Source organism: Eimeria tenella, genomic scaffold (assembly GCF_000499545.2).
Source record: "Eimeria tenella Houghton genomic scaffold, Eth_scaff1, whole genome shotgun sequence".
NCBI lineage: Eukaryota > Apicomplexa > Conoidasida > Eucoccidiorida > Eimeriidae > Eimeria > Eimeria tenella.
This window is the reverse complement of record NW_013541457.1, coordinates 325,374-461,741: the sequence shown is the minus strand read 5'-3', so window position 1 is coordinate 461,741 and position 136,368 is coordinate 325,374. Positions and strand designations below refer to the sequence as shown.

Sequence of the window (136,368 nt, the reverse complement as noted above, 5' to 3'; positions counted from 1 at the left end):
CGGCAGCAAGAGGAGCAGGAACAGCAAGAGCTGTGTGCCAGCAACGCTAGCAGCTACACATCAATAGCAGCAGACGCTGAAGCAGCAGCAAAAGGTCCGCGGCAGCTGCAAAAGTCACAACTGCTGTATTCCAACTGCAGCGACATCAACCTACCGGCGACGCTGCAGCAGTCAGCTGTAAAACGAGGCCCAGAACGAGTGAAGCGTTTGAGGCAGCCCTGAAAACGCAGCAACAGCACAGCAGCAAAGCACACTTAGGATCAAACGAGAAACTCCTGGACCCCTCACTGGGTCCTAACAGGAGAAACGCCTGTAGGGAAGTCACGAAATCAACTAACTACCTCAGCTGCGCCACATACTAAATGGATAGTGCGGCAAAAGCGGCTGAAGCAACAGCAACAATATTCGAAATAGAAACTACAGCATCAATAACAACTCTTGCAACAGAGTTGCAGCGTCAGGAAGACCCTATCAAATAGAAAGGAAGACACACATTGCCACGGCGGCCGCAGCGACACTAGCGGCAAGAGCATCAGCTTCAGCAGCCGCAGCAGCAGGATCAACAGCAACAGCATTAGCAGCTGCTAAGGCTTACATGTTGCCTGGCAAGTCGTTGAGGCCTTGAAGGACTGAGGATGAGATAAGCACTGACAGACCCGTCAGCTCGCGACTCACTTCCGCCTGAGACGCCGGCGGGCATCCCACAGCTACTCATAATGAGCGAGGCTACTCTAACAGCAGCAGCCTTTAAACGATGTGCAGAAGTGGCAGCAGCACCAACAGCAGCTGCAGCAGCAATGCACCGGCGAGAAAGAGCCACCCACCAGCTCTGCCTGTTGGATGGCCTTCGACGGGTCGTGCGCGAATCCCTCCTTCGCCACTATTGTTTGCTGGTGCTGTTGGTGCTGCTGCTGCTGCTCCAACAGCCGCTGCAGCTGCTCCTCCTTCCAGAGAAATTGAACAATGTGCCAGCGGCAAAAACGCAGGTATCGGGGCAGGGCGAAAGCTGTTAGGTCTTGAGCAGACGCAGCTGCAGCTGGCGCTGCTGCTGGTGCCAGCTCTGAAACTGCAACAGCTGCAGCACCTTCCTGCTGCTGTTTCTCTGGGTTTGACGTTTCGCTGAGAGCTGACAGCATCAGAGCAGCAGCTGCAGCAGCTGCCTCACGGTGCTGCTTCAGCAGCCCAGGGAGCTGCTTGAGCCCTGCCATGAAACCGCACCTTTGCAGCCACAGCCGCAACGAAACCTGCAGCAGCAAAAGCAGCAGCACGAAACGCAGTAAAAAGCGCAGCAGCATCACAGCAGGTCGCTAGCACCAGCAGCAACGCCGTGAATTCAGGGAAGCGTCTAGCAGCAGCAACAGCTGGGGCAGTAGCAGGTGCAGCAAATGCAAAGTCAACTGCCCTACTTGCTGATTATACAAGTAAGCGAAAATAAATGAGGCCTCCAAACAGCAGACTAGAAGCCGGAGGGCCCCCACTGGCAGAAGATTTCCAATGAACTCTTTCTGAAAAAAAATACAAAAAGAGCAGCTAATGCTGCTGCTCCTCTTGTGGTCGTTGCCTCTGCTGCTAGTACCATTGCTGCTGCCGTTGCTGCTACTGTAAGTGCTTAGCTTACCCTCAGCAAGTCTATCAGCAGCAGTTGTGCTACACATCTTGCTGCGACATCCTGCGGATCAAACGGAAGCCTGAGCGGGGCCATCAGGTGGCCGCCAACGGCCGTCGGGGTCCGGCTGCTGCTGCTGCTGCTGCTGCTGCTGCAGATGGACTCTGGCAGACAGCGCAGCAGCAGCTGCCGGTCTTCAGCAGGCAGGGGCTCCGTGCCTGCTGGCATTTTGCTGCTGCTGCTGCGGAGACCCTCCTGCAATAACCAGTCAAGCGGGTGGCCAAACGAAGGCCCTGGGGAATCATCCCGTTGCCGATGCTGCTTTCTTTGCTGTTGTTGCTGCGGCAGGGGCTGCTGCGGCTGCTCCTGGTGTCGTTGCTGCAGATGCCGCTGCTGCTGCTGCTGCTTCTCTCGCTGCCGTTGCTTTTGCTGCTGCTGTTGGTGAGCCGCTTCAGCAGCGGCTGCCGCACTGGGGCCTAGATCTTGTGTCTCAATTGAAGAGAAGTAGAGACCAAAAGACAAACGAAGGGCCTGGGTCGTCACAGCCGCTCTCGCCAGAAGAGCCCGCGGGGCCGAATGGCTGAAGGCGTCCTACGGGCAAAGGAGAAGACAGCAGCAGCAACAGCAGCAAAGATAAAAAAAGATCTAATGCGCAGAGAAGCGCATGCAAGAGGTGCCAGATGTGCGTGCATAGAGTTGTTCGCGAAGCAGGAGCAGCAGCCGCAGTTGGTGCTGGTGCTGCTGCGGGTGCACCAGTAGGCGCAGGGAAAGGGCTGGAACTCACTGCTACGGCACCGGCAACAGCCAGCCATTCTGCTGCTGCCTCTGGCTGCTGCAGGTACTGCTTCAAAGACTGCAGCAGCCGGCGAAGCCCCTCCACGCTGAGACGGGCCCCACACTCCGTAGGAGGGTCGCTAAGCCCTCCTAGCTGCAGCAGCAACGAGACAGAAGTAGCAGCAATGCAGTAGCAGCAACAAGACCGCAGCAGCAACAGCAACAGCAGGCGCGGCAACCTCCGGGACATGTAGCTGTAGCTGACTGTGTTCCTGAATGTAAACTATGAAAGTTTATACCATTAAGTATATCCATTAAGTATATATATACAAACATCTAGCTACAAATTTTCATTGTCACATATACAATAAACTGGCTTCCTATAGGCCTCTATGCACTATGATGCAAATTCGACATTTAAAGATATAAACAATTTCAAGGCGCAACACTTTTGTGGGCAGCAGCTCAAGTGAGCAAATCTAAAAAGGGAAGACAGGCCCCCTAAAACCTTTAAAATTTTCTTTAAGAACTAATTCAACACGAAACTGCGGCTTCTACAACGGCTGTGCAGTTCACCAGCAGCGTACGTACACGACGTAGATACACAAACAATATATATTTAACTTATAAATACTATAAATACTATATACTATAAAAAATTATGCAGATATGTACTATAGTTATGCATCTAGAGACCTTGCAAGACCATATTATAGATATCATAAATATTATATATATCGTGTACAATATACGCACAAATATATTATAGTTGTGCATCTAGAGACCTTGCAAGGCAACCTGTACATACACTGCAGTTGAAATGCCGCACCATGAGAGCGACGAAGGGTCTGAGCAAATGCCGCAGCTGCTTGAAGTGTACGTACACCAGACGCCCCAGCGCTCGAATGGCAAACCAACACAGCGTTTCTTCTTCGGTGTTGAGCCGCAGCTGATCTTCTTTGCTGCCGGGTCTGATGCTGCTGCTGCTGCTGCTGTTGCTGCTAAAGCTGCCGCTGCCCGTGTTCGTGCTGCTGCCGCTGCTTTCCCGATCGTTGTTCTCTGCTTCTCTGCGAACCACAAACAGCGAGGCAGCTGTTACGTTCGTAAGCCGCTGAGGCTGCTCTTGCTTGTCCTGCTGCAGCAGCTGCTGCGGCTGCTGCTGCTGCTGTTGCTGTTGCTGCCGCTGTTGTTTAGATCTGCGGGCCCCGCAGCCGTGAAGGTCAAAGAAGAGGTCCTCAAAAACAGGGGACAAAACGCCCTTCAACACTATTTGCCACAACTCCTGTGGGGGATAGAGACCTGCTTGTTGTTGCTGCTGCTGCTGCTGTTGCCGCTGCTGCTGGTTTGGGGCCTCCGGACCCCCCCTTGCCTGTGACGGTGCTGCTGCTGCAGTTGCTTCTGGAGAGGCAGCAACAAGGCGGCTCCCGTGTTGCTGCAGCAGGCGGAATAAAGCAGCAAGCGCCGCTTCTCTTGGCCCAGCAAAACCGCATGCGCCAAGCCCCAAAAGTCCGTCAAGGGCCCCATCGTCCACGGACAAGCTCCTACTTGCTGCTACTACTGCTGCCCCGGCTGCAGCTGATCCTGTGTGTGGCTGCCCAGCTGACGCAGGGGCAGGAAGCCCCCTGCCAACAGCTGAAGGGTCAGCAGGCCCCTCCGTTGTTCCAGGTGCTGCCTCTGCAGCAGCGGGCGCAGCTGCTGCTGCTGCAGCTGCTGCAGCTGTGCGGCCCCTCGCGCCACCAGGACGGCAAGCAAGCTGCCCCAGGGCCAGCAAGATGGATAAGAAAGAGGGGAAGCTCAGTGCAGCACCGGCAGACGTCCTCTCCTCTGCTGCTGCTGCTGCTGCTGCTGTCGCTGCTGCTGCTGCTGCTGTCGCTGTTGCTGCTGCTGCAGCATCAAGAGCAGATCCGCGCAGCGCCGAAGGGCGCAAAGCGCCGACGGGCACTTCTGCCTCTGCAGCAAAGCCGTCTGCAGCCGTTCCGTCTACAGTTGCAGCTGCTGCTTCTGTTCCTGCCCAGGTTTCGGTTTGCTGCAGGGGCTGCTGCTGCTGCTGCAGCTGCTGCTTCTGCTGCTTGTCCGCCAGCTGGACTAGGGTAGTAGCTGTGGCCTCCAGCGCCTGCACTGCTTTTACGGCCAGCTGCGGGTCAAGAGGGTTTGCAGCAATGAGGGAAAGAGAAGAAGTTGCTTGAGAGATATTTGCAGCTCCAAGAGAATAGACATGCCGACTGAGCACTTCATCTAAAATGTCAAAGACCAGCAGCAGCCGCTTCCGCAGCTGCTCCGCTGACCCTGCTGCTTCTGCTGCTGCTGCTGCTGCTGCTGCAGCACCCGGCGCTGTCGTGGCAGCGGCCACGGCGGCGGCTGCTGCTGCTGCTGCCGCTGCTGTTACTGCTGTCGGGTGCGGGCTAAAGTGCGTGCCTGCTACTACCACTGGGGGTGCTGCTGCTGCTAGCGGCGCCGCCGCGGGTGCGGCGGCCGCCGCCGCTACCGCAGCAGCAGCTGCAGCAGCAGGCGCCTTGCTGAGGATGTTCACAGCAGCGCAGTGCAGACACAAAAGTATGGACCTCCAGCCAAAACGGATTTGAGTTCCATTTGCTTCCACGAGATGCTTCAAAATGTGAAGAATATATTCCCGGACAGCATCTTGGGTGTGGGGGTCAGAAGCAACTGTCAAGAAGGGGGCCATTAGCTGCTCCTCGAAGTGCAGCATGCGCCCCCCTCCCTCCTGCTGCTGCTGCTGCTGCTGCTGGGTCAGCTGCTTACTGGCTAGCTGACGCAGCGCGTCTAGGGCACAGAGGCGCACCGGCAGGGCCGCATGCAGCGCAGCAGCAACGAAGTGCTGCTGCAGCAAACCCCAAATTAGATGAACCCGTCCAATGTTGTAGTCGGCTGTCTCCACTAGCTTCTGAAGGCCAAAGAGTCGCGGCTGCTGCTGCTGCGGCGGCTGCTGCTGCTGCTGCTGTAACTCCAGCAACGAGACCTGCTGCAGCGCCGTTACGAACCCCACAAAAGCCGAGTCGCTGAGGTGAACCGAAGAATAAAACAGCAAATCGACACAAGACAAATCCAAACAACTTTCTATCAGGCACATGTTCTCAAACAGAACATTCTCCTTCATGGGGCCTAAGACCGTGAAGGGGGCCCCTCCGCGAGCCAGGTTAGGGGCCCCCTCAGTAGCAGGCGAAGACACAAGCACCCAAGAGCTTTCTGCACCCTCTAGAGCCTGCTGCTGCTGCTGCTGTGGCTGGACATGGGTTTTGGCTGCGTCCACGAAGAAGGGGGCTGCCACGACCGCGGCGGCTGCGGTTGCTGCTGCTGCTGTTGCTGCTGCTGCTGCTGCTGACGCGGTCTTGTGGGCATTCACCCTTTGCCGCCTCTCTTCTCTCACCGCTGAGTCCGCAGCCTTCATCGCCTGGCAGTGGGCCGTCTGCAAGAAGTCGAGCTGCGAAAGCAGCAGCAGCACGTGGATCCAAGCAGCTTCGAGCTGGTCCCCCTCTTCTGCTGCTGCCTGCAGCAGCTGCTGCGCCGCCAAAATGTGCCTGCGCTGCAGCATCTGCTGCCCCGCCCGGTGCAGCTGCGACAGCGTGCGCAAAGTCGCAGCTGTTTCGTCCCTTGTGGCCCCTTGCCCTTCGCTGCAACAAAGTGTCAGGAGGGCCCCCAGGCCCTCCACTGCGCTTTCTGCTGCTGCCTGGGGGGCCCCCAAGTCCCCCACCACAGCAGCAAGTCCCTGCAGCACAAGCTGCCCCACAGCGTCCAGCATGAAGTGCACCAGCTCGCCCAACTCGTCCTCGTAGAGGACTCTGCTGCTCAGCTGCAGCTGCCGCTGCTGCTGCTGCTGCTGCCGCAACTGCTGAAGTTCCGCCCGGTGCGCACTGACGAGCCATCGGGGGCCCCGGGACCCCAGGGGGGTCCCCCAGGGCCCCCCCGCCCCTTGAAAGGCCCGCGCTAGGGGGGCCCCCCGCGTCTGCTGCAGGGGGCCCCCGGTGCTCTGGTCAGGCAGTACCCACTCCTCCTTAGCCACTCTGTTGTAAAGGGCCTCCAGAAAGGGCTGAGGCAAATCTTTGCCTTCGTTGATGCCTCTGTTGTTTTTGACAAATTCCATTTTTGTCATTTTCCGGCTCGGCTTCACTTCTTTCGAGTGCAAGTCCGTGTGCAGCATAATCAGCGAAAAGGACAAGATGTAGCAGCAGTCTGCAGAAGGCAGCTTGTAGCTGCGCACACTCAGCTCGTCCGCGTCCGCAGGCTGCTGTTGCTGCTGCTGCTGCAGCTGCTGCTGCAGCTGCTGGCTGCTGCCGCTGCTGGGCTTGCGCGGAAGAGCCCCTTTGGGATCTCCGGCCATGTCGCTGCTGCCGGTGAGCTCCTCTCCTTCAGCACTGGGGCCGCTGCCGCTGCTGCTGCTGCTTTGGCTGCTGCTGCTGCTGCTGCTGCCGTCGCTGCTGTTGTCTTGAAAGTAGCGCTCAGCAAAACGCTCAAGTATGCGGTCGATCTTCTGAGCCTCCCCAGGCAGCCGAAAGAGGGACAAAAAAAGGCGAAGGGCTTCATCAATGGGACGGCCCTGCGGGGGCAGCAGCAGCAGGAGCAACAGCAGCAGCAGCAACAGCAGCACAGGGGCGGCATTTAAGGCGAGTGCACAGGCAGCAAAATGGGCGCAAATAAATGAATTTTGAAACAAATTAGCCACCAAAAAACACAACTAAAACACAAACTAAACATCGTCGACCAAACGATTGCCAATAAACGCGCAGTGTACGTACAGCGAAACTCAAACGCTGCAGAAAAGCTGAAAGCAAAGCCCTGGAGGCTTCTGAGTCTCCCCCTAGCAATTCGCCGACAGCAGCTTTGCTGAGGCCCCGCTGCTGCAGCAGCAGCAGCGCCGCTGCCTCCGGCGAGTCCTGCAGCAAGTCCAAAGCCATCAGCAGCAGCAGCAGCAGCAAGTGGAGGCCCAGCGGGCAGCGGAGTGCAGAAACAAATCGTGGGGGATGAGTGAAGCAAATGAGGGAAGCAGCTGTCGCCGTGCTCGCTGCTGCTGCTGTGGTGTACAGACAGCCTCACCGGCAAACCCTTCAGCTGCAGCAGCTGCTGCAGCCCTTCTGAGGGTTTTCTGTTGAAGCTTTCGATGGCAGCATATAGCCGGCGCTTCCACTCGCGCCGCCGCCGCACCTCCTCTGCCAGGTGTCTGTTGCTGCTGTTGCTGCTGCTGCTGCTGCTGCTTGTCGGGCTGCTGTTGCTGCCCAGAGAAGTAATGGGAGCTGCGGCTTCTGCCTGCTGTTCGCTCCGCCCATCTTGGACCTCACCCTGCTGCTGTTGCTGCTGTTGCTGCTTCTGCTGCTGGTGCTCTTCTGCGCCGAGCGTGGTGGGAGTCTCTGGGGAGAACGAAGACTCCAGGGCGAGCTTGCCGCCTCCATTTGCATGCAGATTCGCTTGCTGCTGCTGCTGCTCTTGTGGGTGGCTCTTAGGGCTTTCTTTGCTTTTGCCTGGCCGCCCTCGCCTGCAGTCTTTGAGCGCCACAGCTAAGGAAGATAGTGCAGCAACTGCTGCAGCACGCAGCTCCCGCTGCTGCTGCTGCTGCAGGCCTGGCGTGGCTGCTGCGTCCCCTGAGGCATTGCAGCAGAAACGCGCAGGGCAGCAGCAGCAAAACAGGCTCTGAGCAGCAGCCACGAGAATCAACTCAAGGAAGCAGCAAGGCAAGAAGGAAGTTAAAAAAAAAACTTGTTTGAATCAAAAAGAACTTATTTGAATTAAATTAAGAATGAAAAAGACTCAGAAAAGAAGGTGACGGACCTGCTGCAGCGTGGCGCTGCAGTGTCTGTACAACCTGCAGCAGCACGTCTTCGCCCTCGTAGGCCAAATCGAAAGCAGCAAATAAAAGCGGCAGCAGCAGCGGCACAGCGCGAAAGAGCCGCGCAAGGAATGCCAGCGCGGCCAGCTTCTGCGACACGGACTGCTGCTGCTGCTGCTGCAGCTGCTGCTGCGGGCGCGGCTGCGCTGCCTGCAGCAGCGGCGCCACCATCTCTCCCACAAATATACTCACATCTACCAGCAGCGGCCCCTGCAGCAAACAGCAGCAGCACAGCAGCAGCAAATAAGAAGCGGTTGCGCAGCAAAGGCAGGCCTCCATTAGCCGTAAATAGCCGAAAATGCTGCTGCGACAGTAGCAGCAAAGGGAGCTAGCGACACGGCTTGCTGCTGTTGCTGACTGCAGCACTATGCAAGGCTCTATCTGGAATGGAGGGCTGAAATGTAAACGCGACAAGAATGTACGGGGGCGAAAGCTGCTGCCGCTGCAGCAGCAGCGGCGCAGCAGCAGCAACGAAAATAGTCGCTCCAACAGCAGTAGCAGCAGCAGCAGCCCTGCGGCCGTCAGCAGCAACGGACCTCAGCTGTCTCTGCAACTCGAAGCACAATCTCCAGACCCATCCGACACAGCGCTGCATCCTGCAGGCTGCGGCCAAGGGCAGGCAGCAGCTGCTGCCGCAGCAGCAGCACCAGAGACGGGTCTCCCCACAATGCCTTAGGCAAGCTCTGCAGCAGCAGCAGCAGCAGCAGCAGGACGAGGGCTGGGGCAGCGACACAGCCCGTGACCGCGGCGAGATAAACACATAATGCAGCGGCAGCAACAGCACTGCTAGTCTTAGCGACAGCAGCAGCAGCAGCAGCCTAGGCTTCTCATGCAGCAGCAGCAGCAGCAGCTCTGATGACACTGGAAACGCTGCCAGTACCAACAGTAGCGCAAACAATGGCGGCAGCCGCCGCCACAGCAACAGCAACAGCAACAACAGCAGCAACAGCAGCAGCAGCACTTGTTACCTGGGCAACAGCAAGGATCATTTCCAGGGCCAGGCGTTTGCTGCGTCTGCTTCTTGAGGGCCCAAGGGCCCCTTCCAAACTGCTGTCGGGCGGGGGCCCCCTGGGGGGCCCCCTGAGGGGCCCCTCGCCATCTGCAATGCGGCAAAGGGCCTGCAGGGTCAGCAGCAGATCTCTCACTTCCAGCAGCACCGGCCGGTAGGAAAGCTTGCTGCTGCTGCTGCTGCTGCTGCTGCTGCGGTGGCGGCGGCTGCAGCTGCTGCTGTTTCTGCTGCTGCTGTTGCTGCAGGTAGGCTGCCGCCCGCTGTCAACTGCTGAGAGCTCGTTCGCAGGCGTTTCGGCAGCTAGGGGAGAAGTAGCAGCAGCAACTACCGCTGCAGCAGTTGCTGCTGCTGCTGCTGCTGCTGGAGCAGCTGCTGCTGCTGCTGACGCGGCTGCTGCTGCTGTTGCTGCTCTTGCTGACGCTGCTGCTGCCGGCGACTGCAACGCCTGCGGTGTGTCTGCTGCTGTTGCTGTTGTTGCTGCTGTGGCATCTGTTGCTGCTGCAATGCCGTCTGCTTCCGCTTCTGCTGGTAAGTTAACCCTTGACACAAAGGGCAGTTTCTCTGAGTCTGCTGCTGCTGCTGCTGAATCTGCTGCTGCTGCTGCTGCTGCTGCTGCACCTGCTGGCGTGTCCACTACTGCGCTCGCCCCGAGGATCGCTGCTGCTTCTGCATCAGAATGCTCCGCTGCAGCAGCAGCTGCTGCTGCTGCTGCTTTTGCTGCATCTGGTGCTGCAGCAGTAACTGCTGCGTGTGCTGCCTCCTGCGACTCATTCGCTACTGCTGCTGCTGCTTCGGAGCCCGGAGCAGCAGCATCAGCTGGGGGCCCATCAAAAGGTGCTGCAGTGATTCTGCACGGATCTGCTGCAGCAGCAGCAGTGCTAGCAGCAGCTCCTGCTTCTGCTGCTGGCTGCAGGCTCGCCGCGCCTTCAGCAGCTGCTGCTGCGGCTGTTGCTGCTGCGGCCTCTTCTACTGCAGCAGCCGCTGCAGCTGCAGCTTCCCGTTTCGTAAGCCCAGCTGCAGCTGCTTCTGCCGGTGCTGCTGCCTCTGCGCGTGCCCCCGCACGACCAGCAGCAGCAGCAGCAGCAGCAGCTCTGTGGACAGCAGCATCCAGGGCCTGAAGCAGCGCAGCGTGGGAAGCTCTGGCTAAGTCATCTGCTGCTGCTGTGACACAAACAGCAAATAGAGATGAAAGGGCCCCCAAGAGGGGCCCCCCATGCAGGGGGGCCCCTGCTGCTGTCAAGGCTGTGAGCAGACACCGCACTACTTGCAGCAGCACGGGGTCTTCTGCTGCTGCTGCTGCTGCTAAGTGCCCTATGGCCTCCGTCAAATACTCCACAGTGCCTTCCACCTCCGCCGCTGCTGCTGCTGCTGCTGCTGCTGCTGTTGGGCTTGTAGGCGTTGCTGCTTCTGGAGAGGCTGCAACCGGAGACACGCCTGCCTGCTGCTGCTGCTGCTGCGGCTGCACGTCGCCCGCAATGGGCACTTGCTCGGGCCGGCTGTGTCTCGTTTGCTGCTGCTTGCCTGCGGGCTGTGCAGCCGCTGCTCCTGCTGCTGCTGCTACTGTTGCTGGGGGTAGAGCACCCAGAGACAGCAGCAGGTTGGAAGCCTCGAGCGCCAGCAGCTGCAGCTTTGGCTGGTCTCCAGAGAGACACAATTTGAAAGTATATAAAAGAAAAGGAAAGAAAGGTGAAGACGCGGGCACTAGCACTGCAGCACCTGCTGCAGCAGCAGCAGCTGCTGCTGCTGCAGGTGCTGCTGCCGCAGCATATGCTGCTGCCGCACCATTCTCACGACTCCCGCCATCAACTACTGCTGCGGCCTCTACAGGCTGCTGCTGCTGCTGCTCCAGTAGGTCTACTAAGGCAGCGTCTGCTGCTGCTGCTGCTTCCCTTATTGGTTTCCCCCTGCGGCCACCTGGTGCTGCTTTCTGCATGCGGCAAAGGGTTTCCCGGATAAAGAGGCAGCAGCTGCACGAGAGGGGCCGGGCCCCATTTGCTACTGCTGCTGCTGCTGCTGCTGCTGTAGCTGCTGCTGTAGCTGCCGCTGCTGTCGCTGCTGCCGCTGCTGGCGATGCCCCTTCTACTCTTGCTGCAGGTTCTTCTCGTGATGCAGTTGCTTCTACGTGTGCTGCTGCTGCTGCAGGCAGGGGTGCACCCAGAGGCTCTGGGGGCCCCGGGGGCTCTGCTGCCTGGGGCCCCCCGTCGGGGGCCCCTTTTGTTTGGAAATTCATCGCAGCAAGACGCGTACGGTTGACTGCAGCACATTCAGCAGCCTACTGCTGCTGCTGCTGCTGCTGCTCGAGTTGTTGCTGCTGCTGCTGCTGCGCCGAACTGCTGGGGTGGTGGGGCCCACTCGCTAGCGCCCCCTGTAAACCCCTCCCTGGCCCCAGCTGGCGGCCCCAAAGAGTTCATTGCATTTGTTTGAGGGCCCCCAGCCTCGTGCGTCTTATGTCTCTGCGTTTGAAGCAAAGCAGCAGCAGCAGCAGCAGAAGCAGCAGCTGTCGCTGGAGCCGCCGCTGCACGGCCTGGGGGAGCACGGCTCGCCACGAGACGCTAAAGCGGAGATCAAAAAGCAGAAAAAATGAGAAATAATAAATACGCAAATCCCAAGTGGACACAAGAGATCCAAAACACATCAACAGACAATTGGGGGCCCCTGGGGGGCCCCCAAGGGGCCCCCCGGGGCCCCCTGAGGACAAGATAGAGATGTTGAAGACTTGTTTCCACGAAAACATATTTCCCTTGACTATTTTAACTTTTACAATGTATTGCCTCAGCTGGCTAGGGGCCCCGGGCCCTCTTTCTGGGCTAGAAGTCTTGAATTAATTCCATTCGCCTTCAGCTTCTGCTGCAGCTCTTTCTGCTGCCCAAGGCCTCTCAGCGCAGCCCAGCAAAAGCAGCGCAGCAAGCAGAAGCAGCAGCAGCAAAGTCAGAAGCCCCAAGAGCGCTGCATCCCAGGGGCCCCTGGGCTGCCCCTGGGGGTTTAGCGCCACTGGGGGCCCCCCAGGTCAAGGGGTCCCCACAGGAGCACCTACATAGAGGCGAGACCCCAGTATTAGGGGCCCCTTTTGCTATAAAGGCAGATATGTATGCAACTAGTTAGTATATATACATATATAGGACTTGAAAATGGGCATTAGACAACATAGCCTGTCTGGGGGCCCCTTGGGAGCTTTAGAGGCATTTTAGAAACCCTAATATGGCTCTTTGGGGGCCTTAAAAGGAGGCCCTCTGGGGCCCTCTGGAGGTCTTCTGGGGGCACTTTGGAGGCCCTCTAGGGGCCCCCTAAAAGGCCTTTTAGGGACTCCGAAATGGCCCCCAAAGGGTTCTGGAGGGGCCCCTAAAAGGGTCTAAAAGGGCCCCTAAGCGGCCCCAGAGGGTCCCGAAACAGCCTTTCAAGGGCCCCCAGAGGGGCCCCCAAGGACCCCGACAGACCTGCCAGAGGGCCCCAGGGGCCCCCTAAAGAGAACTTCGGGGGCCTTAGGGGGCCCCTGAAGCTCCCTGACAAGGCTTTCAATATGCCTAAGAACAATAGAAGATTGGGGCCCCGCGAAACCCTGAAAAGCCCGTTTCACGGCGTCTAAAGGGCCCCTGGGGGCCCCCAGGGGGCCCCAGAGGGGCCCCCTGGAGGGTCTGCGGGGCTGGCGGAGGGCTTCAGCCTCTGAGGTCACCTGGGCGCGGGTAATGGGCGTTAGTGGATCATGAGGGCATTGCTACTGCTGCAGCGGCTGCTGCCGCTGCTGCTGCTGCTGGTACTTTTTCGGGGAGCAGCAGCAGCTGCTTCTTCTGGCTTTTGCTGCTGGCTGAAGAACATTTTAACACAAATACTTGCATAATATAATATTTTAATTTTAATTTAATTTAATGCTCTATCCGTTTTGCTGCTGCTCTTTGCGCCAACAGCTTGGCCTCATTTGCTGACTATTCAGATTCAATTTTCAGCAGTTCAAGTTTCGCCATTTTGCTGCTCAAATTAGCTCCAGAGGTCCCGCAGATTTATTTATTTGTTATATATCTGTTATATATTTATTATTTATTTATTATTTATTCATTATTTATTTAAATTTTTATCATTTATCTATTAACTTATTCCCCGAAGAAAGCGCTTTCCGCTGCAGCAGCAGCCGGCAAACCCGCAGCAGCAAAACAGCAGCGCATACTTTTCTTATTTTTATTCATTTCGTTAAATTTTATTCTTATTCAAAAATTAATTTGTATTCCTCATTTAATTTCGCTCTTTCTCTATATTTTTTCCGGGACTTGAGAGCGCTAAATAAGCAACACAAATGTCTTATAAATGGATCTATAGGCGTCTATGTACAAATATATATGTAGATAATTATTGTTATACATATGGGTCTATATTTACGTTATATATATACATATAAATATGAATCAACATCTATATATATATATATATATTTTGTGCACTAAATACACGTATATATATATATATATACATTATATGCTTAGATACATAAAGGTATTTGGCAAAAATGTTCGTAAATATAATTATATGTATTCGTTTAAATATATATATACTATATCTGATTCATATGCACATGCATATTTATAAATATATATATACACTATACACCTATGTTCACATATACATCCATATATACATAATATATACATTATATTCTAGATCTATAAATAAATACATATATATATATATATACGTTATGCTTAGATATATAAAGGTATCTGGGAACTGCACACATGTATATATAGGATTAATACATACAAGTATATATGTATATACACACAGCATATATATATATATATATATATATATATATATATTTACATATATATATATACTTATGCATCATCAACGTTTTTACACATGTCAGCGTGCGTATATAATATGCATGTAGATGTACATGAGTATATATATATATATATCTATATATGTATATATATATTCGTGTATTATAGACAACTCTTAGCATTAAAGTATAAATAAAAATATATAAATAAAGATATATTTATATAAATGTGTTTGCAGGTACAAATATGTATGAGGGCCTAAGTAGAAGTGTACATATATGTTTCCTTTTACATCTGGATATATGCGGGAGACTTTACACTATTAAATAATAAACAAATAGAATATGTAAATGTGCCTGAGGATATGAATCTATTTGTGTACTCGGGTGCATCTAGCTGCACTGCTGCTGCTGCTGCTGCTGCTACTGGCGATTTCATGAATTATAAATTTGTTTCTACTCGCAGCAACTGCGACAAACGGAGGCAGGCCAACGCCGCCACCAGGAACAACAGGCCCCCTTGCTGCTGCTGCTGCTGCTGCTGTGCTACTACTGCTCTGTTGCTGCTGCTGCTGCTGCTGATGGATCCTTGGTCGCAACAGCAGCTGCCGCGGCAGCTGCGAGATCGGCAACCGCTACAGCTCACCTGCTGCTGCCGCTGCAGCAGCAGCAGCCCCCCTGGCAGCAGCAGCAGCAACAGCGCCAGGGCGTCTAAGTCGGCTTTCCTTAGGGGCTCCTCAAGTTCTATTTCCCCTTTTCTTACAAATCAAGTCCCTGTCTGCCGCTGCATGCATCCGCCGTCCCCTACGGGGGCCCCCCTGGGGGCCCCTGAGGCCGCAGGGGCCCCCCTGGGGGCCCCTCCTTGGGGGCCCCCCTACATCTTGGGGTGAAGAGATGTAGGTACATTGATGCAGGCACGGGTTAAAGCGGATGGCGCAGCTTTGTGTCTTTGTGTATATACTATATACAGATTACTTAATTTTAGATTGTGTTTTTGAATTGTGAATTGGCAGACACATGATGCATTTTGCTGGCCCCTGAAGCCGCGGTTGCCTCTCCAGAGCTGTCTATACACCGCACGCCCTCGACTGGCTCCCCGGCATATCCTCGCAAATACACCTTCATACAGCACTTATATATATAAGATATACAATATATATAACAAATATATTATATATAAAGGACTTGCTACATATATTGCATGCATGGGCGGCGCACTATACACTTTGGGCATATATATGCGGCTCGCTGCTGCATGCACCATACGCATAAATGATAAATATATACAATAAATGCGAAGAATTTACCATATATATTTACGGACGATGCATACAATGCATGCACTTATATACATAACGTACTATATGTACAGTGTGTATACGCTGTCTACATAAATGATCACACAACTTCCCCATGCATGCGCGCCCATTCGCTACTTTGAAGCCCACGGGACACGCACAGCGAGCATTTCTGCAGCACCAGGGTACACGAGGGGTCCCCGTGGGGCCCCCGTGGTCCCCGTGGGGCCCCCTGGAGACCCGTGGGCCCCCCTGGGGCCCTGAGTGCCTCTGAGTGCACCAAGCGGCCACCGCTACGGACTGAGAATGCGTGGGGGAGCACGCGCGGGGTGTATGTACACCTGGGTTTTGGGTGCACCAAGAGGGGCACGCGAGAAGGCAAATGCGCTAGTGGGAGGAGGAGCAGCAGGAACAGAGTGGAGGCAGCAGCAGGAAGCAGTTGGCGATAGATGCGTGCATGCAGCCCCACAAAGGCACATAAAGACACTTGCAATTGGCAGTGCATGCATTTATGTGTCCCCGCGCACACGAGTTCACGAAGACGGAACAAACCCCGAAAGAAAAATCCCGCGCAGCCCCCCCTCCTCCGCGGGCGCCGCTGCTGCTGCCGCTGCTGCCGCTGCTGCCGCTGCCGGCGCCGCTGCTCACTGGAGGTGTTTGCAGTGTTTGTGGGCCTTGCGGCTGTGTTCCTTGCCCTTGACGTAGCGCTTGACGAAGTACTCGGCGAAGAGGTAGAAGTAGGTGGAGTACATGAGGCAGGCCCAGTAGAGGTTTTTGGGCGTGATGTAGTGGCCGTGGCTGAGGGCGTCTTGAATCTGCTCCTTGCGCCAAAAGGCCCTGTACGGAAAGCTGAACGCGAAGTACATGGACACGAAGGTGACCCCCACGCCCACGAACATCTGCGAGATCTGCGCCACCGTCACGAAGATGCCCCAGGACAGCGGCCGCCGCAGCTGCGCAGCCAGGAAGTAGTAGAAGTACATCACCGCGTGGACGCTGAAGTTCATGGCCACGAAGTAAATGCCCGCGGGCTGCTCCCACGTGTACGCGTCCCACGTGTACAGCAGCACCGTCGCGTGGTGGTACCAGTGCAGAAACGAGAGGGGCCTTTTTCTCAGAATTATGAACACTGTGTCCACCAGTTCGAAGAACTTGGAGTAAATGAACAGCAGCGTCCAGAAGCCCGCGGCCCCGTGCCCGTACGCGTACACTGGCGGGCTCGCCAGCGAGGCCTCGAACCCGTAGCTACACACCAGGCACGCCAGCTGCGGCACCACCCGCACCTGCAGCAGCAGCAGCAGCAGCAGCAGCAGCGGGGCGGCGGCGGGGGGGCGGGTGGGCGGAGGCGGGGAGCGGGGAGGGAGCAGCAGGGGGGAGGCAGCAGCAGGACACACACACAGGGAAAGGCCACAGCAGCGGCACCGGACATGCAGCAGCAGCAGCACCAGCAGCACAGCAGCAACGGACCATGCCCATGAAGCTGAAGATGGCGAGGGCGAGGTTCCAGTACTTGAGGGGAGTGCGGAGGTCAAAGGGCTCTCTGTTTTTCATATATTTCGTGCCGCAGTAGCAAAACAGCAAATAAAGACAAGCAGCAAGAGGGGCCACATAGTAGTTCGCAATGTTCCAGCTCAAAGCAGCAGCAGCGCTGAACTCCGTCTCGCTGCGACGCACACCCCACACCGCAGCCTGCTGCAGCAGCAGCAGCAGCAGCAGCAGCAGCAGCAGCAGCAGCAGCGGCAGCAGCGGCACCGGAGGGCGCTGCTGCTGCGACGGGCGAGGGGGGACGGCGGCAGCAGCCGCCGCGGCAGGGCCACGCCGCTGCAGCAGCTGCAGCACCAACTGCAGCAGCCGCTGCAGCAGCAGCAGCCGCTGTTGCTGCGGCTGCATTTACACATGGGCACCAACTGCATGCAGCACCACCAACATTGTGAATTCAAGACAAACAGCAGCATGCTGCAGCAGCAAAGGAGAAAACACATTGAATAAAGGAAATACATTTGAGGGCATTTTATTTGAAGCTGGGAAGAGCCTCCGCAGCAGCAGCAGCACGAAAATCCGTGCAAAGTGGCAGCAGCAGCAGAGAAGGTGAGCAGCAGAGACACTGGCAGCAAAAAGAATCGCAGCAGCGGCAAATTTGGAGGGAAAGAGCAGCAGATTCGGAGTGTATGTACAGCAAGAAGGCGCGGTCCGCAGAGGCGAGTGTACGTACACCCCACGGGCCAAAGGGGCCCTTGAAAGAAAAGGGAAAAACCAAAAGAAGAATCTGCTGCCGAAGGCCAGCAGCAGCGCAGCAAGGCTTCCGCAGCAGCACGAAGGGCCTGCTGCAGCGCCGCTGCTGCCGCTGCTGCTGCTGCTGAGGACTCACAAGCTAAAGTAGAAGGGCTTGAGGAAGGGGAAGCGCTCGTGCATGACCCATACAGACTGGGCTGGGTAGGTCGTGAGCCCGCCGGGGGGCAGGCGATGGACAATACCCTCATCGTTGATGACGAATTTGTAGAGCATTTTGGAATTAAAAGTGCCACAATAATAAAAAAATAAAAATTAAACTAGATGGCCGAAGAATACCCGCAAACGGGCGCGCAGAGCAGCAGCTGCAGCAGCAGCAGCAGCAGCAGCGGCGGCGGGACAAGCGGCGGCTACAAACACCACAAGACAGACACTCGGGACAGCAAAGGACACAGAAATAAACTCTGCCGAAGTTGCTGCTACTGCTGCTGCTACTGCTGCTGCTGCTGCTGCTGCTGCTGTTACGGCTGCTGCTGTGAGCTGGGACAGACACGGCGGCGTCCGGAGGAGAGAGAACGGGCAGCAGCTGCTGTTTGGCTGGTAAGCATTTCAGGGTTAAGTTTGCTTCTAGAAAATAAGAGATAAGATATTTAAAGACAAAGAAACGGAACAAGAGACGCGCGGCGCCGGCTACCGACTGCAGCAGCAGCAGCAGCAGCAACAGCAAGCGTCACAGTAGATAGCGACACAGCAGAGAAAGAAAACGAAGCTAACAACCAAAAAAGCAAAAGCAATAACAACAACAGCAGCTAAACAAACCCTCAAAATATATATATTGTGCCTAATCAGCAGCAGCAGCGCGGCAACACTGCAGCAGCAAGGGTGCTGTTGTCGGTCCTGCTGCTGCTGTCGCTGTGCTGCGGCGCTGTTCACTGCTGCTGCTGCTGCTGCTCGTTTTATCCTTTTTAATTAAAATTGCTACTATCTATCCTCTTTAATGAATTTACCTTGTCAATTTACATCTACCGAGCTAGCAACAGGCTTACAACTGGGCCCCCAGGGGCCCCCTGCTGTCCCAGTCTACATAGATAGAAACGGCAGCAGCAGCAGCAGCAGCAGCAGCAGCAGCAACAGCGCAAGAGGGCCGTTTTCTGCGCAGATCACTAATAGGCTTCACCTTAGAGAAACAATTTCGAATGAAAATGATAAAACAAAGTTAAAAGTAGCCACAAACGGCCTGCAAGCAGCAGCAGCAGCTCGCAGACTACAGCAGCAAAACGGCAGCAGCAGCACCAGCAGCAGACCACTGAGCAGACAAACAAACGCAACTAAACACAGGATAAGAAATACAAAAGAAGACAAATGCTGAGGCCCAAGAGCGGCAGCACAGAAGCAGGCTAGATCAGCAGCTCTTAAGGGACACACAAAACAAAAAAAAAGATTAAATGAATTCAAAGAGATTTAAAGTAGTTGAATGGCAAAAACACAGAAAGATAATGCCGCAGCAAGCAGCAAACTCCCCCAAACAAGCCCTCCCGAAGAGCAGCAGCATCAGCAGCAGCAGCGACATAGATGAGTGGCCGCAACAGGAAACTAGCTGCTGCAGGAGCAGCAGCAGCACGGGAGAAGAGCAGCCGCAGGAAAGTGGCAGCAGCAGCACCACAGAAGAATGGCGACTGCGGGAAATTCGCAGCAGCAGCAGCAGCAGCAAACACAGAGCAGCAGCAAAAGGATAGAAGATCTAGCCAGAAGCAAAAAGAAATTGAAAGAAACAAAGCCAGGGTCAAAGTGACCACCTTACGCTGCGCCGAGCTCTTTAGAAGAGCTTGCAGCAGCAGCAGCAGCTGCTGCTGCAGTGGCGGAGGCAGCTGCAGCAGCAGCAGCAGGCGCTGCTGCAGCAAAAAAGCTTGCTAGGCCGCCTTTGCCTTTAAGGCACTGTGGGGCCCGAAGAGGGCCCTCCTGTGGGGCCCCTGTGGGGCCCCTTCATGCTGGAGTATTTGGCTTCTTTGCAGCAGCTTGGCTGCTGCTGTGCTGCAGCAGCAACGTGGCTTCTGCTGCGCTGCAGCAGCAGCTTGAGTCCCTCTCCGTCGCAGCATCAGCAGCGTAGCTGCAGCGGCGCTTCAGCAGCAGCAGCAGTTGCTGACTCGGGAAAAGGCGAGCCCGAAGCTGCAGCAGCAACTGCAGCAGCAGTAGCAGCAGCAGCAGCTGCAGCAGCTACCGCCAGTAAGTGCTGCTGCTTCAAAGAGCCACAAAGCCTGGAGGCAGCAGCAAAATAGATTTAAACAAAAGACAGCCTCAAAACACTGCGGGGCTTTTTTAATTTTAATTAATTGCAGAATATGCTCCTGCATGCATGCACAATATATTTGATTTATTTTAATGTATAAAATATATTATGAATTGGATTTAATCTGCAAATGGGCCAGATCTGCAGTGTGCGTACATATATACATTTATATGTGTATATATATATTTTGTGCAGGTGTACATACACCTGATAACGATACGAATATAACTTACGTGGAACTAAAAAGACATTTCTATTATATATATATTTTATACATTTATATATATTTATATATGTTGGAACTTTTGAAGATATTTGTGGATAATATGTATCTATTTGTGTATGCATGGGTGCTGCTGCTGCTTCACTTCAGTCTGTTTGCTTGCTTCTGCTGCTGCTACTGATGCTGCTGCTACTGCTGCTACTGCTGCTGCTGCTGCTGCTGTGTCTCTTCCTGGAGCAGTTGAAGGCCTTTGTCCCGCTGCTGCTGCCTTAAAGCCTAATTTACTTCCATTTAATTTAATTCATTTTCTTCGTTTTGCCTTTTTGGTGTTTTTTGTCCTCGCTGCTTCCTTTTCGAGGTGTACGTACACCCCAGAGGTGCTCTTGGCTTGCTTTTGCCTCCCCTCTCAGACTTTAAATACATAAATGACTAAATAGTTAGCAACCAAGTAAATAATCAAATGAAACATTTAATAGATGATATGGTGTTTCTTCTGTTGCATTGTTCCTGTCTAACCACTCGTCGGCTTCATATTTTGAATTTTAGTTTCTCCAACGCAAAAACAAAGAAGCGGAATCTTCAAGCACGGCAGCAGCAGCAGCAGCTGCTGCTGCTACTGCTGCTGCTGCTGCTGCTGCCCTAGCTGTTGCTGCGGCAGCTGGCCCTAGCCGTTGCTGCGGCAGCAGTTGCTGCCTTTCTCGTTGCCTCCGCAACTCTCGGCACTCACTGGCTGCTGCAGCTGCGGCTGTCACTGCTACTGCTGCTGCTCGTGCTGCAGCTGCTGCTCGTGCTGCTGCTGCTGCTGCTAGGAGCAGCATCAGCTGCAAGCGTTCCCTCCACGAGATATGACAGGAGGGGCCCCAGGGCCCTCAGCCCAATTTGTTGCTCTTGGCCATTCATCGGTAAGCAATTCAGCCTCTTCGCGATCCCGTGCCTGCAGCAGCAGCAGCAGCAGCAGCAGCATCAGCAGTAGCAGTGACAGGAGCAGCAGCAGCAGCAGCAGCAAACGCGGCCGCGTCTGCTGCTGCTGCTTCTGTACTCAGTACTCCAGCTCTTGACCAACAGACGGCTCTGCTCTAGTGCAGCAGCAGCAGCCGCTGCAGCAGCAGCAGGAACAGCAGCATACCTCTAAAGCCGCAGCAACTTGCTCAATGTCTTCTTCGTCTTCCTCGAGTGGCTCATCGTCCTGCAAGTTGAGGCGTGCAGTCACCGGAAAACCCTAAACCCTCAACTCTAAGCGTAAACCCCAAACCCTAAACCCTAAACCCTACAACTCACCGCGTAGAGCTCTTCGTATTTGCTGCCGGGTGTCGGCGCCTCCTCTGACGAAAAACGGGCGACCCGAAAACCCTTGAGAGGGTCTACACGGGGCAATTTCTGTAACGAAACCCCAAACCCTAAACCCTAAACCCTAAACCCTTAAGCATAAACCTGAAACCTAAGCTCGAACCCTGAGCCCTTAACCCTAGTCATGGTTTCTCAAGGTATCAAGCATGGATTTAACGCTCCGCCAATCGTCCTCCTGCGTAAACCCTAAGCTCTAAACCCTAAACCCTAAACACGAAACACGAAACCTTGAGCCCTAAGTCTAAACCTTCAGTCCTAAATCTCAAACCTCAAACCCTAAACCCTCACCAAAAGGCCCTTGGGCTCGCTGGACCAGACCCACTTGGCTGCCAACTCTCGAATTCGCTTCTGAAGACAAGCAATGGAGCACAAACCCTAAACCCTACGTCTAAACCCTAAACCCTAAACCCTGAAATCTGGACCTTGTGCCTTGTAGCCCTTGTTGAAAGCCTTCAGAATGCCAGCCCAAAACCGTAAACCCTAAACCCTAAACCCTAAATTGCAAGCCGTACAGCGCCAGGCGTTCGCCGCGGCGCAGCCAACTCCGAACCCAAAACCCTACATCATAAACCCAAAACCCTAAACCCTGAATCCTAAACCCTCGCGGACTCTGTCGAATTTAGCCGCTCTTTCCCTAGCCTTGATCTCTAACCACTCATCTGCCCAGCCCGGCACAGGCACTGGGGGCGGCGCTGGGCGGCCGTCTGGGGTGGCATAGCGGGGCAGCCGCTGCTGCTGCTGCTGCTGCAGCTCGAACAGCAGCTGCTGCAGCGCCTTCAGAGTTATTAAGATCATGCGATGCTTCAGTAGCAAATAGGCATTCACGCCCTGAGCAGCAGCAGATTACATATTCCCAAGAGCGCACGAGGGTTTAGGGTTTTTGCGGCCCAGAGGTTCATGCCTGCGAGGATTTAGGGCTTAGCAGGGCCTCGCCGCTCGTGCTTGCGGCATAGTGCATACTCGCTAGGGTTTAGGGTTTAGGGTTTCCTGTGGGCTCAATCTCTCAGGCTGCCGACTGAATTTAGGGTTTAGGGCTTGCTGGTTTTCAGCCCCGCCCGGCGGGGTCGAGCGCAAGCGCCTGTGCCTCACGACCTAGGGCTTAGGGTTTAGGGTTTAGGGTTTAGGGTTTAGCCACCGCCACGTCCGTCCGCCGCACGCCAGTGATGTGCGCCGTCGCCCAGCGGCAGTTTTCGTTGACGTCGTTGTGGCCCTCGTGGATCAGCAGCGCGCTGGGGCAGTTGCGGCCTGGGAACAAATAATAAAAATAAAATAAAATAAAGTAAAAGAATAATTATTAATTATAAACAATAATTGGAAGAAGCGGCGAAATGGCCTGCTAATTTGGAGTCCATGAGTGCGCGAAAGAGGGAACTGAGCTGGATGCACAGGCGCAGCAGCAGCAGCAGCACTACCAGCAGCAGGATTGGGAGCATCAATAAGAGCAGCCGCAGGAGAGCAGCAGCGGCAGCAGGATAGTCAGCAGACGCAGCAGCAGCAGGATAGCAGCAGCAGCGCTGGCAGCAGCAGCGCTGGCAGCAGCAGGAGCACTAGCAACAGTAGCAACAAAGCCACTTCCAGCAACAGCAGGTCCACTGGCAGCAGCAGCAGAAAAATCATTAGCAGCAGCAGCAGCAAGATCATTAGCAGCAGCAGCAGCAGCTACCGAGGAGCCTCCTGAGGTGTTTGACGCATTTGGCAGTTTTGTGAGAAGTCAAGTTGAAGTCTCTGACAACAATAATTTGGTCTTGAGCAAACTTGGCCGAGAGGGCCTGCTCCACTCCGCGCCACATCACTGTGCAAAACCCCAAACCCCAAACCCTAAACCCTAAATCCTTGACCGCAAACCCCACACCCTAAAGCCTAAAGCCCCCACGCCAAACCCCAGACCATTAGGCCCCACACCCAAACGTTGAAGCACAAACCACAAATCCAAAGCCCTAGACCCTAAAGCCTAGGCGCTAAACCCCAAGATGTAAACCCTAAACCTTAAACACTTAACCCTAGAACCTAAACCCTAAAGACCTAAACCCTAAACCCTAAACCCTCGCTCACGGCGCGCGTTGCACTTGCTGGCCCACGCGTGCGGCCGCAGCGGCCAAGTCTGCACCCCCAAGTACTTCCCGCAGGCCTTTCGCCAGCCCATTCGCGCTCGCCCGGACTTCGCTTGCGGCCGCACCTTTTTGCTGCTGCCCGGCCACTCCCACTTGTAGAGCTGCAGCCGCTCGCTCCAGCCCGCGAGGGAACGCCGGATGTGCCAGTAGACCTGCGCAAACCCCAAACCCTAAACCCTAAACCCTAGACCCTAGACCCGAAACCCGAAACCCGTGAGCCTGGAGGCTGTACGGTGAGGGCTGGAGGCTGAATACTAAATCAGCCGCTCCCTCCAACCTGCCAGCGAACGACGGATGTGCCAGTATACCTGCGTAAACCCTAAACCCTAGACCCTAAACCCTAAACCCTAAACCCTGATGGCTGGAGGCTGAAGGATAAAGGCTGAAGAGTGAGCCCGGAACCCGCCGCTCGCTCCAACACGCCAGAGGACGTCGGTAGTGCCAGTATGCATGCAAAAACCCTAAACCCTAAACGCTAAACCCCAAAGGCTAAAGCCGAAACCCTAAACCCTAAACCCTAAAGGACGAACCATAAACCCTAAATCCTAAACCCTGAAAGCTGGATCTGAAACCCTGAACGCTGAAGGCTGAAGCTGGAACGCGAGGGAGCAGCCCTTCGTACCAACCAAGATAAATGCACTGAACAACATCTGCCAGGAACCCAGAAACCCTAAACCCTAAACCCTAAACCTTGAATTCGAAACCTTCAGAGCTGAACAGTGAAGCCCGAATCCCGAACAAGCAACCTTTGGAACGAACCAAAATGAATGAGCCGGACACCCTCTACCCCGAAAAAAGAAACCCGAAACCCTAAACCCTAAACCCTAAACCCTAGACCCCGAAGCCTAAACCCTAAACCCGCGTCCCAAACTCGCAACCCTTGAAACGAACCAAAAAGAATGGATCGGCGAATGCCCATTCCCTACCCTGAAGCGTCAAGCATGAAACCTGAAGCCTAAACCCTAAACTCTAAACCCTAAACCCTAAACCCTAAACCCTAAACCCTAAGCCCTAAGCCCTACAGGCTCATGCCAGCAGCCTGGCTTTTGGCAGGCAACGGGCTCCACAGACAGACCCCACTCGAAACACTAAACCCTAAACGCTAAACCCTAAACCCTGAACCCTGAACCCTAAACCCTCAAGCTCAAAATCTAAATGCGCAGCATCTAGTCTTAAACCCTAAACCCTTAACCTTTGAACTTAAATCCCAAGAAAAGACTGGCAGGTGTGAGAAGACCCCATAAACCAAAACCCTAAACCCTAAACCAGGAAACGGCTGCGCACCTGGTGCAAAATGTCGGGCCTCAGTGGCTGACCAAACACCTCAGACGGAACTTCTGAAGACGCAAGCAGCAGCAGCAGCAGCAGCAGCAGCAGAACTAGCACAGAAAGAGAAAAATGCAGCAAACAGCAGCAGCAGCAGCAGGGCAGGGAGGAGTGCAGCAGCGCTAAATCTGCAGCAGCGACTAAACGGAAGGCGGCGAGAGCTGCAGCAGCAAGAGCCACAGCAACAAGAGCAGCAGCAAGCGCACCCCCAGAAGGAGAACCAGCAGCAAGAGCCACAGCAGCAAGTGCAGCAGCAGCAGCAGCAAAAGCAGCAGCAAAAGCAGCAGCAACAGCAAGGCAGCAGCGGCAGCAAGAGCAACAGCAAAAACAAGAGCAGCAGCACTGGCAAGAGCAGCAGCCGCCGCCGCCGCAGCAGCAGCAGCAGTAGCAGCAGTAGCAGCAGCAGCAGCAGCAGCTTGCCTATATACTCAGTGGGCTGCTGCTGCTCCCCCTCCCAAGCCTCAAAAGAATTGACCGGCAGCAGCAGCCGCGAGCCAAAGCCGACCACCGGCACTGCCCAGTTGTGTCGATACACCGCACTCAGGTCAATGCTGCTGCTGCTGCTGCTGCTGCTGTTGCTGCTGCAAGTAGTGGGGTCACCACTGCTGCTGCTGCAGGCGCTGTGGCCGCTGCTGCTGGCGCCACTGCTCCAAATCGTACTGTTGCTGCTGCTGCTGCTGCTCACGCTGCCGCGACTTGGAATTACGCCGCTGCTGTTGCTGCTGCTGCTGCTCCATGATGGAGCACAAGCGGCTGCTGCTGTGCTGCCTGCCTCTGCTGCGGCTGCAGCAGCAAAATGCCTCACCTGGGAGCAGCACTGGCTTGAGGGGATCCGCTCCCTAACATTTCTGGTGCAGCAGCCCCCGTTGTTCCTTCTGCTGCTGCAGCTGCTGCTGCTGGGATGACAGCAGCAGCAGTAGTTGCTGCGCTGCATCCAATGCCGCAGCCTAATTGCCTCTGCGTTGCCCGCTGTGACAGCCAATGCGGCCCCTACTGCTGTCAACAGGGCCCCTGCTGCGGTCAACGGGGCCCCTGCTGCAGCAAATCGGGCCCCTGCTGCAGCAAATGGGGCCCCTGCTGCAGCAGCCGCGGCCCCTGCTGCAGCAAATGGGGCCCCTGCTGCAGCAGCCGCGGCCCCTGCTGCAGCAAATGGGGCCCCTGCTGCAGCAGCCGCGGCCCCTGCTGCAGCAAAGGGCCCCCGCAACAACGGGCGGAGCATCGCCTGGAACCTCCTTTGAGCTTTATCCCGTGGGCTTGTGGCACAGGGCTGTGAGCAGCAGAAGCAGCAGCAACAGCAGCAGCAGCAGCAGCAGTAGCAGCAGCAGCAGGAAGGACTGTTGCTGCTGCTGCTGGGGAAGCGTGTGCGTCGAGTACTTCTCGGGGTTGTGAAAGCATGCCAAGATTACCTATGGCACAATAACTCGGGGTCTAGGGACTAGGGTTTAGGCTTTAGGGATTAGGGTTTAGCGTTTAGGGTTTAGGGCTTGGGGGACCAGAGGAGGGGCCCCAGCCCTTCTGCGTCCAGGGTCGGCCGCAGCTGCTACCGGTGCTTGGGTGTCTGTACAGCTGGCGGCTACTGCAGCTGCTGCAGCAATTTGTGGCTGCAACAAAAGAGTTTAAATGAAACAGGAAGCAAATATGAAATAAAAGAAATAAAACTTTAAAATGAAGTAAAACTTTATTGCAGCTGAGATGTTCGGCCAACGAGACAGGCCCTTGTGGCGCAATCGGATAGCGCGTTGGACTTCTAATCCAAAGGTTGCGGGTTCGAGTCCCGCCGGGGGTGCTCTCGCTTTTCGCTAAAGGTAAAAGTAAAAGGGACCTTTTTAAGTTTATTTGGCATTTCAAATTCGATTTAAATTCCTTTTAATTTGCAAAATCGGAAAAATTCGCCGCGGGGTCCACAATGAGCCACATGTGCACGGGCTGAAGGTGCCTGTACACCGCAAAATGCGGTGTACGTACACCCGAAGGCTCTCTTCAGGACTTTCGGAAAAAATTAAAAAGCTGCTGCTTGCCACTTCTTCTGGCTAGCGACACGGAGCCAACAATCCAGAAACGTCAAACCCTAAACCCTAAACCCTCAGCCCGAAACCCCGAGAAATGTAAATCCGTACCCACTGGTAATAAACCCTCAGAGGAAAATGACGGCTCAAGGCACCAGCAGCAAGCCTGTTGAGACTGAACCCTAAACCCTAAACCGTAAACCCCAAACCGTAAACCCTAAACCCTACGGCCTGATGGGGCAGCAAACTTCTGGGGGCCCCACAAGCCCTCATGGCGCAACGGATAGCGCGTTGGACTTCTAATCCAAAGGTTGCGGGTTCGAGTCCCGCTGGGGGTGTTGGTTGCTGCTGCTTAAGTGTATGGTGCTGCCTGCTGCTGCAGCAGCGTTTGCTGTTGCCCACTGCAGTTGCGGCGGTGCTTGTTGCTGCTCGTCGCAGCTGCAGAAGTGTTTGCTGCAGGCTGCTGCAGCTGCGGCGGTGCTTGCTGCTGCTCGTTGCAGCTGCGGCGGTGCTTGCTGCTGCCTGCTGCAGCTGCAGCAGTGTTTGCTGCTGCCTGTTTCAGCCGCAGCAGTGTTTGCTGTTGGCCGGTTGCTGCTGCAGCAACGTTTGCTGCTGCTCTGTTGCAGCCGCAGGCACGCGAATATTCGCACTTGCGCCTATTTCAGATAAAACAGATGCCCTACGCCCTAAACCCCAGCCCTAAACCCTAAACCCTAAACCCTAAACCCTAGCTTTATGAGTTCCGCGTTAAGCTTCGCTGCCGTCTGAGGGACTCCTTCAAGAGTCCTCAAATTCAAAAATCTTCTGCAGCAAAGAGGGCCGGACCCGCAGCTGCTGCTGCTGCCGGCGTTCCTCAGCAGCCCTGAAGCAGCAGCAGCAGCAGCAACAGCAGCAAGACAGAACAGTACAGCAACACCCACGAACATAAGCAGCCACAATGCTGCCTGCGATAGCAGCAGCAGCAACAGCTCGTGCTGCAGCAGCGAAAGCAACAACAGCAGCAGGAGCAGCAAGAGCAGCAGCAGGAGCAGCAAGGCCAGGAGGAGTAGCCAAGCAGGACCAGTACCAGCAGCAAGACCAGTAGCAGCAGCAGCAGCTAAACAAGACCAGTAGCAGCAGCAGCAAGTCCAGCAAAGGCAGCAGCATGAGCAGCGCCAAGAATGGAAGCAGCAGCAGCAGCAGCAGCGAGGCGAAGAGCAGCACCAGCAGCAACAGCAGCAGCAAGGTGAGCAGCAGCAGCAGCAGCAGCAGCAGCAGCAGCAGCACCTTTTTTCCTGCCGCTCCTTCAAGGCCTTGAGCGCCTTGGCCTTCTTCAGTGCCGCCTCTTTTCTCTTTTTGTCTTTATCTGTTTTTGGCTTTCCGAAGTAGCGGCGCTCCGGCAGCAGCAAATCCATGCTGCCTGCGGCAGCAGCAGCAGCAGCACAGGCAACAGCAGCAGCAAGGTGAGGAGCAGCAGCGGCAGCACAAACAACGGCAAGGCGACCAGCAGCAGCAGAAGCAATAGTAGCAGCAAAGTGAGCAGCAGAAACAGCAGACAGACACCAGCAGCAGCCAGACGGGCCGCTGCAGCACCGTGAGCTGCAGCAGCAGCGTGGGCAGCAGCAGCAGCAGCAGCACGATAGTGACCCCAAGGGAAAATCTGACAAAAAGTTGAGGGTCTAGGGTTTAGGGTTTGCGGGTGGGCCAGCCCTAAGCCGTGCAGCCTAACCCTCAAACCCTAAACCCTAAACCAGAGGTTTGGGAGTCAGGGCTAGGTTTGTGGATCCACGAATTAGGGTTTAGGGTTTAGGGTTTAGGATTTACCAGGCAGGTAGACGGGCTTCAGGTTCAGCAGGCGAAGCACCTGGGCGTACCGTTCGAAGTCTCGAGAGCCCAAGTACTGCAGCAACCTGCAGCAGTAGCAGCAATAGCAGCAGCAACAGCAGCAGCAACAGCAGCAACAGCACCAGCAACAGCAGCAGATGGCAAAAAGCACGTTGAGTCTGTGAGCAGCAGCAGCAACTCCAGAAAGCGGGAACAGCAGCAGCAACGTAGCTGCTGCTGCTGCAACTGTGCACTCAGCAGGATCACAGTCCCGCGCAATGAAGCACAGCAGCAGCAGCAGCAGCAAAAGCAGCAGCAGCAGCAAAAACAGCAGCAGCAGCAGCAAAAACAGCAGCGCCAGCAACATAAACAGCAGCAGCAGCAGCAGCAAAAACAGCAGCAGCAGCAGCAGCAGCAAAAACAGCAGCAGCAATAGCAGAAGCAGCAGCAGCAGCCTTACTTGCGGCGCCTGGCCACGAGCACTTTGAGGCCCCTCAGGGTGGAGAAGTCCTTTCGGTGCTGCATCATGTGCCGAGTCAAGTGGCTGATCCTGAAAAGCCCCAAACCCTAAACCCTAAACCCTAAACCCTAAACCCTAAACCCTAAGCCCGAAACTCTAAACCTCAGATCAGTTCGAGCAGCGCTATCTCAGAGCTGCAGCTGCTGAGGGTCGGCAGAGCACGTCTAGAAGTCCAGGGTGTAGGGTTTTGGGTTTAGCGTTAGGGTTTAGGGTTTAGCGTTAGGGTTTAGGGTTTAGGATTTGAATTGCCTCGCTGTTAAGATTCCAATCTGGGCCTCGCTGCTGCCCGTATCCCTCGGGTGTCGCTGCAGCGCCAGGCGATTTGCTGCAGCCAGCAGCTTCTGCGTTGCTGCCTGCACATGCAAACCCTAAACCCTAAACCCTAAACCCTAAACCCTATACCCGAAACCCTAGGCTCTAGGCCGCACAGAAGACGCGCGGGAGCAGAGGCGCCGCTCTTTGTATCAGCAGCACGCAGTTAACGAGGCGGCTTCTGCTGCTGCTGTTGCTGCTGCTGCTGCTGTTGCTGCTGCTGCTGCTGCTGTTGCTGCTGCTGCTGCTACTGGGGTGTACGTACACCTGAAGGCCTCAAGTGTTCTTTTGAAATCCCCGAAAACTCCTCCTCGTCTTCATCAGCTGCAGCCAAACCCTCTGCTGCTCGCTGCTCGCTGCTGCGTTGGCGCTGCTTTTGCGGCTGCTGCTGCTGCTGCTGTTGCTGCTGCTGCTCTTGCAGTGCTTGGTGAGCAGCTGGCGCTACTGCAGCCTCCGCTGCTGCTATTGTGGACTCGGGCTCGTCTAGACTGTCTGGGTTCAGGCCCTTTTCTGCTGCTGCTGCTGCTGCTGCTGCAGCGCTTCGCGGCAGTGTCCTCTTGCTTGAGAAAGCGCACTCAGCAGCAGAAGCAGCTGCTGATGCTGCTGCTTCTCGCAGCAATCTGCTGCTGCGTTCGCATGCCAAAAAGGCGAGGAACGGACACGCTGTGTGCTGCACAAGGACTGCTGCTGCTGCCGGCTGCTGCAGCAGCAGCAGCGTCAGCAAGAGCAGCAGCAGTGAAAACGGCTGCCGCTGCTGCCGCTGCTGCTGCTGCTGCTGCGGCATGGCTTTCTTACAAACCCGAACGGCGCCTCTTACGCCCCACTAGTCAGGGGGCCCCCAGGGGCCCCTACAGCAGCAAAAGGGGCCCCCCCGCCTCTTTGTGTCTCTTGTTAGATCTGTGTCTGTGTGGCCTCAAAAGGCGTTGCAGCAGCCTGCAACAGCAGCAACAGCAGCTGCCGCAGCTACGGCTGCAGCGGCTGCTGCAGCTGCTGCTCACCTGCTGTTGAGTACCAGCAGAAGCAGCAGCAGCAGGAACGCTGCTGCTGCAGCTAGTTAGTGTACCTGCGGGCTTTTTAAGTCACTTTTAACAAAAAATATTCAAAGACAGAAACACCCACTTCTTCAGACTCCCTGAAGTTAGGGGTTCAGCCGAGGGGCCCCACGGGGGGCCCCCGGGGGCCCCCAGAGAGGGGGCCCCTGCGAGGGGCCCCCTACGGGCCCCCTCTGATTAATTGAAAGTTGTTGCTGCTGCTGTTGTGCACGACTTGATGGTGAGGAAGGGAGACTGGCGGTGCTGTGGACAGCAGCAACAGCAGCTACGACAGCAGCAACAGCAGCAGCAGCAACAGCAGCAGCAGCAACAGCGTCAGCAGCAACAGCGTAGGCAGTAGCAGCAGCGAGTGCAGGCTTGTACGAGAGAGCAGCACAGACTAGGAGAGGCATGCGGCAGCAGCAGTTGTCGCAGCAGCTGCTGCTGTCGTTGTTGCTGTTGCTGCTGCTGCAGTGATGTCGGGTCTGCTCTTAAGACGCAGCCTCCTGCTGCTTGCAAATGGCAGCAGCGTCAGCAGCAGCAGTGGCAGCAGCTGCTGCTGCGGTGCCTCTTTGCGCTTGCTGAAGAGTGCTGTCCCTCAGCAGCAGCAGCAGCAGCAGCAAGGGCGGCCATGGCAGCAGCAGCGGCAGCAAGTGACCCTCCCCAGCACCCCCTGCAGCAGCAAGCCCCGCGTTTCGCCGCGCAGCAGCCGCAGCAGCAGCAGCAGCAGCAAGGGCTTCTGCGATCGCCGCTTGCTGCGCGCAATTGGAGGCCGCGGGGGCTCCGGCTGCATGCATTTCATTAAACATATTCAGCAGCACTTAATGGGCCCCGGGGAGCCTTCGGGCGGCTGCGGGGGGGAGGGGGGCCCCGTGCTGCTGCGGCTGCGGGGGCCCCCCCGGGGGCCCCCCACGGGGCCCCGCGGGGGGCCCCCCGGGGGACCCCCCACTGCAGCAGCAGTAGAGGACCTCAGCAGCCTCAGGGGCCTCGTAGTGGGGGGCCCCGGGGGCCGGGGGGGCCCCCGCTACAGCAGGGGGGCCCCCGGGAGAGCAGCAACAGTTTGGCTGCCGAGCAGCTGCGTAGTCTGGAGAGTTGAAGAAGGGTACGGGGGGCCCCCAGAGAGGGGCCCTCCGGGGGTCCCCGAGGGGCCCCCTGAGCGGCCCCCTCAGGGGCCCCCTGAGGGGGCCCCTGAGGGGGCCCCTGAGGGGGGCCCTGCGGGGGCCCCTGAGGGGGGCCCTGCGGGGGCCCCTGAGGGGGGCCCCCCTGAAGGCGAGGTTTGTGTGGGGGGAGGTGATGAGGTGCCAAAGGCGAAGCTGAGGCTGAGGTTTCTGGGGCTGCTGGACCCCGCTATGGCTGCTGCTGCTGCTGCTGCCCGCAGCGGCAGCAGCAGCAGCAGCAGCAGCCTTGAGAGCGTGGCTGCTGCTGTGCTGCAGCTGCTGCAGCCCCACCTGTTTGCCCAGGAAATGGTAGCAGCTGCTGGGGGCCGAGGGGGGCGGGGCAACAGCCGCAGGTGTCCGTACACTGCAGAGGGGGGCGAAGAGGGGCAGCAGCAGCTGCTGCTGCTGCAGCTGCAGCTGCTGGCAGATGCTGCACTTGTGGGGCTCCCCAGCGCAGGGAAGTCTTTGCTGCTGTCGGCGCTTTCCCGCTGCAGCGCTTTTGCTGCTCCCTGGCCCCACAGCACCACCAAGCCCCAAATAGGCCACATCATGCTGCAGCAGCAGCAGCAGCAGCAGCAGCTCGAGGGAAGCAGCAGCATCTCAGTTGCAGACCTTCCCGGGCTGCTGCCAGGAGCCACCAATGAAATGGCTCGCTGCGCAGCAAGACATGCAGAGGGGGCGAAGCTAATTTTGTTTGTGGTTGATGCTGCTGCTGCTGCTGGTGCTGGCAGCAGCAGCAGCAACAACAGCAGCCAAGGGAGCCTGCTGGAGACGGTGCAGCTGCTGCAGCAGCAGCTGCTGCTGCAGTCGCCGCTGCTGGCAGCAAAACCTGCTGCCATTGTAGCCACCAAGTGCGACCTAAGGCCCCACCGGACTCTGCAAAAAGTTGACGAGCTGTGGCACCAGCAGCAGCAGCAGCAGCTGCAGCAGCAGCCGGAGATAAAGCAGCAGCTGCAGCGCCACTTCGACAGGCTCGTCGAGCAGCGGCACAAGGAGCTGCTGCAGCTGCAGTGGGACTCCCCACGGCAGCAACAGCAGGAGCAGCAGCGGCTGCAGCAGCAGCAGCAACTCGTGCAGCAGCTGCTGCAGCACTTGCAGCTGCAGCAGACACTCCCTGTCATCCCCGTCAGTGCCCGGGAGGGTATGGGGCTGCAGCGCCTCGTGCTGCTGCTGCAGCAGCAGCTGCAGCAGCAGCAGCTGCAGCAGCAGCGCGCTGTCTTGAACTTGCTGCTGCTGCTCGAGTGGTCTCTCTGCACTGCGCCTCCAGAACCATAACCCTTCATCTAAACCCCAATTTCTAAACCCTTTCCCAAACCCTAAACCCTTCTCTAAACCCTCGGCCTTATTCTAATGGCTAGGTCCGAGGCCCCGCCCCCTAGCCTAAACCCTAAACCCTAAACCCTAACCTGTCTTTGCCTAGTTAAAAGATTACGAATTAATCTAGCAACAATGTGCGACTCTAACAAACACCAGCTGCTGCTGCAGCAACAGCAGCCGCTGGTGCTGCTGCAGCTGCTGCTGCATGCATTTCTGGGGCCCGCGGCCCCACAGGCGCCTCGTAGGGGCCCTGAAGGAGCTGCTGAAATAAAAATAAAAAATAAAAACATATTCCGCTGATTTAGAGTTTTGGAATTTGGCCTTTCAGCAGCAGCTCTTTGGGAGCCTCTGCTGCTGCTGCTGCTGCAGCGGCAGGGCGCTGGGCGAAGGCCTCTTCTCCTTCGCATTTAAACCCGCTCTAGGGTTTAGGGTTTGGGCTCTAGGGTTTAGGGTTCAGGATTTTAAGCTCAAAAGAGGGCTTACACTCCTTTTTGCAACTCGCTGCGCCGCAGCAGCAGCAGCAGCAGCTCCGGCAGCAGCGGCAGCAGCAGCCGCCGCATTATAGTAGCAGTTAGAACAGCACCAGCAGCAGCGGCTGCACTGTAGCAGTGTCTACAGCAGCAGCAGCCACAGAAGCTACAGCAGCAGCGGCAGCGCAAGCAGCTACAGCAGCAGCAGCAGCTACAGCAGCAGCGAGACTTACAAGAAGCAGCAAAGATGAGAATTGAGAAGTGCTGGTTCTGCTCCAGCAGCATTTATCCCGGTAAACCCTAAACCCTAAACCCTAAACCGTAATGTGAGCAGGGGAGGCCCCGCTGCAGCTCTTCCGGGCTTTAGAGCCTTTCTTGCTGTCGAAGTTTGAGGGCCCTATTTATTATCATTAATTATTTAATCTTTTTGAATTTATTTTATTTTATTTTATTTAAAATCAATTTGTTTATTATTCATTTTACTTACTGTTTATCTGTGGGCCTACATGTATTAGAGGCGCCCGAGGGCCCCCGCTCTGGCTGCTGCTGCTGCTGCTGCTGCTGCTGCTGCGCTGCAAACCGGTGTCGGCCTGGGTTTAGGGTTTAGGGTTTAGGGCCTAGGGTTCAGGGGTCAGGGTTTACAGTGAAGAGCCCAGGACGCAGGCTTTACAGGGTTTAGGGTTTAGGGTTTAGGGTTTAGGGTTTAGGGTTTGGTGCAGGGCACGGGATAGTGTTTGTGCGCAACGACGCGAAGATGTTTCGCTTTTGCCGCTCGAAGTGCCACAAGCTTTTCAAGGCAAAAGGAAACCCCAAGAAGTTCAAGTGGACCAAGGCCTACAGGAAGGCTCGCGGTAGGGTTTAGGGTTTAGGGTTTAGGGTTTAGGGTTTAGGGTTTGGGGCTTGGGGGTGGGGGGGCGGGGGGGGGTGTCAGCTCGGGGGCTGCTGCGTAAGGGTTGGGGCTACTGCAGCAGCAGCTGCTGCTTTCACTGCTGCTGCTGCTGCTGCGCTCACTGCTGCTGCTGCTGCTGCTTTGCTCACTGCTGCTGCTGCTGCTGCTGCTGCTGCGTTCACTACTACCGCTGCCTCCACCGCTGGTGCTGCCGCGCTCACCGCTGCTGCTGCGCCCCTGCTGCTGCTGCGCCCACCGCTGCTGCTGCGCCCACCGCTGCTGCTGCTGCTGCTGCTGCAGGGAAGGAGCTGACGGAAGACAGCACTTTTGACTTTGAGCAGCGGCGGAATGAGCCAGTGCGTTATAACAGAGAGCTGCTGCAGCAAACTGTGGGGGCGCTGCAGCGGATAGCAGCAATTAGGGAAAGAAGAGCAGCAGCACATTACCGCAGCAGAATGCTGCGGGCCTTTGTGGAGGGGAAGCAGCAGGAAAAGGCGGAGAAGCTGCTGCAGAAGCACAGCCGCCTGCTGCAGCAAATGGAGCTCCAGAGCAGCAGCAGCAGCAGCAGGAAAAGCATCCGCGCGCACGCCCTGCTGCACAGCGACGAAGAGCAGGAAGACAAAGAGCAGCAGCAGCTGCAGCAGGAGGAGCAGCAGCTGCAGCAGCAGCTGCAGCACGAGGAGCAGCAGCAGCAAGACGTGGAGGAGATGGACCTAGATGAAGCAACAACGAAAAGAGGCAAACAAAAGATCAAGAAGCTCCTCAAAGTCTAAAGCTGCTTGTTGGATAGCTAGCTAGCTAGCTAGCTAGCTAGCTAGCTGAGCAGCCATTTGGGTAGCTAGCTAGGCTTTAGTGTCACCTAGGTGCCGACAGGTAGCTAGCTAGCTAGCTAGCTAGCTAGCTGGCTAGCTTGGTAGGTAGCTAGCTAAATGGCTAGCTGGTTGGCTAGCTAGCTATCTGGTTGGCTAGCTAGCTAGCTAGCTAGTCAGCTAGCTAGCCAACTGGTTGACGCAATGGACACTTAGTTCCCCCGGGCGAGCTAGCCAGCCACGAGGCTATCCATTTGGCTAGCTAGCTAGCTAGCTAGCCAAGGAGGTACAGCCCAGTGGCTAGCTGGCTAGCGCACAGGCTGCACTCGGGGTCTTCACGCTGCAGCAACTGCAGCAGCAACTGCTGCTACGGCTGCTGGCAGCAACGGGTTTTTTGCTGGGAGTCCTTTCTTCGTCTGTCCCTGCTGCACTCGGTACACAGTAAAGGCTGCGAGCCTGCAGCAGCAGCAGCAGCAGAAGCTGCGCAGGAGCAGCAGCGGCGCTGCTGCTCCTGCTATGGGGGTGACGGGCAGCTGGTTGGCTGCAGCAGCAACGCACGCAGGCGCAGCCCTTCGGGATCTCGTAGCAGCAGTGTTGGTGGGTAGCTGCTTTGTTGCTGCTGCTGCTGCTGAGTTGCTGCTGCAGCTGCAGCAATAATGGCGCAGCAGCAACAGCAGTAGCACCAGCTAGGCGACGGGCAATGTGTCCAACGCGCTAATTTAATTTAACTTTATTTTGTAAAACTAAATTAAACTAATTTAATTTAAATATAATTCCTTTTATTCGAGTTAGTTGCAACGATCGCTCATACAAGCTGGGGGCCCCCGGGGCCCAGATTGAAGGTGGTGGTGTTTGGCGGCGGTGGCGGCACTGCGGGGGGTTTATAGGGCTTATTATCCTTGCCTATTTCGTAAAAAGAAAGCAAATTAAAAAAAGGAATAAATAGGTATTTATAAATAGTCAATTTGCAGTTTTCTTGGGGAATTCGGGCGCGAGCGGCGGCGCTGAGGTGTACAGACACCTCGACACTTCCGCCTCAAGACCGCCGTTCTTTCCTTCTGTTCTTCTTCCTCTTAACCATGTCTTAATAGGCCTTTTCTTCTTTTTTCTCTGCAGCCAAAACCGCCAAGAAGCAGCAGCAGCAGCAGCAGCAGGATGCTGGGGGATGAGGGTGGTTCTTTAGGCTCTGCAGAGGCCAGCAGCAACTTCAACGAATTCTCCTTCTCCAATGGGGGCCCCCTAACTCAAGACAACGAAGTAGGGGGCCCCCTGAGGGGTACTGCGGGGGTCCGCCTGGGGGGCCCCCCGGGGGGCCCCCCAGGGGGGCCCCCAGGGGCTTCTTCGCAAAGCCAAACCCTTCCCCCCCCATCTCAGGATTTGTGGTTTAGACCCATTGAGGCCAAGGCGCTGGCTGAGGACTTCCTGCACATTGACCATGAGGTCAGATAAGATCTAGGGTTTAGGGTTTAGGGTTTAGGGTTTAGGGTTTTACCGTCCTCACTTGCTGTATCTGTTGAATGTTTTGGCGATGAATTTTGTGGCTGCTCCTAGGGCTTAGCGTTCAGTGTTTATGGCTGCTCCTAGGGCTTAGCGTTCAGTGCTTAGGGTTCAGGGTCTAGGGTTTAGGCTTTAGGGTTTAGGGTTTAGGGTTTAGGGTTTGTGTGCAGATAGTGCCTTGCCGCGCCTTGGTTGAGCTGCGGGGCCTTTCTTATCTTTCGCCCACAGCGAGAGAAGAGTACGCGAAGAACCTCCGCCCAGACGTGGTAACAAACCCTAAACCCTAAACCCTAAACCCTAAACCCTCGACTCTAGCCCTGGAGAGGGTTTTTGCCGCGGAGCGGCCCTCGCGCCTCCCCCATTCCCCGACCCCAAACCCCAAACCCTAAACCCTAAACCCTGGGCGTGCTGCAGGTGACCCCAGGGGACACGCTGCAGCTGCTGCTGTTCCAGGCGCGGAGTTTGCTGCAGCAGCAAAAAGTGCAGCTGCTGTTTCCTGCTGCTTTCGGCCCCACAGTAGTTGACGCTCTTCAGAAAGACCCTTTGGGAGTGGACCTCGCCAGCCACTCTCTCTTCTACTTCGAACTCGGAGAAGAACTCTGCAGACTGTCCGCTGCTGCTGCTGCTGCTGCTGCTGCTGCTGCTGGGGCTGCTGCTGCTGGGGCTGCTGCTGGCGCTGCTGCTGGGGCTGCTGCCGTTGGTGGGGTTGCTGCTGGTGAGAGGGATGGTGAGGGTGGCGGCGCTGGGGAGGGCGGGGATGGGGTCGTGTAGCTGCTGCTGCTGTGGCTGCTGCTGCTGCTGCTGCTGCTGGCTGCTGCTGCTCTTGCTGCCGATGGTGGTGCAAGTGCTGATGGCGATGCTAGGGGGTGGCGTAACTTCTGCTGCTGCTGCTGCTGCTTTCACTTGCTGGACGCGCATGCTGAGAGCTTCCCGCCGCCGCCGCTGCTGCTGCTGCTGCTGCTGCTGCTGCTGCTGCTGCTGCTGCTGCTGCTACTTAGGCTGCCGGAGCACGAGTGGCCGCACCCAAATCTGCAGGCCATTCTGCAGCAGGCGAAGCGGCAGCGGCGCGTGGGTTTGGCTGTGGGGGCTTTTAGCAGAGACAGAAAAATACTAAAGAGACTCACTTTTGAAGAAAGAGACAGTCAGCAGCAAACTCTTGCTGCTGCTGCTGCTGCTGCTGCTCCTGCAGTTGCCGCTGCTGCCTTCGCTGCTGCTGTGTGACGGATTCAGCTGCGGCTGCCTTTGTTGCTGCTGTATTTGTTACTGCTGTGTTTCTGCTGCAGTTGCTGATGCTGCTGTGTTGCTGCTGCAGTTGCTGCTGTCTTTGCTGCTGCTGCAGTTTATGCTGCTGCTGCAAGTGTTTTTGTCTTTTGTGGTGCTCTGCTGTTCCTTGGAGAGCCTTCTTGCTGCCGTCACTGCAGCAGCAGCAGCGTTTGCTTGCTGCTGCTGTTGAGGCTGCTGCTGCTGCTGCTCAAGCTGCTGCTCCTGCCAGCTGCCTTTGTCTGTCTTGCTTCAGCTGTTAACGCAATAGAAAACAGCAGACCCTTCATGGGGCCCTTTGCATAGCCCTGGGGGGCCCCCTTATGGGCCCCCCCGAGGCCCCTACGGTCCCCAGGGGCCCCACACGATCCCCAGGGGCCCCACACGATCCCAGGGGGCCCCATACGATCCCGGGGGCCCCCTAAGACGGCCCCGAGGGGCCCAACAGGGTCCCAGAAGGGGCCCCTGATGCTGTTCTCTAGAGGGGGCCCGTAGGGGGCCCCCTTAATGTGGGGGCCCCTAAGATTAGGGGCCCCCTAAGAATAGGGGCCCCTTAGGTTCCCTCTGAACTGGGGCCCCCATAGGGTCCCCTAAGAATAGAAAAAAGGCCCCTTTTCTTAAGGGGCCCCGTAGGAGTGGGGGCCCCTTAAGACAAGGGGACCCCTGAAGTGGGGGCGCCTTAGACATAGGGGCTCCTTAGGAGTAGGGGCCCCTCTAGAATAGGGGCCCCTTAAGAATAGAAGGCCCCAGGGGCCCCCTAACAGTAGGGGCCCCCCAAGGGGGCCCCTAATTTATGAGGGTTGGCGGGACTGGGCAGGGCCCTAGCTAGGGTGGGGGCCCCACAGGGGCAAGCGTTTAGGGTTTAGGGTTCTGGGTTTAGGGTTTAGGGGTTCGGAGGTTTTTGTTTTATGGGGGTGCGGGAGATGTTGCCGCAGTGACCAGCAGAGGCTACTGCCGAATTGTTTAAAGCAGTTTGCTGCGTCGCTGTGGCTAGCTAGCTAGCTGCCTAGCTAGCTGGCTGTTTAGCCAGCTATATAGTTGGCTGACTGGATGGTTGACTAATTGGCTAGCTAGCTGGCTAGCTAGCTAGTTGGCTAGCTGGCTGACTAGTCGGCTGGGCAGCTGGCTAACTAAGTGGATAGCTAGTAATTGGTGCAGGCCTCGGCGCTCAGCCTTTTCATAACGCCGAGCAAGCCCCGCTGCTCTTCCCCTGCAGTTTTGTTGGCTAGCTAGCTAGCTAGCCAGCAGCTAGCTAGCTAGCTGCCCTGGCTAGCTATTCCAGCTGGCTGCTGGGCTAGCCACGCTCCCCGCCAGCTAGCTAGCTAGTTGGCTAGCTAGGTACCTCACGCTCCCTTTCCTTGCAGGGCCAACGGCGGCAGTGCTGCCATTGCTATTTCACCAGAACCCTCTGGGGGCCCCTGGGGGCCCCCAGGGGACCCTGGGGGCCCCCAGGGGACCCCCACCCGAGTTTAAGGAACTAAGAAGCAACAAATGGAGGCACACGCAGCAAAAGAGACGAATAAAAAGCTTAAAGGGTACTTGTTGCAAAGCTAGCAGGAGGGGGGCCCCCCACCAGGGGCCCCTCACCGGGGGACCCCCACCAGGTGTTGCCCCAGTGCCCAAAGCTACGGGGGCCCCCAGAAGAAGGGGCCCCCCGCTAGAATAAGCCAGTTTCAAAAAGTATTTATAGACGGTTTTAGGACGGAACGTAATTGCTGCTGCTGCTGCTGCAGCAGCAGGGATTAGAACATGCCTCATGTAGCGGCAAAGTGCGGGTTTGGCAGCGGCCGCAATACCGCTGCAGGTGCTGCTGTAGCTGCTACCGCAGGTGCTGCAGCAGCAGCAGCAGCACTGGCCGCAGCAGACGCTGCACGTGCTGCCGCAGCAGCGGCACGTGCTGCTGCTGCTGCAGCAGCACGTGCAGCGGCTGCTGCGTGCTGCTGCTGCAGCAGCAGCAACTAGAGGCTGACACTGCTAACAGCTGCTGCTGGCCAGCGGGTCCGCAGCAAAGACTGCAAAGCGGCCGTGTGGGGGCCCCCCAAGACAGCCGAATTGTTCTGGACAAGAAACGCGCTCACCCCTGGGCCTGCAGCAGCAGCAGCAGCAACAGCAACAGCAACAGCAGCAGCAGCGATTCCACCGTCATACAACCAGACCCCTGAGCTGCTGCTGTCAGGCGTGTTGTCGCTGCTGCTAGTAGTGCAACTGCTCCTGTCGGCAACGTTGCTGCTATGCTGCTGCAGCTGCCAATGCTTCTGCTGCTGCTGCTCCTGCTAGTACGGCTGCTGCTGCTGCTGCTGCTGCTTACCAGGAGGTACTTGGCCGTCGTAGAGAAAGACGTGAAATGTCTCTGGGGGCTCCACGTGTGGCTCAGCTGTGAAAGGCGCAGCGCCGAATCGAGGGTTTAGGGTTTAGAGTTTAGGGTTTAGAGGGGACAAAACCCGAAGAGACTACACAAAGGAAATAGAAGAGACAAAAAGAAATGAAAAGGGAGGAGGGAAATGAAAAAAGAAACGAAGAGACACAAAAAAAAAGAAACGGGAGCAGCAGAATGAAGCAGCAGCAGCAAAGAATAGAGGAAGCAAAAGAGACACAAAAGGCAATTCAGGGATAAATAATATGAAACAAAAAGCAAAATGAAAAGGAAGTAAAAGAGAGACAAACGGAGGTTAAAAAGAAGCATAAAAGAGGCTACAAAGAAGCTAAAAAAAGACAAAAAGAAACGAAGAAAAGAGGTCCGAAGCCCGTAACAGCCCATACATAGAGAGCGAAATAGGGAACCCAAAAGAGCCAAAAACAGCCAAAAAAACCCAAAAATGCAAAAAAAACCCAAAAGCCGGAGAAAAGGTGAATTAATCAAAAGGAGAAATTAAAAGAAGCAAAATGCACCGAAAAAGAGGAGAAAAAACTCAAAGAAGAGACAAAAATAGGGCCAAAAAACGAGCAGGGGGCGAGCAAAAAGCGAGTTTGAGGGAACCAAATGGCGCCAAAAAGAGCCCCGAGAGCGGGATAAACGCTGGTGAAAGAATTGGCAAGAAAGGGGAGAAGAGAAGAAGTTTAAAGAAACAAAAACATGCCAAAAAGAACAAAAAAAGAGCAAAAAAAACAAAAAAAAGCACCTGAAGAACGCTGCCCAGCCCGCACAGTCCGAAACCAACGCAGCCAGTCTGTGTACAAAACGACCCCGTCGGCCGTGGGCACGTCTGCGGCGAGCGCCGCGGGCAGTCCTGAGGGCGCAAAAGGACAATTTGAGGCGAAAAAGGACAATTAAAACCTCAAACGACAAAAACGTAAAATACGGCAGAAGAAACAATTGAAAGAAATAATTGGGAGAAAAGGAGAAAAAAAATGAGGGAAAACGAGTGAAAATGAGGAAAAAGACACGAAATATCGCAACGCCGCGGGCAGTGCTGCGGGCGCCATAGGGCAATTCAAAAGCGGAAAAAAGATAATTAAAACTTTCAAAAGGATCATTAAAAAAGGTTAAAGGAGATAAGAAGAACAATTTAAGGGAATTATAGAAGAAACGGGAAGAAAAGGAAAAAACGAGATAAAGAGAGGAAAAAACGAGAAAAAATGAGATAAAATCGGACGAAAAAAGATAAGAGAGTGAAAAAGAAAGAATCAAAGGGAGGAAAAAATGACTAAATGAAACAAAATGAGGCGACTGTGGAGACAAAAAGAGAAAAATAAAGAACTGAAACACCGAAAATTGAAAAGACGAGAAGCCATACAGCAGAAGAAGACAAACTGAGGTGTACGTACACCCCAGACGCAACAGCCTTCCCTACCAGAGGCGGCCAAAACGCGAGGCAGCTGCTGCTGTTGCAGCAGCAGCGACTTCCCGGGGTCTTCCAGCTCAAATGCCCACCGCGCCTCCTGCAGCAGCAGCAGCAGCAGCATCAGCAGCAGCGAGTGTGCAGCGACGAAGCTGCCGGGATGGCGCTCCCCAGCCGCAGCAGCAGCACCAACCGCGGAAGCAGCAGCAGCAGCAGCAGACAAAACCAGCAGCAGCAGCAGCAGCAGCAGACAAAACCAGCAGCAGCAGCAGCAGCAGACGAAACCAGCAGCAGAAGCAGCAGACAAAATCAGCAGCAGCAGCAGCAGCAGCAGCAGCTGACCGCCTCCACTCGGGCGTCTGAAGGCAGCTCAGCAGCAGCAGGATCTAAAGCGAAGAGACTTGTGTAGTGGTTGCCGCTGCCCACAACCCAAAAGGGAAACAGCGGCGTTTTGAAGCGGCTGCCTACTTCGCAGTACCTGCAGCAGCAGCAGCAGCAGCAGCAGCAGCAGCAGGCCGCAGCAGCAGCATGGGCTTCGCGCGCCCGCGTCCGCAGCCGCTGCAGCAGCTCCTGCGCGTGCGCCCGGGAGCGTGCGTGTCAAGGCCTGGAACCTAGGGTTTAGGGTTTAGGGTTTACCTGAGGACTTCCATCTCGGAGAGAAACCCCACAAGGGGCCTCTTGAGGGCCCCCCCAAGTGCTGCTTCCCCCAAACTGGCCCAGCCGTCACACACGTTGCTGCTTGCTGCTCCCTGCAGCAGCAAATTCAGCGCCTCTTGCGTGCAGTGTCCGTACACCCCAAGCAGCGGCCGCGACGGGGGGTCCATGTCGCTGCGCACCTGCAGCAGCAGCAGCAGCAGCAGCAGTAGCAGCAGCAGCAGCAGGTGCGGCGGGGGGCTGTTGCTGGGGCAGCAGCAGCACGCGCCGTTGTATCAGCAGCAGCAGCAACTGCAGCAGCCGCAGCGGTCGTTGCACTAGCAGCAGCAGCAGCGTTCGCTGCATCAGCAGCAGTAGCAACACTTGCAATAGCAGCAGCAGGAGCAGTCGCTGCATCAGCTGCAGCAGCATTCATCGCACGAGCACCAGCAGCAGCAACAGCTTCAAAAATAGCAGCAGCAGCAGCAGCACTGGCCGCACAAGCACCCGCCGTGGCAAAATCGTGACCAGCAGCAGCAGCAGCAGCAGCAGCAGCAGCAGACCTTGTTGGGGCCCCGAGTGAGAACAACGGAAGCAAGGAAGCTAAGTGCAGCCCCCGGAGCTGCCAGCAGCACTTGTCTGTGGGCGAAGTAAAAGCGCATGACTTCTGTGATGCCCACAATTTCCCGCGTTTGGAACTGCAGCGAGTCCACATCTGCTGCTGCTGCTGCTGCTGCTGCTGCTGCTGCTGCTGGCCGCTGCGGCGCCTGCATCGCCACTGTGTACACAGAGTCCGGCGTGCATTGATACAGCACTGCAGCAACAGCTTCCGCCAGCGCGTGCTGCCGCTGCAGCGAGCACGGGTGCAGCTGCAGCACCTCTTCCTGCTGCTGTTGCTGCTGCTGCTGCTGGTGACGCAGGCGGCGGCTCGCCCGGAAGCGCGAAAACAGTAAAGACCGCAGCACGAAGCACTGCAGCGCCGCCAGGACCCCACAGGGGCCCCCGTGGATTTGTGCGAGTCCCCACTCCCCGCAGTCCGGCGCTGCTGCTGCTGCTCCTGCTCCTGCTGCTGCTCCTGCTGTTGCTGCTGCTGCGCTCCCCAGTGCCTCCGGCCACTCTGCAGCGAACGCAATCGGGTGAGCCATCCTGCAGCAGCAGCAGCAGCAGCAGCAACAGCAACAGCATGTCCCTCAGCACAGAGGCGGCAGCTCGGGAGACGACGCAAAAGGCAGCAGCAGCAACTGCGGCAGCAGCAACTGCGGCAGCAGCAACTACGGAAGCAGTAACTGCAGCAGCAGCAAATGTAGCGGCCTCTACTGTAGCAGCAGCAACTGCAGTGGCATCAACTGCAGGATCAGCACCTGTTGCGACAGCAACTGCAGCAGCAGCAGCAGCAGCAGCAGGAGCAACAGCAGTAGCAGCTGCTGCAGCAGCAGCAAGTTGCTCACCACCTGCCCAAGTCTTCTCTGTCTATTTGCCGGTCCCCACCTTCCCCAAAGAGCAGCAGCAGCAACTCCCGCAGCTTCTGCTGCTGCAGCAGCTCCGTGGAGGCGTCAAGGCTGGCTCGCTGCTCCTCCTCCGTAAGAGAATCTTCTGCTGCTGCTGCTGCTGCACAGGGGCAGGACTTCCACCGCTGCTGCTGCTGCTGCTGCTGCTCACTCGGTGCGGCTGCTGCTGTTGCTGCCTTCGTAGAAGGCCCAGTACTGCTGCTGCTGCTTGGGGCCCTGCAGCAGCAGCAGCAGCCACGTTGCTCTTCCTCTTCAATCCACTCTGGGGGTACTTTGAAGCGGTCCCCCGGCAGCTTCCTGCTGCTGCTGCTGCAGCTGCTGTCGGTCCTGAGCGGGAACGTGCTGCTGCTGTTGCTGCTGCGGGGAGGCGGTGGCTGCAGAAGATCTGTCAAGTCATCATCTTGCGGCAGCAGCGCCAAAAATTCTGCTGCAGACAGCTGTCGCGGAGCAGCAGCAGCAGCAGCAGAGGAACACGTGTCTGGAGAAGTACCTGATACGCAGACAGAAAGGGCACATACAGCTGCTGCTGTTGCCCATGGCCGGCAGCAGCAGCTGCTGCTGCTGCAGCAGCAGCAGCAGCAAGAGCGCCAACTCACCATCTCTGAGAGAGGCTTCCAGTGCTCGCTGCAGCTCCACATCATCCGTATCAAACTCGGGTGGCTGCAGCTGAGGCTGCTGTTGCTGTTGCTGCTGCTGCTGCCGTTGCTGTTGCTGCTGCTGCTGCTGCTGATCCCATTCCATATCTGCTGCAACTCGCGAAAGGCGCAGGACCTCAGGGCTGTTGGCTCGGGGCCGGACGAACTCTTTAGGCGGCATTAGGGCTGCAATTCAGTCGCTGCTGTTGTTGCTGCTGTTGCTGCTGCTGCTGCTGCTGCCGCGGTTGCTGCGGCGGCGTCTTTCGTTGCTCCTGCTGCTGCGGCTACAGAGTGGGGCGAAAGGTCTGCCCTTGAGCAGCAGCTGCAGCGCTGACTGTTGCGTCGCTACAGTGCGCCCATGCAGACAGCAGCAGTGATGGAAGAAGCAGCAGCAGCAGCAGCAGCGGCAGCGTTTTGTTCCAGCGCCCCCGAGTACTGACACTGCAGCAGAGACTGCAGGGTCGGCGCCTCCGTGTGTGGCTGCCGCCGCTGGCTCTGAAAAGCTTGGAAGCTGCTGCTGCTGCGTCTGCTGGCGTTGCTGCTGCTGCTGCTGCCGCCGTCACTGCCGCTGCTGCTGCTGCAACTGCTGCTGCTGTGATGATTTGACCACACACCAAGAGGGCTCGCTGCTTCTGCCGCCGAGATCTGAGTTCCGAATTAAACAAATACTACTGTAGACGTTTGTGCTGCTGCATTCATTGCCGCCGCTGTTGCTGCTGCTGCTGCGGCGGCGGCTGCTGCTGGCGGTCCTGTGGCTGTGGCCGCATGTAATAGCTCCCGTTAGCGCTGGGCCCGAAGCTCTTTCCTGAATTGAAATAAACAGCTCAGAAAGTTGCTTCATAATTACAAGACGAGGGGGTAGAAGTCTGCAGCGGGCTGGGGAGCGCCTGCGCCTCTGCTGTGCGGTGCGGCGTGTGCCGCATTTGCGCGGCTGTCTCGGCCGTTTGGGCTGCGTTAGTCATCATTTTGGGAAGTTCAAATGAATTGTTTCGCAAAATAGCGAGAATTAAGAGTAAATAGGCCCAAAAACTACGAAAATGGCCACCCACAGACCCAGTCTGACGGCCTCGCAGCCCAGCAGTGCCACCGGCAGAGCCTCTGTTCTTTCCCGACGCACATCCGACTTCAAGCAGCAAAACACCACTCGCCGAGCTTCAATATCTCGAGAAACTCCAATTCCCAAGACCTCTAGGGCTACCGACAGCCTAGGTGGGCCCGCCGCCGCAAACCCTAAACCCTAAAACGGGGTTTTGACTGCCGACGCACCCGCAGTGCGAGCTCCACAGGCCGCCGCTAACCCTAAACCCTAAACTCTAGGCGTCCCGTGGGCCTGCCCGCGCGCCGGACGGCCGAGGGAGCTGCAGGCTAGGGTGCTGCGCAGCAGGATACTCTCAATTAGGGTTTAGGGTTTGGGAAGTGCAGAACAGGAGCCCCGGCGAAGGGCAATGCTTACTGTTCACGCCCAGGGTTCTGGGAGTCTACCATTCGGGATTAAGGGTTTAGGGTTTTGGCTTTAGGATTCACGGATTAGTTTAGATCATTCAGCAAGACCACGACGCTTTTGCCTAAGTGGTACAAATAAGAAAGAAATAAAAAATGTGTTGAGGGTTTAGGGTTTAGGATTTAGCTACGGAGCAGAGCGCGCAACAACAGTAGCTCCAATGAAGGCGCCACAAGTCGCAGCAGCAGCAGCAGCACGAGGCACAGTAGCAGCAGTGGCAGAAGCAGCAGCAGCGCTGCCAAAAAGCAGCAGCATAAGTTGCGGCAGCAGCAGAAGCTGCAGCAGCAGCAAACAAAAATTCCACTTAGGGGAACGGGAGCGCCTGCAGCTCCTGGCTTCGCTTCTAAATAGGTGTCGCTAGCTGCGTGCCTTGAAATTGTGCTGTTGCTGCTGCTGGCGAAGTGAAGCTCTGGGAACACAGCAGCAGCAGCAGCAGCAGCAGTGACGGTAGCAGCCGCCCTATGAGCCAAAGCAGATTCGACTATCTTCTAGACGGTTGACGCTATCTCCTCCACTTGCCCCGTGACGACCAATCCTGCTGCCGCTGCTGCTGCTGCTGCTGTTGCTGCTGCTGCTGCTGCAGGTCCAGGAAGCTATCAAGTGCTGCTGAATGAGCGAAACGTAACCCCCCGGCGTCTGTACAGCGCAGCGGGAGAGTCAGAGAGCACAACAATAGATGCTATTGAGACAGGCAGGTGTTTTGGAGTCTAAACCCTAGTCTCTAAACCCGAAACCCTCAGCTCCAAACCATAAACCCTAGTGCCTACCCCCTAAACCCTAAACGCATGCACGCCGCTGGCTGCAGCCATTTCCGTGGTTATTCTCCGTTTGCTCTTGCCTTGCTGCACCCTTAGTTGCTGCAGGAACTGCTGCTGCTCTCCCCGCTACTGCTGCTGCTACTCTTGCTGCTACTTCTTGACCTGCTGCTGCTACTTTTGCTGCTACTGCTTGAGCTGTTGCTGCTGCTTTTGCTCTTGCTGCTACACTTGCCGCTGCTGTTGCTGCTGGTGCTGCTCTTGCTGTTGCTGTTGGTGCTGGTGCTGCTCTTGCTTCCTCCCTTGCTGCTGCTGGTGCTGCTGTTGCTGCTGCCCTTCCTGCTGCTCTTGCTACTGCTCTTCCTGCTGCTGTGCGTTTAGATGCGAGGTGCCTAAATAAACTGCACAGCTGTTGCAAGCTGATTTTAGATTAATTTATTTCTTGTTCTTTTTCTTTTTCTCCTTTTTCTTTGAAATTGCTGACGCGTGTGGAGCCCGCTGAGGTGTACGTACACCCTGGCACTTGTGCTGCTGCAGACCTGGAGCTGTCTGGAGAGCAGCAGCAAGAAGAAAGCCCGAAGCCAGCAGCAGCACGAGAAGCAGAGCCCACAGGCAAGCTGCTGCTGCGGTTTGGGACTTTTTGCAGATCCCAGTTTTCCTTTTTTGAATTTAAAAAAATAAAATAAAAGTCTCCGAAATGCCATTTAAATCTTAAAATAAATGCTTCAGTGCTGCTGCAATCAACGCCCTACGGCTCCGCCGCCGCAAACAACGCAACGCAACAAAGTAGCTGCTGCTGCTGCTGCTGCTGCGGGGCGTGGCAACAGAAGGCCCCCGCGCCGGGGGGGTGGAGGCTGGCGGGGAGCTGCTGGTGGAGCTGGAGGAGACGGAAACTTTGCTGCTGTTCAGTAAGGCCTCGAGCTGCGCAGTGTTGGGTTCTGAAGAGCAGCAGCAAATTGCTGCTAGGAACAAGGCCTACTTGGAGCTGCTGGCAACTCGTGCTGCAGTGCCCCGCAAGTTCAAAACCGCCCACACCCAAACCCTAAACCCTCAGCAAAAGCTCAAAGCTGTGGCAACAGACTCCAGCGCCCTGCTTTCTGCTGCAGTCGCCGCCACCCCCGCGGACATACACGATGCGCTCGCCGCCAAACCCCGCAAACTGTACTGCTGCTGCTGCTGCTGCTGCTGCTGTTGCTGCCGCTTGAGCACCTGCTCATGCTGCTGCTTGTGCTTGTGCTGCTGCTGCTGCTGCTTGTTCTTCTGCTACTGCTGCTGCTGCTTGTTCTGCTGCTGCTGCTGCTGCTTGTTCTCCTGCTGCTGCTACTGCTCTCTCCTGCTAATACTGCTGCTTGTGCTCCTGCTGCTGCTGCCTTCGCCGCTACATGGGCTGCTCTGCTGCTGCTGCCGCTGCTGCACCAGTTGTGTCGAGCTGCTTCTCAGCAGTACACCTTTTGTTTCTCCGCAGCACTGATGACTTCAGAGACACTTGGAAAAAAGCAGCAGAAGAGTTTGCTGCTGAGGGTTTGAAGGCCCCAGGGACATTCTTGTCTCTGGACTGGCGACTTTGCGCAGCGCGGGACCGCCCGCGGTCTTCAGGCAGCGCGGGGGGCCCCTCGGGGGGCCCCGGGGCCTCGGGGGCCCCCGGGGCCCCCGGGGGCCCCGGCGGCCCCGGGGCCCCCTCCAGCTCCCCACATGCTTCTCTCTCGCGCAAGTCCGACTTTAATGCCTCTCAGGCGCAGCAGTCGCTAAAAGCCAGAGGAAGAGAAAACACAAAACGTGCTGCTGGAAGTTTGTTGAATAAGCGCAGCACTGGGACTGGGGAGGGGAACCGCGCAGACACAAGACAAACAGGTTCGATGTGCTGCTGCTGCTGCTGCTGCTTCTGCTGCTGTTGCTGGTATTGCTGCTGCTGGTGTTGCTGCTGGTGCTGGGGATGTTGTTGCTGTTGGTGCTGCTGCTGGTGGTGCTGGAGTTGCTGTTGCGGGTATTGCTGCTGGGGAGCAGCCAGGGGACTCCTGCTGCGGAGAGATGGTGCAGCAGTGGCTGCTTCTTTCGGTGCTGCTGCTGCTGCTGCTGCTGGCACTGTTGCTGGCGTTGCTGCTGCCACTGTCACAAGTGCTGCTGCTGCTCGTCGAGCTGCTGCAGCAACCCGCACGCTTTGTGGCCGCTGCAGTGGCTGCGAGCAGCCGCTTTTGCTGCTGCTGCTGTTGCTGCTGCAGATGGCTCTTCATCAAATTTTGCCCCCCGGCGCTCGCAGCGGCAAGTACTTGAGGAGACAGAAGACTCTTTTCTCGAGGAAAGCCAAGAAGCCACAAGTAAAGAAATCGACCCAAAGGCCGGCTGGAAGGTACCGCTTTTGCTGCTGCTGCTGTTGCTGTTGCCGTTGCTGTTGCTGTTGTCGCTGGTGCTGCTGCTGTTGCTGCTGGTGCCGCTGCTGCAGCTATTGGTGCATTTTTGTTGCCTCAAAATGGTGCTGGTGACGCTTTGTTGGCCTGTTGCTTCTTTGCTGCTGCTGCCGCGCTACTTTTCGCCCGCCGGCAGCAAAGGTTCTTGCTGCATTTCTTACTGCAGCTTTTTAACACGATTTCTGCAGCCTCCTTTTATGGGAATAAAAGTGCTGCTAAAGCTGTTTGGGATAGCGTGGCTTCGCGTCAAACTAAGCGAGCAGCAGCAGCAGCAGCAACAGCAGCGAGAGCAGCAGCAGCAGCAGCAAGAGCAGGCGTGCGCGTCTGTGTGCTGCTGCGCAGATGGCTGCCGACAGGCCGCTGCCAGCAGCACTGGCTGCTGCTGCTCTGCGGATCGAAGCTGCTCTTTGTCAGCAGCAGTTTCACAAGCAGCAAATGATTTACAGAAGCTTCAGGGCGCTGCAGCTAGCTGAAGATGCACTTGAACCTCAACTCACAGACATGGGGCCCCACACGGGAAGTGAGTTGGTTAGGCTGTCTCGCGTTGCTGCTGCTGCAGCGGCGGGCTCAGTTGCTGCTGCTGAATGCCTGCTGCTGGTGCTGCTGCTGCGTAGCCGCTGCGATGGAAGGACGGCTAGTGTTGCTGCTTCCTGAAAACGGTGCGGGCGGCGCTTCGTTTTTTGTTGCTGCTTTGCTGCTGCTGCCGCTGCTGCTGCTGCTGCTGCTGCTGTGTGCGCCACCAGCTCGGCTTTTCGCAGCAGGATTCCCATAGCCGCTCACCAGCAACAGCGACAACAGCAGAAGTAGCAGCAGGAACAGCAGCAACACATCGAGTATCTTTTTCTAATATCTGTCTGGTAGGGGTGTTGTCTGCTGCTGCAGTTAGGACAGGTTTTGGAGTAGATGCGGAGGAGAAGCAGCGGGACGGGTCTGACTCCGACGAGGCAGAAGACGAGCAGCAAAGTGAGGCCCTTCTCACAATGCGTGCTTGTTTGCTGCTGCTGCTGTTGCTGCTGCTGTTGATGTTGCTGTTGCTGCTACTGTTGCTGTTGGTTCTATTCCTTGCTGCTGCTGCGAAAGAGACGAACTCTCTGCGCGCAGTAACATACTGGCTTGGCGCCGCCAAAAACGCGAGAATCTCTCACTGGCCCCCTTCTCGCCGTTGCTGTTGCTGCTGTAGCTGTTGGTGCTGCTGCTGCTGCTGCTGCTGCTGCTGCTGCTGGTCGCGCAGGCGGGGGCAGCCGGCAGCAGCTAAAGGAACTGCTGGACTTCGATGGCCGCGCGCTGTGCGACGGCCACGGGGTGAGGGCTCTGGCATATCATCCAGTGCACAAAGACACTCTGTGTGCTGCTTACAGCAGCCCCGCGTACGACTGCAGCAAGCGGCGGACTGGTGAGGAGTCACCAGCAGCAACAGCAGCAGCAGCAGCAGCAGCAGCTGCCGAGCAGCCGCAGCCCCAGCGGCGTCCAGATGCCCCACGAGCGGTGCACAGACACCCCGCGAGGCGTACATACACTCGAGGTGTACGTACACCCCAGCGCCGCTGGTGTGTCTGCAGGAAAGCTGCTGCTCTGGTCCATTGCAAATCCGCTGCATCCTCAGCGAGTCATTAACTGCAAGACAGGGGTAACTACTGTTGAGTTCGGGCCTTCGCAGCCCAACCTTCTCGCAGGCGAGCACAGGCAGCTGTGGGGGGGTCCATTTGCCCCATTTAATTGATTTTCCCCCCATCTTTTTGCGAGTCTTCATTCTTTTTTGTTTGTTTTGTTAGTTTTTCTCTCTTTTACTTGCTTACTCATTCTCTGGGTGGTCTGTGGGACATTGCGCCTCGAGAGGTTGGGTTGAGGCCGCTTGCATTGCTGCTGGCGTGGTTAGCTGGCCCTTGCCACTCTTGCTGTTGCTGCTGCAGCTGCAACAACAGCAGCTGCTGCTACTGCAGCACCGGCCAGAGCGGGGCGAGCAGCAGAGCTGGCGCTGCTGGCCTTCTGCATCGCAGCAGCAGTTGCCTGCAGCCCCATCGTCCTCGGCGAACCCAGCAGCAGCGACACCAGGAGCAGCAGCAGCAGCAGCAGCAGCAGAGGCCGTCGCTTGCATGCGCTGCTGCTTGCAGGGGGAATGGTGGACGGTGGGGTTGGTGTTTGGGACGTCCGAGTGCCTCGCGATCAGCCAGTGCTGCACAGCGCCGGCAGCGAAGGAGTGCTGGTGAGGCTGCTGAGGTGTCTGTACACCCCGTGGCTTGGCTGTGGGTGGCGCACTTCAGGGCTGTTGGGCTAAACGCCTCAAGCCGCTTCTTTTCCCCAAATGACCTTCAACACTTTTCATTTGTTATCTGATCATTTGATTCAGTATCTCAACAACTTATTCTGCTTGTTGGTCCTGTTTGTTGTCTTGCTGTTCGTCGGCTTTTACCCCAGAGGAGCCGCACTGGTTGCTGCAGGCAGACATTCCTTAGCTTCTGCCTGTTGGCCCTTCGGCCTTTACTACTGCTGCTGCTGCTGCTGTTGTTGCTGCTGTTGTTGTTGCTGCTGCTTCAGGGCTGCCAGCACTCGGACACTGTTTGGGACTTGAAGTGGATTTTAAAGGAAGGGACGGAGGGCCTTCTTACCACAGGGGGCGACGGACAAGTCCTTCAGTGGAGCATGCAAAAAGGTAGGATAGAATAAGTAGTGGCTAGCTAGCTGCATCACTGGCTAGCTAGCTGCGCCACTGGCTAGCTAGCCACGGCACTGGCCAAAGCACTGGTTGCAGCACAGCACTTCGCCAAAATACAAAAAAGCCTGTGGGGCGGTGGCCCACCGCGCGTGACCACTGGTCACTTGGTCCAAAGCCCTTGGGTTCGCCCCCGTGGCTGCAAAGAGCTTGCAAATGTGCTCCTGTAGCCCCACGCGTGTGCTAAGGGGCCCCAAAAGCCCCCGAAAGCGCTATCTCTAAGGAACACCTCTAGTCCCCAAAATGCTGTCGCTAGAGGGGCCCCGCAAGTCCCCAAAGCGCTGTCTCTAGGGGCCCCAAAAGCCTGGCAAGCGCTGTGTCTGGGTACCCGCAACTGCGCGCTGCATTGAGCTGCTTTGTGCTGCTGCTTGCCGCTTTGTGCTGCTGCGTGCTGCTGCTTGCTGCTGCGTGCTGCTGCTTGCTGCTGCGTGCTGCTGCTTGCTGCTGCGTGCTGCTGCGCGCTGCTGCGTGCTGCTGCGCGCTGCTACTGCTGCTGCTAGGCCTGACGCACTCGGTGGCGATGGTGGTGCGGCGGACTCCGAACGCGCAGCTGCTGCAGGTGACTGCGCGCAAAAAAGACATGAGTCGCAGCCGTTTCTTCAGCTACGCCTCGGGACTGTCGCTGGACGTGGCGGCCCACGGCGACGGCAGCAGCCTTTACTTCGTCTCCACCGACGGCGGCGCAATTCACAAGTGTTCGTTGGCTTACAACGAGCAGTTCCTTGCCACTTATTTGGGCCACAAGGGCCCTGTCCGCACGGTGGGCTTGGGGGGCCCCCGAAGCCCCCAAGAACAGCTAGCTGGCCAAAAGCCCGCAGGCCGTTTGGCTAGCTAGCTGCCTCTGGGGCCCCTTCTTCTTGCCTCTTTTGGAATCGCTGCTCCCGGAGACTCTCGTTGCGGCTGTCTTGGTTTGTCTTTCTGTGCCTTTCTTCGGGGCTTGGCGTCTTTCCTCGCTTGCCTTGACTTGGCCTTTTGGAGCCCTCGAAATCTGCTTTTCTTTTCTCTGCTGCTCTGAACCTCTTCTCTTTATTCCTCCCTCATGCCAGGCGCCGCCCCTGCTTGCATGCAAGAACAACAGCCTATAGGCCTGTCTGTGTCGGCGCATGCGCACACGCACAGACGCATGCAGTCTGGTTTGTTGATGTATGCTTGCGCCGCGCATGCAAGGCCTGCATGCACTGACTTACCATGCATGCGCCGCGCATGCAAGCCCGCATGTACTGACGTACCATGCATGCTCCGCCCATGCAAGCCTGCATGCACGAGTGCACCCACGCGCCGCGCATGCAAGCCTGCATGCCCTGATGCACCGTGCATGCCCCGCGCATTCAAGTCTGCATGCACTGGTGCTCTATTCATGCGTGCATGCAGCGGGCCACCGTGCATGCGCAGCGCATGCAAGCTGCTGAGTGGTGCTGCTTCAGGTGCGGCTAAGTCCTTTCTCCCCGAACTTGTTGCTGAGCGGCGCCGCCGACTGGACTGTGCGGCTGTGGCCAGTGGCCCGCAGCGAAGCGGAGGCGGAGGTGTTCATTTCTACGGAGGCGCCCAGCGCGGTCAGCGACGTTTGCTGGTGAGGGCTCTTGGGAAAAAAAGACCATTTGGGTGAAATGAATGAAACAAAATGAGACATTTGGGATTAATGGAGGCACTCGGGGAGAGAAGAAAGAACTGTCACAAACACAAGCAATAAGAGAAGAGCTGGGCTGCACGGTTTTCTTTTGCTGCTCCCTTTTGGCCGCCTTAGCTGCGCTGCTGCCTCTCTTCTCGTCGCTGTCTTTGCTGCTGCTGCTCTTTTTGCTTTTTTCCCTTTTGTCTTTCTTTTTTTATCCACCTCTGCCTTCTTCACCCTGTCCCGTTTGGCGCGTTGCGCTGCTTCTGCAGCTGCTGTTTTCTCCACTGCTGCCCCACTTCTCGCTCCAGCTCCCATCACTACTGCTGCTGCCGCTGCTGCTGCTGGTGCTCCTGCTGCACGTTCGCTCAGGAGTCCCTATGACGCGACCTCATTCTGCTGCTCGTTTGACGATGGCCGAATTGAGCTCTGGAACTGCGCAGAGCTAACAGAAGATCCCGCGGCAGTTTTGTACCCTCGCCGTGCGGACTCTCAGACTAAAAGACGGCTCACCCAAATAAGGCAAGTACAAATCTTTTATTTTCCTTTTTGTTTGTTGCGGGAAGTTTCTGGCTCCCTTGCGTTCAATGAACTCTACCTGCCTTATGTAGAAGCAGCAGCGCTGGCAAGGCGTTTGGGATAAACACAGGCATGCATGCAGGCATGCACGCGCGTGAATGCAAGTGCGCAAGTGCATGCATGCAAGAGCATGCATGCAAGTGCATGCATGCAAGTGCATGCATGCAAGTGCATGCCAACCACGTTTGTGCAGGTACGCACCTTGTGCGCCTGTGGTGGTTGTGGGGGACGACGAGGGCTGCATAAGCCTCGTGAGCATCGAAGAGGAAGCTGTTCCTGCTTACTCTCGACAGGAGCAGCAAGAACGCCTAGAGCAGGCCTTTCAGGCCAGGGCAAGCCAGCACCAGAGAGGGCCGGCTCAAGAGGCCTCAGCAGAGGCTTCTTGAGCAGCAGCCGCAGCAGCAGCAGCAGCAAGGGGGCCTTAGACACCTACGCGAACTCAGTCTAAAACGCAGCAAGCAAGAGGCCCGAAGGTTCTGAAAGCGCGCCCTGGGCGGCTGCAGCGCGGGCTGTTGGTCTAGGTAGCAGCAGCTGCAGCAGCAGCAACAGCAGCAACTGCACAGCAGCAGCCTGGCTATTGCTATTCACGTGCCTTTCTGTCGCTGGAGGTGTTTATTCTACATAACGTTTGCCTTGTCTGGGTCAACGTGAAACATGCGCACAAATTCACCTAATGCTTTTCACTTTATAGCAGTTAAGACAGCCAATAATCCTCCAAACTGCAAACCACAACAAAGGCAAGAAAAAGCCGCTCACGCTGGTCCGCCCCCCTGTCGGACTCAGCGCAGTCTCTGACACAGTTGCTGTACGGCTAGTCCGGGGGCCCCTCTGAAGCCCCTCTACGGGCCCCCTTGGGGGGCCCCCAGAAGTGCGGTGGGGCCGCTAAAGTGACACTCCGCTGGGGAGCGAGTACTACAGGCCTTTTCTTGAGGGCCCCTTAAAAGGCCCCTCCCATGGGGCCCCCTGAAAGGGGCCCCTAAGAGAAGCCGCTTGCTGGCGGGACCCTAGGCAGCCTCGAAGGCCCCGTAAGCTCAAGAGAAGGGCCCCTAGGCATGTAAATAAAACCCCAAACACAGCGGACGGCGGTGGCATGAAAGCAGCAGCATGGCCACACCGTCCAAAGGGCTTTGCGCTGCGAGGTTGTTGTCGCTGCTGCTTCAAGGGAGCAATTCTAAGCCCTCTCTGTTCGAGGGTATTGTAGTGCAGAGTGTCTCAACAGCTTGAGTTGTAGCGGTCTCCCTGCAAGAGAAGAGAATGTGTGGGGCCCCCCAGTAGACAGAGAAAGCCCCAGTGGAACTGCATGTGGGGCGTCGAGCTTCCACACTACTTGCTCTTGCAAACCCCGCAACTGCCTATATGCATGCTTGCATGCATGCCTGCATTCAAGTATGCATGCATGCAGCCTCTTCTAGTGTGGGCCCCTAAAGCCCCGCCCCGACGAGCCGCCTGGCCTTCCTGGGCGGAGTTTGTCTCCGAGCTAAAGGAGACTGCGGGGGCTGAGTCATTTAGTAGTAGGCGTCGTGGGCGTTGTGGTCGACCACAACGTTTGTGTGGTCCTGGGGAGTTTCTGCAGCAAAAAGACAAACATTATGCACGCACGCACTTGAGCTTTCAGCCTCTAAAAAGGCCCTTTTTTTGGCAACAGACCTGCGTCTTTCATTTGTAATTAGTCGCGTCTTTGCACGGTTTGTAAGGGCAAAGCTTTCAAGCAGCGCTTGCACCGACAACTGGGGGCTCGCTAGACTCACCGCCCCAGAATGAAGGCTCGGCCTCTTGGGCCAAATCACTTTGTTTGTGCTTCCTCTTCTCCTGCACTTTCAAGAACTCCTCATCCCTCTCCTCGTCTTCGTCCAGCAGCTTTTTCTTCTCAGGGTTCTTTGCGATGCTGGTTTCTTTTTTTCTGCGAGGCACATGCACTGCCACAAGGATTCGGTTGCTGTGCAGCTTGTATCTCGAGCTGCCTGGCTAGCCCTCTGACAACCTAGCTAGCTAGCTAGCAATGTAGGTGACTAGCTGGCATGGAATATTGCTAGGTGGCAATGTGCGCGGCTGTTTGGAAAGGCAGGTAGCTAGCTGGAATTGTAGGTGGCTAGCTGGAATTGTAGGTGGCTAACTAGCGGCGCAGCTAGTCTAGAATGAGACACCTTTTGTAGATGAAGTAGGCGATAAGAGCGGCAATCGGCACAAGCAGGCCGAAGCTAACGCCCAGGGCCACGGGAAGGATGCTGCTGCCTGCAGAAACAGACCCCCACGGCCACACACACAAACTAGCCAGGTATGTTCACCCCCAAGATAAAAGCCTATTGCTTAGCTGTGCAGGTGTTGCGCACGCTGTGGCTTTAAACTGTTTCAGAGCGTGCCTCTGTTTGTCTCAGCTCTTGTGTATCTGGGTGAGCCGTCTCCAGTTTTCGTGTGCCATTTTGCGTGTGCACGCTCCTTCTAAAGTTTCTTTTCCTCAGGTCCTTAGGTGTCAGTTTGCGTGTACATCTCCCCTCTCCACGTGCAGGTACTTGTGTCTGTGCGTTTCCTAGTTAAGTGGTTTTGCCTATCTAGCGTGCTGCGCCGTAGCGTTGGCCCGGCGTGGTGCGCTCGTGGCCATTGGTGTTCCAGTGGTCCAGAGGTCCAGTGTGGACTCACAGTTGCAGTCGTCGCTGCCGCCAATCCACTGGCCGTTCTCACACTTCCAGGGCGTCGAGTGGCCGTCTCCGCACTCGCAGTAGCCGTAGATTTCCCAGCCCTCGCTGGCTTCGGTGCAGGGGGGCAGCTCGGCGGTGCTGGGATCGGCCGATCCCAGGGATGTGAACGAGAACTGGTTAGGGGCGAGGGTGAAGCAAGTGGGGACCATGTCATACATCTCACAAGTACCATTGGTGTACCAGTTGGCATAGTTGGTGCCCACCCCCTGCGTGCGGGGTTCGTCCTTGGAAAAGGCGCCCACAGGCCACATGGTGGCCACTGCGTTGCTGGAGCTGGTGCTGCTGCTGGCCTCAGTGGTGGGTGGCTTCGTGTACTGCGTGGGGTTGTCTGAAGAAGAAACTTTGAAGACAGCTTTGCCGCACTCCGTGGGGTTGGGGACGGTTATTTGCTTCGCAGCCTTCATGCGCTGGCAAGTGGTCCCGTCCCAAGTCCCGAAATGAGCTCCTAAAATGGCTTTTTCGGGACAAGCCGTGGCGTGGTCTTCGCGCACATAAGGAGAGTTGTAAGAAACCGGCCGGGTGGTCTTTTCGGGGTAGAAGCAGTACCAAGTGAGGACTGGGGAGGCGTCGCCGACGGAGCAGTACTTGCCCGCGCCCTCAAGCAGCTGCATGGACACTCCTAGCAAAGTGCACACTTTGGTTTCTTCGTTCCAGACAAAAGGGTATCTGTACTTGTCGTTCAAGTTCGTAGTCCCGTTGGGCACGTACGTCGCCCACGCCCACCACGCACACAGCCCCAGCCCGTCAGTGACCTTCGCCAGCTTCTCCGAGGCAGGGGAGGTGGGATCGTTTTTGGCCCGCTGCTGCTCCGCCAGCGCCTCCAACTCGGACAGAGTCAAAGGGCTTATCTTGACGGGCGTCGTATCCCACATGGCGAAGCCACCCCCCAGCGGCCGCGTGTCCTGAGGTGACCCCTTTGTGGGCACCTTCTCCAGGTAGTTCCCAGGCCATATAGAGCTGTCCGTCGTGGGCTGCTGCAGCCGTATCTCCTTACCCATTACAGGACACCGCCCCGCAGGCTCGCGGTACTTCTTGTTGCTCACTGTCTTTTCGTTCCCGAGGTCTACGTACACCCCGCTACCTGTCGCCCACAGAAACACACACTACGCGAATGCGCCCCATAAAGCCATTGGCAGCAGCAAAAGCTGCAGCAAAAGCTGCAGCAGAAGCGACAGTAGCAGGAACGGAAGTAGCAGCCACCACAGGGGTGCCTACGAATCTGGCCTCTTGCAGGGGCGGGGGAGAGAGCTGAAGGGTTGTGGGCCTACCGTGAGTGTATGGAATGTTGAACTTTTGCATGGAATCTCCCCATGGGTTGGAAGCTACCTGTGAGCCGTTAGAAGCTGCTGCTTGGCTCGGCTTTGCTCCGAATAGGCAAAATGCCGCCACGGCACTGATGCAGCACAGCCGCCTCAGGCCGAAGCCTTCCCGTAGAGCCTCCATCTCTCCGGCAGAGTGTGAAGATCTTGCGCTCTTGCTGCTGCTGTGGCTTGCTGCTAGTGAGGCCTATTGACCTTGCCTGGCTGCGTGCAATTTGGGATCGCCTTAGTGGATATGAGGACGGGGTCGGCTGCCCTCGCGGCGCAGGTAAATCGAAAAGAGTCGCGTGATTGAATGAAATAGAGGAATTTATCAATGAATTCTATAGAATGAAAAAGGGAAGAAGGAAGAAAATGTCAAGGGCACCGTCGCTGGAGGAGTTGCCGTCGTCTCGCATCCGCGGCAGTCTCGAGTCTGCAGTGGCCGTCGACTTGTTTTTGTGGTGTACATATGGATGCAAATTGAAAGGAAGAAAATAAACTTGATGGTTCCACCACAGGAAAATGATAATGGAAAAGGAAAGAGCAAAAAGAACCCGAAGGGTCGGCTGAGGCGGAGGCGAGCTACCTGGCGAACACCATCGAGATCGTAGTGCCTCCGGTCCAGCAGGAAAGAGAACGGCTCGAAAGACCATCCAAAATAGACTAGTTTGTATCTAGTCTAAATTTATAGTCGTCAGGGAAAACTGAAAAAATTGGTTGGGCCACACATTAAGCGTACGGCTCGCAGCAGCAGGCACCCCTCCGGCAGCTCAGATCGCCGCACTGCCCACCGCAACTGACCAGCGTGCACCGCTGGGGGACGGCTGGGCAGCAGCTCTCCGTGGAGCTTCTCCTCTCGGTTTCTGGTGAACTTTTCATATTTTTGACCCCCAAAACTCAGGTAGAATACAAATATGAATGTGTTTATCGTGAAAATTTGGCACATCGAATGCACACCTGCCCATGCCACCAGGACGCTCACCGACTTGCAGGTAAGACAGGTACCCCCTCACAACTTCCCGTCAACTAGAGCTTCTAGCCAACTTGTGCTATTCATTTTGACTTGTGTGCGTTTTCTGAGAACCTTTAGCACTGAGGGATTCGTAGAAACTGCTGAGTCTGGTAACTTTACGGGGCCCTAATCGCCGCATCTAGCCTTGCACCATGTTACTTAGGAACAAGAAAGGAAGCCCAAGTCTCCCGAACTCATTGCTTCTCTCTGTCCTTTAAAAGATGTTAGATTAGGCCTGATGTGCACGTCGCTGTGTCCCCACGCACCACAAAGGTCGAAGGGCCGGCCCTTCCCTTCAAGGGCACTGGCGGGCACTCGAGAAAGGCACTCATGATTACACTTTATGCAAAATCTCTTAGGAGAGCCCCTATGGCTCATCATATTCTCCAACGCTGCCACCAAAGTCATGCACACAGACGCTGTTAGCCCTCAAATTTGACGCGCTTGAAGGCGTCAGCCTCCAGCGCCGCCCAACGGCAGCAGAGCCGAAGGCCAGCGGTCCCTACTTAAAGACCCAGGCGCAGCCCCTGCAAACGCTAGCTTCTAGCTTCTAATCTTGATCTAAATGGTTTAGGCGAGTGGTGCTGCTCCATTCATAAGGGAATCTTTGCAATTGGCGCCTCACAGTGCCAGCTCAAAAGACTCTGGTGGGCTCTGGCAACTACGGCCCCAGCCAAGAAAGTGTCAATCACTATAATTCTCTCTTGTTAAGACACAAAAAAAATCTTTGTCGTTCAGTCTTCATGGCTTTCCTTCCTTCCATTGAGTGAATGTATACACTACGTCCTTTTTTCCTGTAGATGGCACCCTGCGACTGCGGCGGCATCTCGGCACTACCTGCGGCTCTAGTTTATACCCAACAGCTTATCTAGCCGTCTGGTAACACGGAAATACCTTTCCTCGCTGAGATAAGTCCACTCCTGATCGGATCCCTCTGCTGTGTCTGCCGACTTTTGGGCCTCTACAACAATGTCTGAGGGGAGGTAGAGGTAGCCTTCCTTGACCTTGTGATAATGCATTCGAAGAATGGCTTTGCGAGCTTCAAAGGGAGTCTCGCAGTCTGCAGACCAGAAAAGCGCACTGTAGGCAACATGTACGAGTTAGCACAAAAGCCATCACCACTTCATTGGAGGCCGTTCGCTAGGCTTTCTGTGTCCGGCCTTTACACAGACACTCAGAAGCTCTCTAGGGCCACAGCTGCCTCAATGTCTGGATAGGATCTACAATCAAAGTTGCTACGGATGGCATTGGACCCCATGAAAGACCCCTAGAGCACCAAACCAACGCCAGACCACCGCCCCAGTACACGAGTGCTCCACTGGTAAACCACTGGTGCACCAGAGTTGTAGCCACTCAGCAAAGTTCGCCTCTCTGGGCGCTCCCAGATCACCTCCTCAGAGACGTCTTTCCTTAAGTATTTGGCGATTGCTGCTCAAAGAGTGCAGAGGGCTGTTACCTAAAGAAGCTAGCTGCTTTTTGCTTGCTTGAGTGTAAGTGACTTAAGAAGAAAAGTGAAGCCTCCACGTGGCATACCTTGTACAAAATTTTGTAGAGCAGCCTCAGCTTCTTTTTTAGCGTAACCTGAAATGAGAGGATTTTTGGCCCTTAGAAAATGGGCCACGAGGCGCACAGCGCTGGAGAGCTTGTTACACTGGGGGTGTAGCGGTCTGTTCTTTCCGGCGAACAGCAAGGCCTCTATGAGAACATCTACTACAGATATCTACAGATACACAAACCAGAGATACAGCAGTGTACACCGGCTGCGAACAAGTGAAGTGGAAACGCCTGTGCAGAGAGAGGAATTAGTACTACTCTTTTTTGCATGTGGCTCTGCCTGTTTCTAGGGAGCTGAAGTTTGGTTAAAGGCATCTGCATTTGGTTTTTTATCTGAGGATCTGTGGATCTGTGTGTGCAGCGAGCTTTAGGATTTGTAGTATTAATGCATCTGTGGGAGCCACCGCCAGGCGCGGCAGAGCTCGCTGCAGCCGAGGTGCCACACAGAAAACCACAAAGTCACAAAGGAGAAAGGGGTGGAGCTGGCACCTCAATGTATGTCAGGGCGTCTTGAAGTGTGTCTCTTAGCTCTGCGAGGCCTTCTTCGGCCATAAGAGGGTCCTGTGGCTGCCCGTTTATTTGGGCCTGCTGCACGCGGCGCTCGTGGGCCTCCTGGGCGATTCCAGCGAGGGTCCTTTGGGGCACCCCTAGCCTCTGGCTGCCGGTAAGCCTGGCAGGCAGTTCCGCTCGATCGCTGTAGTCTTGCGGGTAGACCATGAACACGTCTAGGGCTTCTTCCGTGGCAAAGCAGAATGTGTCATCGCCGTAGCCAACAAGCAAACGCCGGTCACCCTGTATCAGCTCCCCTTTGCGCACTGCACAGGCACTTGCCAAATTAACCCTTGTCTTGACGCGGCCGCATGCAGCCCCAACAATCTGCTTCTCGCTGCAGGAGATCTAGCCACCAGCTCAGCAACAGGGCGTCGTCAGTGCACTCTGCCAATTGCTGTTCTGGCTAAGTGACCTCAGGGTATATTCAGCAGCGAAGAAGCACCTGGCACTGTGACTAGGAAGCACGCTACCCACTTCTGCATCTTACAAGTACGAGAGCCATGAATGTAGCAATAATCATGCAAACGACAGCATGCAGACAAAAAATTTAAATTCCCACTGGCGAAATTGTGCTTGGAGGTGCATGCAACGCCCACCTAATGTGACGGGGCAGTAGCCCTTTATGGCCAGTGCAGGACAGTCCTCAGAGTTCTCGAGGTGAAGGCGCTGAGGCAACTTATCGGGCAGTGGACGTTGTAGGTAGGGCTTGGGCTGTGACAGCATCAGCTACGTCACACAGCAGACAGACGCGAAAGCAGGCGAAATAGGGAAGTCTGGGTTTCCTGTCACCACCTGAACACGGGGACCTCTGTGCATGCAGCAGGGCCGTAAGCATAGGCAGAGAAGACAATTTCTGAATTTTGGATGACGGCAGAGAGCTGCAATGCTGTAGTGTGGTGTAAATGTATACGGCGCGGACAGTGCCCCACGTCTAGGTGCTCGTATGAGCAGCAGTAATATCGGGCCCCCCTCAACTCCATTTGAAGGTCTTCATTGCTGCACTCGCGCAGGGCGTTCTGACAAAGACGCGCAGCACCGCAGGCAGGCCCAAAATATTACACTTGCGTTACTTCGTCTCTTTTGGGGATGTTTGTATTCAGGCATTTCATTCAGGCACTTTTACAGGGCCCTTGAAAGTTTAATGAGCCTCCCGAATCGTCTGAACCCTGCTCCACTTACAGGACTTCTGTGCATGCCTCTCTGTTTCTTTCTCTGCCTATGCCTGTATTTGTTCTTTTATTTTATCCATTTGTGCTCTGTCAAATCTGTCATTGCCTTACGTCAACAGTCCAGCAAACTGGGCAGTACGCTGCGAGAGGGCCTTCGCTGGCGGCGTCTGTCCTTTGCTCTACGGTGCAACGCACAGGCCGGCCTTGAGGTTTGAGCCGTTCGTAGCCGTGACGCCGCCGTAGCATTTCCTGCAGCAAAGACAGCCCCACAGCAGCAGCAACGCAGACAGACCCAGTCTCCGCATCTCTGCAGCACACGGTTCTCTGCTGCTGAGCAGCAGAAGCAACGGCAGCAGCGGGCGGCAGCCTGCACCCAATGTGCTGTGAGGCTCTCACGAACTCCCTGTGGTTGTGCAGTGAAAAGAGGGCTTACCCAAATTTCTTTTTGCACAATGTCAAACTGCAACCACTGAGACTTTCCTGCTGGTAATCTCCTGCGAAAATCAGCCACAAAACCCGCCAGCTGTGCGTTGTTCGTGCGCTTTTGCCGCCAAGTGCACTAAATGAGACACTTCTAGAGCCACGAGGGCTGTTTGCAGCTGCTCAGAAGAAGCTTATGCGTGAGGAGGGCAGCAGAGCTGCCCCTCTGCACTGAACTTTACAAGTGACTAACACAATGCGAACGCCCAACGCGCGAAATGCCTCCACTTGCTGCTCTGTGGCCTCATCTTGAAAGGCCCTCCGCGCCCGAGCCAGTTCGGGATTTCTTAATATGTCTCGGTCATCTCCATAAGGATAGCGCATCCCTGAAACGGTGCATCACAAATAAAGCTTGGTTAGCTTCTGTGTGTCTCAGTTAGCTCTACAAAGCCATCCCTGCCTCGGCTATCCAGTTCGGGCAGCTCACACGCTGTGAGAGCTCCCGAACTGGGCGTTTTGCGCGTATCTTCCTGAAGCACTCGCTGGTCTGGAGTCAATAAGTCCTCAGGCTCAGGGTCGAACACAAACACGATGTCGATCAAGGGGGAAGGGAGCTGCGGGACCTCTATCCTAAAATCCTCCTCCTCTTGGGGCACGCACTCGTGCACGTCTTTGGGCCCGGCAGATTCAGGCTTCTCCTCTGCGGGTGTTGGGGCTGCAGACAGCGCTGCAGGGGATGATGTGGCGCTGCTCGAGTCTGCGGGCGTGGGGTACTGCTCATTCACATTTGAAGTGGGGGGCCGCAGCTCCCCCAGCTGCAGCGGCGGAATGACGACTCCAGCCTCATTTGAAGCCTCAGAGTCTTGGCTCTCGCCTGCCTCCGGAGTTTGAACGGGCGAATTTGAACGTAACGACGCCTCCTGAGACAGGCTTTCGCCCTCCATCGCCTCGTTGAGGGGCTCTGCTGTTTCCAAAGGCTTGGAGGTTTCCAGAGGCTCGCCATTCTCAGCGGACTGGCTGTCCATGTCCCCAGGCACGTCCAGAGCTGCCCTGTAAGTATCCGCAGGGGATCTAGGCGCCTCTGTAGAACGCGAGCTGTCGGGGCTTGAGTGTTCCAGGCGGTGCTTGCGGGAAAGCTCGGGGACCTCGTGAGGCCCCGCATGCAGAAGCTCCATTAGCTGGTGGACCTGCACACATTCCAAACTGCCGCCGTCCAGTAAAAAGCCTTTTTGTTTGGCCTCTTGCGATCGAAGGCGCCCAACAATTAGTCGGCACGCGCAGCAGGGTGCGACTGTCTTGCCTCTGAGTAAAGACACGCAGACGCAGTCAGGGTTCTGGCACTTTCCACTGGCAACAGGAAAAGTGACATTTCCTGCTAGTGTCAATTCAGCATCCGCCTTCTTACTGCTGCATGTCCCCAATAATTTGCTTGTTGAGAGCCGAAGGACGGTCGGCTGTCGATGAAACTTCCTGTAGCAGCTGCAGAGGGCTGACGTACAAAGCGCCACACCACTCGGCTATTTGCTTGGCCACCTGCAAAATGCTCCCGACACAGTTGTGAAAAGCGGGAATTTACTCTTGCAGAGCAGTGTGAGATTTGCTGACACGTCATTTGTTTATCAGGCCTCTAGTCTCGAGCTCTTAACTAATCGCTGCAGCCATCGAATACATTGATTTCACCCTGAGGCCATAGAACCGCAGGGGTCTGCAAGCTGCTTGCGAGCATTGTCTTTAAAAGTGCTGAGTATGAAGTCGAATTATTGGCCCTCACTTGAGTTCGGTTGCTGTTTAGGGGTCCCAAGAAGATGCATGCAGGAACGTATCGAATCGGAGGCGGACTTGTGCCTATTAGGAACTTGGAAGGAAACTGGCAGAAGAACTTGCGGCCCTCTTCCGTATCTGCGGGGAAATAAATTCGGTCGCGGAAGAGAACGGGAAACTCCTCGAAATTTTTTAGTCTCTGCGCATTTCAATTACAGATACAGAGCCTGAAGCCCGAAACCTTCAATATTCTGAGTGGCCCAAAGCCGCTGTAAAACACATGGCCTGAGTTTTACAATGTAGACGCCCAACACCTTGTCAGAAGCCTCGAATTCTACAACATGAATCATGGGGTGTTCACGGCAGACTAATCTGCAGCGGAAGCCTGGAAGTAACAGCAGCGCGAGCCTCTGTCAGCAGCAATTCGCCACGAGAGCAGTTCAGTTCAGGACTGCACACGGCAGTAAGCCAGGAGCAAAAGGCCGACTCTGCGTACCATGGTGTCGACGTCCACTGGGGAGAAAAGATGGTACTTGGAAAGCCGCGCTGCCCGACAGCGCAGGAGGCGTTGGCAGAAAGTCTGAAGCCACGGCCACGCAGGCACTTCTGCAGAGAGGGCGCTAAGAAGGCATAAAGTAGTTTAGCTGTCAGTCAGAAGAAGGCGTGAACGCATATCGAGCGAAGCAGCCCACAGCCGACCTAGGTTGGCTTGCCTTTGTCAAGGAAATGCACTGAGGGCTCAAGAGTAGGCTTCGTCTGTAGTTTAAAAACCGCTCCAGGAAATGCCTGACGGCCGCCAGAAGTGTACCCTCGCACAACTCCGACCGAAGGGTGAGGATTGGCACTCCAGCCATCGCCAACGACTTCGCGCACTGCAGTAGGGCGCCATCTAGTGCAGATTTTTCTCTTAGAAATGCTTCTCGTGCCTTCTCCGAGGCGGAAGGCTCTGATTCATTCTCCTCCCCTTCATCCCCCTTCGGCTGCGGCTCCCTATCGTTCTCGGCTTCTGTCGCGGGCTCTTCCTTGGCTCTTTTTCGCCTGGCCCTTCGTCTCTGCAAGCACAAGCTTATGCTGCAAAGCAATCTATGAATCTTGTTTCCTGGTGCCCCCTCTCAACTTTTGGAGACACCTGCTGGAGGCCCTGCAAGGAGAGTAAGCGACGGCTGGCAGCAGTAGGCAGAGAGCTTAGCTGTTCTCTGCTGTGATGCACTTGTTGACCTGCTTCCGTTCGAGTTCCTGCTGGCGCCTGGCCTCCTCCGCTTCTCTCTCTATTTTCTCAAAGTCCACACAACGAGATAGTCCTGTTTCGTCCGTGCACCTGCGAGCTCAATAGCCAACACGCTTGGCAGGTGCGAGACCCTTCCGGAACTAACACTTTCAGAGCTCTAGAAAAAAACTGATGAAGCTCCGCCTACAGCAGCAGCACAGCATGTGAGCAAAACGAAACTGTAGCCCTACAAAAATATCACAGCACAGTCCGGAAGGCGCCCCGCCCTGTCCATGACGTCGCCTATATTGAAAGTTTGATCTTCCTCTCCATTGTCCTCCTCCTTCACTTCTTCGTCCAGAAATGGGTGCGTATAGACTCCGGCTGAGAGTGCCCAAGTCAAGTGCCGCCGCACAGCAGCGAGCTAAGCTTGATGTGATTGCCAATGTTATAACACTAAAGGCTCTACACTGAACGCCAGACACACAGTGATAGGCATGCAGCACCAGCTGGAATGAAGCAGCTCACCCTGAATAAAGGCAGGTCCCATTGAGGGGTTGAGAACCTTCTTAAGTGCATCTTTGCAAATCTTTTGCTGGATTTCTGGAGGCAGCTCGAGCCAGCTTTGCCTGAAGGCTTCAACTGGCGCTTTAGCCAAATTGGTTTTGTTAAGAGTCAGCAGCTGCCACACTGCGGTGCTTGTGTCCTCTTCAAAGTTTTCCAGCTCCTCTGTGGTCGCTTCGTCGAGGGTCTCTTCTAGCTCATCTCTTTTCTCCTGTCTTAAGTGCGTCAGCAGTTGCTCTCTTAAAGCCAGAGAAAATGCCTCTGGCAAATCCAAAACTGGCACAGCGTATTCATCGCTGAGCTGGAGCACGCGTTTCTCCACCTCCGACCCAAGTGTGCCAAAGAAAGCGATGCTGCAGCGGGGAATTATGCATACAAGACAAGCCTACAGTCTTTAAGGTGTTATTTTAGGGGTCTCTAAGGCTGAGCTGAGTATCTCACATCTCTCCCATAGTCTGAGTGCAATTAGCCTTTAGCGTGTATCCCACCGTGGAGGTGGCACTTTAAGAGTTCTGGTCTCGTTGACGTCGGTGCACTTGTCCAGAGAAGGCAGATAGCGCCGTGTGTTCGCTGCAAACTTGTACTTCTTCTCTTCGTCGAAAAGCCTGTACACGCGCTGCCGAACCTGCAAGCTCAGCCGCGGCTTCCCCGGCAGTAGCCACTGCTCATCGCGTAGCGTTACAGGGCAGTAGCCGCCCACATCCCCTGAGCCAGGCAGCCCCTTAAAGAGCTACAAATGAAAGCGCAGCTTCCTGGGGGACGAGCCGAGCCTTCCAGCAAGGCATTTGTCAGCCCAGTGCAAGCGAAATAGCTTTGCTAGGGGTGTTAGGGTTTGGGGCTACGTAATTGAAAGGTCGCAAGTTGAGTAGGGAAAGGTAGTCTTGCCCACCGAACAGAACCAAAGGGAGTGGAGGGAGGAAAGGAAAATCTTTTGAAGCATTTTCCCATTCTTCACCCTCGGGTGGACCATCAAAAGACGTGATTTGCTCAATGCGATCATAAACCTACAAACAACTACAGCTGACGGTGCCCTCTCAAGCCCTAATCGGGCCCGGCGGAAAGCGCCAGTTCTGCAGGACTATAAATGCATGTGCGGCTTCGACTGAATGTCAGAAGTGATACAGACAGACAAAGCTCACTTCCTCAAGATTCGGAGGTGCTACAACCCATTCTTGAGGGTCCGGTCTTACGAAGAAGGGGTCCATAAGCTGCCGAATTCGGTAATGCTTTAGTAAGTCCGTCAAAGAAGTCTCGATTTTCGCTGCAAGCCACAAGTACAGAGTGCCAAAAAGTACTGCGGCAGGTAAGATGACCTAATGTGCAGCTGCCACATTGTCTGCTGCTTTCGCACTAGCTTCCAAATTTAGCACCGTGGAAGAATGCGTTCATTTTTCACATTCAGCAGGCAAAGTTCTCCTCCTGTACTTAGGCACGCTTAGACAGGCAGGAGTGGCAGCGTACTGGGCTCAACGTCTAAGTCAAGAACAAGCGCCCCATCTATTTCTTTCTCTTGTTCCTTCTCGTTTGGTTCCATCTCTGACTTCTGAATATCCTCTTCAAAGACAACTTCCGAGTCCGTGAAAGCAAATTCAGTGGCCCCTGCAGCCTCTGCCTCCTCTATGTCTTCTGGGTTGTTGGTTAAATGGACGATGTGTTCAAACTGAATTCCCAATTTTGCCAGCTTTCGTAAAAACTCTTGCGTTGGGGGCTGGTGCACAAGAACAATGCCTGTTTTCAGCTTAAGTAGTTCCGGAGGGGCTATTGGAGGAGGCGGCGGAACCTCTTTGCTGTCTTTCGGACTACTTTTGTCACTAGCTCCTGAGCCACTCCCCTCCTCCCCATTAGATTCATCTCTGTCATCTTCCGCTTCAGCTGTGGGCTGCGGTCCATATTTCTGCAACACTCCGCACTCCTACAGGATTTCTCTTGTGCATGCGCGCTCGTGCCCCGAAAAACTTGAGTTGGCAAAGATACGGACCCGATAAGCAACAAATATCTGTGGCAGGCAATCCCGGGAAAAGTGCGCAAAAAAGAAGAAAACTCTGCTGCACGCATCTGAACATATGCCGTGAACCAAGACGCACCGCTTTGTAGGCCTCCATTTCTGCTTGATGCTTCTCGAGGGCGTCGGCTCGTTGTAGATTCTCCTCCATGTCGACGGTTTGGAGGATAAGTCTGACGACGGTGTCATTGCCTGTCAAGAGCTCAAAGGTGTCTTCGTTCTAGTTAAGTGGAAACACTATGCAGTGTTGCTGTATATGTGTTTCAACGTTTCTGCGTTTACCTAATGCATGGCCTTTCTTTAAAAGCTCCTCTTCTTCATCAGTGGTCATAAACAGCACCTCGTTAGTGCCCTCGTTCTGTTCTGTCGTCGCATCTGCGGGTTCTATTTGTACTTCTTCTCTGTTTGAGTCCATCAGATTGGCAGTATTGGCCCTCCCCGAGTTGGAACCTGAGGTACCGGTCGACGGGGACAGCTGGGTAATGCCAGCCGACCCTTGAGTACTGCCTTCAGCCACGGGCGGATTTGCAGGTTCAGATCCTTCTTCAAGACCTCCTGAGATGGCAGCAGCCAGCCTCTCAGGGTCATCCTCTGCAAGCATGAGTCGTCTTTCCTCTTCTTCCCTCAGCTGCTGTTTTTTCAGCTCTTCCTGAAGCAGCCTTTCCTCTTTGCGTCTTTCCTCCTCCTCCAGTTGTCGCTGGTTTTCCTCTTCTTTCCTGCGATGCCCCTCAGCAATCTCCTTTCCCACATCCAAAGCGATCAATCCATAGGTGCGGCTGAGAAGTCGAGCCTGTTTTGCAGCTCCAGCGTAAGAAGGCCCAAAGAGGTAAATATTGGTGGTGCGCGGCAGTGAGGGTGGAGCATCAACATATTTCTTCGGGTCTTTTATAAATTTGTTGAGCTTTTCTTCATCTGCTATCAGAAAAAGCTTTCCGGCAAACTCGACGGCGAATTGCTTCTGTCCCTCCACAGCCTTTCCTTCCTCCTTTAAGCTGACAGGGCAGTACGGTCCCCAAGCAGTCCATCTCCTTTGTAGCAATTGGTTCATGGCCTGCGACAATTCTTCAGAAGCAGACGTTGTTTGCTGTTCCACCTCTTCTGTCTCTTCCTCATCGGTCTCAGGAGCTGATGAAGTGCTTTCAGAGGCTGCTGCGTTGCCCGCAGCCGTTGAGCCACTCTGTGACTCTAGAAGCTCCAACAGAGACTCTCCCCACAAGTCATCCGCCATACGATATTTACTTGGGGGCACTGTGAGCGTTGCAGAGTCATCCGGCTGGGTATCAGCTCCCGAAGAGCCGTCGTCGCGATCTTCACCATTGGTGTCTGTCTGCTCCTCGGCTCCGTCTTCGTCTCCACCTTGAGCTTCGCCCTCTTGCCCTTCAGGTGACACCTCTGTGTCATCTCCTAACTCATCTGCTTGCTCTGTGGCCGTTTCTTCTCGAACCAGCAGTTCACTCAGGTCCTGCACCTCAGCGGCGCCGGGCACAACTGCGGCAACTTCACCGACAGGCCTTACCGACAAAAATTCCAGCGCCGCTGCAAGGCGAGGCCCAGCCATGACTACTTGGCTTTCCAGAGAGGTGCCTTCTTCTTGCTCCTGCTCTGAAGCATCCGGACCAAAGCCACACGATACCCATGTTTGCAGTTGTATTAGCAAAAAGCCTGAAGCTTGTACCGAGTATGATTCAATTGCCTGGCATAATTTGTGCTCAGTACAAAGGGCGCATCCTTTACTATTATGTTTTTCTGCGCAGAGATTCGAGATAAGCAGTGATTGGCTATGCGGCTGCAAACTGGCTCCGGCATCACTGCAGTGGTAGACAGAAGAAACCATGTTAAAGGGGGACCTACCTTCTGTAGGATAAAACACCACTCGGTTGGGTCCCAGTGTCTGCAACAGGTGTTGCAGAAGCAGTCGCTGAGATAATAAGCCCTGATTACGGTATTCGGCCAGACGGGCCAAGTCTTCTTCAAACGACGAAGAAGCGCTCAAGTTAGGCGGCAGCGCCTTCTTTAGCTCCTGCACGATGGGATCAGACACACGAAAGTCAAAAGGCACAAGGCAGGACAATCTACGTGCGAACAACTGTCAATAGTGCGGTCCCGAACCAAAAATAATGCGGCGAATGGAAATTGCATGCCCATGAATTTTTTCAACAGGTACTGGGAATTGTCCCACATGAATTGAGGGAAGATGCATCTGTAGTGGTTCCTAGGAGCGCTCATGTGGTGGGTAGAGTTACCTCGAGAAGGTCAGCATCCACGCTAAACAATAACTCTTCAGCATTTTCACCGTCCCCAGTCCGTTCTGTTATGCAAAACACACGCCATCACCGAAAGGAACAGCTTGTAGCTGCATTTCAGCTATTTTCTCTGCCACAACGTGAGCATGTCACTTTCCAGAGACAAAAATGCTTCCAAACGTCTTAGCAGTCACCTGTTAGGTCACCGGAGCCTCCGCTGACGCCTGTGTGAACGCAGCAACCCATCTCTGTGGCGAGATGTTTAGTTTAATCACGAGAAAGATGCCAAGGGAAAATGGCAGCAGTTAATACATGAGGGTGCTGCACGTTCGAGCCGCTACACGTCTCTCACCCGTGTCTGTGCGGAACTCGTCGATTACCGCCCCGCTCGTTGTGTCCACCCTGAGCAAAGCAGCATCCGCAAAGTTCAAAAAGCCGCTTGAACCGGTTCATCAATGTCTGTGGGGACGAAGATTTTGCGCAGGGTTCACTCAAGCGCTGTCAAAGGTTGAAAAGGACGAAGGGCCAAAATCTCAAAAGAAGCTTATGAATGGCTCTCTAAGTCCATCTTTTTGGCGGTTTCCCGTTCTTCAATGCTCACACCGCCATAACATTATAATAGGCATTGCACGCAGAGTGTTACTGACATGAGCGTTCGGGCACCTTCTTTGGTGTCGATTTGCAGGAACACGGCACGGCCAGGAAAAGCATCCATTAAGGGGTTTGGCTGGGGTTGAGAGGGGTCTGCAGCTGCCAGACGGTACAGTGCGTCCACCTCCGCGTCTGAATTTGACGAGTCTGAAGACGAAAGTTCAGAGCCCCCATCTTCAACCAGCCACGGCTCTGCTTCAACATCTGACAACTGAGATGATTTTTCTGTTGCCTCATCCTCAGCACCCTCTGTGGCAGAGCCACGGTCATTCAGCGTGTTACTGCTTCTGCTGCTGCTGTGGTTAACTGTAGGTTCATCTGTGGTGGCATTATCACGTGGACCGGAAAGTGGATCAACCGAAGAAGGAGCTGCTGCGTCCTCATTTTGCTCTCCTTCGCTGGAGCTATGTCCTGCAGATATCCTCCTTTCTGAAGCGCGGGATTCCTTGTCAGAAGACAAAGCCAACTTGAGGCTGCCATCAGCCTCAGGGCCTGAGGAATCGCTGGCTGGCTTGAGCTCTTCGCCTACTTCTGTGACAACAGCTGCTGCGTTATTGTCTCCCTCATTCTGAGACTGAAACTGCGATCTTTCGTGTGCCTCCGTGCTGGATTTCGGAGCAGATGCTGCCGGCACAGACGCAGGCACTTCCAAGGATTCAGGCTTTTCCGTTGTCTCAGCCCCTTCTGCTGTCAAGAATTCGATTTCGTGCAAGGTCTCAGCACTCTCAATTGCAGCCTGCCACCTTTCAGCCTTCCTGCCCCTTTTCCCTTTTTCTTTTCTCTCCTCTCTCTGAGCATCATCAGGCAATGAGCGCTGGAACGACTCCATATTTTTTTCACTCTTTTCGGCGCTGCCGACCCTCTTCATGGTGTCTTGAGCCTCGATACTTTCGCTTGCCGCGAAAATTTGAACAGTTTGTCCTGTAGAGCTACTCTCTGGCTTCCCAATTTCGGGTTCCGGACTGGTTTTACTGACAGGTCCTGCGAAAAAGGAGCACAGCTCGACACATCGTACACAGCAAAAGAAAATCCTTATAGCTAAGGGAATTCGCATAACTACTTGGACCACAAGCAACCCCATTTCAAGTTTCGCAGGTCTCTTGCTGCTCACATACTACTCGAACTGCCGTGACTGCATCCCTACCCCGGCCATTTTCGTCAGTGCCGACACGATCTCTTCGCTTGGCAGCAGCCAAACCGGCGAGTGCAGCTATCTGTCCCGGCTCAGAGATTGAGGGGCCTCCGGACACAGCAATGACACCCCCTACTGTTTCATTGACGAGTTGCCTGATTTCATTATCTCGTTCGCTTTCAAGGCCCTCTGCTACTCCAGGTACAGCAGGGACTTCCGCATTCTCCTCTTCCGTTTTTTCGGTGTTTTTCTTTTCAAGAATTGCTCGGCGCCTCTCTTCCCTACGACGCCTTTTCCGCTGTTCGCATATGCGAGCGTGACGTAGAAGCAACTCTGGCCAGTTGAGCCGTCTTCGCCCACTCAAGTCCCAAAGGTGCCTTAGGAAGGCAGTGATTTCCTGATGCCCCACGCGAAGCCACAAAGTACATTTTTTCCTCGCATTAGATTACAGTGGAAAGCTAAGCACCCATGCAGACGGCTGCTGTAACGGCACGGCACGTCCTACGCATCAGAAGCACTCATCTGACATACATTATGTACGAGAAGGTATCTAAGGGGGCGAATTTTGTGTTTTGCAGTATTTCTGCTTGGTCACGATTTGCCTTGCTTCTGCACATCCATCAAGCAATCTCCGGCATGCTCACCTGCTTGTCGCCGTTGGGCAACTCCAGCACATATCCAGCTGTTCGCGAACGTTTGCTCGCCATAAACTCTAGCGCAAGCAGTAGCGCCTCCAGCACCGGAACACGAGAACCCCGACGCATCATGCGAGTCAATCTGGGACCAAAATAACAAATAAGACTTAAACGTCTCAATTGAAATTTTAATTGTGTGGGTCTCTACAACCCAGCCAGTAATTTAATCTCTCTGCGTGTACGCTAGGCAGTTGTATCTGACCCTGTTTTTTCTCTCTTTTCCTTCAAAAGCATTTGCATTCGGTTCAGTCGGAGCCTACCGCCTCGCTAACGGTGTCAGTAAGGAGCGCCTTATTTTGCAGAGAGCCGACAGGAGGTACTCGGCTTGTAACCACTCTAGCCCCAAATTTGTGGCAAGTTTGTAGGCCACTCGGCTTTTCTCTACCACCGCAAGATCAAAGGTACACCAACTCAATGAAGCGCGTGGAGAGACACGTTTTCTTAGTATGGGCAATGTATGGGGCATCTGCGCATTTTTAGTGTTTTTCAAGTGTGGAATTTTAAATCCGGACCCACCGGGACCATTGGGGCCAACAATTAGGATTGCCTGGCGAGGTTCTTGGGCGAAGGCTACCTCGTCTTCGTCGGTCACCATTATCGTATGCTCCTGCGGCGCCTTCTCGGACTGGAGGTAAGCCTTAGGCCAAGGGTCTTCATCCACAGGTTCTTCGCTGATAAGTGCTGCAGGCACATAGGGGAGGTACCTAGGACTTTTCAACAAGGCTGAGTTACCCGGTTCCGGATTATAAGAGTGCGAGAAACAGTTTAATGGGTCTCTCGAAAGGGAAACAAATTCTCACGGTCCACCTCCTGATCGAACTCGATTGGCAAAGATGTTTCTTCAAAGTTGAACTCCTTATCGCTTTCATAATCGATTTCTAAACACATCCAGTCAACAATTCCAAAGTTGCGCGAATGACGTGGAGCCTAGAGATTCAGTCAGTGGGGCGATGCGCCCACCCAACTTCGGATTCAGGGGGCACTAAAGACAGCTTAGATCCATTATAATGTACAGCTCTCACGTACTTACGCACCGAAGTTGTCTCCATTGGAATTTCGAGCTACAGGTAAATTTGTGAAGTCAGAACGACGTCTTACAGCAACGGAACCCACTCCCTTAATGATGATAGACCTTCGGAACAACTTTGCCCTTGTTTGCCGTTGCGATTCTTCACAGAGACTGTGAAAGACACGTGACTTGAAAGTCGTTGGGCGATGCATAGGCACAGACTGAGGCATCGCTGTCTCTTCATCTTGTGAATAGGTTTCTTCGTCATTAATCTCCTCAACAGATTCTTCCACTGATGCATCTTGCTCTTCGTGCGTGACTGCCATCGCTTGTCCCTCGGATCCTTCGGGGGCGTCTGCATCTTGCGCCTCATTGGTTGCACCTTCCTCTGGCCCTGGCTCTCTCACTATCTCCATTTGAGGCTCGGCTTTCAGCTCAGCGCTAGGCTCTGGCTCAGGTTCTGGAGGAGGCAATGGTTGAGGTGGCATCTCTTCTTCGCCAGACAACAAGGCCTTCTTGAGGTCCTCCAAATCCATGTCATCACCCTCGACTGCTTTCAGATCTTGAAGCAGTGCGACTTCAGAGTCCTCAAGCTGGTAAATATTCTGCTCTTCTTCCTCTGTGTCCGCAGGCTTGGCCCCGGTCTGATCCTTCAGCCTCTCCTGTTTAGCTATTTGCTTATTTAAAAGCAAGGGAGGTGCTCCCTTAAGGCGAATTAGTTTCGGCATGCCCTCCATCTGCACCGGAAGCCCTATGGACTTAAACGGCCTGAGTTCCTCTTCCGAAACTCCAGATATTCTAACGGGCAGGTCGCTTTTGCTCTGGTAATCTGCAAAATGCCGACGAGCGAGTGTGTGAGGCACCTGCGGCTCCATGGCGGTGTTGTCTGTCGCCTCCTGCTCGCCAGGCTCCTGCGACGTATCGCTAGCATCGCTGGAGGGCTCGACTTGCTGAGACCTTTGTTGCTGCCTTTGCAAAACTGCAGCCATGGACTTTGAAAAGATGCTCTCAAGAAAGGCCCTCGATGCTGCACCCAATGGCGCTATATTTGAGAAATCCGCCCATTCTGTAGATACTGGTTCCTTTGGCGAGATTTCCATACAGTCATGGACAACTTCCTCGCGCAGCTCAAGTGTATCAAGATAGTTCTTTTCGCCGCTCATGTGAGCAGACACCATTGCCTCAACGGCCTTGTGTTCCGCTTTGCTCCATTCAGCGACACACCTGCCGTCACTTTCCGAACTAACTATTAGATCCACCCGTTGTGCGTCCGTCTGGTCTTGCACTCCAGCATCCGGTGCCTGCACGCAAGTTCCTAGAGGCATATTTCCTAATTCTAATGCCCTGGGCATTTGGTCGTGCAACCATGGCTAAATTACAATTGGTGGTAATGTATTGATGTTCCAAAGAAGTTTCCGTCTAACGGTGGCAGGAACATGCCATCCGACCCTCAAATCTTTATTAAGAACCTTGACGATAATCTTCGGCTTAATTTTTGTAAGCCGGGCATCGGGTTTCATGCGGCCTTTCTTGACAGTTATTCGCCGGAAAAGCTTTCTGAGGAAGTCTGCGTATGCAGAGCCGTCTATTCTCGGGGTCCACACATCCGCCAGCTGGAAGAAGGATTCAAAGAATTCAGAATGATCAATCCAATCTTTCCCCTTGGAGTCCTGCCTCCATTCTTCCTCTATCAATTCTATCACTTGGCGGCCTCGCAGCTCAGGTACCAGGACGAGACAGATGCGAATTAGGACCTTAAAACGGACAACGGAAGACGGAACTTGTTTTGGCAAACTGGTGAATTGGCTGCAGCTTTTAATAGAGGCCACAACCTAATTGGCCTGAAGTGTGTCTATCTTTTCTAGGAAGTTAATTTCGGGTTCGCAGCCTTCAAATCTGACAATGTGGAGAAAACCAATGGCAAGACTCCACAGTAAATACATAGGCCATTTGCTGGCTAGCGCAACTCGGCACTCAATGACCCTACTTCAGATTTTCGTACCCGAGCGTACTCTTCTTTGGTAACGTGATCTTGGCTATCCTTGGCGAAGTAGCCCCACGCTTCCTCGAGAGCAGCCACCACTTCTGGATGGACTTTCAAAGCTTGGCGCTCTGCCTGCTTCTCCGGGGTTTCGAAGGAATCATCTCCTAGGCAGTAACAATCAAATTTAAAGTTTCAGAAGGTGAAAGTTTGAAAGGAAACGACAGCCTGCGCCATAGTACCTAAACATGGATTAATTGGGAGCTGGACGCTTTGGCAGAGCAAAAGCAACTGGTTCCAGTCACGTTCTCACCCTGCAAGTAATACGGAGTCTCGCATTTCATCTTCTCCCATTCAAAGAGATCATCTAAATGATAAGTTGGTATTTTGACTCCCTGCTTCTCCATAGTCTTTTCTGTCGCGGGCAATCCTGCGAGAGGTGGGACGACAGATGGCGTGTTTCCCTTCGATGCAGGAGGCCTATTGGAAAATCTTGAGTCGCTTTCGCGTCGATTGCCATATTCTTGAGCCACGGACGGATAAGAATCATTTTGGAGGTCATCATCTGTAGGAGTTTCCTGTGGATTTTCTCCGGAATCCGCCTGTTCATCCACTTCCACCGAATCAAGCGGATTATCATTCATCGTGCTTATGAATACAAATCCGAGGCGAAACGATCAGAAGGCAACGGAAGTCCGTGTTTTCCCAGCTTGTTCCAGCAGTAGCCAGGCAAGTAGCCCGTAGCTGCAAGCTCGAGCCTGTGTTCTCCTTGATTGTTACTTTTTGGAGTATTGGAGCAATCAGGACAAGGGAAAGGTTGAGAAAAATTGTTTCCTACAAGCAAATAATGGCGGCGTCGCTTAGGGATCTTTACTTTCAGCAGACACTTGTGATCTAAGAAAGCTGCAAGTGACCCGGAAAGAAGTGAAAAGCAATGGGTTACTCGGTAATATTGGTTCTGCTGCTCATCGCATCCTAATGAAGTCACTCTTCGAAAATTCGGTATTTTTTTGTGGAGCAAGAAAGATATCCTTCCTTCAATAAAAGCTCCTGTTCAGGGGAACAACCAATTGGTGGTGGTCTGGGCGCCTCTACTAGTGGGGCTTCGGCCGAATGGCCTTGTCTTGCTGTCATTAGCTCTTCTGTGGGCTTGGCCTAACCGATGCCGTTTCTTTTCAGAAGAATTAACAGGCTTCCATCAATGTGGAAAATGGCAAATGGAACCGCTATGTAACCGAGCAGAAATGGTTGAGGCATAGGAGCGCGCCAGCTGGCAGTCCGGGGTATATGCACTTGAAATAACCGTTGAAACGTCGCACTCCTCTATCGAAACTCATTCAGGACGTTCCTCTAGTCTGGCGTTTCTGCATTCTGCTAAATCCGCAGTGGCCTAGGCCCTTCCGGTAGCCTTGCAGTCTGTCGAGGCGGCATCTACAAGTAGCAAGATGCCAGGCTAATATTTACCAGTTTCTTGTCCTCCTTTTTGCGCGACACCTCATGTGGCAACAGTATTCCATTTCTAAGACTTCGCGGTTGCATCGAAATCTAACGGGTAACTGAGCTGGTCAGACGATGAGGGTCACTGACACTTATCCGTTCCACGTGTTACGTCTGATGTTTGATATCAGCTTGCCTTTCTCAGTCTATGGCTCATATTGCCGTTTCTTTCACGGCATTAACATGGTATAGGCATTTCTGTGTGAATTCTCCGTGTGTTTTCATATAAGGGATTTCTAGGGCACAGCAATTACAATGATCACTGAAACTTCAGATGCCCGAAAGGGCACGACAGCCGAACACCAAGAGTCTAGGAAGCAAAAGCAAGACAATCGAGCAAGGGAAGAACGCAGCCCACACAGTGCAACGGTTCCGCATTGCACCGAAAGCACCAGTAAAACCAACACTCCCATAGTAAGCTTTCCTTTTCAATGCTTCATGTGGCACTGGAGTTCCTGATTTCCGAGAGTTGCGTGCGTGCCATTCGGCTTTGCGTGAGTGATTGCAGAAGCTCGAATGGGCTTTCGGCTTCGACAAGGGCATTCGAAATGGCGTGCACAGTCTTACAAGAGGCCCAAACTCGGAGAAAGCAATTTTCTTTCCTGCATCCAACACTGGTGTAATTCATATGTACAATGAAGAGGGACTGAAAGCCAAAGCCGAGAAGCAAGTGCTTCTGCGAGGCCACATCAACCACATATCAGGTGTTGCCATCTCAGAAGACAAAGAGTGGATTGCAACTGCAGATACGGGAAAGGTACCGTGAACCAGCCGTCTAGATTTCACATGGCTTTGGTGTTGGTCAGTCAGAAATTTGCAACGGGGCTGAAGTTTTGCGAGTGCTGTATTTCTTGCTAGTCACTTTTGGGTTCAGCGAATCGTCGCTACGTGCTAGAAGTATCCTTTTTCTTGATGCTCTTCAGAATAGCTTGCTCATTGTATGGAACAGAACGGAAGCAAGACGCGTAAAAGTATACACAAATCCTCACCCAATGGGTTCGCCCTCGACACCATTTTTACACAATGAGTCTGCTCGAAACGTGTAGAATCACATTTTCAAATGCTTAAAAGCAACAGAGAATAGAGGTGCCTAAGTCTTGCTTCCTGAAGCTACAGGCATCTAAATCGCGCACACTGTCTTTTCCGGTTCTAGGGGTTGTATCAGTTGATTTCACGCCCGATGCAAAGCTTATCGTTACGCTATCGGCGCTTATCCCCGAAGCATACATCATCGGGAGAGCACCTTCTCAGGAGACATCTAATTACCAAAATTCAACACTCCAGGACGCCCTTGAGGCTACAGAAACTTCCGACGCTCCTCAAGAGAATGAGAACGGCCTTGATGCTGACATCTACCAGGGAGTGGCTATTTGGAATTGGAGGGATTCTGGGCAAGCCCCACATTCATTTGACTGTTCTTTGCTATGTAGCACCTGTTGTTTTATGTATAGGAAAAATAATTTAAGTGTATCATTACATTCGGGTGAATTTCAGGAATGCGCCGTTGAGAGTTGCGGTTATCGCCACCCCAGATATCCAAGTAAGTACTTGTTAGCTTCGTTGGACAAAGTTTTCTACACAGGTCCACAAAGCTGCACACAACGTCATATTTGCTTCTCAGTGACCTGCTTTTACTCTGCGAATGCGTAGCACGAAATCCGTTTTAATCCATGGGATGTGAACGAGTTACTGACGAGCGGGAGGCGCCGCGTGCTGTTTTGGTATTGGCACTGCGAGGACGTATCTTTCCACTTCTATTCCCCCGCGCTTCAGTCGAAAACGTTTAAACAGAAAATTGGAGATATAACGACGTCTGCCTTTGTTCCACGCTCTACGAAGGCTCTCTCTGGTATGTATCTTTCTTTCTTGAAGAATTGATTGTGATCTGCCAAACTGCTTCTAACCATTAAGTACATAAGGCTGTGAATGCAAGCTTTAAATCCCGTTAGCGACTCTACATATATATGACTTTATGGCTATATGGAATCCGCAGGCACGACGGATGGGGACGTGGTCATGTGGAACCTGAGTCTTATTCTTGACGGGTATGCAAGACTGAGGGCTTCTGCCCTGCAGAAGGCCTGGTGACCAGCGGTTGACATTTTTGTGGTGGGAGAGAAGAAAAATTGCTTTTCTGTTGCTTCGCCAAAAATTTAAAAGGAGCACTGGCTTCCCACCACAGTATTCCATGCAGTTGAATATTAGAGTTGGGTGATGTGCATCTGTGGCATTTGTCGCAGGCTTAGTAGGCCTGATGAGCGCCGGGCAGTGTCAATCCTTAGACTGCGAGACTCCTGCGTCACTTGCTTACAAACAGTTCAAGACCGTTTGATCGTTGCAGGCTTCGCTGATGGAACAGTTTGGTAGGCCAAAGCCAAAACGTACGGAGCACAGGGCATGCCGACAAACGACTCATTGGTTTCCAGAGTATTTGCTGCCAGAACAAGAACAAATATCGCTGCTCATGGGCAGTGTGCATTGTGACGTTCTGTGCAGTTTCTATGACGTGCAGCTTCGACTTGTCAGGTGTTTTGAATATCTAGATGCTGTGAGTCCAGTCAAAGAACAGCTCGTCGCGCACAAAACCATAGAATTTTATCATTGCTGACTATTCGCTCGTCGTTCAAATCTCAGAAATATTTTCACCTTTCGAAGCGAGGTGGCAATTTTAACTGGTTTCTCAGGGACAAATAAAGTGTGTATCCTTCGTGGGCACTGCGGCATCAAATAACAGTACGCTAGCACAATACTAACTGGAAGCCGTACTGCGTGCATCCCTCTGAGTGTACTTGTATTTGTCCCCGACATGATCCGGGTGGGCCTTGTTTCTTGCTTTCCTCAGATTCCTACACACTCATAACTTTTCAGTCTAAAATAGAACCACTTTTTAGAGGCAATAAACTGAGTATCTGCTCCCCTCCATGTATATAGGCTCAGCATTCCCACACTTAGAAGGTCAGGCTACCCCCTCAAAGAATTCAGCAAAACTCTCGCACGACTGGATGGACGATGCCAAACGCCTACCACCTTTTGTTGTTTCAACGTCTAAAGCAAGAATCCTAGAAATAATCCCTGCCGGCCTTTCCCGGGAAGATGAGCGATGTTTGAAGGAAGCGTGAGAAAAGCCAGTAGCCTCATAAGCAACGTTTTTGTTTGTACAGCGTTTTATTCCCACACAGCTCAATTCCAGCACCATTATACTCCACTCTGGTCCATTTGCTGGCTCCTATTCTTTCTCAGGGTCATTACTGTATTTGAGGGGCTTGACGCTGCACCGACTGCGCTAGTATTCCACCCTTTTAAGCCCGTCCTCGCTGTAGCTGGACTCACAGGTAAAGTACTCTCTTCTCACAAAAATAGGCCCTGGAATCCGGCGGCCGCATGTCTCAACCCTCAGGCTCAATCCTCAGTCTACACAGCAGTGCACACTGTACACTAAGCTTGTATACTTCCACGAATGTTCTCCAAGGATGCTACTCTCAGGTTTTATGAGGCTCTGGAATACTGGCAACCATGCAGTGCTCGGCAACGTTTGGTTTGACAGATTATCTCCGACTGTCAGTTTACACTATGATCATTCCTGTGGTTTGGAGAGCAGCTCCATTTAATCTCCAGTTTTTGTCTTCGGTATTCCCTGCGGTCCAAGAATGCTAACACTTCAAAGAGTTACAGTTTTGTCGTGGCTTTCATGAGCAGGCGGTAGCATTTAGCCCTAATGGAACATTTTTGGCCATTGGTTTCAGCAATGGAACCTTAAAGATCTGTGAATTTAAAATTCCAGAAGACCCGAGTGGGTCTTCACAAGGTCTTGGCGGAACGAAGCACTGGATTGTTGAATTATTTAACACAAGGGAAAGCCGTGAAGCAGTCACGCATGTAAGCTGTCTTCTCAACTCACACTTTTTGACATTGAACAGCTGTCTTGTACGTTTACGGCGCATCCGAAACAATTTGCACAAAAACGCCTTTGCTTCTTTTGTACAGTGTACATTTAGTGAAGATTCTGCTCACCTTGCTGTTGCCTATGCGGATAATATCGTTTGCCTCTTTCGGTAAGTCGAATGAGCTATTCGCCGGAGCTTGCAATTTTCAGCGAATTACAGATTGCGAAGGGCAACCCAACTTTGTCACTTTCATTACTTCTCGTAGTGGGTTTGTCTGCACAGTTACGACTGCCGCATGGGGAATCCGCAGTATCCTGAGGAGTGGACATTTGCAGGTTACCGCATACGTAGTCCCCTAGTTCGCAGCTACAAGTGCTTCCGTTAAGAAGTCTCACTTACAGGCTACTTAACAATATAGCTGCTCGAAGCTACCTTTTTCATAGAGCAATTTTTATAAAGCACTGGTGTAGGAAGATCAAGCCACTTCCATCCTAATTTGTGGCTTCGATGCCTGGGTTATGCGCGCAACAGAGAAGTATCTGATGCAGAACACCTTTGTCGGCAAATATAAAAACCGTTTGAGACCTGCACTGCCAATTCAGGGAAGCATTGCTCACACTATCGAAGGATCTGCGGCCTTTCTTTTGCCCATGCCCAAGGAGAGCCTACAGTCATGCCGATTCAACAGCCGGCTGCGGGTGGGCCAACAACAGCCGCTCTTATAGCTGGAGTGCAGTCTTTCACATCGCGGCCAGCCCAACAGCCTCTTCCGACGGCATCTCCTCACCTTTACAGTCAGGGCTATCCGCGCCTTTTTAGCGTTGGCGAAGACCGGGTTCTTATCGAATATGATGTTCCGAATTCATTTGAGCACACAGGTGACGTCTATAACGAATTCTTTCAAAGAGTTTTATAAAAGTCTTTAGACGGCTACCACTGCAAAGAATATGCGTAACATGGTTCCTGGAGTCCTGTCTGTAGCTTCGCACCGATGGCGCTAGTGTTTTTTTTTGCCTTTACGCGTCACTAGAAATAAGAATCATATGGCTCATGTCTTTAGGTCTCCTAAAACGTTGGTCCTGTGTAGTTCAACAACGCGCTTTTCCTGCTGGCTGTTTGGCACTACCTTCTCCTGTGAGCAAATCCACGGCACTTAAAGAAGGCGCAGCCTGCACATGAATCCCTTGAGCCCACTGCCTACCACCGTTTCTAGTCAACAGTTTTTCCCCCGATACGTTAGAACTTGTGATGTCTTGCGGCTCCTTAGCCTGGAGAAACGGATACCGAGGTCCTTGTGTATTCAACGGAAGCCAAGGCGACAGTGTGGAGCGCAAACTGTATGGCTTGCGTGAAGGTAGGGAAGCTGCTCCAGAGGAGGCCACATATGGTTGATGTTATCTCCCCAAAAATGTTTGACAAGCATACTCAAGGCAGTGTCTGAGATGTAAACTCGCCATCAAGTGGGGGCGTTCGGCTGCTATTGCCGATGTTTAGACTGCCTCTGTTGCAATGGGGAACGGGGGCGTCCTGAGGTTGGCTCTAATGCAAGATTGGACCCAAAGTGCAGGAACAAGAAACCGATTTGGGTAAACCAGCCAGCAGTTTTCTTCTTGCTATAAAGTTGCTCTTGCCAAAGGCCTTTTTAGCGTCCCGGCAACCAAGGGCTAGGTAACCAGAACTTTCACTTTTGGACCGAAAGATAAAACGTCGGACTCGCTTATGGCTGTTATTCACAGTCCAGTTCTTCTGGGTGCGTGCAAGGAGCAACTGCTAGGTATCCACCAGCTGCCACTGGACGGGTCAGTTTGGGTGTATATTTCCTGGTAACCCTTGATGTTCTCAAGAGTTTCTGCTTGTTCAAACTGCGATTTTCCACGATGCACCGGGCTCAGTACCTCTTAAAAATTAGAAGTAGCCATTATATGCCTCTTGCGTACTTGCAGCAACCCATTCAAGAGTGTCTGTGTGGCGGCGCATGCTGGGCAAATCGTTGCTTTAGCTGCATCTCCTCCACGCGATGGATGCACCACCGTTTTTACTTGTGGAGGCAGCGACTTCACGGTCCTCCAGTGGAGTGTAAATCACTTGGCAGTAGATAGAGCATTTCAACGAGGTAATGCCCGAAAGGACTAACGTCACGCAGTTACAGTTTCTTTTTTCCCCCTCTAATTTCAGTGAGTGCGTGTGCTGCTTCCACAGGACCACCTGGAGAGGAATCAGTCCTGGAACGCTTTCCTGGAGGACGCACCGTGAGCTCTCGTTTGATGAGATATGCGTAGCTCTACCTTTTCATGGAGCTGACTAAACGAAGTCTCGCATTACTAGAAGGCACCACAGGTGCAGGTGCTTAGTACTCACAACTCAGGCCCCAGCAACTCTCTGGCTGCGCTCTATCATTCAGGGTAATTTTTATCGTGCAGCCAAGGAATTATTTTACTACTCTCAGCTACGCAGCCAAGGGGAACACACAACACGCAGCAGACGACTTGGAGGTACAGTGCCGATCGGCGAGCTCCCAAACCTTCTCTGTGCCCTGGGTGAAGCGCCCACACAGCTGGAGCTTAATAATATTTTCAGCGAGTGCCGAGGTACAGTTGGAGTCATGCACCGTCTACCCGCAAACGCTCAGTCAACGGATAGTAACGGAGAAGCTACAGAGTCCGACGGAATTTCATTTGAGCGCTTCCTTGAACTGTACCTCAACCAACGGGCTTCTCAACCGTTTCAGTACTCTGACGTAGTCACCGCGTTCAAGCAAGTCAGCAGAGGACAAGATGGAGAAGAAATGTCACCGGAAGCCTTAACAAAGCTTCTCCTGACGGTAAGGCATCAGTATCCCTATCTAACCAAACTTAAGGCATGTGCGTATCGTTTAACCCTAATTAAACTTGTCAACTTGCTTTTAATGTGCATCCATGCAGAAAGGGGAAGCTATGACGGAAGATGAGTTGAGTCACTGCCTTGAGGTACGCCTCTACGTTGACACGCAGCTGCAACTTTCAAAGGTTTGGCATTCTCCATAGTTGTAGCGGTGTTAACGCACACACATGTTGCCTATTTGCATATCAAGTATATGCAAATATATACTGCAAGTGTGCTCAGTACTGAGTTGCGTTTGCAGGTCCTGACAGGTTTCCCATCACTCTCAGCACTTTGCTCTCGGGGCAGTTTAACAGGAGACTTCTTCGCTCGCCATGTGCTTCAGATGGAGCCTTAAGCCAATGTGCTTAATACCGTATACTCAAAAAGGCTTCCAGGCTCATGCCACATGCATTGTCAGCCTCAGCGATTGCTAACGTATGCCGAATGCGGCCTTAAGCAACGCCTTCCGGTACTATTTTCTATTGTTTAGCCACTGCCATACGCCAAGAGCTATCTGCAAAGATGCATAAGGCAGGACCGTTTTTAGACCAAAAGCCTCACAGGCAGGAGCGGAGAATTTGCCTAATCTGCACTATTAGGGCCTGGAGTTACCATCATACGTCTATGGCGAGTAGCAACTTTGCGCCAAGTAGTAATCTTTTAAGTGTTCGCTAGAAAGGAATCTCTTTTACTGCATGCTTGTTTCATTCACATCAATTTGAACATCTGTGCCTGCTACGCGGAAAGAGTTACCTCCACCGTAGCACTCTGGAGCAGCCAGGTAAGAGAGCAAAGCGGAAACCTAATGGTAGTAGATGGTAAGCTTGACTACGTGTTAAGAAGACACTGCATCCCTTTAGACGCAAATAATTCATATAGACAGATGAGACAACCTATTCGAATGCACAGCTTGCTCAACGTCATCTAAAGGCAGCCCGCAACCGGACTGGAAATTATGCATGGGGCGGAACAACTGAGTCAAAATGTTACCGAGTTTGGAGCCACGCTATATCGAGGATGTAATTCAAGAGGATAATAGCAGAAAGAGGCCTTACGTGTGTAGAGAAGGAAATACAGCACACTCATCCGTGTGTCTACGAGCGATGCACGGGACAGAAGCGCTTGAGAAGCTGACTAATAGTTTATCTAGAGATTCATTGATATCAGTGGCTCCTTTTGGCGATGAATGCCTTACTTAGGCTTGCCAGGCAGCTGTGCGTTTTTCTGAAGAGGTTTTTGTAGGATACCTCCGGAAAGCTAGCTCTGCTTAATCACATCGTCATCCCAGCAGTTTCCAGCACACTATGGACCAACAGTTTCCTCTTTGAAGACTCGTTATATTTACTTGCTCAGTTTTGAGATCTACATGGCTGCAAGCTGGAGAAATTGCAGACAGATAGAGATAGCACTATTTTCGCTTTAGAGATTCAATCCACACCAGGACATCACCATCACGCGGTTTAGAACTTGAAGGCGAGATACTGTTCTGAAATATTCACTTCATGCGTCTTCCTAGGCACCGCGCTGTAGCTCTCAGACGCCATGTTAATTCGGCGCATTCTTCTCATGAGATCTTCAGGTTTAGGTAGCTCAGGGCTGACGATCAGCTGGATGGTGCTGAAGTTGCTGCAGCTTCAACAACTTCCGGCCAAGCGCTTTATATCTTTCGGGGTAGAGACAGCTGGATTCTGCTGCTTGTAGCTCCTGCAAAAGGTGGCATAATTAAGCTTAAGAAACTATCTCAAGCTTGAGCCGACGCAATTCAACCAGATGCGTTAGACTTCCTCAAGAAGCTGCGTGGAGAACTAGCATTGTTCACGTTTTCCAGTACGATAAACTTGTGTTAAAACTCACGAGAACGCCACTTCTTACCTCGAGAAGAACAGGTTCCAGCTCGTCCGCACCCGCCAAAAGGGCCGCTTCTGCTGCACTTGCCAGAGCTGCACTCCGGTCATCTAAGCAGATACACAGGCGCCGGCAAATTTCGATGGCACTAGACTTATGAATGAGGAAGGGGCGCTGCTCTAATAATGCCTCTAGAGCAGTGGCAGCAGCAAGGCGAACGTCGTCACGAGCATCATCAAGCCGCTGCTGCAGAGGATTTGCAGTAGTTGAAGCGAGTTGTCGTAGAGCCTCGTGCTGTTTCTCGTCCCCCTGCACAACAACGAAAATATGCTTGGTCGTAGTTTAGTGGTGTAATGCAAAAGAGCAGTCGCTGTGTGAATTTTTAAAGGCTTGCGGTCACAGCATTAGAAGATGGAGTTTTCAGAGATAGTCTTTTCATTAACGATGCAAAGAGGGGGATAAGCGACCTAAGCGATTTAAGTCAAAATTTAGCAAGCTCACGTGGAGGTCCAAGAACAACTGACGGACTACACCAACTGCAACCGAGCGTACGTCAGCATTCCAGTCGTCATCCATACAAGAGACCAACAAGGGCGAAAGCAGAGACACTGCCGCCATGACTTGCCTAACGTGAAGTAGTTCTTGTGAAGCCGCATTATTCTGCTGTGTGATTTCATTAGATTGTCCGTTCCGCCTCTGAGCTCCATCAGCAGCTTCAACTTCACTGAGAAACCCGTCTTCTAATTTCTTTATTGCTCTGTCACCATTCTTGTGAGCTTCGGATATATCAGATGTAGTTTCTGCTGAGAGAGTAGGGATTATTCGTGAAACGCATAGCAGAGCTACCTGAGCAACTTACCACACCACAACCAGTCCTGTGTGTGCATTTGTCCCAGCCATTGACACAGCTATGTGATTGGTTTTGCTACTGAATATTTGTGTGCGCATCTACCTTCCGCAGCTTCGCATTGGCCTCCCCGGGCCGCCAGCGGAGATTTGGAACAAGGACATGCTCTAGTACCCAGCTCCCGTACGGCCTGAAGAAATGTACGCTTGGCAATGAAATACACGATGGGTTGAGTCAAACCAAAGGCAAAGGAGCTTTTCAGGCCAGTGCAGCTGAGAGCAGCTTACCGTGCATGCGGTATGAAGAAGGGGAGAGAAAACAGCGCTAGGCAGGCTAAGAGGACGTCGCCTCGCACTGCAGCTGTTGCTTCCTGAATATTGCTTTGTCTCCGTAGTATCTGCATCAGCAGCGTGAAAGCATAGATCGTAGTATCTGCATCAGCAGCGTGAAAGCATAGATCATGTTGTCGTCTCGACAAAGCAAAGTGGCTCGGTGAAGAGAATGCCATTCACTTCGTAAGCATCGTCACTCTCGTACCTTCACTAGGCGTTCTACTTTGAAGCAGATAGAGCTAAATGATGCCTGCTCAGCATCTGCTGCTTCCTGAGCGCCATGAAGTGCGCGAAGCAACAGCAGCCTCCGTGGATCACTGGCGGTCCAAGGAGTTTGCAAATCGTTACCAGAATCCGCTATAGCAGTAGCAGAATCACCACATTTGCATTCGGCACTGTCACTTTCCATCTCGTTCCGCGCGAACTCGTCAAGGAATTCAAGATACAGGGCCAGGGGTCTTTTGCCAGTACACTCGCAGACTCGTGCCACCTGCCGAAAAAGGCCGCAGTGAGTGTGACATGAGCATTATAGTGCCTGATAGAATGTACAGTTACATTCACGGTGCACTCGGCAAAGGGTAATGCATGTTAAAAGCGCAGTTTTATCGCGACCTTAATACTGATGCTGTTGTGTCCTTGAAAGAAGATCCTGGAGTGGGAAAAGCGCCATACCACAGCTTTCGCTAGTTCCTGGTTACTCCGAGGGTCGATCTGCTGCAGCAAAGCTGCTGCGAACAGATTTCTGGCCTCTAGCTGGCACAGACTTCCTGCTGCGCGTAGCAGCTGCAGCAGAGGAGCAGCTAAGAAGGGCATTACTTTGTCGCTGTCATCATCCACTGCTGTTGTTCCTGGTGCTCTGTTAGGAGCTTTGCCGCTCTTGGTGCCTTGCACGTGCTCTATGACCCGCACCAGCAGCCAAACTTCTTCTTTGCAAAGTCCGTAGACCCCGCAGAAAGCACTTGTCGCATCGCCCTGATGATTCTGTTGCGGCTGATTCTGCTGCATATAATGTGGCTTCAACCCCCGCAGAAGGCGTGCTAGCAATAGCAGAGCCTGTTTCCTTGCTTCGAAAGAACATACGGACGATGTTCCAGAAGCAGCTGGCTCTTCCAGATTCTGTTTTCCGCGTAGCCGCTTTTCTGAATGTAAAACTGTATCCACTAGGTACTTATAACCTCCATCAAATCTTCTTAGAAACTCTTTTTCAGCTTGTATCTCATCAAGCGGCCTGATGGCTTGTTGGTCTGCCACTATATCCACTGTTGCAGCAGTCAGCGCATCCTGTTTTCTGCTTATGTACATTTGTACTTCTTGCTGTAGGCCCAAATGAGTAGCAATTATAGGCAGCCAACAGCAAGGTGGAACCAGCAGCGCCACCTTCCCCGTGCACTGCAGAACAAGTTCGACTGCTTCAAGCGAGCAACAAAGAGAGCTGCAAGCTCCCAGCTCTTGCAGACCTCCACGGTGCCACTCTCCTGTTGTGTGGTTGCCGCTTGACACGTCTGAGTCTCGGTTTCTGAGCTCCCTCAGTACGGCGTGCTGTACAAGCAGTAGCAGGGGAGAGCACTGTTCCTGCTGCTGCTGCCGCCCCTGTTGGCCAAGTGAATGTTTTCCTTCGGCTGCAACGCAGGTTCCATAAAGCTGCAGAAGCACGTGTGGCAGCTCGCGCAGCAACTGAAAGCCGCTTATAGGCAGTAGGGCAGCAAGAGACCTCAAGGAGGCAAGTCGCTCATTGGCTGACCAGCTTGTTAAGCGTGGTAGCAGCTGCAAAACGAGCATGAGTCAAAGCATTCCAAACAAGTAGTAATTGAACTAACAACCAACAGCAACACCAGTAAGCGAAAAGGTGCGGAGTGATTACCCTCTACCGAACGCCCCATGCGGCACCAGCAAACGCAAAGCATTGCCTACATCAGTCATCAACTCCTTCAGGTGTAGCCCAGCCAATTCCGTCACCATTTCTGTAGGCTGCGTCACCGCTTCGTCAGGTGGAAGAGTCCCAGCAACTGCAACGGAGACGGCTGATGTCAGGCCTAAAGCATTATAAGGCTCTTCGTCGTCGTCTTCCTACGGCAGTAGGGGACATCAGAAGCCCTATCTGAACTATTCGAACAGCAGGGAGGGTATGAGAACTTTTGTCAAGAGACTCTGCGAGCACTGCAAATTTCTGTTTATTGAGGAATCAAATAGTCAGAACGTGCAGCGCACTGTGAGGCGAGTGAACGGAAGAGCGGCACCTTTGAAGAGTCTTCATTGCTGCTTGTATCGCTACTGGAAGTTTCTAGTTTTTCTTTGCATAGACTCTGCGGCAGCGATTTCTTTTGCTCGTGTCTCCATTGCCGTTTCTGTTGTCTCCTTCGAAATAGGAGGGTGCATCGAGGAGCAACACTCTGCAGCGTCCACATGCCTGAAATTGAGCCCAGTAATATAAGGATACGAAGGTTTCTACTGGGCCTCCCAAAATTCCTGATGAGCATTGAAGACATTCTCTAGTAAGAAAATTCAGTGCCTTACAAGTAATGCTTTCTCAGCTTCTGCTGCCACTTCTTGGTCGGTGTCCCCCATCAAAAGCAACACAAGTTGCAGCAGCTGTGGAAGCACTTTCGGTCTCAGTAAAACCCGCGGAGACATTTGCTGCAGCAGGCGCTTCAACATTTGCACCATGCGAACCCTGCAAGAGCAAGTGCAGAAACAGTGGTATGCAACTGTGCTCAAAAATCAGACACGTCCTCAGAGTTGCTACGAAGGCTACAGCGAGTATTTTGAACGCCTACTTATTCTGTACTGCTGCTTCCTGCAGCAAAAGGGGCCTAATTGCCGCAGCTGCTGAGCATATGTGGCTCGCAGCACGAGAACCGGCATCCTCGGCTGCAGCTGCATGGGATGAAATAGCTCCTAGCAAAGCATCATAGGCTTCGGTTGCTCGCTGCGAAGCAAGCACACCAGCATACGGCGCTCTTAATGAGCATACCGCTTTCTCCGAGCACTTCAAGCGACGTTCGCTGCCTGGTAATTGTTCTTATTTCGATGTGTCTAGCCAGCATCTTCTCTAACTACGACTAGTCGTGAGGTTCTTCTCGACCAGAGAGTCATAAAAAGTTCCCCGTTTAACCTGCTGATTGAAAAGTTTGTCATGACTCCAACATGCGCACTACATTACTCCGTACCCATCTCACAGCCCTCTGTGGTCTGGCAAGGCAACTGAGAAGCCGCTCCAGCAGCGGCTTGCTGCTCTGCAGGCAGATTGCTAACAGAACAGCATATCGGGCGTGTTAACAAGGGCTTGCTCCGCTGGAGCCAAAGCAGAACGCCACTGCATGAAGAGAAGAAAGCGAATGTAAAGAAAAGCATGTCATTCTTAGTGGCGTCTCACCTGTAAAAGTACTGATGCTCGTACTTTCTGGCATACTGCAGCTAGAAGTCTGCAGGCCTCGACGGCATTGGTCGGCCTTTGGTCTCTTAAAGCCCCCGCAACTGCCGCCAGCAAACTGTCTGCGAAATCTGTTGCGTTCCAACCATCTGAATTTTTCAGTATTAGTTGCTCTTGTATCTCAGGGTTCTGCGCGTTGCTCTTTGGCACAGGAAGGTCTGTCGCATAGTGTACCAACAGGTCCTGTAAGAACTTCATGACTGTGAAACGTAGCTCTTCGCTCGTTTCTGCTTGACCTGAGGCTTCTTTAAGCCTATCTGATAAAACTAGCACTAACGATTTTGCCGCTTCTGTGTTAGTAGGTCCGGAGCTGCTGCTATGACACCTGCCATCTTCAGTGTTGTAACAGGCGCCACTCGCAGCGCAGTCAGTGTAGTCCAATCCCTTCAATTGATTTTTGATGATACACCTCTTTATGCCCTTGCATATTGCTATTACTTCCTTCCTTGACAGAAACTTTTTCACTACGAGCTGCAGGAGCTGTAAAGCAGCCTCTCGACAAGACTCAGACTCCCCATCAGCGCATAGCGCAGCCACTAATGAGTATACATTGGACAAAAATGCTTCCGCAAAGCAGCAACTCGCATTTTTCTTTTCGTTTAAGGCCGCCTTGTCCCTTACATCCGCTGTAACAACGTCACCACCTTCCGCCGGTCTTTTTGCAGCTTCCTCCGTGTACGCGAAGAGGATGGAACTGATCCCTTGGAGCCGAATGGCCCTATTAGTGTCGCTAAGTCTGTTCAAATCCCTGCGCAACTGCTGCAGTAGCTGCGGTTGCAGATGGTGTTGTGGCAGAGTTAGCAGAGCCATGTGTGGCATTGGCATCGCTTCAGGATACAATGTTCAGCGGCGCTCCCGGTTAAGCCCCCAGGAGACAAATAGAACCAGGCTAGGAGGCACTATAAAGAAAAATCTAGAAGTTAGGGCAAACCCCTATGCTCAAAAATACCGGCCTCCCAGCGGGGTCGTGAAGCAAAAGTGTCCCCCTTCGTGTCTGCGATTTGTGGTGCTGTCTGCCCGAGTTCACAAGAACCACCTTAGACGGCCAAAACATTACTTTGAAGTGAATTTTTTCAGCGTAAATAACTCGTTCGGCTGTATTTCAGCCAGAAGCTCCGTAGATTTGGACACGAGGGTTGCCAGTGACCCTGTTGGTGTGCCACCAACCAGAGCCTAGCAGCACTTCAGCCCCTAGCCTTAGGCCCCTTGTTCATGCTACAAGCTTTTAAAGCCAGGTCAAAAAGTAAAACATTTCAAATGCCTGTTGAACCCAGTCATAGGAGCGAGAGGCTCGCCTCTCCCGCTGTGGAGTCCACAGAGCTGGCCGAAACCATTGTGCGATCAGTACTGTGTTTCCTTCTCTTCTGCATCCTGTTTTACCCTCGCAGTAGAGCAGAACACTATGAGTCATTGTCTTGCTCGCCATAGGTCACCGTACACGTACAATTTCGTGTACGCAGTAGGCGTCTAGGGCTGTGTGCAGAATTTCTATGGTGCTCCGTAATCGTGACAATGGCAGCGTTTGTATCAGGCCATGTTTTCTAGTAGTGATACTAATGCGGCGTGTCATCATATGAGAGCTCAAGCAATGCCTCATGCAGAGCGGCTGGTAGGCTGCGACTTGCGCTATCGCATATGCTTGACAGAAAATAATTGAGAATATACGCTCTTCAATATTTGTGCCAAAAGCATAGGTCCCCATAGAATAGTAGTTAACCGCAGCATTGCAGCCCTCTTGAATGAAGCGACAGAATTCCCTGGCGAAAAGCATCATCAGTGGTTGCATCGGATTGCGACTCCATATAAAACACAGGGACAGAAACGTTACCAGCGTAAACAGCAGATGTGCACTGTTGGAAAACAGTTTTTGATTAACGTACGTGCGCAAAAGATCAAGCAGTAAAGACGGCATCAATGCGCTGGCTTTTCTCGACGCGCAAAGTGCTGGTTTTGTTGCGGAAGGGCTTCGTGAAATAGCAGCGCTTTCATCATTTTGTAGGTTAGCTTTCCATCTGGAGCAATAAGTAGTCAAATGAGTCCCGTGAAGATTGGTTGAGATGTTTGGCCCCTTCAAAAGCAAGCATATAGTTGTTCCGTAATGTGGCATTAATGTTCGCTTCCACTGGATCATCGCTGTCCTGACGGGCGCAGCCAGTAATTTGATGATCAAAAAATCTGTGTTCGAGGGCTCGCTCTGGAGTTATCGCCCTTGTGTTCCCTATGTGGTTCACGCAGGCTACTTTGACGTCGCAGCCTTCTTCTAGCCATTTCCAATATGCGCCAGTCTGTACCAGCTGCCTTTGCCGCTGCAATGCTGTCCTCAGCGAAACGCTCCACCATTAGGTCTACCTCTCGTAACTTTTCGTTTGATTTCATGTCTTCTGCCAGACTAAGTTCTCGTTGTTGTCTCCTTAATTGCTCCTTCTCCTGTGCTTGACGCTCTTGTTCGTGTCTCACTTTCAAGCGGTTTCTGCGCTGCTCTTGATGTTCCCGCTCCTCTTTCTCCTGGGCTATGGTTGCAGCCTTGCGAAACAATTCAACGTATTCTGCATCCTCCTTTTCCTTTTGCTTTTTTTCCCGACGTTTTGCTTCGATCTGCTCCTCTGAACTTTTCATCAGGTGCCGCAGCGACGCTGCCTTCTTGTGCTGCTTTGCCTCTTCTGCCTGCCTTACCTGGGCCATCCACTGCTCGCACTGATTCTCTATACGCCGAGCTTCCTCTGCCTGAACAGAACAATAAGTCGCGAAAGAAACTCAGAAGGCGGACTGCCTTAAAACAAATTATGTTACATGCATGAAGATATCACTGTGTGACACACCGGATGTCAAAGCGTGGACGCATATGAGATGAATACCTGGGTAGCTGCAATCACCGCCGCTCCTTGAGATATGAGCCGTTCGCTCCTTCCCAGCGCCCAAGCCCTGACCTCCTCTTGTCTCTTTCGTATCGCTTCCTCTCTTTGCCGAAGTTTCGCTGCGCAAGCGAAGGCTGCTGCCTCTTCGGCTTTCTGCTGCATCTCTGCTGCCCTGCGTCTTTCTTGAAGCTCTTCATTCTCCTTTACCAGTTCCCTGTAGAGCCGGCGAGACTGAAAAATTACCACCATCAAGCGCACCTCTTGACACAAATGGGAAGGCAAGCAATAGTTCTACCGAATACAACAAATGGATGCCAGTGCACGTGTCAAAGTATATAGCATCTTTTTTCTGGTTAAAAGGCACTTGCAGTGCCTGGAAGTCTTGGTAGTGTGAAGGAATTGCGTGAGGAAGCACCCAGGTCGCTCAATACCTCCTCTCGCTTTGCCCTTTCTGCTTCATATTCTGCTTGTTGAAGTTCTTGTAGACGCTTTTTGTTTGTTTCAGCTTCAGCGGCTGCTTTCATAATCTCCTGCTCTTTCTGTTTCTCTCTTTCTTGAATCTGCTGTTTAAGAGTGGCCCGTGCAAGTATTAATTTCGCCTGCTGTTTTTCCTTGTCATGCATCTCTCTCTGCCTCAGGCGCTCTTCCAGTTTCTTCTGCTCCTCGAGTAAATCAAACTGGCGCATTCTTTCTAGATCATTCTTTTGGTTCAGCCACTCTTGCTGTCCGCGTAGCCAGGCGATTGTATCTGCTATCATCTGTGCGCGGAGAAAAGTTCTAAACTTCTCATCCCTTTGCATGGTCGCGAGTTTGGCCCTCTGAATTTCTTCTTCTTCCTGCATTTGCCGTTGTCTCTCTTCCTCCTGACTTTGCGCTAGCAATTCCTGCTCGCGCCGTTGCTCCTGCAGGCGCTGCTCAGCCAACTTCCGTTCCCGTGCATTCTGGAGCAGATTATGCCATTTTGAGACCCGTGCTGCAGCTTCTTTCTGCTTTTGTTTCATTTTTTGCATCTCGATTTCCTTCAGATGATCTACATCTGTTGGCAGTCCCGCAGCAACCGCGATTATCTGCTCGAGCTCAGAATGCAGAAGGGTCACTCCACGGGAACATTTCGGGGGAAAGCTCCCTAGCGGGCTAATTCCCCCACGGAAAGTAGCGCCTGCCATTGACGGTTTGATGCTGTGGAGCCATAAGGTTCAAATATTTCAGTTTGAGCGCAGAGGCCGAAGGCACGCCCCTGAGATTGAAAGGCAGCCCACACGTTCAAACGGAAGAACTGTGACTTGTGAAAAGCAAGAGAAATTTTGATCAATCCCAAATTATTTCTTTTTTTCACATAAAAGCTGCAGTCTGCAACATGTAACGGTGTTACGGGCACCGCACTGAAACGAGAGCAGGGTATGAATGCACTGAAATGCGAGCAGCATTTGAGCTAACGGATCAGTTGCCTTCTGTCCGTTATTCCGACGATTATGGTACCAAAAATGTATATTTCATGTTTTCCAGTAAAATATTATCTGTTCAAAGAATATTTCAACAGTTTCTTCACCGGGAGGGGACTTTGAGGTCAAGACCTCACGCCGGGCCTGTTGTAGTTGGACCATCAAAGCCCCAGAGGCACTTCATTAACTTGGCTTGTGGCCACTGCGCAAAGGAAGTCAGCCTTTTTATCTGAGCTTCCAGCTATGCTTTTCATATTATTTATTACCCTTAACAGTAGAAAGTGAGAGGCGAAGTGGTCGGGCTGCAGTAGATGTGCAGCTGACGGCCTGAGGTGCAGAGCTGTCTCGTCAATTATTTAGGCCCGTAAATCCTGCATTTTAAGTCTATGGAATCTCTAATGCACTGCCTTCTTGATATATCGCTCCCACTATCGTCAACCCGCTGCGCTGTTTGGCGGGATGAATGGCTACTTCTGGGGAGCGACTGCGGAGCCCTAAAAGCTCTGCAAGCCACACAAATTTCTAGCTCTCCTAATGCACAAAGCTCTAAAAATTTTGATCATACGCATCAACAAGATGGGGGCACATACCAGATCCAATGTCACAATGGGCATGCGGTAAGTTCAAGACCTCAGTTTAGAGGCCGGCAGCGCATAGGCGCATAGCTGTAGAGTGTTCAGTCCCGCTTTCCAACTTATGTGGATGTCCACCATATTTTTCCTGTCATGCGTTCGTTGCCTCAGGGTCCCGTGTGCTGCGTGTGTGCAGACGTCACAAGTGGCCTTTTAGCAACGGCGGATGCAGCTGGGAATGTATGTGTTTGGGAAGAAACTAGAGGAGACTGGCACCAGCGCTCCACATTTTACCTTGGGTGCTCTGGAGAGTTAGTCGGCATTCAGTGGGTTCACCCTTCCAAATCTCCATCGCAGGTGTCACTCTGCGGATTACATGGTGACGGTCGTCTGCTCAATGTAACAGCTGATGGATTGCGCCTCTGGTCACGCGATCTCCGAAAGTCCTGTTCTTGTTTCGCTGCTTTTTTCAATGGCACCGGATTTATCATAGCAACGAGCGAAGGGGAATTACAACTGCATGACTCGAGGGGAATTTACATGCGAAAGATAACTCCAAGGACGGAGGCCGCTAAACGAGAGCGCATCACGGGTTAGCCGGTCATTTCTTACTCCTCTAACAGTCCCTTCATAGAATTTTATGCTGCCTGTAATAGCAGGAGGCTGTTTTTTTGCGCTCCCTGCAGCTGTAGCCTGGCAACCAGGGTCTTGGGCCGTTCGACCTGTTCTAGTTTGTTACTCTAGTGGGCACGCCCTGCTGCTGTCCGCTGACGGAGAATCGTCCTCTCATAACCTAGACACTGGGCTTTCATCGTGTGTAGCTGCAGAGTGGAACCCTTCAGGGACAGTCGCAGCACTATTTGGCCTTCCCGTTTCACGAGTCTCATCTTCCCGAAGTTCTTTTCTCGGGGGAACGCAAAATGTGGGAGCCAAGTCACTCCAAAATGGCACAGTTGCTGGAACTCTTCTTGTTTTATTCCATGCATGCGGAGAAGTTGCAGCTTCTCTTAATTTGGGGGACTCTAAGCCCCGGGCATTGGCATGGGCTGTCAGTGGGGAGCAGCTTGCAGCTGCCGCGGAAAAGTCTATTTTCATACTATCGCTGCGCCGCCACAGCTTGTGTTGCGCCTACGGGGAGAACACAGTAGCAGCGGCGGGCACTTTCTGTCCCGACCAGCGGGCAACTGAAGTCTCTTTTACGCTCAACCATGGTAACTGCCGCATTGTCCGGCGTTTTCGAGGACCTCGCTTTCTTGCGTCAGGAAAAGCGTTCTGTGCTGTTGTGCCACACGTTACAGCGGCGCTGCCGCCAACATTTCTATGGCAAGATGACCGGTGTGGCGCCTTGCACCAGCTACAACACCAGGATGGGCCTCATCGTCTACCCGACACAAGCAGTGCTTATACGGCACCGACACCAATGGCGAAACCACAGCGGGAAAGTCGCCCAGAAGGCTTTCCTGTAGAACTCTGTGATTCTATGGGCAATACAGTGGAGACTCTGTTTTCTCCTGTCGGCCCCAGACACGCAGTCCTGCTCCCCGAGTGGCTAGTTGTTTCTGACAGCTCTCAGAATCTATGGATCCATCACCTAACTCATGGTGGCAAGAGCAACAGCACAGCAGTTTCCTTGAGCTCACTGACAAATTTAAACTCATTCAAAGAGCTATTGCCGATCGAGACAAGCAGCGAACAAATTTGTTCACTGAGTGGAAGTGGCACATGCCTTCTTGTGGCTCAGAGTGGGGGCCAGTTGCTTCGTCTGACACTTTCAACAGAGAAGCCTCAGCTCCAACTGGAAGCCTTTGGCACTGCACCAAGTCCCCTGAAGACTATGAAACTAAATAACGATGCGACGGCACTTGCTGGGATGGACATGCATGGACGCCTTCATATTTTGAAAGTAACAGCTCCCAAGGAGCAAACAGGCAAGCTCTACTTGAGCATAGAGTGATCACGTCTAGACTGTGTGTTGCTGCCCTTAAGTTAACGGGGTGCTCTGTGAAGTTAGCTCGGGAAAATGCCTTTGTTGTTATCAGCAAGAACTTCCCTGTTCCTCCTGAGGATCTGTTCAGGTTCTCCTTCCTCTTGCTTTGCGGAAGTGCTCTGCGAACCCTTGGAGGACGTTCTCGATTGCATGTGGGCAAACGATCACAACGATCTAATCGCAGTGATGCTCCGGGCAGGACTGTTTCTTGTCCAAACAACGCGTCAAGGGGTATCGCCCTCATCGTTGTTTGGCTTCGACTCAAATAAGAAACTCATCACTGGAAGCGTATGCCTTGTTGACTTTCGCAACCTTTGCGCAAGTGCAGTATGTCTTCCTACAATGCTGCGACGAAAGATAACTGAGGAACAGCATGTGCAATTCAGCACTTTTGATGCACAGCCTCTGCTGCAGATGAGGCAATTGCTTGAGGCTTGTCGAACAGGTACACAGGACCGTGGATTTGTTGTGAGTCTCCAGCAAGCTGCCACTTTGGCTGCCAGCTTTAGCCACTCCACGCTTTGGAGACTTCTGGCTAAAGCTGCCCTGGAGCTAGAAGAGCTCGAAATTGCGGAGGAGGCACTCGTGAGGTCTGTTACCATGCCGCAGACCCAGGCCTTTTGTTTAGCAGGGCAGTGAAATTGTTGTATTGGAGGAGTACCGGCCTCTGCAACTAACATACTCTTGAAGAACAAGCACATATTAGAGGCGCTATCTCAGTAGATAAATGGCTACTGACACATTATTATGTGGCCTGATGTCGTCATAGTGCGCCAATGTCTATCGTACGGTCGCGTAGGTGCGAAGACTATTGTAGCCTGCAAGTGCTCAAGAAGGCCCGTAGTCTGAATCCAAGGGGAGATGGCAGGCCCTTGATATCTCTTTTAGCTGGGGACATACTAGGGGCGGGAGCCTTTTATGAAGCTCAGCGAAGGAGAGATCATGCCGCACATCTTTTCGCTTCTTTTGGTCTGTGGAGTGCAGCGTCAGACACCTTAAAGTTGGCAGCCTCTTCACGCAATCGGTGGGAAAACAGCTGTTTGGATCACGTTCGGACTGCCCTGGCAGAAGCCTTGAAGGAAAGGGGGAAGTGGCGAGAGTGTATTGATCTGTACTCTTCAGTGAGGCCTCAAGAGGGACTTATTGAGGCATATTTCTTTTCTGAAAAGTATGATGAACTGGAAGAACTGGCCAACGCGATCCCTGACGGAAATAAAGAATTGCTTTTCCGCGCAGCCCAATTGCTTGCTGCTTCGGGGAAGGGATCAGCGAGTGCAGCGGCTTTTCTCAAAGCGGGAATGCCGGAGCTTGCTGTTGATGCCGCCTTAGAAGGTGCGGAGTGGGCACAGGCTGTTTCCTTTGCTAGGCAGCACTGTGACAAAGATAAATTAGACAAGATAGCCACTACCTACAAAATTGCAGTCCAGCACCAGAGCAAGAACTGCAACAACATGGACATAGTGGAGGCCTTTCTCAACATTGGCGCCTTCGAGGCAGCAGCCCAAGAGCTGACGAGCCTTCCCAGCCGCCTCCTTCACGTTCAAAACCCTCAGCGCCAGCGAAAGATGCACGTATCAGCTGCATTACTTGTTCGGCAAAACCGTTTAAGTCGCGGTTCTGCAAAAGATTCTGAAGAGGTGCTCTGCCCTCCCACTCTTGAGACTGTCTGCAGCAGGGCCAGTGGAACACCTGTTTATTCAATAGCAAATGCCAACATGCTGCATCAGCATCAAACTGCAGAGGAAGAAAAGCATTGGAGATGTGCTGCAGCATGCCATCTTTACCTTCTTTGTTGTTTCCACTTATCCGAACGGCGAGCTCGTGCAGCTCTCTGCGTCGCAGTAAGATTGTGGGAGTGTTACTCGCGGGAGTTTCCCCCTCATCTCAGTGCTCATATGTTATTCATCTCTGCCTACAAGTCAAGAGAGTGGAATTTGTGTTCGCAAGCATTGCATACGTTGGAGTTGCATGCTCAAGAGTCTCAAATGAATAAACAACGACTGGAAGATACAAGCTTGTCGTTCTCTCTGACACGCCAGACGCTCCAAACTCCAAAGAAACATGAGCTCTGTTGCCCGGAATGCAACGCTCTTAGCGCTTACTGGGAATGCTTCTGCCCATCTTGTGACTTGGTCTTTCCCTGGTGTGGCGCAACGGGCCTCCCCGTACGGTATGCCACGTGGCTTCTGCAGCAGGGTGTCGATGGCCAGGAAGCTAAGACTAAGCCAGAATCGCCTGTCTCCCCAGTTTTCTCCCCGTTTATCACAAATGATACAGACTCTTTTTGGCCTCACGGCGGGCCTGCCGTCCCGGAAACATGCGGCACTTGCGGCACCACCATTGTAGCATGGGGACCTGGGGGCCCTCTTCGTTCCTGCCCACTATGCAATCAGCTCTTTTCTTCTCAGCTAGATTCAAGCGGAAATCCCCAAATTCTGACCCCCGTGTTTACCTTTGAGGACGCAGCGCCTAGTTACATCTTAAAAGTTAATCCTGAAGAAGTCTGTCTTCAAGAAGTTGGTGTGAACAGTCTAGCTTCGGTGTAAGAAGTCGTACGCTACACATTGTCCCAACGAGGGAGGGAGTGAAGGAGGCGCTGTTTATCTTGACTTGCTTTAAATGCAGAACACCTATTGCTCCAGCAGTGTCATGCTTCTTCATAGGCGCGTCAAGATACTGAATGCATGGTACTATTGAGTTCGTGCGCCAAGGATTCTGTGGCACCAGTAACAAAACATATTTGAATTTGTTTTTGTGATCTTCAAACTGTGCAAGATACCATCACGCCAGCTCCATCAGGATACTGTCAGGCCAAATGTTTGCAAGAAGCGTGGAGGGGAAGACGAAAGGCAGCTTACTGCGGCAGATGAATTTGTAGTATTTGGACATGCATCGGGACATCCCTACTATACATGCGTCTTTTGTTTCTACGCCAATTTCCCCACTTCGAAAGGGCGAAATATAGGCAGGACGTGGAAAAGTTTGAATGTTTTGAAGTTCAGCATGCTTTAATCGCTGTTTAGCTGTCGCAGTTACACACCGGGTGAATATACTCGTGTTGACTGTATTGTTTTGAAGTTCATTCGCTCAGCCCTGATGGCGTAACATTTAAAGGGGTTATACTAAGGATATTAGGAGCATTTTTTTACAATACGGTGTTTCCTTCAGATTGCAAAACGTTTTACTCACGATATCTTAATTAGCGGGCGCATCTAGCGAAAAACACGAAAAAATCTTCCTGATTGTTTCATTGCAGCGAAAGGTAGAGGGACAAGTGCGAGCTACCCCGCAACAAAACAACAATTAATATGGCGTTGTGGTTTCTGTGCACAAAATAACCAAAATTTAGGCATTTTCAACTAAACGGCATGCAAACAAACTAAGCTGACTTGTTCTAGGAAGGGCAAAAAGTGGCTTTGAGTGTCAAGCTATGTGACAGTCACCAGCTTTCAGAGTGTTTCCGCTTCAGAGCTCTTACATAAGTTAAAGTAAGATTTTCGCGCACCGGAGAACGTTTCGTTGGCTGATTAAGCGTTCAAGTGATTTCCTACGGTTGTATACGGTGGATCCAACTAGCTGACGTACGAGGCAGGTAGCTAGTGTGCAGCACAAGTATTTTTAAAGTTATGCAGGGAAAAGCAAAACTTTCTATTGGCTCGGGCACATCACGCAAGCTTCGCACAATTTTTTGGCACAAAAGGCGACGCTTTTTCCGTCACGAAAAGGCTCAGACTAAAGCGCATTCTTGTCCTTCAAGAGCATGTTAAGACACAGTTTGTGAGCCACAATCTAGATGCAAATATGCACGTACTAAAGCGTAGAAAAACTGAAATGCCAAAAGTCGCGCATAGCAGAACTAATACGGCTCGTCAGGTAGCCATAGGAGGCTCTGCACCTCCGCTAAGGTTCGTAACACTCGGGTCTCTAGGGCCACTGCGGTCTCTACGGCTATACCACAATTTACAACCCTGGCATCCTGCCTAATTTGGCATCAACTTCCAAAGCGTTGGTTATCTACTGTGCATGGATTCATCGATTAACTTCATTCCAATGAATCTAATACATGTCACGCATACTCGAAGGAGCCCACCGAAACAGACGCAGTTAACCGTGGAGCATTGTGACAAATGCTCCACAAGGACCACAATAAAATTATAATGTTGCGGGGAGTAGCCTCACTAAATATGCGTGCGTGGTTTTAATGTAACAACCTTTATAGATTCGAACCGAGCCACTATCGGGGTTTTTCCCTGCATCGTAAAGCAACCGTTAAGTGTTCTATATCCCACGTTCCAAATACTGAAGGGTTTCCCGCCTCTGTTACCACGTAAACGCCTTGCGAACTCGGAGCATGGCATATTGAGTCGGAGGCCCTGGAGATTTGTGACGGTCAGCTAGCTAGCTTGCATAGGATTTGAATACGGTCTAGCCTAAAACTGAATAAAGATTAATGTAATTGCAAAGCCAAAGGCTAAGGGAGGCCTCCAAAAAGATATTGTTCAGGCATATGCTTCGCTCCTGCTGAATGGGCACAGTGGAGGCAAAGGTGACGTGAAGCAGAGCGTATGCGGCTACCCGTGTCCTCAGGGCTTTGGCAGAGCATCAGACTTATCACAAGATGTAAACGGTGTCTCATAGTCAGTAATGGGCATACGTTTGAGAAAGTCAAATAGCCAAAGTTCTCTCTTCTGCTGACGAGAAAGGGCAGCAAATTAGGCCATAAATAGGTTTATGGTCGGGGTGCAGGCCTACAGGACAGCTGTATTCGTCTTCAAAAATATATATTATATGCCAACGAGTATCCGGAGCCCGAACAAGTGGTATATAACCAAGTGCCTAGTCATCTTCCTTGGCGGGTGGCAAAAACGAATTTGTGTTCTTTGTTGTCAGCCACCAAGTTGGCTACTGGTTTCAGAAAGAAGCGGAGCCGTGAACCGCTACGGAAGTAAATTCATGCAAGAGAGAGCGACAAAGGCGAGTAAAAGCATTAACCATGCAAAGCTGCTCACATCAGCTATGATGCAGGTACCAAAATGCGAGGCAAACGGAAAACAAAGGCCCGGAGCAATCGTACCGAGATATATTGCCTTTGCTGCGTGGTAGAACCACGAGAAGTACCGACTACCAGAGATCAAGGAGTATTCATTGATATTTTGGGTTGTATCGGATGTACCTGGGGACAATGTAAGCCTATGAAGAGTGTGTGCTGACTTCGATAAACGTCCAGGCATCGCAGCTGAAATCCAAGCGCGTCACATGCAGTTCGTAACGTTATTTTTGCAAAGCATATACGTGTTAGCTATTTTATCAGCGATACATTCTTGCATGACTGTAAACCCCTGTAAAAGTGCACGAGCACAAAGCCGAGCTAACGCCCGGGGCCATGCACCTGCTTGGCAGCCTGCGCCGCTGCTACGCAGCAACGGCAGAATATGTCCAGCTGAGTGCTTCTGCCAGCGTGAGATGCAGGAGACGTTGTCTAGTGTCAAAACCTCATAGGTGGTCTTTGGTGTGCTGCAGGTGAGGTGATGGAGAGGTGATGGAGTTCTCTCAGGAGACGGATTCCCTACCATGCTTTCAGAAAACGGTATAATGCGCATCGCAACGTTCTTAGCTATGCTGCAAGCAACACGCAGTAGTCTCTTGACCTTGTACTGGATAATCTACTGAAGAATATACCTTTAAGGCGGATTAACTGAATTTTTAGCCGAGTGAAGGTGCTCATTACATGCAGTGTCCTGAGCCCACAGTAACTACGTAAGTGCACACACATCTAATAACTGCAGAATCGTTATATACGCCCTTTAGGAACCAAGTAGCAAATGTTGTTCGTTCCTCTACGAGGGCGTTTTGTGTCATTTGGCTTGCGTTCCCCTTGTGACTGCTCGGTAACACTGCCAGCCCCAAACCCTGGCCTATCTTCAAAGCACGCTTGAAATTGGTCTGCAGGAAGTCCCAGGATTCTCAAAATGACTCACTCGTGATTACGCGCTTTGTAATACTAGATGTTACAAGCTTCAAAAGTAACTCCTGTGCAACGTTGTAGTGCCGCGCGCTCCACATGCATCACCAGGGAGTGTTTACTCTAGGGCCTTGTGGCTCGCGTCCATCGATTTGCCAGTCCTAAAAGCTCATAAAATCTGGCCTGGATTCTAGCTTCACTGCAATTGAAGCACGTACTGTTGCTTTCCCAACCTTGTGACGCATCAAACCCGCAAAGTCCCGGAGAGTCCCGATTCCACATTCGGGATGGCCACGACAACTAGGTGCTAAACTGCCGAGGACAGAGCATAGAAATCACGTTTGGCCGTTTCCTTGCTGCACACCGAAACAGGTGTTCATATCTTCAAGAATAAGTATGCAGGTTTACAAGGATACGAGTTCAATGGCCCATCCATTTCTCTTTGGTCACGTCGGGGGCCTCGAGCACGTACTCATGCAAGAAGAGTTACTAACTAACGTTACAGCGATTCCCGAGCAGTTTCATAATTTGAACAGAGCATAATTCACATGGATTGATAAAATATGCATAAATGTCATGATAGTCTTTCGCGGAGAAGGCCCCTTACGGAGACGTCATACCTTCCCCTAAAGCACGATCCTGTCCGCGCTGCATAGGAAGAATCGGTGTGTATAAAATATGCCGGCTTTACAGCATATTTCTCATGCAGGGTTGCTCTGGTGAGGCTTGATGAGGCTGGCCAAATGGCATGGATTGACCCTTCGTTTCACGTCAGTAATTTCTATTATTAAGGCAGGCTTTTTTTCACTCTAATCCATCTGTTTGGACGCATGTGGAAAGGCTCTGGGCGAACGTACGGTGCTGTCACTTTGTGAGGCGCCGGGGAGGAGTCACCTTATCTTTGGCTGGCAGTTCTGACAGAACACGCCCACCACAATGGGAAACTATGCCACCTGAAACATAGGAACAACCAACTAAAATATGTGCTACTAATTCAAACTCCTGTGTTGCTCTTTCTGTAGATCCTATGAGTCTAAAATGCATCATATTTCATAAGTAGCTGATGCTACCTTGCCACCGTTCGTTTCCAAAATTTGAGTAGCCTGTTCTGATTATAAGGGACTTCTATTGCCGAGCTTTGTCGAAGATTCGCAAACTTTGGAGAGGTCGAATAGACTTGAAGGATATGAATCTGGCTGCTCTGCACATAGAACACAGCACTGCGAGGGTCTTGCAATGAGCTCGCATGGCGGGCGATGAAAACAAAAATATAGAACCCCTTATGTTTTATGAATACGCGATTACCGCCTTGGCTGGTGGTCATGCACGCGGCATACTACACGTGGTATGCGCGTAAAATCATCAGAAATGTCAACCATCCATAAGCCGTTTACTCGCATCATTGGTATGCAGATACGAAACTTGCCCATGTACTGCTTACTCTGTGTCTGGTCAGACATGCTATTTGTTGCCTTTTTTTTTCCGTTTATAATGTATCAACTATGTGATGCGAATCTTAAGAATCATCTGACATCAAGGGCAGCCTAAGTGGATGATTCGTTGCGCACCTTTGGAGTTTTCCTGAAAATGTACAGAGGCACGTTTCTATCCCTCATGTCGCGCTAAGCAAGCCGTAAACAGCAATCACATGGTTCAGGCAAATAAGTATGCTTTTACGGAGTATGGTTGGAGTGCTTTGTGACGGCCAGACGTTACAGCTTGCTTATACACAAGCCTTTTTTCCTTGCTTTTAAAGTATTTTGTCACTTCTTTCTTTTCTTAGGCTAGAGATTTCTTGATTCGAGCACTGTGCCTACGCATGCACAATCAGTAGCGCCTAGACCACTGGTCTGGACTGTGCCTCAGTTCCCTCGAGATTCACCCGTGATACAGGCATTTCTTTTGTAAGTCCTTCTGTGCGCATGCTGCGTCAGCGAGCTCTAACCATTTCATAGATTTTCTCTATCCAAAGGGCCAAATAATTTCTGTCCCGGGTCAGCAGTACCTCCACTCCTGTTGAGGAATAAACGGAACTGAAGTTACTGCTGAACATGAGGGACTCAGCCGTCGCGTTCATAAAGTGTGAGAGCTGGAATATGAGCAGTTCCCCTACATTTTGGGACACTTGGTATCACGAACTGCCCCTTAAAGTGGGAAAAGTGTTTTCTTTCATCTGTCATTTGCTGTCCTTTTTGATACACATACGTCTCTTCCAGGCAAGCAAGCGAACGGAATATTTAGTGCTAACAGCAAAAGTAGCATTTCCCTAGAACCCTTCCCCCATAACTGCACCTTGTGCCGATGAATGTCTTCCGACTAAGCAGAAAATGAGACTCTTCAATGACTAGAAAATAATAAAATTTAGCTCTTGCTCTTCGTCAATGTAGCTGTCATAAGTTTTTGAGCCATGTGATAAACAAATAGAGGATGCTGTGAATGCTGTGGGAAGTAGGGTACAGAATGAAAGTGAAGATGCAATTTTCGCTATCGTTTAATAGATTGTGAATACTTGCCAAGAAGGTTTTTTCGTCGCAAGGAAGCACCTGAGGCAGCGAAATGTAGTGAGGCAGTCCTAAGAAGGTCACGAGTCCTAGAGCTCCACCATTTAGCTCTAATGAGGTAGTGCCCATGTGCTGGAATAGAAACTTCATTCAGACCTGTTTTACGTTTAGTTTGTAACTGTGATAATATTTTTCAGCTCCATTCTTCTTCCTGAAATTGGGGCATAGCTTTACCCAATCATAAATTTTCCCTTACATGCCAACTGGTTAGATTCTGTGAAGCAAAGCCAGACGATCTCACGCAGCGAAGGCAAGCTGACAGTTTCTCTACTCTAAAATTCTGAAACTGCTTAAAAGCGCGCAACCTATGAAGTTGATTCGAATATTTTGTCCGCTCATTGATGAAGGCAAAACTAGTTGCTCACTGGTTTACCTAGAGCTCTAACTGGTAAGCATTTTCGAAAAAACGAATATTGCCAGGTATTGATACAGCTGATTTATGGCAGTTGGCTTGTTTTCAAGTGCGCCAAGCTGGCGATTTACATCATTAGACAAAGCATGCCCTGCATAGATTGCTACAAAACGTTTTTTTCTCTTATATTAACTACGATATGGCGCCTGCTATTCTCTTGGGCTCCCTGCGCATTCCCCTACTCCGTCCTTCCAGTTTTATTACAGGCATCCCGCTTTGTACATATTAATTGGCTAACGGTGCTGTGGAAGAGTTTAGTTCTACATATTTTCTATCTACATCTAAACGGATCTAGTAACCCACTGGGTACAGAAATTGCTTTTAAAATAGTAATTCCAGTTTTACTACAGGCAGCCCGCTTGGTACATATTAATTGGCTAGTGGTGCTGTGAAGAAGTTCGGGCGAAAGGTGCACCGCCACGAAGCTATGTAAAGCAGTGCAGGGAAAGAAAGCATTCAGGAAAGTGATTGCTGAATTTGAGGGCAAGGAAAAACAAAAAACAAACAAAAGGAGCAGCCTAAAGACTCAACTGCCTGCAGATTCAGAAGTGCTCCAGCTGATTGACCAGACTGACAGATACAGCAAAAAGTCCGAAGTTTATGCAGAGCAAGATCGAAGCAACAGCGGCACGGGAAGGTGTGTGAGCTTCTGCACTGGTGCGTTAACGTCTTTATGTAGTACAGGCTAAACTTTATTTTTTTGTTAAAAAGGTGGAACAGGTTTACCAACGCTAAAAGCTTCAGAGTCACTCTTCACGCACAACTGCACTCATTGAGGAATATGAAGATGAGCAAACACGATTTCAACTGGAAAGACCACTTCTAACCACTTCTAAAATCCTAGCAAATTAAAAGCTGGAATTGTGCAATACAAGGTCCTATAGAGTTGCTAAACGAGCACACTGCATTATATTAGGACACTGTAGGAGTGTTCACACAAGAAATAACAGGATTGCTACCAGGTTTCATGCGAAACAAGCATCTTGGCACTACTTCAGACTCATAACGCAACAATAGCGCATTTGCTATAAGAGAACCTAATACCATGCAAATGAACAGCAACAACCGCCCGTCACTAGCCTTCTCCGAAAAAGGCTCCACACTGCGCAGTGGCGTTGAACGCAGGCTAGAGCTAAGCTAAGTCCCTTTGGAGGTGGAGTGCTCTGAAGGTACTTCAGGTACTTGATGATCTAAGAAGGATGCATAGTTAGTCTTTTTTGTTCCACATTCAATCACATTGAGAGCATGCATGTCAGTCATGACCGCGTCGCTTGCTGTATGCATCTACAGACAGGCTGGACGTTCCCTGAAGCTCAGCCTGAGTTATCTTTGCTCAAGCTGCCAGTATGAACTTCGCCAGCACATCTTTATTTCGAAATTTGGAGAATTTTTTTGGTAATTCTCCGGGGTAATTTTTTTCCCTTCAGAGCGGCCTGCTGTTATCTATGTTTTCCTTCAGAGCTGCCTGCTGTTATCTACGAAACCAGAACAAACTCACGTATTATATCGTGGCCAGCAGAGTATTGTAAATTCCTCTTTAGCTCATGAAGTGCAAGGCTTTTTCTGATACAGTGTTGTTCCTTGTGTTAACTTCACCACCAAATACAGGATCAAGTGAAGCTGAGGCCATGATATTCGTTGAACATTGTTGCGTTGGCACTGAAACCTCCTTCAGAAAGCCTTCTGTTGCGTTTAGCTGAATATCAGTGCATCTTTCCGTAGAGAAAAGCAACATCTATCCTGAGTTTTCGCGACATCCTCTTAAGAACACTTAAGCTTGAGTGTCACGCATAGCAACCACTCATAGAGTCGCTCTCCCCAGCCGGCACAGAGGACCGGAATGCAAGCATGTTCAACTTTTTCATGCGTTGAGCATTCCACACATGCGACTAGAAGACTATTTCTTTTAAGCATATTCACATGACTACTAGCAGGTGCTCTGTACCAACTCCGGTGGATTCCAGCTGCTTGGAGACTGGAAATGTTCATTCCCTGGACGGGCCTTCGCGATCTAGTGTAAAGGACACTGTCCCCGTGCATCTTGAAGACGCAGGCGACTGGTTTTCTTGTTCATACTGGCACACCAGTGAAAGCAACGCTGGTTGTAGCACAGGCCAGAATAGCACTTGTAGCTGCACTGTGACACAGAGGCAAACAGAGCTTTTTCTGCCAGCAGAAAAACAGACTATAGCTCGGCACTTACCCTCGAGGGAAACGCATAGACCGACGAAAAAAGACCACAGATTTTCTGACTCCTGTCACGACTCCATCAGCAGTTCGATACGAAGTAGCGCGGGAAATTTTCAAAAGCGGCATCATGAGGGAAACGGACCTCAGCTGGCTTCAGCACCTGCGCCTTCCTGTAGTGTTAGTTGTGTCACAGCTAAAGCCAATCAGTCGATTTCGCAGACTGAAGAGCTTTCGATGGAGCGGCACGACGCTAAAGCGTCGCTACTTTGCGGGCCTCTGGCTGTGCAAAAGACCCTGACGGAACGCCAAAGGGACATCGAACGGCGAATGATTGAAGTACGTCAGCAAAATAAGCGCCGCTTACTTCGGAGGCAACAAGAGGTTAGGGAACAGCAGCTACAGCGCCTGAGAGAGCATCGCGCCGCTCTGCTAGCTAGAAAAGAGCGAATACGGCTTGCTTCGCTGTGGAAGGAAAGAGGCATGGCGGCAGCAGCTAGGCCCCCTACAATTGCTAGGAGAGGACGCGCCGTAGACAGACTTGCATCACAAGGCTCTGACTCAACTGGAACAGACAGCCGAAGTGCGAATATGCTACTTGCAGCCCTAGTGATGTCGGAATCAATATCGCTTCAAAGGCAGACCGGAACTAGTGAAGCTGGAAACAGTGCAGGTTAGTTTATATATATGTTGCACGTAGAGGCTGCTGGTACATGCCTTCATACGGTGAGGAATTTCATATGTTCGCATGTGCTTTCTTTTCTCCTCGTAGAGAGGTTCTTAGCTGAGCCTGCTGCAGTGTTAACTTTTCCAGACTCGATATTTGGTGTGAGCTCAGAAGACCCTTCAAAAATAACAACTGGCACAGTGGCTTCTTCACATCTTCGCTCTCGCCTGACCGGCAACTGCGTTGCTCAACCTCCTGTTGAAACGCCTGGGAATAGGCTTACACAGAAGAACTCATGCAAACAATTTGACCTAAAACGCGCAACTTGTGAGTCATTACGTTGTCACTCATGGGATAAGCGGGCCTTACTACAAGAAGTGCCGCGTCAAAGTAGATATATCCGTAGAGTAAAGCCTTCTTCCGACAATTTCACGTATTCCTCCGACGCCCGACTTAGTGCGCCTTCGTTGCCCTTACCTTGCCGCCAAGAGACCGAGAGAAAAAAGGCCGCTTCGAAGCAAACGCTCCGTTTAGCCATGCGACATGAACCTCAAGGACAAACTGCTTTGAAGAAGAACAACGATAAGCAGTCGAAGCAAGAAAATTTCAGCGCATCAACGATCGTTGCTGTTTGCCACCAATATAAGGACCAAGTACAAATGCAGTTAGAGCAGCGGCAAACGCCTTCTCAAAAGGAGCAGAGGGACTATGCTCAATTAATAACAGCTTCGGAAAGCACAACATCTTCACCATGCTGTCAGACGCAGAGACTAGAAAACACTTTCACGCAAAGAGCCGCAGAGACAAGCTTCCGCTTCACGCCGAAATCTACGGCAGCTGAAACAACTAGAACTGTCACGTCATCCCTACAACTCGCTGAACAAAGTGAGGGGAACTGTAGCCAACAGAAAGGTAGTTCTCAGCTTATACTGCCTTGCCAAGATCTTACCGGGGACATTAAACGCGTCGCGGATGAGGAAACCAATGAGAGAAATGACGGCTCATTCTTGACGCCTGCTTGGGCTGTAGCATTAAAAATGTCTAACAGCTTATCTTTCCAAAAAGAAGCTGAGACAGCAGACGCTGCCGGGCTACAGCTCGTGCGTGTTACTCGTGGCCTATGGACAAACAATGAAAAAGAGACTCACGAATTTGTTGAGCCCGGAGACACTGTTCCCCATGTCAAGTCTTCCACATTTTCTAGAGTGCATTCTTCTTCCAACGCAGATAAAGGAGTCCCCAAAAATGCAGCAGATAAACCAGGATGTTTCAAAAGCAAAGGCGAGAGCGGTGGGGTAGGAGCTTTATCTGCTAGCGATGCTTTCGTGTGGAACTCTTTCATTACGAAAATCAGACAAGAGGATCCGAGCTCAAGTGTCAGGCATGCAAACTGCCGTGGAAACTCTAAAAGCGTGCACTTCAAAGTGGTTGAAGATAAAAATCAGGCATTTTCAGCTGTGCGAGCCATACAACAAGCCGAAAAGGAAGAGGCAATACGACTTTTTCTACTGGAGGCTTCGCAAAATGCGGTTGCGAGACAGGCCCAGACGCGTAACAACGAGCGGCAGCGTCAGCATCAGTTTATGGAGTATCGACATCAGGACCATGATTTGAGCAACACTAATGGAGCGAAACATCAAACGCATCAGTCTCAACGGCGTCAACAGAGCGCTGCTACCTTTTCTGGGGGTCCGCATCAGGCGAGGGACCTGACGTTTGCTCAAACTGCGCGTGAAGTCCTGCCACAACCAACAGACGTGGCCTTACCAAAAATGAGCAAAGCATGGTCTGATGTTACTCCTTCAGTCCACAACACCGAGAACATTAATACTGCGGTAATAACACAGCGACATGATTCTGAAAGAAAAGGTATTCGCAGGGATAACAACGTAGGCATGGCAGAAGCTTGCTCAGGAGTAATTGCGCGGACGCTTCAGTCGAGTCGACAAAAATGGAAAGGCACAGACAAACAGCAGCAGCAAGTTGTACTAAACAACAGCATTTTGGAGCGGCAACAAGGTCTGTTACGACAGCTTCAGGAGCATTATATGAAGGAACAACAAGGCACTCTAAGGAGCTGGAGAAAACAGGATTGTGTAGAACTCGATGTGCAGTCTCGCTCCCCTCTAAAGATGCCTCCTTGCACTGGTGGCACCTACCTCCCGCTGCAAACCGTACGACACCACTCTACTCTCAAGGCTTTTCAACAGCTTTTCCGCTTTCCTTCAAAGACGACGTCAGATAGAAGGAACCTGAAGCAAAAACACAGTTTTGGCGCCGATATGGGAGAGGTTTTGCTGCCTGCCGAGTTTCAAAACAATATCCCTACACTGAGGCAAGAGCTGTCGAGGAGATAGGTGATCCTACAAGTGGCATCTGGAGCAGCAAGCAGGGACGCAACGCTTACTGGCCCTGTTTATGCCACCCCCTTTTTTACGTCGTTAATATGTTGAACAGGAGTGTTGCTTCTGTGCAATTGATTGTGCCATGAATACGCTCAAAGGAGCAAACTGGCTACCCCCAAGACGAAGGGAAAAAGCTAGTTCATGCTTTCACGCCAGCTGGCGAGTTCGGCAGTGCTTATGGCGTAGTCTGTGTTTCTTTCTCCTGCACTTTTTCTTCACGAGAAGAAGGCCAACAATATTGAGCACCAGTGTACTATTCTTCGTAACTAACCAGCAAAGCTGTGGTACTGTGAGCGACTGGACTAAACACATAAGCTGCAGACAAAAACATAATGATGTCTTGGCGGCCCAAATTGCCGAGAAAATTCCCTCTACATTCGTTTTTCGAAAGAAAACTAAACGTTGATCTCTTGGTGTGCATGTTAGGGTAGTGTCGATAAACTTTTGGTAACAAAAGTTCTCAGTCATGTGCCGTACGTGAAATTGTAGCAACGAAGGCTTTTCAGTCTCCGTGGCAGCGGCCTCTAGCGAATGGAACCCCTTTCTTCAGCAGTACAAGGCCTTTGGGCAACTACCTGGTGTAAAATGCAGAGAAAGCTCATTGCACATACTTCCTGTCTTTGAATCAAATTTTAGCCGCTGTAGAAGCCAACAAGAATAATGGCCTGATAACTAGCCCACTTAGTATCTAATGCGGCTTCAAGCTCCACAGGTAACAGACACTCACCCCACACAATCAGTGTAATTCTGAAAGGCACACGCGCTCACCATTTCAGTGCCCACTTGATGTAAAGGGGAATGGAATACTAGAAAGAAATGCCTTGTGGGCAGTTAAAAGGAAGTTAGCTAAACCACTAGAATTACCTAGTACTCCTGGAAGCCACCCCGTTGAGTGAGACTTTTACTTGCCACTCTTTACATTTTTCTATTTTTAGGCCTCTACGCTCGCTCTTTCAACTCGGCCGTTTGAGATTTCCTCCAGCTCCAGTCTCAAGTGCTTATCTACTTGAGGCAATGCTTCTCAGCATATGCCCTTAATGCTTACCTTTTACTTCAGTTCTTTTAATTTCTTTTGTATATGTTTCCACCGGAAGGCATTCTTTTTGATTTTGCACTTAAGATTTTGTAGATAATATGCCTATTACTTTATACAAATCAGGCCTGCACCTGCAATCGCTACATTTAAATCTTGTCCTCTCAGTCATTGGTTCGAGGCACGAAACATTTCAAACATTTAAGAAGCAACAGGGTTTCGTAAATTCTTACATGCAAGCTGTATAGACGTAACGATAGCATGAAGTCTAATGACGCAAATGTTTTGTACCACTCAAAAGCTTTCCGGCATTCTATGCATTTTATCGCGCACTAACCCTGTTAATTGGTAAGTACTTTTTCCTATTAGCAAGTATGCGCAGTTCATGATGTGATGCACATTGCATTTGTTTGTGGTCAATCAAAATTTTTGTTGCCGTAAAACAGTTGTCCGCTTCACTTTCTCTATAGCCGATTCGCTCCTTATTCAATGTAAACTGTAGAGTCTCGTGAACCTCTGCATCGCTTCATTTGAAGGTTAAAGTTCCTCCGCGAAAGGTCAGTACTCCCTGCCTCTTGCTTTTTTCTCGCACTTTTTGTTAAGCACAGCGAGCTCTTTACATTGTCTAGTTTTCTACGTTTAAATGAATGCACTGCAGCATATTTCATCCTCAATATCAGCGTTCAAAAGCCATCTGCGGAAAGGCAGTGAATGCTCTGGAAGCCTCCGGACCCTTCTTTCTTATGTAGCACATACCATAAGGAAGCACCCGTGGTAAACGTTTGCAACTGCCCCCAAAAAATTCTGCAGATGTCCTTTAGCTGCGCTAACAACTTTGACGAAGCCACTGATTCTAGACTGTTTTCCTGTATGTACTGCTAAAGCGACAATTTGATTTATCCATACTTGATACCCTGGCTTAGCCTCATGTGGGGAAGTGTCGCAGTAAGCACAACTAACCTCAAACTTGCTTTGTACCCACATTGAATGTCATTGCAAAAAATCTCCTGCAAAAGCTTCTTAATTATACAGTGGGAGCTGCTAGCGTAAAGTCGGATGTCGCTGACGTATTGGGCACGAACGTGATGACGTTGAAGGCGAGGAAGGAACAAACACTGTCAAACGACTCAACGTTAAGACGCAAATGGGTGAAAAGTATTCACAGAAAATGTTGCTACACTGTGTTAAGAGCTTCGGAAGTTCAGCAGAGCACACACTTCACATAAGCACCGTGCGGCAAAACGTTCTAAACGCTGAACCGAAGGAAAGGATGTGATCACAGAAGGACCTGATAGCTTGGCAGTCTGCATAAGCATCGACACAGCCACCACACAAAAAACACAGGTGCCACACACAGCATGAAACGCTTTGGTTTCCGTAGCTGCACTGCTTGTGGGCGCGAAAGGATATGTTTTTTAGAGGTGCATATGGGGCCTGTATTCCTGTATCGCAAGACTGTGTTGCCGTTGCGCTTCAAGTGGTGGCACGAGAGCGTTGAACTTCCGCTTGAGCAGTGCCAGGTGGTTGAATGCAGTTGCCCGTTAATGTTTTCGCCAAAGTTTCGTTGTGGGGGAGCGCCTAGGTGATATTTACTGTCGTTCATTTAGTGTCAATACTTACTGCCGTCCCAAAAGGGGAGCCTAAAGTGCCGCACTGACTCGGCCACACCCTCAGCTATCCAGAGAAATGATAGGGGACGGTGCACGACCTTTTCTGTTCAGCTAGTAGTTGCTTGTGCTAGTGTTTCTGGCCATGAACTGCAGACGTGGTTCCATTCAACCGGCTCACCAGGATGCGCTCTTGACATTTTCACTCTCGCTATATAGCACCAACGTGGATACGTTGGTGCTATATAGCGAGAGTGAAAATCTCAAGAGCTAGTGGAGTGAAATTTAGAAGAACTGGACAGAAGCGTAAACAAACAAGAACGTGCAGCAGATCACCTCTTCCATAGTTTCTTGATGAATCTAAAGTGTTAGTAGACCGACAAACTTCTGGCGAAGCTCTCTCTTTCCTGTGGGATACCATTTCGTTTTACGCGTCGCAGCCGTTGTTATCTCTTAATTGAAGGATTGGTTGTACGTTATCTCCAGCATGTGGCCTCAAATTTCATGGTTGAAAAGCTTGAAGACGGTCTATGCTGGCAGACAGGGCGCAAGACAATACTACGTTAACCGCTGAATGCCTTGAAGCATGTTTGTGATATCTCCATAACCTCATTGCAAACTACTCTCAAAAACGTTAGCGGTTAAGGTTGCTTCTCTAATATACTTGTAAAGCTCAACCCCCACTAGATCGTCTGGAAGAAGTTCGATGAAAGCCGGCAATGAGTCACTCACGAGACTGTCCAGTTCTGAGGTAGTTAACCAGGAATCGAAGTGCTCGTCAACGTCACAAATATCCGAAGAATTTCTCGATTCAGCATAAGCACTTGCTTTATTAAACAACCCCTCGAAGGAACTCTTCTGTCGTTTTTACGTTTCGTTCAGAGGCCTACAAATCCTCATTTGAGGAGAATTCTGGCATTGTGCGTAACCCGGAGTGTTTGAAAATGGGAATTAAGTGTACACTTTTGCTGATACACAAAATGACTCTTTCATGATTGTGAGACAGCGCCTCGTCAAAGCAACCAGTCGTCTCTTGTATCTCGCATGAAATGGTGCACCTGTCGACGATAGTTTGGTACTGTCTCATGCTCACAAGGCAGTACTTCGTCAGCGCAGCCCCATCTTTTCATCGAATTCGCCTGAAATGGTGCAGCCTTGGGCTGCGAAGAGTCATAAAGCCCACTGGACACACGATATTAAGCGTGAAACACTCAGCTGTAAGCAATTCTAAAAGTTACTCGTGCTATGAGGGTCTACAAATTGTGGTCGCCGTTAGATAATAGGAATGATAATTGAGCATACGAAAGCGCACGTTAGTTTCGACAACAGAATTATTCAATCTACAACCATCCGCTGCAAATGTGGAGGCGATACTCACTTACAGTGGATGAGTGAAATTTTGCGCTTTTCGTGCCAGCAGGACTTGATTGCTCTACTTGCCTACGAAGGCCCATGAATCTGGTAAGATGTGGCGACAAATTGTGTAGAAAACACTAGCTGACGAGCTTTCAAAACGCTTTCAATATCCTGATCCTGGCCAATTTGCGGAAAGCTATCATGTCTAACTCAGCTTCGAAGGATTAGTTGCATTTGTAGTATCCTGGAATGAGCAGCCTTTGGTGCACTACAGCACGATAGGACTTCGGAAAGATTAGAGGGCATCACGTGGCATACTCAAGAGTTTGTCCAGGGGCCCAGTCCATTTTTTGACTTTTTTACTTGCCCTTGGGACCGAGGACGCAACTGTCCGACGAACCAATTCGATCCTTGAAAAAAGGGCACCCCTCAAAAAGTCCGCCTACGACTTCACGGACATGTTTCCCACACGGAAGCTGTAGTTTACGTTTCATGTGCCCGAACGTACTTCTTTTACCTCTCAGTACATCCCTTCGTAGGGCGCTTCAATCAAAGCAGCAGCATAGGCATGGACCGGGACCTGGGAATTTGTTATCCCAGCTTGTGGATTTAACGTCATGCTTTGCAAGGCTTTCGCAAAGTAGTCCCAAGAAAATGAGGCAAATTCATGGGAGCGAAGCTCCCTCTATTCCTACAAATTTACTTCCAAGGAGCCACCCGGTGGAGGTTTTTAATTTTTCAAGTGTTTCAAATGGCCTAGCTGTAGAGCAGAATATCGAAGACAAGTTGGGAGACTTTAGTCTCATATTTTGTTCACTCTTCGTAGTCAAATAAATTTGCAGAAGACCGACGAACAACGGCAAATATTTGCATGCGCAAGTTGGCCACAAGAACGACGCTGCCTGTATTCTATGGAGCAAAGTGGAGCGTTCTGCAATTTGCGAAGGACGCTCTAAAACCTAACTGAAATCCTTGCCAATTTTCACCTTGTCAAGCTGTGAAGCTCGTATAGTGTGGTTGAGATGGTAACTACTGTCTGTGAGGTACATGAAGGCACAGTGGCAACTACACAGGTAGAATCGAGAGTGTCTACACGTAACTGTTGTTGTCAACTATGGAAGGAGGGCCAAAGGTGGCGTATTGTCCTGCGCTTTGGTTCAAAATTAACCTGCGAAAGTTTAACGGTGGATATTTTCCTTGTTGCTCCAGAAAAGCACGAAGGATTCTCCTGCTTCACCCACAAATTTTTGGAGCACTACAACTCCCGTTCTCAGAGAAGTAAAATATGTCAGAGATGAGAGAGGAACACCTTAGAGTCACGGCAGTGAGTAGAAAGCAACAGCACTCTTACGACTGACGTACAGTTCGTTGCATCTCTCACGGCTTCTCTACGCCACTTGCTGAGTACAGTACAAAGTCTCTATGTATTTTTCATGACACGGAGGCAATAAAGTATTTTTAAGGCATAATGGCATATATAAGTGTAAGCGCAGAGATGCAAAGGGGTATTGAGCACTCAAAAAATACTCTTGTGAAGAGAGCAATAGATAGTTAGAGCAAACGAACGCAGCGCCTTGAGACACACATTGGAGGCGAGCTGTTTGCTGGGTAGTTTACGATTTACATAACAACACCCTTGCTAAGTATGATCATGGGCACTTGTGGGGCAATCAGTAAACATTTACCATGTACGCTTTATGAATAATATAATTGGTAACTACTCAGCTTCAGCTTCAGAGTTTCCTGGGCATCTTGAGAGGTTTGAGCCGCCTGCGCGAAACCAGCCTATGAGCACAACCCGTCTTCAGCCAGAGAGAAGTGGCCAGCCGGCATTTAATACATTAGTGTACACAACGGTTTGTTTGCCAGTTCCTTCTAGCTATGACTAATGGCTGTCGCAAGGGTTCGTGCTCACGTTGCTGATATCTGGTGAGGCTATCCAGAAATTGTACTCCAATGTTCCCGAATATATAGTGCCTGATTTATTTTGGCTACAAAATGGATGGCGTAGGCAGGCTCTGCATCTCCTGTACTCATTCATGTCATGCTTCTGAGACCCTTTCCACGTGCTATTTATTGGCTTCAGCTGTCTCCCTGAAGCTTAGGAAGCGAGTGCTCACTCTCAAGCGAAACGCCTACGTGAAGAAGTCCCTAAAGCTGAACAGCGGAACTCATATGAGGCTTGTTCTTAGTAGACTTTCCGGAGGTAAGTAGGTGCTGCTACGGTGCAACACAGAAGGCGCAGGTGCAACACAGAAGGCGCAAGTGGAAATAGCAAGTTTTACACAGGTCCAACCATCCACAGTGCTTTATCACCTTCCGCCTTCTGTGCCGAGCAAAGGCGGGAAGTAATACGCATGAGGTGCCTATGGCAAAAAGCGTGCTCAATACAGAACCTTAAAATCAACGCATCTGACCAGGAGAAAGAAAATGGTTGATTGTGAGGGGTTTCGCAGCTGCAACGAGCAAAAACGCAGCTCGGGTAGAATGAATGCGTAGCGTTGTCTTATTTCTTCTGGCTTTGAGGTATTGCAAGCATTGCAAGCTAGAACCGAAAGTGTTCCTTGCGCTAATGGAAATTGAACTTGAAGTCGAAAGATGTTTACCTTAGTTAATCTCGCTGAGAGCAGACAGTCACGTACTTGATGCTTCCCAAAGGCACAAAGTTGGAAGACTTCATAAGAGATGTTAACAAGTTAGTGTAAGAAGTCATGAAGAGAAAGGTATCAAAACAAAGAAGAAGCAAAAGTATGGTCTCGTTCTCTCTCACAGCTACTTGCGAAATGCAAGTGAAGGCTCAGACGCGTTTTTCAACGTTACTTCCAGGCTGCTGCATCAACCGAAAGTGCGCGACGCTTAGACCGAAGTAGAAGCCTTGAGGCGAAGCGCATTCCAGAGAGAAAGAGCCTTTTCTACTGAATTCAATGTTTGCAGAGGTTTTAAAAGATAGTTGCGACAGATTCTTTTTCTTGGCCTCTTTAGAAGCTCGCCTGCGCAAGCATTTGTCTTCCAGCCCCGTAGGCTCGTCAATGAGTGCATCTGGCGTGCATCTCTCCAGCAGCAGGTCAATAGCTTCAGCGCAACCTTCGTGCTGACATTCAAGAAAATATAATGGATTGAATCAGGAATATCTTTGTTCCTAAATAAGAGGAGCCATGCAAGTTTACAGTGCAGCACGCAAGGTGTTTCGTTCACGGCATGCCATAGGGGAGAAAAGACAGCAATTAGCTTAAAACTTACAAAAACAAATTTGCGCGAAGGAGCTTTTGCGGATTCGTGAAGAACATTCCGACAAGTCTACTGCTGTGAAAAGAAGGGCATGCTGACACCAGTCCCCGCAGAAGAGGAGAAAATTACTATCTTCACACAGCTGTTTTTCGTTACTGTGCCTCGGGTGTGCTGGGAAGTGCGGTTTCATCGCTGTACTACTATTGTGGATAACTGCTTTACAGGACATGAGAAATGTCCGTCCAGCCACAGAACGCGAACCTCTCAGCCTGTGGCAGCGAGCTGCTCAGGTGCATCGAAGACTTGAAAAAGAAACGCGATGATCTCGCGAGAAGTATCCAAGCGGTCTGGCTCTTTGCTTGACCCTTCATTAGTCTGCATCTCTTGCAGTGTACATTACTACGACCCTGGACAACATTGATCGCTTCCAGCGTATCATTTGGATAGGTTTTGACGACGTTGTGAGTTCAGGAAGCAGAGGAGAAAGAAAAAATTCAAAGAGGAATCGCAACTTTAACAGAAAAGCTTCAGAAACTAACAGGTTCGGCAGCTAGGAACGCCGGCCCTACTCACCGTCTTCCTACGACTCTTGTTCATTTTTTGGGCTAGTAGACCACAGCTTCGACTTTTACAAGGGCACCTAAGACAGTGTTTCCTTTCATTCTCCAATGCTTGGAGATCAAATACTTCGAATTTTGTACTCTTTTTTGCAGTAAACCAAGAGAGAAATATTCAAGCTCGAGATGAATATGAAAAAACAATTCAAGAAACTGAAGCTGCTTACATCAAGGTCAACATATATTTTTAGTGCCAACGAAATTATACGCCACAAATAGACATACCAAGTAACTAGAAGAAATCACAAATCATGTTTGGGCAACGACGATAAGGCAGATCTCCGAAATTCGCAATAAAGTTTAATTATTTTTGCAAACGCTTGTCAATCCTGTCTGGTGCGCAGATCATCGAATCATCCCAAACGCTCTTGCATGTATTGCGGCGCGAATCCCTCAACTTGGCAAAGAAAGCCGGCCCCTGAACACGAATTTATCCGGAGATTCGCATCAGAATGTTGATATTCCCGAGCAAGAAGTGCCATCTTCGAGAGACGCGCAAGCTTTGTTTGCAATCGCTTTGGCGCACCTCTGAAGCCTGGAGATTTTGTCTGCCCTCCGCCCTTGGTTGAAGTGGTCTTGTTGGATTCATCATATCGGTCTGCTCTCGGCTCCGCAAAAGGCGGCCCAGCTCTCTTGAGTGCTCCAGGTTACTATGGCCTCTTAGTGTATGAGCTGTGGGGTCTCAACAAGGGTCGTTTTTCTGACAAAATTTGAAGACCACAAGTGTTCTCAACTGCAAAGAACAACTATCCCGCCCCAATAGTAGATTATCAGTAGCTCCAAGACAGTCTGGGAAGTGAACTCGAGAGTAACAAGACTGGTGGCCCCCCAAAAGATCTTGTATACACATGTACACAAAGAGAAGTACCTCGACGATGAACACTGGGTGGCAATATTGGCAACCAGAGCCCATTGGTCAGATGAGAAAACTTCGAAAGTTGATGCTGGCAGTTTCGGCGCGCTGTCTAGTGCATATGTGTAGAGATATTTATTCTGCTTCTTCCAATCCTGTTTATCTGGGCAGACGGTCTCAGGAAAGCGACTAGGTTGGATTCTTCCAGTAGTTTTAGTACAGGCATGTTGCGTTACGGGTAAAACGGGGAGTGCTGGTACCCATGGTTCACCCTTTGGGTGTGCGGTTAGTTTCTACATCGCATTCGCGTGGTACGAATAAAGCACACAAATTGTATTGAATCTCTTCCCACCGGGCCATCATGAGTAGACTAGCAAAGCACCTGCTGGTAATGTTCACAAAACGCCTGAGAAGATTGCGTGAATCGTCGCGCTCGCGAATTTCCACCACCTGTACGTTCGTACGCCTAAGGGAAGCTCTCTGCCTTTTACTGGAGCACTATTTCCACTCTTCCCTTAGCAGTCGTTTAGGGATAACTTTAAAAATATTATGCAACTTGGACGGAACCCAGCTCGCTTGCTGAGATGTTGTTTTGATCACGACATGCGGTCAATCGATTCAAACTCTTGCTTGCCTCTGCACCGTTATTTTTTTTAGTTTGGATGCAATGGTGCATCTGTGAGAATATCATTACAGTAGTATCCTCCTAGATCGTTTCGCAGTTAACAAAGCCATCCTACTCTCACACACTCATACGTTAGTTTCAACAACAGAAGTACTATCAATTAACGAGTGCCCAATCCATGGCTGGTTTTAAGTAGTGCGGCAGTCAAACATTGTAAGCACCTAAGGGCCATGGCCATCACCTTGCTTAGCCAGCAGCAGTTCAGTTTATCCGGCCGTCCAAAGTAGTTGCAACACAACTCACTTCAGCCACTGAAAACCTCAGCAAGAAGCCATTTATGCAAATTAACTCAAGTGTGTAGTCTAATATACGTGGTTTTGCTCCCCATTCTGATTGCGTAATGCTCCATGGAGAGGTGGGAGATGACTGGAATCAATGGCCTTCGAGCACACCGCCGTAGCGACTTTAATCGAGCAATGCCAATTTGGGGCCTACAACGTAGGTGCAGGACTAGAATGCCGCACGAAAGCGACCTTAGGTCCCACATAATTCATAAAATATAGATTGACGCAGGAAGTAGTAGTACTTGCCATGTGAAGGGCCTCTTTTCTGGGCGGCCAGGCCTAGGGTACGCCACTAGATCCGGGGACTACAAAGAGATATTGAAGCCGAAGCTGTTGTACACAGGCACTACAATAGGGCTTGCTGGTGACCTACAGAAGATAGCTAGCTGGCGACCTACAAGATGTCATAACGCTGAACGAGGAGAGGACCCTATTGCAAGGATCTAAGTAAAGCAGTTTATCGGCGAATTGGCATGCATACACTAGACTTCTGTGCAATTACCTGGAGATTGGGGCTGGGGATAGCGCCGGCACCGGTGCAGGTGTAGGACACTGCGCTTTCAACAGCGTCTACGTTGCTGCACAACCCTGAACTCTGATATCCAATGAAATCTTCTCTATTACTGACGCATCTGCAGCGTAACATCTACTGATGTATTAAAAAGTTCGTTTGTTCCAAGTTCTCAAAACCGTATTTCTCAGACATGCCGTTTCTTATCGTTCTTGCTATGCTGGTCCGGTGAGGATGTGATGCGCACCAGTGCCGGCGTTGTCGGCAGCAGCAGTCTTACAGCATTCGCAGGCATTTCTAGTGTATACATGTTAATTTGTTAATAAATTGCATTTCTATTTCACTAGGAAGAGGTTACAGCGCTCAATCCGCGTCTCGACCTCTTGACCGCTTATAGGTCATCACTTATAAATAACTGCATTTCGTGATATTTGGAATACTGCTTCAAGGAAATACACCGAAGATAGACGGTCATCGTAGGCCCCTACTCGAGGGGGCAGGTGGCAGCGTAGTCGCAGCAGTAGGTGCTGTGCACTACAGAAATCTTCTGCAAAGCCACGCAGGGAGGATCACATGTCTGCGGAGTGACCGAGGAAGGCTTGGGAAATTTGATCTGAATTGATGGTGTTCGAATATGTTCATTGGAAAGACGTGCTTCCAGTTAACACTGCTGGGCATAGCAGGAGTGGCTGCAGCTTTCAACGCGTCGATTGACTGGTGCTTCTCGTGGTTAAGGGAAATGAAAGAAATATGTTTTGTTTTCTTTGTTTGTGTTTTTAACTAGTTTTCGCCGGAGTTTTGTTGCTGCTGCAGTTGCTGCTGCAGTTGCCGCTGCAGTTGCTGCTGCTGCTGCTGGTTCAATACATGACAACCACATGATTACCGTTAAATCCAAACCACCTGAGCTCAATTCACTGCATGTGAACCATACAATCGCTGCCAGCCCCAAACCCTGGAATTCGCTGCACATCCCCCAGCAAGTAACAACCTTCAGTTCTCTGTTATTTCTTCGTTGCTGTAATCATGGTGTGTGTTGAACTTATTCATTACAATTATAATATCTTCCCAGTGACACTTGAAGTGATTGCTGCTAAGTAAAAATTGCAGCTCCCTTGGCCAATTCAGTGGCTCGCTGTGGCCTGTCAGGCGCTTGTTAACGTGCCTTCAGCTCTGCCATTTTCTCTCTTGTAGGTACCTGCGGCTGCTTTTGCTCTCATAGCTACGTTTTATGTCCTAATTTCCACCCCGTGAACGGAGCTCTTCTGCTCGCCCTCTTCGTCCTATGGTCGCCTTTTTCATACAGGAAAATCTATGCGGTTTTGAAGATTGCGCACACGATATCTGCTGCTGAGATTTTTGGCTGAGGGTTGCTGTTTTTGCAGCTGCAGCCGTAGATCTGCTGGTTCCTGCAGCACTTGCTGTTTTTTCTGCAGTCTCGGCTATAGCTTTGCCTTGCAGACGCCGTTGGTGCTGCTTTTCCCGCTTCTACTATTACTGGAATTTTTGTTGTGGTGCTATCGTTGTCGCCGCCGTATTTGCTATTGCTCCTGGCCTCCTTGCGTTTTCCATTGGTATAGCTGGAGTTGTTGCTTCCACAGCTTGTTCATACTTCCGCAATTGTCATTTCTTCCACTTTTTTTGTCGTGAGTACTACTCTGATTAGCGTTGCTACGATCGCTGATGGTAGTCCTTGAGCGTCTGCTTCGCTTGCTGCTGCCGCTGTGGCTCGTTCTGAGTTTGACATTGTAGGTGCGGATGCCTGCATCGCGACACCTCCACTTGTTTCTTGTACATACAGCGGCTACGCTTTCAACTATACTTTTAGCACCTTACCTGCTGGCTTTGTTGATGCAGGCATGATTTTTGTTGCTATTATAGTTGCTGCTGCAGCTACCGATGCATCCGTTATTTTTGTCCCTGCTGTTGTGGCGGAGTGCACGATGGCCGTTTCACAAGCACCTTTACCTCCTTGTTCTAGTAGATTCTGTCCCCACTGCCGCTCGATTCCGTCTTGGCGTTGTCTCTGTGGCTGCTCGCGAAGAACAAGTGAGCTTGCTACGTACACGCGCAGATTCTGCGAATTGGTGAGCAAGTTAGTTAATCAAGTTACATGCTGCAGACTGTATTACGCGACGACTTTTCGCTTTACGGCACGCTGGCTTAGCACGGACGACCAAAGTGTAGTCTACCTCGTGTGTACACGACGCTGCTCGATCCGATGTGGAATGTCCTATTGTACTTCTTGGCGAATGAATGAGCCAAAGACGTCATGCAATTTGTGCCTATGTAGCTGCTGTTTCTGTCGACCAGCTTGACGCAGGTTTGAGTTCAGGCCCTTCATTAACACCAGGTAAATGATTGATGCTGTGCCATGGCTTGTCCCTAGAAGCGCACCCAAATTCGCACTGGGCGAATCTCATGAAAGCATTTTTGTGCATTTGCATGACGCAGCTCTGCCCTCGATCGTACTAGTGCATGAGCGGGTACCACAGCGACGACATTGCGATACTTGATTCCCCCAAAGGGCTTCTAACCAGCGCTTACTCATTCCAGAAGCTAGAAGTACAATGAAAAAGTGACTTGTTGGGCTATTTGCTAGTCTGGGAACAGGAACTACGCATTGTTGCCCCAGCTCGCGCGATTCAACCTGTCTGGACAGTGCCTGATCCAAGCTGAGATTTAAATTCCTTCTTTTCTCAGCCTTTCAGGTCTTGTTGGCCTGGCTTGCATACGCCGGTGTTCTCAAGGGCTTCTACTCTTAGTCCCATCAACAGATTTGTAGGATATTGTGAAAGGCGCGCGATTTACATCTAAAGGTCCGATGGATCCATACGGGGCGTATTCACACGTATTTTTCAGAAGTGCCTAAGTGGGTTGCATCGGATGAAGCTACCACGTAAACACTACCTAGCTTATTCTGACACTCGCTAGCTGAGTTCCAGTTGATAGCTCTCTGCCCAGTTGCTGTATACAAATCATTGTTTAAGCGAAAAAGCCTTGGATTGCGATCAGCCTGAAGCTTTTACTAGATGCGTAGCCATGAGCGTGTTGTAAGGTAAGCGTTGCCAACAGCCGCACACCAGATAGTAGCTGTCAAACAGCACATTCTGACAGTCGTCGACGTGCTCTTCAGTTGGTAACTCTCTATCGGGCCGTAGAATGCAAACTATCCTCAGAAGAGCAGACGCTTTTCAGCTGACTCGTCAAATGGTTATTGGCCTCTTCACCCACATGTAATGCCTGCCCGCGCTGCCCTTCTGTCGTCTACATAAATTCTTTTGCATCTCCAGCTGTACCTAACTCATGTGTCTCAAGGGGCTGTGATAACCTTTGGCCTTTTCCAAGGATATCTTTCCCTTGTGCCGGACATGCTTGTCAAGGGCAGGGGCCGTCAACGCTCCTTTGTAATTTTTGTTGTCTCTACCTCTTTTAATCCGTGAGGTATTCTCGGTAGCAACTGTCTTTGCCGAATGTCTGTCATTTAGAAAGCAGACACCAGATGAGTTTTCCACCCCGCCACACTCCTTAAAAGCCTCTGTGGATGTCGTCGTCATCCACCTCCTGTTGGAGCATTCATCGGCTTGGCAGCTCTTGCTTCTTGCACTCGTAGCACCCTAATGCATTCTGGTTCAAGCTTTGTTTTTATATCAGTCGCCGGCCACGTGTCACCCTTGTGCCGCCATCCCATTTTGGTTTATTGATGGTCCTTATTGTCTCGTGGGCACTTCTTGCATCTCTTTGGAATCACCATTGGGCGTCTACAGAAGCAAGGGGTTTCATCTCCTTCTTTCACGAGAATTATTGTTTTGTCCGTTCCTCGTGTGGGATACAGCATTATCCTCAGGCAGTTGTGCATAACGAAGTCTCAATATTTTACTTCTTGCTGTGCTCTTTGATCCATTAAATTGTATACAAGCCGTGGACTCATTTCCTTCTGATTCTATTCCGATCTCGTACCATGCCTGTTCGTAACGGGGTATGGAAGTTGCAAATGGAACGGCTTCCATGCGAGGTGAACCACTGAGGTAGACTTCCAGGTAGATAGGCTTCCAGCTGCCAGCGGCTGTCTGTTTTCATGCTGCCAAAACAAACTTTCATAATGAGTACCAATGCTATTGTAGCGAGCTTACCCCCGTATTTACATAATGGTGATGTTCGAAAGGACCTCTTGTTGAAAGATCAACCTTGTGAATACCCACATGCCCATTCGGCCGGTTATATGTTGATCTAAATATATTCGCGTGTCAGCTCTGTCTCCAACGCTGGAGGCCATTGCTCAAGCCGCATATCAGACTCTCTTGCTGACATCAAACGATCCTTTATCTTTCCTCTGGTTTGTTCTCCTCTTTGAAGTCTATGGTTTCCCTTTCATGTTCTTTGACATCGCTGAGATGTCTAGGCCTCGTCCAAAGAACTCTTCATTACGAGAACCCATAAATCCTTCTGGTGCCAGATACTCTGCAGAGGCACCAAGACGCCTTTGAAAGGAGCTGCCGGCTTTTCAAAAGTTTCAAAAGATGTGCGGGGGAGTTAGGAGAATCCCGGAAGAGTATTCATTCGTAAAATCAACCGCACTTTGGCAACCAAGCAGTACTGTCTAGCATGGTCACATCAGGCCTTCTCTGTGATTTCCAATATTGAGCGAGTCTAGAACAGCTTCTTTCGAATAAGTAAAACCAGAAATGCAGAGAGGCCCTGTAACTCTCAGAACAGTTGAACCCTCAGTGAGCGCAAAGTTTTTTCTAGTCCAAGTGTATTCAGCATGGCTGGAGGGCGTGCACATCGTTGTAAGCCTCAGCCTAGTCGTTCTTCTTTACGACAAAGCTGAGTTCTATCCCTGCACAGTCTGCTTCATTTCGTACTGCCTGTGACGCTGTTCTGATGTAATGCGCAGCATTGAAATGTGCCGCAATTCTCGCGCTGCCAAGGCGCATACATGGACTACGGGTGCAGTTCTCGTTGTTTTCACCATGTACAGGAAAATCTCACTGACGCTTCCTCCTGAACACAGGAGCAACGAGGTTGAGCGCATTCGCTGACTTGTGACATTAGGGGAGATGTAGCATCCGTGCAAAGAATGCAGACTACGGATTTGTTGCGCCGCTCCGTGGAACCGCTAATAACGTTACGTTTTCAAAAAGGACTTTTGAATATAATAGATTCGAGCATTAACTCTCTTCCATGCCAGCAGCACAGTAAGCTCCTGGGATGGAAAAGAGTTAATGCTCGCGCGCAGTTAGCGTAAGAAAATTAGGGAACAAATCATTTCATCTCTTATGGAGCCACAGTCAAAATATCCACGTAATATAGCGGCTATACGTAATTACTGTATTTAAGTACAAGTGACTATGTTTTTAAAGAGTAAGGCCTCGCGAATGGGCTGAAGCGCAGCAGACTCTGCCTTTGGATGAGTTTCTCTGAGCGGACGCCGTAAGACGACTCAAGATGGCATCACTCACAGCACCCGAAGTATTTACACTTTCGGTTAAGGTGTTGCAATCCCCGTTGTCCGGGCAAGATATGTCTTTCTTTGACAAATAAAATCTGTTGGACTGTTGGCACCGGGCAGTTGTTTACACGGTGTCCTACTGAGATCAAGTGTGCTTGCTAGAGCAGGAGCTTCACGTATATTTCATTTCTCGCGCTTACCCATGTTTTGCTTGTCGCACATAGGGCATGTGCAGGAAATTTCAGCACTTTATTAGAGCTTGTGGTCACCGGTTTACAATCTTGGAGGTTTAGCTTATCAGTGATATCCTGAAGGTCTGTGCCCACCGATGAAGCTTCATAAAAATCTTACGGCAGAGAGGATAGCATACACACTTTTAAATCTTAAGAAAATGAGCACACGCAAGTTCAACGGCCTAGACAATCCTGCTAATGTTCGGCAAGAGAACGCCCCTGCATGTGCTCGGCCAAGACCCAATGGAAGTCCTTGGAGTCAAACCAGCATGTTTTGTGTAGCTTCAGACGAGAGACTGCTCTGCTGTGGCACCAGAAGGAAATGGACCGCTTGAGCATCTGGGCCTCTGAGGATGTGGAGTAACTCAAGATCTTCCACATATAGTGGATTATCATAAATATCTCTCTCTCAAAGGACGGAACGTCTTAAATCGCAGAGTTCTGGTGAGCATATGTCCAACGCCGGTTCATCTGCCTAGCTCTATCTGTGGAGAACTTTCTCATGGGCACAACGCATCTTCTACAGGAGAATGGAGCTCTGTAGCTTTAGAACAGTTGCAGTAGCGAGGTGCGAGACCCCTACCTCTAAGTGGCACTGGAGCGCTCTAACCATTGGGCACGTGACTAGATGCTCCAATATAAGCGAGTTTCTTTGAGCGGCTGGAAACGTCTTCACAACTCGTCGCTGGAGGGGATTCGCCTATAGCAGTGTCACTTGCAACACAGTTTTGGGAGCTGAAAACGTTTCTTTTTATTGCATCTGACTGGCTTACAAGAGATACAGCAATTCTTCAATTCATGCATTCTCACACCAATCTCACCACTTTAACCCAGAACAGTTTGACAGCACATTCCACATATTTACAGGTATAGAGGCACGCGTGACGGTTGTAAAGGTTTCCACAGGAAATGTACACTAGCCAATACAACTATGAGTGGACAACAGTGTGGTCATTGGATCATGCACTGATGAAAACATTACCTGGCAGCATTATCGTGGGGGCATCCCTACAGCAGGGCAGGTGGCATGGGACGCTCAACTTTACTCTGCTGCACGATGCATTTGCAAGAATGCACTGTGCAGGGTTTCTTGGGACTGACTATTTCTGCATCCGCGGGACAATTGTGTAGAAAAAGCACGCGACATTCAAGATCTTTCAATGCATAAAAGGTGGCCTTAGTGACTAGCTTTGTTTGAGAACCTATGCAGACAGCGCGGTAGAAAACGATAGGAGATAGAGCACGCTCAGTTCTCTCGTATTTAACACTGGACAGTGGCCACCTCAGGCAAAGGCCGAGCTCTCGTGTCCAGTAGAGCTTCTCTTCCAACTATCGGCAACACCAGCTCGTACGCTATCCTGTGCAGTTGAGCTAGACGCCAATTCATACCTATTCGCGACACTCCTTAACAAATTACAGGGCAGCCTAGTCCCGTAGCTAGCAGTCCTCACAGTTAGAGACTTGCACCAAGGGCTTCTTCCTTCCCTGGTACCATAATGTGCGTTAAATCATAGTCGGGACTTTCCGACTAATAGTCACATGTGAACGCGCAGTCTGAGCGACATTTACCCTTTTAATGTTTGGGAGAGTCTCCACTGAGCTAGCGAGGTCCTGTTTCGCTCTCCGTAAGGATGCACTGGACAGTATACCAGGCAGAGCTTTCACGTTCTCCAATTGGTGTTGTAAAAGGCACGAAGAGCCTGATGCTCACTTGAAGCTCCAGAATTGCTGAGGTGGAGAACATCGGTGAAACGAAGGCGCATATATAGTTCACGATGCAAGTTCTCTTTATACAATTATGTTCAGGAGGAAACGATAGACTGAATTTTCGTGGTGCTGGGCATAACATCAAGAGATTTCACAGCCGCTTCAAGGGAGTCGGAACTACCCAGCAAAAATGAAAGCTTACGAAACCCAGCAACCATAGGTTCGCCATCAGTAAGAGGCCTCATCATAAGACATGGGCGTTAAGCCTAGGTGCGCACATCAGCATAGTCTCAGAAAAATCCGGAAGGCCAATAGAGACAATGACCGCGAGAGAAGCCACTGTAGTTGCAAAAGTAAAATGCAGTAGCACACACCTCAGGAGTTACATAGAACATTTCTTCCAGAAAGTCTGTCTACGCAAAAGTTTTTCTTCGACTTCAACGATTCCACCTTGTATGCTTTATGCCACTGTGGTTATGGCGCCGGCAATCACTCTGACCAGCTTCAGAGGCGCCACTGTTGCTGGAGGTAAAATTTGGTGGACTTATTTCGCATGCAGGAAACGTCTCATGATCATGATCATGATCTTGCAGGTCCTCCGTGCCCGCACATTTACATTTGCGACAGATATTCCCGCAGGAAAATGTATGTGACGACTGAATACGTAATGTTGAAAGTGTGACATACATCCACTTGATGCCCAGTAGCACTCTCTAGTATTTGAATAAATCATCAACATAATGTAGTTTATTTCAAGCTGCTGATAAATGCATAAAGCATCCCTCTGGTCTTGTGTGCCTGATCCATGCTTCGCACTGGTGCCTGTTCTTTCGGTCTCCTCGCACACTGGAGAATGGAGTCGGAAGAAACCCTATGAATCCTTTCACGCCAAGGCAAACCGCTCCCGAATTCCGCTGCGTATTTCTACAAGAAATTTCGTACTGTTGGGCCCTTTTCAGCTGTGATTTTATTAGTAAGCAGCTTAGTCTTCGACAAAAAAACCTTTTGGTTTGAGTGCACTGGTGTCGCTGACTCTGTTTTTGCCAGTCTTCTCCTTACATCTCTTTTTTCATGCTCCTGTAAGCCCGCTCTTGGGAGTGACCTTGTGTTCAGCTTCCTGCCGAAAGAAATCTTTCTGTTGCTGCGCATTCCGACACAGTGTCAATCATGAAGGAAATACGTCGCTTCGTTAACAGCGTAGCTTTCGAAGATTTGTTCGAAACCCTAAGCTGGATCCACTCTACGGATAGTGACTTTTTTTCAGAATTTAGAGGAATGGATGGACCGAGGTAAGGGCAATGCTGTTCCTTTTTATGACAGCGATAGCGACTCTCAGAGCCTTCCTAGTTGATGCTTCTCCTGAGAGTATACGTGTGAGCATAAAGCTTTGCGTTTCTGCACGCCTGTCAACATGCAGCAACTTCCTGTGCGTTATGGCGACCTGGATAGCAGAATGCCCGATATCAGGCCATAGCTACACGGCTACCGTCCTGTATATACCTGGATAACAGCTCTTCAGAATCGTGCGTGAATACTTTTCACATGGCAGAACTGACGAGAGTACATTTCTTGTTTACTGTCAGCAAGAGAGCTGCTTCTCCGTCATCTAGCAGATAGTGCGTTTTCCATCGGCCACTCTTCAGCAGCGGAAAAGGACCTAAAGTTCTTCACGCATGCTTCTCACTGTGAGCCCTCATTCCATCGAAAATTTCGTTTTCGTCATAAAACGTGATGGAAAGGCCGAGGGAGTTAACGGCTTTCAACACATGTAGAGACAGCATAACCGTGGCACTTGAAGGGAAATTGAATAATCGATTCAACTCATAGGGTAGCGGGGCCTCCCGTGAAAGAGGAGCTCCTGGCATTTGATGAAAATAAAAGACACTGACAAGAAACATTGACGAGTCTGACTGTATTCCAGCTTAATGATGTCGGATTTTGCGTGTGTGAGCATTGCCAACACCTCTCCTGAACGTTTTCTACTGAAGCATCGGATGTGTCATACAAGCATTACGCTTACGCTCATGTCAGTTTACACACGTTTCGAAGGTACTGAGGCACACTGCCGAAAACTAAACGCTAGCAGAGTCAGCCCGTCTGTTAATGAGAACTCCCGTCGAGACTGCGAGCACTTCGCTGGATGCCGTCTCAAGGTAAATACAGATATAGGACTCCATGCCAAATGTAGTGTTCCGTTGGTGTCTATATAACGAACGAACCAGAACAAAATGCGAGAGTGCTTCCGGTTAGCTTAATTCACTGACCACTTCTCCTTCAACCAACGGCAGTTTTATATGCAACGTCCTCTGTATAGCGCTGCAAAGGCAGTTGTTACAACTTTCTGTTTAAATGGGCAACCTCAGTGGTTGAGATACGCAGAGGGCTCGCTGCTTCGGTGGAGTTCCTGGCTGGTTGCAGCCGCAAGCCCATAGTGCAAACAGGCCATCTCCCGCCTCGTTCACGTGGAGCTTCGACATCGCCCTTTCAGTTTCATTATAGCCGTGTCCATAGACGAATACTCACTTTTGCCGAGCTTGTCACCTGCGTACTTTCCCTACCCTTGGGGTGGACTTTTCAGATGATATAAAGGCCCACATGAACATGATATATCAACAGAAGCACACTAGAAGTACGGGCAAGTAGGAGGCCTGTCCATTCAGCAGTTAGCAGCTGTCGTCTTTTGCTTCAGCAGGTGTGCTGTATTGATCCCTTTTCTACGTAGCGTCGTGCAACGTAGTGGATGGGCTCACCTCTGTGGAATATTGATGTTTTGTACAAAATTTTACGAAATACCGTACCACTCTTACCAAGAGAACTGCGTAACTGGTGAATCTTATATGCGGTTGAAACACCTTTGCACAGAAGCTAGTGGAAAAAAAGCGGCTGTTCATGTTACAGAACCCTATGACAGAGGACAATACAGACGAGGGGCTATTTCTAAGTAGTTACTGACGGGCAGGAGGTGGGAAATTCGAGACGATGTGACCGACACGGCACAAGCTTGAAGCTAAGCGTTTTAACTGACACAAAGCTCAGCGCAAGGATCATTACGTCCATGCTACAGACGGACTTCTGCACTTCCGCCACCATGGAATTCTTGCCTGCTGACTTATGGAAAAATGGGCATGTAATACATTTGATCCCGTTTCAACAGTTCAACCAAGAGAAGATCCGATGTGAGATGAACGCCACGATGCCCATGTGGCAGATAGTGAGAAAATAGTATAGTGCTAGAAAGTCATAGATGCGTGCAGGCAAAAGCACTTGAACTTTAAAGGCGTTTACGGCTCTGCGGTGGCCTTACTAGCTGTATCTAACAAGAGAATGGCGTCCTCCACTTTGTTTGTGTCTCGTGCCTTGAGGCAGCGATCCATGAAAATAGTTTGCTGGACTGAACAGTCTAAGACAGCGGCAGCGCTTCTCCTCTGCTCATGCAGCTGATCAACTTCCCATGGGTCTACTCCAGAACCATGGTCTGGCTGAAGCATGTAGAGTTACTAGCAGTCTCTGTATCCTGCTACTTTGCTGTGCGAAGCAGCACCTGAGGATAAAAAGAGACAGGAGGAACCGCGAAATTCATAGGTTATTTGGATAATGTGATGTAAGGTATTTAATTGAAGAACGAGCGTGGGAGTCGGCATGGACTAGATTTCGCAAGACGACTGTTGCAATGGGCACCATGTGAATGCAAAAGAAAAGTTGATGCGCCCTTGTTGACTTTCATAGAACACGAAGGATTTGTGTAAGTAAAGAAGGTGTCTCCCAGATGTAATGCAAATTCACAGCGATGCGAATCAGGTGGTCTGGCGATGATTTGAAAACGTTAGAAGTAGCGACGCTGCGCGTGTAGGAGTGCCGCCTTACCTGATTTTCAGTGATTCGTATTGTTGTCCTTTCATTGCAAACATGAAATCATACTGCTTGTTTTACCTTGATTTACGTAATTCGTGGCATTGGCGATAGCACGTTTAGGGATAAACACACAGCGTGAGGGTCTCCGTGGGGAATTAGTGAGTGTAATCTCAGCTTACAGAGCGCAAATGGGAAATCGTGAATATGCGCAGAAAGGAGAGAGCCCTGCTTTCTGGTATGTCAACTCATTTCAAAAATGTGTGCCGTACATAGCGCTTGTGTTTTCCCAGTGTAATCTAGCTGCTAGACCGCTTTATTGACTGAAGATTCTTCATTTTCGTATAAGGCTCGCACCGCATGGTATTTGTAGTAGTGCTGTGCGGCTCACCAGAGCTGTGCATACGCGCGTCTAACATGTTTTGACTCACCGTGGAGCTCTCTAGGACACAGAAATGTTTCTGCATCAAAACAGCTTCGGGGATATATCCAATGAGCAGAAGAACAGCATATGCAAAAGAATTGTAGAAGCAAATGCATTGCTTTGGATAGCGCGTTACTTTGAAAAGAGCAAGAGACATCGTGAGCCGTCCTCATCATTCTTTTAATTCATTTCTTGTTTGGCGTTGGGATTGGCTCGCCACTGCTCATGCTGTGCAGCAGAAGTGTCATCACCGCCGTCTCGAATAAGGCCTGAATGCAATTGGACAATGTTGCGGCGCCCCTGCCCGATACGTGGTCCGCCGACTGATTGCTCGTAGGCAATCTAAGAAGTATAGACGAAGATTTTGCTGCGTTCTGCGGTACAGTTGCGTGCAGCCGCTTTCCGCTTGGTGCACGCGTTGCATGGAGCTCATAACTTTCCGCAGTGAATATCTGTGTCCAGGTGGCTCGAATTAATAGGAAATTTATTTATTGTTTTTCTCTGCATTTACTAGTTCGGCAAATAGATTGCGCAAATAACGACCCAAGGGCAATGCGTGCATATTATTCGATATCTTTGTACACGCATAATAGAAATCGTTCGTACTCGAGTTCTGAGTGTCCATGTCGATCAGCGTGTGGAACATCGAGACTGTGCTCTCTTTGCGTCGTTGCTGCCGCCTGTTTACGCAGAGTAAAGAGGAGTTCAATGAGCATCACGAGAAAGCGACTCAGCCGCTATATCGCAGGATGCAGCAAGTTATCCGCGTTAACTGCTGAATTTCAACACGAGTTTGCTGCGGACAGCAAGTATATGACAATCCTCTCTTTACATTTTGCAGTAAAATGCGTTAGAGATAAGCCGGAAGACTGTGTAGTGTGACGCGTATCGCTGCATCTGAAAGAGTAAGGCTAGTGCAGGAGCATTGTGAAAGTGCGAATTTTCGCTAGTATGACGTCGCGGAAGCGGGAACATTCGGACACCTGTAATTGCAGGAGCTATGCAGAATGCGAGCAGACACAGTAGGACGCCAGATCTAGAGTAAAACATTGCCATATGCTGAGGGACGAAGGGTTCAGATCGTCGGTGGCAGCAGATGGTTTACAATAGGTGGAAGAGAGGTTGAAACGTTTTTCGGAGGCCGTAGTTGTTGCATCGCTTTTAACAGAGTTTCTCGGTTCCTCTGGGTTGCTTGCTCTAGCGGCAGTAGCCGATTAGCAAAAGCAACGAAGACCGAAGCAGGCAAGTGCAGAATTCAGTCTTTCCCGTTCAACATGTGAGTCAGGGAAACCAGTGCATTCCTGTTGTCGCTTTACAGCAGTTAGGCAGTGAATACTGGTGAAAGAGCTCAGCAGTAATGGTGGGACAGCGTGCCGGGCTGCATAGTGTAGCATTGCTGGGACACATTTTCGGCGCCTCATTTCCAGACGAAAGCATATTTAGTGAACGTTTAAAAAGCGGGTGATCTACATAGTGGCAAATTTAGCCATTTCCCCTCGAGGACAAAACCAATTTTTCTATTCTAATACCACATCGACCATTAAAACAGCTGGGATGTTAAAGAAACTACAATGTGAAGAGTTATACAGCATGTCGGCAGTCAAGCCAATCATATTGCATGCAGTATTGGGCAGTCCAACTTTGATGGGAGCAGAATATGGAGAGCAGTGTTTTAAGGAATAGCAGAACTGCTCTCAGGCAAGTGCTGCGAAAAGCTTAAGAGTGCCGTTGAAAAAGATGATTCCAGTATTATAGAATAGATGCTAGATGCCGTGCGCAATGGGATAAGAACTCACGAGTAACTATACAGACAACGACTTTGGGACGTTGAATTCGAACAATTGTTGAACTCGGGGCCGATGCTTCAGCAAATATAACTTAGATCCATGCAGAAAACGATAAGATATAAAAACACTTGGCCAATTGAAAGTTGAGCGTACGTAGTGCTTCAACGCTAGGAATGTAGATATACGCAAGTGGGACATCAAGAGTGCAGTATTTTCTTCCGTGAAGCAAGATATAGAACCATGGTAGAGCGACGGTAGAACACAGTGGGGGAAATGACATAACCGAAGGAAGGTTAGTATTTTCATTCGACATAAAGGGTGCTGGTACAGAACAGTTCTAACAGTTCTAATTGTGTTAGTAAAAGTCGCACGACGAGCTTAGCAGCGGCGGAAGCTTGACGCTGTTGATGCAGGGTGACACCTGCACACGTTTATCGTAGGTTTGGTAACAGGGTCGAAGAACACTTTCCTGAAGGACGACCCGCCTAAAAACTGCGTTAATATGCCTTGAAAAATCTTAGTGCGAACTCGTAGTTTAGGCTTACGTTCAGCTGCATAATATTCAGGCGCGTTGCAATTAAAATTTTCATGTTAGCCTCACGACGCAAAACTGCACAAGTAACCTCGGCCAGCCTGTTCGCAGGCTGTAGAAATGATTGGGGTTGATCCAGGTACCTCGCCCTTATCAGGAGCGCGCTCTACCGATGACCTAACAGCCCTTTTTTACTTACTAGCACGTTGTTATTTTTCCATTAATTTGTTTAAAAGTATTTTGGCCATAGAAAATATTCCTCACAATCGATGTTTTATTTATATAGATATGGTCGATTTTTTGATTTCAACTGAGGCGCATTAAACCATTCTGCCATTAGTCCTATTAAAATAATATATAATATTTTTAATAACTTTTATTATATATTAATAAATTTTCATATTTTGCTCACCAATTCACCATAGTTAATTTATTACCATGAAATTATAGAATCCACCTTTCCCAGATTGATCACCACTATACCAATTTTGCATAGTATTCCTTTTTGTTTTACT

At 51.7% G+C, this 136,368-nt stretch overlaps 20 protein-coding genes across 20 annotated transcripts in view; 8 read left to right on the top strand and 12 right to left on the bottom strand.

The window, feature by feature from the left end:
• Positions 1-11,455, bottom strand: part of ETH_00004910 (uncharacterized protein) — a gene marked incomplete at both ends in the record, with an annotated part of 11,729 nt that extends 274 nt beyond the window's left edge. Inside the window, 12 exons of the mRNA XM_013372373.1 lie at positions 155-218; positions 596-681; positions 825-1,244; positions 1,407-1,505; positions 1,619-2,197; positions 2,391-2,534; positions 3,210-6,932; positions 7,132-7,269; positions 7,430-7,971; positions 8,159-8,426; positions 8,753-8,899; positions 9,185-11,455. Coding sequence (XP_013227827.1) covers positions 155-218; positions 596-681; positions 825-1,244; positions 1,407-1,505; positions 1,619-2,197; positions 2,391-2,534; positions 3,210-6,932; positions 7,132-7,269; positions 7,430-7,971; positions 8,159-8,426; positions 8,753-8,899; positions 9,185-11,455 — 8,481 coding nt within the window. The remainder of the gene's footprint in view (positions 1-154; positions 219-595; positions 682-824; positions 1,245-1,406; positions 1,506-1,618; positions 2,198-2,390; positions 2,535-3,209; positions 6,933-7,131; positions 7,270-7,429; positions 7,972-8,158; positions 8,427-8,752; positions 8,900-9,184) is intronic.
• Positions 11,456-15,938: 4,483 nt separating this feature from the next.
• Positions 15,939-17,799, bottom strand: ETH_00004905 (fatty acid elongation protein, putative; the record flags this gene model as incomplete). Its single annotated transcript, XM_013372372.1, has 3 exons — positions 15,939-16,577; positions 16,762-16,957; positions 17,663-17,799. 3 exons carry the CDS (start codon positions 17,797-17,799, stop codon positions 15,939-15,941), a joined length of 972 nt encoding a protein of 323 aa, XP_013227826.1.
• A 3,051-nt stretch (positions 17,800-20,850) lies between these two features.
• On the bottom strand, positions 20,851-26,036 carry ETH_00004900 (50S ribosomal protein L4, putative; the record flags this gene model as incomplete). The annotated part of the gene is made up of 10 exons (XM_013372371.1): positions 20,851-20,967; positions 21,160-21,219; positions 21,312-21,410; positions 21,669-21,728; positions 21,990-22,208; positions 22,516-22,625; positions 23,044-23,172; positions 23,433-23,643; positions 24,776-24,828; positions 25,238-26,036. The coding sequence occupies 10 exons, from the start codon at positions 26,034-26,036 to the stop codon at positions 20,851-20,853; spliced, it is 1,857 nt and encodes a 618-aa protein (XP_013227825.1).
• A 1,564-nt stretch (positions 26,037-27,600) lies between these two features.
• On the bottom strand, positions 27,601-29,154 carry ETH_00004895 (uncharacterized protein; the record flags this gene model as incomplete). The annotated part of the gene is made up of 4 exons (XM_013372370.1): positions 27,601-27,685; positions 28,090-28,222; positions 28,627-28,712; positions 29,087-29,154. 4 exons carry the CDS (start codon positions 29,152-29,154, stop codon positions 27,601-27,603), a joined length of 372 nt encoding a protein of 123 aa, XP_013227824.1.
• A 225-nt stretch (positions 29,155-29,379) lies between these two features.
• On the bottom strand, positions 29,380-30,242 carry ETH_00004890 (ribosomal protein S15, putative; the record flags this gene model as incomplete). Its single annotated transcript, XM_013372369.1, has 2 exons — positions 29,380-29,499; positions 29,724-30,242. 2 exons carry the CDS (start codon positions 30,240-30,242, stop codon positions 29,380-29,382), a joined length of 639 nt encoding a protein of 212 aa, XP_013227823.1.
• Positions 30,243-30,965: 723 nt separating this feature from the next.
• Positions 30,966-32,921, top strand: ETH_00004885 (GTP-binding protein, putative; the record flags this gene model as incomplete). The annotated part of the gene is made up of 1 exon (XM_013372368.1): positions 30,966-32,921. One exon carries the CDS (start codon positions 30,966-30,968, stop codon positions 32,919-32,921), a length of 1,956 nt encoding a protein of 651 aa, XP_013227822.1.
• A 759-nt stretch (positions 32,922-33,680) lies between these two features.
• On the top strand, positions 33,681-35,095 carry ETH_00004880 (60S ribosomal protein L24, putative; the record flags this gene model as incomplete). The annotated part of the gene is made up of 3 exons (XM_013372367.1): positions 33,681-33,726; positions 34,153-34,284; positions 34,623-35,095. The coding sequence occupies 3 exons, from the start codon at positions 33,681-33,683 to the stop codon at positions 35,093-35,095; spliced, it is 651 nt and encodes a 216-aa protein (XP_013227821.1).
• A 1,191-nt stretch (positions 35,096-36,286) lies between these two features.
• Positions 36,287-38,194, top strand: ETH_00004875 (uncharacterized protein; the record flags this gene model as incomplete). Its single annotated transcript, XM_013372366.1, has 5 exons — positions 36,287-36,571; positions 36,799-36,894; positions 37,043-37,236; positions 37,627-37,769; positions 38,145-38,194. 5 exons carry the CDS (start codon positions 36,287-36,289, stop codon positions 38,192-38,194), a joined length of 768 nt encoding a protein of 255 aa, XP_013227820.1.
• A 1,652-nt stretch (positions 38,195-39,846) lies between these two features.
• On the bottom strand, positions 39,847-44,624 carry ETH_00004870 (uncharacterized protein; the record flags this gene model as incomplete). The annotated part of the gene is made up of 9 exons (XM_013372365.1): positions 39,847-39,974; positions 40,197-40,262; positions 41,008-41,115; positions 41,680-41,767; positions 42,010-42,145; positions 42,304-42,503; positions 42,864-43,446; positions 43,749-44,298; positions 44,405-44,624. 9 exons carry the CDS (start codon positions 44,622-44,624, stop codon positions 39,847-39,849), a joined length of 2,079 nt encoding a protein of 692 aa, XP_013227819.1.
• An 856-nt stretch (positions 44,625-45,480) lies between these two features.
• Positions 45,481-54,388, top strand: ETH_00004865 (axonemal inner arm I1 intermediate chain dynein IC138, putative; the record flags this gene model as incomplete). Its single annotated transcript, XM_013372364.1, has 13 exons — positions 45,481-45,652; positions 47,527-47,860; positions 48,165-48,550; positions 48,919-49,046; positions 49,447-49,624; positions 49,987-50,067; positions 50,336-50,497; positions 50,664-50,777; positions 51,015-51,307; positions 51,640-51,754; positions 52,315-52,574; positions 53,239-53,384; positions 54,196-54,388. The coding sequence occupies 13 exons, from the start codon at positions 45,481-45,483 to the stop codon at positions 54,386-54,388; spliced, it is 2,562 nt and encodes an 853-aa protein (XP_013227818.1).
• A 1,119-nt stretch (positions 54,389-55,507) lies between these two features.
• Positions 55,508-58,141, bottom strand: ETH_00004860 (apical membrane antigen, putative; the record flags this gene model as incomplete). The annotated part of the gene is made up of 5 exons (XM_013372363.1): positions 55,508-55,569; positions 55,751-55,902; positions 56,147-56,234; positions 56,640-57,779; positions 57,967-58,141. The coding sequence occupies 5 exons, from the start codon at positions 58,139-58,141 to the stop codon at positions 55,508-55,510; spliced, it is 1,617 nt and encodes a 538-aa protein (XP_013227817.1).
• A 1,715-nt stretch (positions 58,142-59,856) lies between these two features.
• On the bottom strand, positions 59,857-68,391 carry ETH_00004855 (uncharacterized protein; the record flags this gene model as incomplete). Its single annotated transcript, XM_013372362.1, has 21 exons — positions 59,857-60,071; positions 60,545-60,731; positions 61,055-61,380; positions 61,714-61,843; positions 62,047-62,133; positions 62,398-62,535; positions 62,720-62,780; positions 62,960-63,092; positions 63,194-64,008; positions 64,112-64,239; positions 64,478-64,666; positions 64,964-65,047; positions 65,259-65,519; positions 65,686-65,785; positions 65,926-66,058; positions 66,203-66,591; positions 66,727-66,943; positions 67,128-67,242; positions 67,378-67,499; positions 67,700-68,132; positions 68,323-68,391. 21 exons carry the CDS (start codon positions 68,389-68,391, stop codon positions 59,857-59,859), a joined length of 4,332 nt encoding a protein of 1,443 aa, XP_013227816.1.
• Positions 68,392-68,460: 69 nt separating this feature from the next.
• Positions 68,461-76,595, bottom strand: ETH_00004850 (uncharacterized protein; the record flags this gene model as incomplete). The annotated part of the gene is made up of 15 exons (XM_013372361.1): positions 68,461-69,842; positions 70,092-70,260; positions 70,484-70,548; positions 70,678-70,707; positions 70,836-70,885; positions 71,131-72,115; positions 72,279-72,663; positions 72,911-73,043; positions 73,222-73,342; positions 73,478-73,642; positions 73,762-73,839; positions 73,996-75,271; positions 75,419-75,724; positions 75,973-76,118; positions 76,265-76,595. 15 exons carry the CDS (start codon positions 76,593-76,595, stop codon positions 68,461-68,463), a joined length of 5,622 nt encoding a protein of 1,873 aa, XP_013227815.1.
• A 1,108-nt stretch (positions 76,596-77,703) lies between these two features.
• On the top strand, positions 77,704-80,056 carry ETH_00004845 (uncharacterized protein; the record flags this gene model as incomplete). Its single annotated transcript, XM_013372360.1, has 6 exons — positions 77,704-77,862; positions 77,957-78,205; positions 78,565-78,988; positions 79,442-79,493; positions 79,689-79,811; positions 79,945-80,056. 6 exons carry the CDS (start codon positions 77,704-77,706, stop codon positions 80,054-80,056), a joined length of 1,119 nt encoding a protein of 372 aa, XP_013227814.1.
• A 5,728-nt stretch (positions 80,057-85,784) lies between these two features.
• On the bottom strand, positions 85,785-88,997 carry ETH_00004840 (uncharacterized protein; the record flags this gene model as incomplete). Its single annotated transcript, XM_013372359.1, has 7 exons — positions 85,785-85,898; positions 86,067-86,348; positions 86,541-86,885; positions 86,992-87,076; positions 87,174-87,283; positions 87,424-87,708; positions 87,891-88,997. 7 exons carry the CDS (start codon positions 88,995-88,997, stop codon positions 85,785-85,787), a joined length of 2,328 nt encoding a protein of 775 aa, XP_013227813.1.
• Positions 88,998-89,075: 78 nt separating this feature from the next.
• ETH_00004835 (uncharacterized protein) lies at positions 89,076-91,473 on the bottom strand (the record flags this gene model as incomplete). Its single annotated transcript, XM_013372358.1, has 4 exons — positions 89,076-89,285; positions 89,733-89,889; positions 89,993-90,144; positions 90,592-91,473. 4 exons carry the CDS (start codon positions 91,471-91,473, stop codon positions 89,076-89,078), a joined length of 1,401 nt encoding a protein of 466 aa, XP_013227812.1.
• Positions 91,474-92,814: 1,341 nt separating this feature from the next.
• ETH_00004830 (uncharacterized protein) lies at positions 92,815-94,669 on the bottom strand (the record flags this gene model as incomplete). The annotated part of the gene is made up of 3 exons (XM_013372357.1): positions 92,815-93,372; positions 93,504-93,734; positions 93,935-94,669. 3 exons carry the CDS (start codon positions 94,667-94,669, stop codon positions 92,815-92,817), a joined length of 1,524 nt encoding a protein of 507 aa, XP_013227811.1.
• A 2,868-nt stretch (positions 94,670-97,537) lies between these two features.
• On the top strand, positions 97,538-98,143 carry ETH_00004825 (uncharacterized protein; the record flags this gene model as incomplete). The annotated part of the gene is made up of 1 exon (XM_013372356.1): positions 97,538-98,143. The coding sequence occupies one exon, from the start codon at positions 97,538-97,540 to the stop codon at positions 98,141-98,143; it is 606 nt and encodes a 201-aa protein (XP_013227810.1).
• Positions 98,144-98,280: 137 nt separating this feature from the next.
• Positions 98,281-99,349, top strand: ETH_00004820 (uncharacterized protein; the record flags this gene model as incomplete). Its single annotated transcript, XM_013372355.1, has 2 exons — positions 98,281-99,141; positions 99,245-99,349. The coding sequence occupies 2 exons, from the start codon at positions 98,281-98,283 to the stop codon at positions 99,347-99,349; spliced, it is 966 nt and encodes a 321-aa protein (XP_013227809.1).
• Positions 99,350-110,330: 10,981 nt separating this feature from the next.
• ETH_00004815 (uncharacterized protein) lies at positions 110,331-111,650 on the top strand (the record flags this gene model as incomplete). The annotated part of the gene is made up of 1 exon (XM_013372354.1): positions 110,331-111,650. One exon carries the CDS (start codon positions 110,331-110,333, stop codon positions 111,648-111,650), a length of 1,320 nt encoding a protein of 439 aa, XP_013227808.1.
• Between the last annotated feature and the right edge of the window lie 24,718 nt (positions 111,651-136,368).